The 144,179-nt window shown below is 31.9% G+C and overlaps 3 protein-coding genes across 5 annotated transcripts; all 3 read left to right on the top strand.

The window, feature by feature from the left end:
- The first annotated feature begins 20,335 nt into the window (after positions 1-20,335).
- On the top strand, positions 20,336-37,524 carry LOC139503113 (myosin-10-like). Of its 2 annotated transcripts, XM_071292816.1 has the most exons (10): positions 20,336-20,370; positions 22,928-22,981; positions 24,658-24,930; positions 26,251-26,343; positions 26,625-26,699; positions 28,150-28,383; positions 31,367-31,828; positions 32,301-32,336; positions 35,254-35,289; positions 36,924-37,524. In XM_071292816.1, exons 1-10 carry the CDS (start codon positions 20,352-20,354, stop codon positions 37,328-37,330), a joined length of 1,689 nt encoding a protein of 562 aa, XP_071148917.1. In that variant the 5' UTR covers positions 20,336-20,351; the 3' UTR covers positions 37,331-37,524. The 2 variants fall into 2 exon arrangements, with proteins under 2 accessions (XP_071148917.1, XP_071148918.1); XM_071292817.1 differs by lacking the exon at positions 32,301-32,336.
- A 10,836-nt stretch (positions 37,525-48,360) lies between these two features.
- Positions 48,361-136,306, top strand: LOC139502413 (uncharacterized protein MCAP_0864-like). Of its 2 annotated transcripts, XM_071291862.1 has the most exons (16): positions 48,361-48,446; positions 52,017-52,113; positions 53,392-53,427; positions 54,022-54,063; positions 54,842-54,895; positions 55,609-55,659; positions 57,363-57,401; positions 58,085-58,126; positions 58,596-58,868; positions 59,656-59,736; positions 60,418-60,495; positions 61,297-61,530; positions 63,385-63,960; positions 64,669-64,704; positions 65,783-65,902; positions 67,733-68,277. In XM_071291862.1, the coding sequence occupies exons 2-16, from the start codon at positions 52,032-52,034 to the stop codon at positions 68,167-68,169; spliced, it is 2,181 nt and encodes a 726-aa protein (XP_071147963.1). In that variant the 5' UTR covers positions 48,361-48,446; positions 52,017-52,031; the 3' UTR covers positions 68,170-68,277. The 2 variants fall into 2 exon arrangements, with proteins under 2 accessions (XP_071147963.1, XP_071147965.1); XM_071291864.1 differs by lacking the exons at positions 48,361-48,446; positions 52,017-52,113; positions 53,392-53,427; ... (11 more) ...; positions 65,783-65,902; positions 67,733-68,277 and adding exons at positions 122,040-122,083; positions 122,456-122,728; positions 123,445-123,525; ... (5 more) ...; positions 131,118-131,225; positions 135,718-136,306.
- On the top strand, positions 101,163-114,999 carry LOC139503263 (uncharacterized). The gene is made up of 4 exons (XM_071293025.1): positions 101,163-101,331; positions 102,334-102,672; positions 102,961-103,113; positions 114,923-114,999. Exons 1-4 carry the CDS (start codon positions 101,196-101,198, stop codon positions 114,997-114,999), a joined length of 705 nt encoding a protein of 234 aa, XP_071149126.1. The 5' UTR covers positions 101,163-101,195.
- Positions 136,307-144,179: the final 7,873 nt, after the last annotated feature.

Below are 144,179 nucleotides of genomic sequence, written 5' to 3'. Positions count from 1 at the left end.
CATTTCTAGAATAAAAAAATAAACAAAATAAACTCCAGGTACTTGCAAAGCTGTTTGCGTTCGTACCGGCAGACAAAGCAGCCAATAATGTAGTGGTGGTGTGACGCATATACTATACAGAAGTTCTTCAAAACGAAAATATCAATTCTTTTACATTCAGGTCTGTACGCTCAACAGAGAGTCAAATTGCAAAAAATCATTTCACTGGCACTACTTAGCTTAAAACCTCTTCTAAACATTTGAAAGTCACGACAATGTAATAGTTACCTAAATTTCACATACAGAAATTTAAATTCCGTTTCATCTCTGCATCTAGTAAGTGTTCTACTACTAATCTGTAAGTGCTTCTAACTGCCTCCCTTACTACTATCAAAGAGCTCATTATTAGCCTTTGTAGTAAAGCGTCATGAAAAAAAGGATATTTATAATTTTGTGTTAAAAATTCTTTAGAGATTTTAGATAAAATACATGCTTTGATGGTCTTTCTAATTCTGTTGACAGTTATGACATTTCTTCTCTCTACACTTCACTACATTTTCACCATATCTTATCAATAAAACGTTGTCTTATTTATTTAAGTGGTCTTTTGAAAAATCTTATTGCAAATTTATTTACTGTAACTTGTTTCAAGCCTTTTTCTGTAACGAAAAAGGAAAGTATGCTAAGTGTTACTGGCATGGAATTGTGAAGATATGATCGAAGCATTAAATTTCTTCTGGACAACATATATATGTACGTTTCGGAGATAAAGTGTATCGATAAATAGTAGGTATTCCAATGGACACTTACTGCGCCCCTTTAATAGCAGATTTATTCCTGTATTGCTTTGAATCTCAGTTTATAACCAGACTCAGTAAAGACACATCATTGTTACATTTGATTGATACATTCAACAATACCTATCGTTATCTTGACGATATTATACTCCATTTTTTTTTTAAATATACTATCGAGAATAACCCAAATGGACAGACTTTAAATACATCTAACATAAACAACAGAAGTTGTCCTTTTCTAAATTTAGAGATTTCAATTTCTAAAAGAAAACTCCATACTAAAGTTTACGACAACAGAGATGATTTTTCATTCCCTATTGTTAATTTTCCTCTTTATGCGGTGATGTTCTTTTGGCTCCATCATACTATGTGTATATATCCAACTCGTTCGTTATCCCCGTGTGTGTAATGCTGTCCTAGATTTTAACGAACGTAATCAATGCATCACTGGTAAACCATCAAGTCAGGGATTTCCTTTACCATAAATAACTTAAACCTTTTACTAAATTCTTTCATAGATACACCAAAGAGCGATCTGATTAGCAAATTTAGCTGTTCCTGTAGAAAACTTATTAAAAGCGATATTTCACATCCTAAATTTTAATGTAATATTGTACTAAATACGCGGAAATTAATATGTGATCAATGTAAACTCATCGAACCTTTAATCAAACTTATTTGTAAAAGTTATCTTGTTAATGTTGTAATTAGATCTATGAATATAATTTACATTGGTACAATTAAATATCGATTTTGTCATCATCAAATCAAAGCTTAATTTAAGGTAGCACAATACAAAGATTTTTCATCCCCAATCAGACATCATTAAACTGATGTAATTCCACTCATCTTTCTTTAAATTTTATAAATGAGGTACCAAAAGAAAGAAGAAGGACCAATCTTTCAAATTGTGATAATTTCATTATGACATAATTATTACATCATTAATTGTTATGTAATTAGTTGCCATATTGTGATGTCTATACTTGAATGAATTTAGCTTCTTTGTTATTCATAGCATCTCAAAATATTTTATAGATTCGTGCACAACATAGTTTGACCTCCAAAACTGTGTCCCAGATTTTTCCTATTGTATTTCATTCTCTCATAAATCTTCAATGAAGTTTGCAACATCAATTCATAAGAGACCACTAAATTCTATTGAGTATAAAATTTGTTCTATTGATGTTTTTGGAAATCTGAGACACAGTAATGGAGGTCAAGCTGTGTTGTACAAGAATATATAAAATATTTTTCGTGAGTACAAACCCTGTAATAAGTATTATTTGGTAGGTCACATTTGGAGGATAAGGGGAAGTTACGACCTTTGGAACATGTCCGCCATTATTTGTGAAACAAGTATTATATAAAGGTCAACCAACTCCATCGTGATGGAGTCCGTACAATTTATGATTTTAAATTCACCAATTGGAACACTTGGTTTCATAGTTTCCTTGTAGGAAAAAAATCTGAAAATCAAAAACACAAATTGTGACTCTCTGTTAGCCAAACATATTAAGCATAGTTAAATTCTGATAACTTTGAACAAAACTGTACTGTTTGTTGTCTGATAGTCTATACATTATTACGATACGAATTATAAATTAAGTATATTTTGAATGATCACAAGTCTAACGTCTAAAATGAAATAAGAGTTTTCCACTAAACGACAAGCAATTCAAATATGAGCATATGCAATACATATGATCATCAAATTACATGACACTATGTAGTTTCTTTTATTCCGAAGGTTTCTTTAGTCTTTCATAGACGGAACATTTGATATCCTTCGGAAGATCTCCTTTATTTTTGAGGTTTGGTTTATGACATGTTCCATCACTGTCTATCCATTTTAATCTCGGTTTTGCGGTATGTATATAACAGGAACTATCGATGATCAATCTACTATTAACATCCAGAGCATGATTTTCACAAAGACTTTTTGTATCATCCGGGTGGAATTTTATAGTAACATAGCAGACCTTTTTTGAAAAATCTTGATGGAATTCCATAGAAGAATATCTATTCAAAAGAGTGTATCCGACTTTCTCACTTTGACACCATTCCTTTTCTTTAGTTACTTGTACCCCAACTCCACCAACATTGCCAGCGATGGCACCAAGTGCTATTTTCCCAGCTTGTTGGTATTCAATAACACAAACCACTTTCACGTAAAAATTGTGGGAACTTGCATTGCATATGTGAATAGAATCAGCCATTTTTATCTGCAAAATAATGTATATTTTATCTAATTGAAAGTGCCAATTCGTACAACCTAGCTAGTTAATGTTCAATTAAAAGTATCAATATATACAGACCAGCTGATTAAATAAACAATAGTGTCAACACGTATATTGCCATAAAAGTGGGAGGTTTGGCATGCCACAAAACCAGGTTCAACCCACCATATATTTTCTTAAAATGTCCTGTATCAAGTCAGAAAAATGGCCATTATATATTATAGTTCCTTTCTGTGTGTGTGTTACATTTTAATGCTGTGTTTCTGTTGTGTTGTAGTTCACTTATATCTGATGCGTTTCCCTCAGTTTTAGTTTGTAACCCGGATTTGTTTTTTTTTATTGCTTTATGAATTTCGAACAGCGGTATACTACTGTTGCCTTTATTTACAGAAAAACTGATTATCTTTTTAGAACTGACAATACGTACAGGCTAGCCGATTTACTAATTGGAAATGTCAATACGCACAGGGTATCTGTATATCTAATAAGTAGTGTCAATACGTAAAAATCATCCTTTCGGCGGAGAACATTTTAGCACATTGACAGGGCATTTTATCAAAAAATATCGGACGTTTTAGCGCCAAAGTAGAACCCATTTTAGCGCCTGATCTTAAACCCATTTTAGCGAAAATTAATATTGTCAATGCACATTTTAGCGAAATACTTTTTTCCTACTATTACCTTTATACATTATACAGAAACATCTACAAAGTCTTCGGACAAATGAATTCCATATCTGAATAATTTACAGACAAGATTTGTAAATGAGGTAAAGAAAAGCAAAGCTCAATCTGTTAGCTAAATGGACAGTAAATTGAATCACCCATCACAATACACTATTATTGTATTCGACCCATTGCTTGTTATCTATACTATTAAACGAGAAGACCTCATTTTTTGGTGTCGCTTCTCCTCTTTCCACAATAAACTAATCAACACGCCTCTGTGTCCTATAGGTACAGTGCATAGTCGCATTTGTCATCCATTCATATGATTATTCAGATTGAGTTATTTTGGGAGAAAAACGAGAAAAAAGACATCTGGATATTGTCCCGTCATTGGACGAAATTTAAGGTCAGATTATACTTCCGGTTTGCGTTTTTCTGTATACCTTGAACATACACATACTACGAATAAAGTGTATTTTCAGAATTTTATCTGCTATCATTTTCAAGTTTACTATTCACGGCGGTCACAGAGTTTATTTAATAGAGGGTCTGTATATTATATCAATGATCGACCACCATGGATCGATTAGTAAACTTAGAATTGAAAGAAAATACACTTTATTTATATATATAGTAATGAATGTTCATAATATACAGATGAGCGCTTAAATTATTCATGTGAACTTTTGATACCTTTTCTGAAATTCTCCAGTCATTAAATCTTTTACAAAATTCATTGATTACAAAAGAAAGAAGATGTGGTATGATTTAATTGCCATGTTGAGACAACTCTCCACAAGAGACCAAAATGACACAGAGATTAACAACTATAGATCAACGTACGGCCTTCAAAAACGAGCAAAGCCCATACCGTATACTCAGCTTTAAAAGGCCCCGAAATGACAATGTAAAACAATTCAAACGAGAAAATTAGAGGCCTTATTTATGTACAAAAAATGAACGAAAAACAAATATGTAACACATAAACAAACGACAACCACTGAATTACAGGCTCCTTACTTAAATGTTCATAACATACTAAATGTATGTTCATATTGAAATTGATAGAAAACCAAAAATTGTGAACTTTGGAAATATAGGTGGAGGGTTAAAAAAAATTTCCTGTCCCCAATAACTTATGATACTTTTGCTGAAATTCTCCAGTCATCCAGTATTTTACAAAATTCTTCTAACAACACTTTACATACTTTAAACTACGCTCTGAATGCCCGCGATTTCGCGGGTGTGTTCTAGTTAATTAAATTCTAGTTCTGTTTGTGTCAGAATTAGTTACCACTGTCAAATCCATGACTAACTTAAAATAATTGATGTGTAGATTTGGAAATGAACGACGTCGTACCAGCATTGGACGCAGTTTTAAAAAAATAAACAAATGTCCTTGTCTACCTTCACAACACGCGGAAAATCCGACAAACGAGGTTTCGATTTGTTCTGGCCTTGACTTGTAAAAAAGCAACGCAGTAGAATGAATTTGACTTGTAAACTACGAGATATGTTGTATAGATATGGCTTTTATAATATTTGAAACTTGGGCACATATTTGGTAGATTAAATTCTCGGTGATTTCAAACAAAAACCTTAATGATAACCGAAACAATATATTTTTTTTAAAGAATCGACCATCAAAACGTTTTACATTGTAATTGACAAATATTGTTTACAGATAAATCTATTATGTAATTTAACCATCCATTTGTAAGTATATATATAATGAATAGCATGCACATTGTTTGCAAATTAAAATACGTCGCTTTTATAATATATGAGGTCTGCGGTTCTCTCCAGGCATTTTGTTTTTACATTAAACACTTACAATCAATCAATATGTGTAGAATATGGTTCATGCCTATAGTTTTGCTTTTGGGAATAAGATTTTTTAATTATTATAGCCAAAACCAAAATTATTTCTTCTGGGTCTGGTTGTATACTTAGTTTTCTCGTTTGAATTGTTTTACATTGTCTTATCGGGGGCTATTATAGCTGACTATGCGGTATGGGCTTTGTTCATTGTTGAAGGCCGTACGGTGACCTATATGTCTGTGTCATTTTGATCTTTTGTGGATAGTTGTCTCATTGGCAATCATACCACATCTTCTTTTTTTATATTAGTTAGCCTGTACGTAATGGATTTAAGTATTCGTCAATGATCAATTTTACAAAAAACTTGTTGAATATGCAAAAGTATACTACTAATATTTTTTCATTCTTAATATTTAATCTCAAGATGCTATCAGCCTTCTCTTTATCATGAGTCTGTTAACGAAACATATATCATTTTTTAAAACATATATGTACATAATTTTTTTTATCTGGCATGTTTTGTTTTCCGTTTTGGTACAACTGAGTTTAAGGTGGTATGGGTGTCTTCCTCCATCTTGGATTGTAAAAAACAGAGAACCAAAGGTCCAGATTTTCTATCAAGTCAGCAAAATTTGATGCAGGAATGCAGATATTTAATGTGAATTTTCATTTAAAAGAACCAATTTATAAGAGTATAACTTATAAATATTAATATTTTTGCAAATTTTGATTATTTGTGCTTTTTTTTATTTTTTTTAAATGCATTTTAAGGAGAGGTAACTCTTAAACCGTGCATTTTCTGAAGAATTCTATATGGAATTTTCCTATTTTGTATTTTACCCGGAAAAAACGTACGGTGACCCTATCTTTTCTTTTTATATTCTCAAATCATTGTCTGAAAACTATCTTTTTCTGAAGTATTTAACAATTCTATCATTTTGTTTAGTTTTTAATCACAAAATGGTTTTTTTCCCTGTATAATCTATACAAATTGTGTCATGTTGTCACGTCCTGTAGCTTGGGAAAATGCGCGGTGACCTATCATTTTTATTATATTTTTCAACATTAATCAATAGATACTACGTTTTGGCAAAGTATGAACAAATTCTATCATTTTTATTTTAGACTCCCATACCACCTTAATTAAAAGTCAGTCTAAATTTAACGAACACTTCTAATAAAAGTTAAAATCTCAAAAATACTGAACTCCGAGGAAAATTCAAAGCAAAAAGTCTCTAATCAAAGAGCGAATGGATAACAACTGTCATATTTCTGTCTTGGTAGAGGCATTTTCTTATGTAGAAAATTGTGGATTCATCCTGGAGTGTATGGTGTTCTCGAAGCTATCTCAGGATTAAGACCTGTCCTAAGACCATCTTACGACAAGTCTTTGTTCTAAGTCGTGTTCTCGAAGCTCTCTTAACTTTGGATATATCGCATTTTTGGGATACGATTGCTTTTAACCAATCTGTAGACTTTTACCGTTGACTCAGGGCTCATTCCCTCACGTCAACCGTTTTATTCTAAACATTCAGCAACATCTCAGATTCTTATGATTGTCTTGCTTTAAAAGGTAAAAACAAGCAAAAGGATTGAACATAAACAACTTTCATGTAATGTTCTTCTCATAATCTTCATGTTTGATTATATCCTTGACTTATATGCGTGTTTTTAACAACACGGAAAATCAGAATTAAGCAGTATTTATATTTAGTGTTTTTATAAATTTAGAAACACGTCAGAGGGAATTCCCCAGTTTTGATAAATGCGAGAGTTCTTTGAATTCCGATAATTCTATTTCTGTCATATAAGAACTGAAGTGGAGTTTTCTATATTTTACCGTTATGAAACTGATACTGTACTCTCATAAAGAAATTGAGACTCATTCATCATATCATAAATTAAATAAACGTTCTTGTTCCAAATCGCAAGTCGCGGGTTTGTTTATGTATTAATGCGCATGCGTATAGTTTTCTTGATTTCAAGGGGTATCAGATTGAGTGGTTTTTCTGGATTCCCCGCTTATTAATTAATTTGAAACTCATTGGATTCTTTCTATGTCTGCCTGCTATTGAGGGTTTAATATTGTTGTTGCATAATTTAAAATCATATACATAATTTAAATTAAAATCAATGAAGTTTTACCTATAACACCCCTTTAGCCGAAATGGAGTCTTCCATATTATCGTTTCGAGTTGTCTCCCTTTCAGAAGTATTTCCCGTCAAGAAAAAATTAACTCGTTAGATGTCGATAAACGTCGTATTATATTAATAACGATCTCAATTTAAACAGAGGAGTGTGTACGGAAGGATTCATGCCCACTGACCCAAAGAAAATTAATAATTAAAGAGTTAGAAATGGGGTTCCTCCTAGAATTAACGGTGATAAGATACGAAGTGAATAGTCCGAGATTACTGGGTACAAGTCAAATCGGCATCTAGTCAAATCGGCACCTATTTAAAAGTCAATTCGGCATCCAATAATATTTGATATAATATATGGGACTGGGAAATGGGGTTCCTCCTAGAATTAACGGTGATAAGATACGAAGTGAATAGTCCCGAGATTACTGGGTACAAGTCAAATCGGCACCCATAGAAAAAGTCAAATCGGCACCTAGTCAAATCGGCACCCAAAGAAAAATTCAAATCGGCACCCAAAGAAAAAGTCAAATCGGCATCTGGTTAAATCGGCATCTAGTCAAATCGGCACCTATTTAAAATTTAATTCGGCATGCAATAATACTTGATACAATATATGGGACTGGGACTATTTAAGTTTGTAATACACCTTATCGCTATTTGTCCGCCATTACTGGATATCACACAGGTTCCCGTAAAATTTTGACGTCATAAAACAAAATATCTGACGCCACAATGGAAAAGTGATTGTTGTATGCGTCAAAAGTTCAAGCGGCCGGGTCAGCAAGGATTTGCGATAAGGTGTATTTAAGTATACTAGCATAAAAGTCCCCCACGGTCCAAGCTTGTCTGGCAAATTCGCCGTCGGACATCCGAGTAATCTCGAACTATGAAGTGAAATACCTTGGCTCTCTCTCTCTCAGTGACTGCTGTGGAAAGTAAACTTGGAATTGATAGCACACAAATAAAACACAATAAGTACATTGCTCGTACACTTGTATCCGGGATTAGCTATTTTTAAAGTTGAGTGACTATTCAGATTTATATTACCTTTGCATGTGCAGTTGAATTAGTTTGAAAATAATACTATCGAGCTGTACCTTGCGGTCATAAAACTTTCGAGTCAGTTTTTTTGTACTCATACTCGAAAATCAACCAATGAAATTGCTTGATTTCTTGTTTCGAGCATGATTTTTGTGCTCCAAGCACTGAGCAAAGTTTTATGCCTTCAAGGCCATAGTCCAAATAATTATGACGTCTTGGAAGGCTATTATAATTTTGTCTTTGAAGCCTTACTTCGACGTCGAAGTAAGGCGTCAAAAAAAATATAATAGCCGTTCAAGACGTCATAATTATTTGGACTATCAAGGCCAGGGCTGCCATAAATGCGTGAGACTCACGCATGTTCATGCTTTTTTGCAGCAGTATCCTTGGATCAATTTTTTCCTCTTTGATCTTTTCTATTTTGGCCAAATCTCACGAATTTGCTTAATGAAAAGTTGGCAGAACTGCTATACATGTGTCAATGAAAACTATATGGCAATCGTATCCCTCAGAGCATTCTGCTCTTTGATTCATCTTAACTTTAGGACACATAATTAGGTGTCTTGAGATCATCCTATCTTCATCCTATCTTAATAAAGTTTGAATTTCGCGTTTTGCTTATTATCTAACGTGAAGTTGAACGTGCAATAAAACGCACCATCGGTTATTAGCCCGTATATGATCCGTATATAAAGAAATACGGCATGATTTTAAACTTTGAACTTCTTAGTCCGTTGCTGTGTGTGTTACATTTTAATGTTGTGTCGTTGTTCTCCTCTAATATTTAATGCGTTTCCCTCAGTTTTAGTTTGTTACCCCGATTTTGTTTTTTTGTTCATAGATTTATGAGTTTTGAACAGCGGTATACTACTGTTGCCTTTATTTACGATAGGATGACACTACAAATTTAACTCAAGTTTTAATTTCAATCCCGATTGATATAATTTTATAACTAAATATGAAATCATGCATTTAATTAAAAACATATATTTGAAAAAAAGTGTAAACATTTTTTTAATTGGTTTAGTCATTAATAAATGTTTTATCAAAAAAATTACTTTACCAATTATAATTTTCACTAAGGATGTGTATGACGTCCTAACATAAGATGCGTCTGCGATAGCGTCGAGACACATCTTAAAATGTCCTCAATTGATCCTACGTTCATCATAAAACTGGTCTTAGGATGTGACTTAGGACGACTCTTAGGATACTTTTGAGAACACCACTCCTGGTTTCTAAATCTCTCACTTGTATGCTAGTCGCATCAAATTATTGTTTCATATAAATAAGATATGTCATACTATTTCGACTATCTGATATGCAAGTATTAATGAGAACACATTTCATCATTTCAAATTGGTATCAAAATTCTATAAGACAAGACATCGTCTAACTCTTTAACTTACCTCGATCGTCGACTTATCTTGTATTAAATAAATTGTACTAACCTACATTGTACTAAATAGTTCTTAAAATTACTCAATACAATCCAGTTCATTGAAGCAAAATTAGTTTTTCTATATTAAAGAAGGCTCGGAGTTCACCTACTATTATATAATGTGATTTTTTGAAAATCAGCGGCCAGGTGTACCTACCTTCAACCTGAGTTTAGATATTATCTGATTGTCTGTTCTTTTGGAATATGTAACAATATATTTTTCTTTGTTGAATTTATCGGATTTAATTTGTCCGTACCTATAGAGAATTGGTCATATATTAGTTTATGAGATGATGAAATTGTTCTCCACAAGTCCATAATTACTAAAGCAATGGATTGAGTGATGTTTGTTCTTTTACTAAACTAACCTACAATATACACGAATGATAATACAATGTATATGACGCCCGACAAGCAAAGACTTTTTTTTTTATCTTCACAGATAAAACATATGTCATGTTAATGTAAAAAAATTGACATCGATCGGTGAAAAATTAGTTCAATTTCACTCCACATAAAATTTGTTCTAATGTTAAAAATCACTTTAACGTTGAAATTGAATACTTTGACGTCAATTTAAGTTTACTGCATTTGCAAGTTTACTCTTCAGCTGGTGCTTGATAAAATGCAGCCATATTCCTTCCAAAGGAATGGACGGAATTTTTCGTATAGATATTCCTACCGTGCACGTGAAAGTTCGGCTGTAGGAATTAATGACTTTAGGCAGCAACCATTTTTTCTTGGGGGGGGGGGGGGGTTTGGGGGGGGGGGGAGGTATGGATTTTTTTCCGGACAAACATTTTTTTTCTCAGGATCACAAACAAATTATTTTTTTATCAAAAAACTGGAAACAAACTTTTTTTCCAAAAAAATCCCTGGCGCCGTATAGTCCATTATAATCAACTAAATTAATTTTAACTGTAATCCGATCTTTCTCATGTTCTGATTATTAATAATCAGTTCAATTTGCAAGTTGTTTATTTCACACGACCAGTTAAAATCGATTTCACCATACAAATCGAAATCAAATAAGACTAAAAGAAACTCATCATCCCTGGAATCTGTGTTGGAAGTTGTTATAGATATAAGCATTTCATTGCATGCTAAAAAAACCTGGAAAATGTTTAATAATGGAGTGTTTAATACTGTTTACAGTTTTCTCAATTTTAGTTGTTTCGTATTTTTCATATTCCGGCCTTTTATAGCCGACGATATGATATGGTTATTTTCTCATTATTGAAGACCTTAAATTGCTTACATCCACTTCATTTTAACTTCGGTATCACAACTCCTTAATTTCAATTTGGTAAGAATTTGTTGATGAAACCAGTAGTTAATCCAAATAAAAGTGAAAGTATCGTACCATGTATCAGACCATAACGCTAAATAGCATATTCAAACAAATTTTCCTTTCGGACCCTGCATATGTATCAGCACAATCTTTCACAATTACCACATCTCCATCAACCAAATAGTATCATTGTTTTACGTTTTCCTTCCATACAAAGTAATACACCTGTACACCGAAAACCTGAACCTTTCTACTGGATTAAAAATACTATAATTATTGCCTAGCTTGATCGGTATATGATGTGGCAAAGTAATAATTTTAGCAAATTCAATTATCAAGTGAACATTCTGTAAAATGTGTCATTGATTATAATTATCATTTCTTCATGCGCTTTTGACAACTATTCATTGTCATTACATTCATTGTCATTACATTGAATGTGATATGTAATTTGGGAACTTTCAATTATTTCCTTCATCGGTTTATGCCAGAGTATAACAAACTCATAAATAACTACGACACACATCAGAATGTATAGATACAAATCTTATATGAGGACAGCAAGACGACCAGACATTTTTGAATGTTGTTAAGTGGACATATCTAGTTCCATCTGCCTGACATGCTGATACATATGTGTCAAAACAGCCTTTTTTTATTCAAAAGAAGATAACACAATTTGAATTTCAGAGTCATGATTGTAAGGAGGAAACCATGTAGACGAGCATATCTTTTCAATTATTCTACAATATTTTTAATTCCCTCGAAAAATTTATTTCTCGGACGTCTATTATCAAAGGTACCAGGATTATAATTTAATACGCCAGACGCGTGTTTCGTCTACATAAGACTCATCAGTGACCCTCAGATCAAAACAGTTAAAAAGCCAAACATGTACAAAGTTGAAGAGCATTGAGGACCAAAAATTTCAAAAGGTTGTGCCAAGTACGGCTAAGGTAATCTACTCCTGGGATAAGAAAATCCTTAGTTTTTCCAAAATTTAAAAGTTTTGTAAACAGGAAATTTATAAAATGCTCATCTAATTGATATTCATGTCAACACGGAAGTGCTGACGACTGGACTGGTGATAACCTCGGGAACGAAATGCCCACCAGCAGTGGCATCGACCCAGTTGTGTAAATAGTTATCAAAGGTACCAGGATTATAATTTAATACGTCAGACGCGCGTTTCGTTTACATAAGACTCATCAGTGACGCTCAGATCAAAACAGTTATTTTTCATGATTTCTTTGCGCGATACTAATAGTGTACAAGCGTTTCCGCAAATATTTCAAAATGGACTCAACAATGTTTCTATGTTAACATGGCGTATACAAATACCATTGAAAGTTTAGAATAGGATTATAACCAGATCTTATCAATGCTTTTACCGATTTACACGACGGTGATAAAGTCATTGATTTCTTATCATTAAAATATCAATTCAAAAATGGTCGTTGTATAATCTTTTGTACAAGAGATGCACGTTTTTGTTAAGAAAGAAAATAAATCAATTTAAGTTGAAGTCGAACAATATCCCACATCTCATTTTATTCAGAAGCAATATCACAATATAGGATGAAAGAATAATAAGCATGCTGTCTCCTTATTATTGGCTATCCTTTTCACCTTTCCTTATTATCTATTTCCTTTATGTAAGCCACTTGTCCCGTTACAATGTCAAAATAGATGAACTATTATATAATCTATAATATTTTTTCATAACGAATTACATGTTAAGAAATTTTCGTTCCATGAGGAATAATAATGTTTCAAAAGAGACTTTATAATTACTATATATATGTCAAGTTAAGATACACTTATCAATTGATACACAGATAACCAGTCTTGTGTTTTGACACAGTCCCTTCATTTAAATTTAAATTTATCTGTGTCGATTATATATCTTCCTGTATCTCGTCTTCTTAATATAAGATTTCATCAATTCATTTAAATTCTCAACTTGACATGACTTGATTAAATCACATATTTATTTAAATAATGTGGAATCCCAAAATTTTATTTCCTTTTACAATATACATAACTGAAAATGAAAAAAAATTGCTAGGATTATACGCATAATATCGTAAGTTTATATTAACTGATATTCCCATTTGTTGATGATAATTTTCATATATTTGTTGCACAATTATATGATAAGAACCAAACTAATACACGAAAAGTATATGAATGCTTCTATAAAATCAATGTGAGAGATTCCTGGCCCAAGTTCACAGACAGATATCACCTCTTTCCGGTAAGTTTGTTGATAATGAATAATGAAAAAATGTGGAATAAAAAAATGTAAAAAGTAGAAAAACTAGTCGGAAAATATGATTTCAAAGAGTTAGAAATGTATGTTCATATAGTTTTTTGCTGCTGGATCCAATAATTGTCCCATTAAAATTGAGAATGGAAATGGGGAATATGTCAAAGAGGCAACAACCAGACCATAGAGCAGATAACATCAGGTCACCAACAGGTCTTCAATGCAGCGAAAAATTCCCGCACCCAGAGGCATCTTTCATCTGGCCCCTAAACAAATATATACTAGTTTAGTGATAACCTATTTGTATATTTGGGTTGTTCAATTTTTCAATATGTGCGAGCTATAAACAACTGCCATAAAGTTGGAGGTTTTGTCAGTTATTAAACCAGGTTTATTTATCCGATATTTTCCTGGGGAAATGCCGGTCCGAAGTCAGGACTATGGCTTCTGTTTTTCTTTTATTCCGTTCGTGTTTGGCATTTGATTTGATTAATTTTTATAGACTTTCTAATTTCGAATTCGTTTTTTTTACTTTTTTTTTATAAGAAACTACCACTCTAATTCTGTGTAATATCTATCGAAAAGCTTTAAAAACTTCCTTTCCTGGGAAAAAGTAACAGGTTTCAATACTTCATTTCAATATACGGAAATAATGAATATAATTATTCTATTTAAGAATATAGGAGGGGTTATCTGTCATCGCAAACTAAATATCATTTAACAAAATTAAACAATTGTTAGTTTTCAATATATAAAATCTGTTTGTAATTTTTTTTCTTATCAGGATAATCATCCTGAAAATTTGAGATCAACCTTTTTGTCGTTGGCGTCGTATTGTTCGTGTGTATTGTGTTAAATTCTAATGTGTTCATTATAATTATCAATCATTCATAATGTGTAATTGTTATTGTATAACTATCATATGATGATGGACATCACGGCCATATTTACCATATAGGTACATAATGTGTATTCTCGTAATTTTTTTATATGTCGTACCAAATAATATGTATTTTTTCAATCCACCATTTTGACATAAGAAAATGCCTGTACAGATAGTTATCAAAAGTACCAGGATTATAATTTTATACGCCAGACGCGCGTTTCGTCTACATAAGATTCATCAGTGACGCTCAGATCAAAATAGTTAAAAAGCTAAACAAATACAAAGTTGAAGAGCATTGAGGACCGAAAATTCCAAAAAGTTGTGCCAAATACGGCTAAGGTAAACTACTCCTGGGGTAAGAAAATTCTTAGTTTTTCGAAAAATTCAAAGTTTTGTAAACAGAAAATTTATAAAAATGATCATATAATTGATATTCATGTCAACACCGAAGTGCTGACTACTGGGCTGACTTCAGAGTCAGTTATCCATTCGTTTGATGTGTTCGAGATTTTGATTCTGCAATTTGATAAGGGACTTTCAACATTTAATTTCTTCGGAGTTCGGTATTTTTGTGATTCTCCTTTTTTGTTGTATTCAATTTAGGAGATAACTGTATTGTATTTTAAGGTCCGACGGCATCAATTGGGGATTTGATGGTCGCAAATTAAATTTACTGGCGACGCGTTAGCGGAGACAGTAAACGGGTATTTGCGACCATCAAATCCCCAATTGATGCCGTCGGAGCTTAAAATACAATATTGTTATCTCCATTCTAATGAAGCTGACAGAAAACATGTATTTAAAATCTGTCATATGCCGTCTGCGCTTGCGCGTACGTCCCATAGCATCAAATGTCAATTGATGCCATGTAAGAAAGTGACGTTATCCAATCAAAATGAACGTTACAAACGTTGTTGCATTAGAATTGCAAATCAAATACATTAATAGGGATATCCACGTCATTTAAACTGTGGTGGATAATTGTCTCATTGACAGTCACTACATTTCTTTTCAATCTCTTTAGCCTTTGTATTTTTGTAATTGACTAAGGTTTTACTAGACTAACGTTATAATAGAAACAAAAGGTAAAACGACCACATTCCTTAATTAAAATTATGCATGCCAATATCAATTAAAACTATACCTATTTTTACTATTTTCTGTACCCCCCTCCCCCTGTTTAAACTAGTAAATATGGCGTCAACATTTAAAGTTGATGTCTCAATGAATGCTGTAGCAACATAACAAAGCAACACACTCAACGCTTTGTTCATTGTATAAAAGTAGAAAGCTTGTGATTTTAAAGAGTTTGATACGTAATGTGTAAAAGAATGAAAACAATATGTTAAAATTTCCATGCGTCTTTTCTGGATTTACCATCACCAAGAACGCTGAAAGCCGAATATTTGTAAGCCAAGGATGGATGTATATTTGTAAGGACCAAAAAAGTTTTAGAGCTTTATACGAAAAAGGATATAAAAAATAGGTAAACCAATCTAAAGTTAAATTTGTCTGGGGGGATGGAAATCTTAGTTTCTGTATAGTTTCAAAATTTTAATGTTTTAAAAATGACCATAAGAACATCATTTGCTACATAACATCAGAATAACAAAACCGAACGATAACATGTGAGTAGATAACCAAATTTGGCCGATCACTTTGTTTTCCCACAAAATATCATTGACAAGGTTCTTTTTTGTAAATTACATTCTGAATTTCGAATAACAAGTACAAAAGAGGGACGAAAGATACCGAAGGGACAGTCAAATTCATAAATCGAAAATAAACTGACAAAGCCATGGCTAAAAATGAAAAGATAAACAGACAAACAATAATACACATGACACAACATAGAAAACTAAAGAATAAGCAACACGAGTCGTGGGGCTTCATTCACCACATGCGAAAACCTGGTCTTCCTATCCATCAATACCAGACAGAACCCCACGTCATAACATGGAAACAAATTGATAACTCTAGTCTACCAAAGGATGCAAAATAAATGCATCAGATAGACTGGACTCCTATAATATTGTATTAATTACATGCAACGTGTTTTTCAATATAAACAAAAGATTGCAGATTTTGTATCTTTGGTATCAATTAATATTTGACAATAACTTATTGTTAAACTTTGAGAGGCGAACACACACCATTTAAGTGGGCGCTAGATTCATATGAAAAGGGACTTAAGAGTAGCATGAGAGCAGCGGCAACGGTATAATATTCTTTTATGACGTTTTCTTCGAACCAGTTACATAAAAAAAAATATGTAGAATTCTATAGCTCTTCAAACTGAGGAAAAACATACAGTGCTATAGTATTGAAAAATATCATGGTAATGTACTGAAATAAAACAAAGAAATGATTAAATCCATTTTATTTACACATATATACTATTATAAAAAATTTAATATGTGAATAGATAAACAAAAATATGAATAATTATAATATTGGTTATAACTTTACTATTAATATCATTAATGATAACAATGAATATTATAAATTTATACATCCGGCTTATAAGCACTATGACACGAAGGAAAGACGATGAAAAAATACCAAAAACAGTACACTAACCACAACGTTTAACACTTAAGAATTGAATGCTCTTTTTTGTAAATTTATTGGGGTGTAAAAGCGTTGACCGAAGTACATTTTGTATGAAGCGCGGAAGCGCTTCATACTTAAAATGTGCGCACGGTTAACGCTTTTACAACCCTATAAAGTTACAAAAAAAAGCATTCAATACTTACCTATAGGATCATGAAAACACGCCTTTTATCAAGTTTTTATTTTATTTACCTGTGCACTTTATTGTGGAACCTCGTGTCATCATGAATGAGAAGTTTTATTGAGTGATACAACTGCTTAAGGAATAACACATGATGTGCAGTTAGCCAATCAGAATAACGTATTGTAATGAAACATACATCTAATGTAATTATTAAAGAATGAAAAACATGAAATCCGTAATTTAGCAGGGGCGACGTGTGAATAAACAATGATCAAGTACTAAGATCGGATGCTGAAAATTTTAGTGTATATGTGAAATAAATAGATTTAGCTATTTTATAAGGTTATTTTCTGTAATATAAATCATTAGTTGTTTCATTTTTTTATCAATCCTAGGCTTTCATATGTATGAGTAGCTTTGTGCGTTCCTGATGAAGGTATATCCGGAAAAGCGCTTCGGACGGATGAAATTTATATAACGTGCTGTTTTCATTTTTATGCCCCACCTACGATAGTAGAGGGATATTATGTTTTCTGGTCTGTGCCTCAGTTCGTCCGTCCGTCCGTGCGTCCGTTCGTACCACTTCAGGTTAAAGTTTTTGGTCAAGGTAGTTTTTGATGAAGTTAAAGTCACATCTACTTGAAACTTAGTACACATGTTACCTATGATATGATCTTTCTAATTTTAATTCCAAATTAAAGTTTTGACTCCAATTTCACGGTCCACTGAACATAGAAAATTATAGTGCGAGTGAAGCATCCGTGCACTATGGACACATTCTTGTTAATCAAGTTTTAAATTTAATCTTTTGAACATGTACTTGACTTTCATGTAAAAGATATAAATGAGACGACTCCAAAATGTATTGTGTCGGGTACGTTTAAATAATTTTATTCTCATAGGATTTTTTCTAATGCTTAGTCCGTTTCTGTGCGTGTGTGTTACATTGTAATGTTGTGTCGTTGTTCTCCTCTTATATTTAATGCGTTACCCTCAGTTTTAGTTTTTTACCCCGATTTTGTTTTTTGTCCATGGATTTTTGAGTTTTGAACAGCGGTATACTACTGTTGCCTTTATTTATGGATAAAATACAGTTAATATTTCAAATAGTCTTTTTGTTTTTCTTTATTTTTGTTAATCAATGAATTCGTCTTTCATGGTAACACAGCGAATACTTCATTCTTTTTAATATCTTACAAGCCATTTTCGCTGACATGTAACGTTTCTCGTGTGTCAAGGTAGTTGTTGGTGAATTTGAAACTTAGTAAACACATCTTCCCTATGAGATGAGCTTTTTTATTTTAATGCCACATTAGCCCTTCAATTTCACGGTTGGAAATGATAGTGCGAGTGTGGGGCATCCGTTCACTATGGACACATTCTTATTTTTAAGTATTTTGTTTGCTGTTTGTAAACATTATTTATTTTCATATTTACAACTGATACGACCATGTTTATGCAACAAAGACCCCGTTTACACTGGCAGCAATTTTAAAATTGAATCGATCTTAAATAAACAGCTGGCGTTTAGATTGCACAAGTAAGATCGATCGAGATCGATCTAATTTAATCCAGTGCGTTTACACTACAACATAAAAAGAACCGATATGACCTTTAATTTCATATCTTGCTATTACGTTCACCTGAGAAAAGATCGATCGCAATCGATCTAAGAGTTTACACCAAAAAAAAAAAAGATCGATGCAAATAAGATCGATCTTTTTAAAACCACCTCTAGAGGTAGACTTTTTATAACTCGTTTACACTGGACCAAAAGTCGATCTTAAAACGTGTGTAAACGGGGTCTTCTTTTAACACAATATAATGTATTACAAAAATTATTTAAAAAAAACACCGCTGTTGATCTTGCAATATACCTTTTCTTGTAGGAACTACTTCTTCTGAGATGGCGAATGAAAGAACAGGCATGTACAATAATTACGACAATACGATGATATATCTGATCATACCAATAAACGGAGTAACATTTGAACATTTGATTTGAAATGACGTTTACATTTTAACAATCATAATAAATCGACAATGGATAACGCGCTATATTTAAAATTAAATTTTAAACAAACATTCTGTACAATGATGGAAATGACATTTGGTGTTTCCGAGGACCATTTTTTTTAATGAGTAATCATCTTAACAAACCATTTATTTAAATGTGCTTGATATGGAAAATCTTCCATCCCATACGCTTTCATACGAAACATTAAAAGTGGAGCAAAGGCACATTCAAACTTATAAATCGAAAATAAACTGACAACGCCAATGCTAAAAATTCGAAAATTGTCAAACAAATACGTTGCAAGCATTTAAAGCTACTAGAATATGACAGAAAGTAAACAACCAAAACAAAACTTCGATTTTTATTTTTATTTTAATTTGGCGTCATTATTTAGAACAGTGATTTCTACTGTATAAAAAAAATGGCAATTCATTTCCTTCGCATGTATGTATACTTGTCTCATACATCATTGTTATGAAATGTAGGCTGTCCCCGTATTTCTCAGTAGATATGACTATGAGGATATCGAGTAATTAAAAAGCACGCACGAAAGACGAATGTAAATCACTTAGAAATGTATTCCAACAAATCCTTTCTCAATTATATAAAGGCAATGAGATTGATAAAGTATTCGTCTTATTAACAGAAGTGCCCCATAAGATGCATCACAATTATCAGGTGTGATTATCATTTTATAAAGGAGGAAAAGGTACCTATTAGAAGGCCAACAATATTGGTTACTGTCAACCATCTAATTTTCGCGAGCTATCTATTTTTGCAATTTTAGCGAGTAGAAGAAATACGCGAATATAAATCATAGCAAGCATGTAAAACTTGATTTTTTCCCTTATTTATCTTCATCAAGTTAATTTGGAAACAAAATTACTCCAAAATTGGTGAGGAAGGACTAAACGTGAGACAAAGTATCCGCAAAAATAAGTTGGTTTGCGGTATTTGAGCACACAGTAAAAAACAATATTTTTGATATCTAAATTTTAGACTTGAGATATGAACTACCTATGGACATACCAGTTGATGGTAAGTAAAAGTGATTAAATAAACTCATCATAGATACCAAGACTAAATTTTGTATATACACCAGACGCACGTTTCGTCTTCAAAAGACTCATCAGTGACGCTCGAATCCCAAAAAGTTAAAAATGCCTAATAAAGTAGGAAGTTGAAGAGCATTGAGGACCAAAATTCCTAAAAGTTTTGCCAAATACAGCTAAGTAATCTATCCCTGAGGTAGAAAAGCCTTAGAATTTCAAAAATTCAAAAGTTTGTAAACAGTTAATTTATAAATATAACCATATAAATGATAATTTATGTCAGCACAAAAGTGCTGACTACTGGGCTGGTGATACCCTCGGGGAAATAAATCTCCACCAGCAGTGGCATCGACCCAGTGTAGCAGTAGATGAGCTGTTACAGTATTTGACATCACCGTCGGCAGTTCATAGTGTTATTCACTGGCCCTATCGATTTGGACGAAAATTAATGCACACCACATATATTTTCAATCTGTTAATGTTCAGTTCTCCTACATGGTGGTTTTTTTTTGTTAAAAAAGGGGGAAATCATCATTTCACAACTTCTAATTTAGATATTATACATTTATTCCCTTGTCTGTGAAAGCTATAAAGAATAATTCATCCAAGAAAATGCATACTTTCGGAACGCATGCTAGGTATATCTTCCTAAGCCAAGGTAAATACATGTTTTATTCCACTGTAGTTATACTTTTTTTTTTAAATTTTTTTTATCTTCTTTAACACTTTACTTTTCATACCTTGTTTCTTATCGCGTAGGGGCAGGTGCAATCGACTCCTATCTTAATTTTAAGTTTTCCTTCTGTTCGTCCGTTCGTTCGTCTGTCCCGCTTCAGGTTAAAGTTTTTTGTAGAGGTAGTTTTTGATGAAATTGAAGTCCCATCAACTTGAAACTTAGATTAAATATGATATTATTTTGCTAATTCTAATGCCAATTAAAGTTTTACCCCGTTTAGTCCGTCGGTTCTGTGTGTGTTACATTTTAAGTGTTGTGTCGTTGTTCTCCTCTTATATTTAATGCGTTTCCCTCAGTTTTAGTTTGTTACCCCGATTTTTTTTTTGTCCGTGGATTTATGAGTTTTGAACAGCGGTATACTATCTTGCCTTTATTTACTGTCCACCGAACATAGAAAATGATCGTGCGGATAGGGCATTCGTGTACTAGGGACACATTATTGTTGGTAATATCATTTTTGCGTGGCTGGCTATGTATACATCCCACTATTGTGTTATTGCCCTATTTTCATTTTTGTATTTTTTTCTTTCAGTCTTGCTTATGTGTATTGTCTAAATTTTTTACCCCAATTTCATGGTCCACAGAACATAGAAAATGATAGTGCAAGTTTGGGATAACAGTTAGTTTAGGTTAAAGTTTTAAATCAAGGTTGTTTTTGATGAAGTTGAAGTCCAATCAATTTGACACTTAGTTCACATGTTCCATATGCTAGATTTTTCTAATTTTATGTACTTTTAGATAATTGATAAAAATGAATAGGTATGAAAAATGGATCAATTAATATAAACATAAGGAGATGTGGTATGCTTGCCAATGAGACATAAATCCACCATAGTACAAATTAACGTACAACCTTCAACATGATGCAATTTAATACTGATTCGTCAGCTATAAAAAAAAAAAAAAAAACAAACATGTATGACAATATGCAATTAAAAAAATGAAACTAAAAATTAAGTGGCCGGAAAGACGGGCACTTATGTCTACCACTCAGCTACAGGTGCATATCTTTCCAGAGGCAGACTTAAATCCAAGCAGCAAATCATATTAAAAAAAAAATGCATTGTAAAATAACACTACGAAATTTTTCGAACTTTAATAAACAATCGTGGACAATTCTCGTCTTGTCGGCACACATGGAATATAAGTAGTATTAGACTCAAAAGAAAAAAAGTATCTATCTTCTTTCCAGACACTTTATCATACATAAATATTACATAGATATTTTGGTTTGTACTACAAAATTGAGGAACTATATCATACTAACATAGATATAGGAAGATGTGGTGTGAGTGCCAATGAGACAACTCTCCATCCAAATAACAATTTATAAAAGTAAACGATTATAGGTCAATGTACGGCCTTCAACACTGAGCCTTGGCTCACACCGAACAACAAGCTATAAAGGGGCCCAAACTTACTAGACTGTGTAAAACCATTCAAACGGGAAAACCAACATGACCATTTTTCAACGTTGAGCCAATGTTACGTTGTAGTTTTAAAAAGGTGCTGGTAATCCAAATCCAAAAATACGTGTCCCAGTAGGTTATTTGCAATTTAGTCATTGAATTTATAGTAACATAATTATAAGTTATATATTGCATTTGTCCATTCTTTAACAAATTGCTAAATACTCAAATAAGTATTCATTACGGATTTTTGTAAACACTGTTAATAAGGGAACGTCACTTGCGCCTTCAATTTATAAAACAAAAGCATCGAAAGGACAGGCCGGAAAATATTTGAATGTAATATTTACATGATTTATTTTGAATAAAATAATGCTGCTGATAAATATTTTTTTTAGAGATATTGATGCATACCGAGGAACCTGTTGAACCAATGGATTATTCAGAGACTAGTAAGTAAACATATTGATGAATAGGTGAACTATAACAATATTTGTATTTTATTAGAATAAGTGATCATTCCCTCGCTATTGAAACTGGAAGATATAAAAATGTCCCACGCCCTCGAAGACTTTATAATACGTGCAAAGTTCTAGATGATGAATCCCATTTCTTTTTAATATGTAAAATAAATAATGATTTAAGACATGTCTTTTTTAATGATTTAAAAACTCAATACAGAGATGTTTCACATAATAAAATGCAATATATACTAAATCCAACCAATAGTCAGCAAGTGAAATCTTTAGGCTCCTTTATTAAACAGTCTATGGAACTGAGGACAGGGGGCACTAGAGGTCATTTGTTGTGTTTAATGTTCTGTTTATTTCTATTTTTTATGTAAATTTTAATGTCGCCATTATATTGTTGTTATTACATGTTATTGTCATGCCTTTTGGCCCCCTTATTGTGCTTTAATATAGAATGTATTTTATTACGCTCTTTTCGATTGATTTGTCAAATACAGAACGTAGATTCAGTAAATAATATATCGATTTGTTATTGTGATTGTTTCGAACATTGATAACATGATCAACGATGAACTAATACATATCATTATGGATGTCAACCGACTTATATGTTTGGCTTTATCAATATTTCGATTTGAGCGTCACTGATGAGTCTTATGTAGACGAAATGCGCGTCTGGCGTACTAAATTATAATCCTGGTACTTTTGATTAACTATTTAAACCACTGGGTCGATGCCACTGCTGGTGGACGTTTCGCCCCCGAGGGTATCACCAGCCCAGTAGTCAACATTTCGGTGTTGACATGAATAACAATAATGTGGTCATTTTTGTAAATTTCCTGTTAACAAAACTTTGAATTTTTCGAAAAACTAAGGATTTTCTTATTCCAGGAATAGATTACCTTAGCCGTATTTGGCACAACTTTTTGGAATTTTGGATCCTCAATGCTCTTCAACTTTGTACATGTTTGGCTTTATCAATATTTCGATTTGAGCGTCACTGATGAGTCTTATGTAGACGAAACGCGCGTCTGGCGTACTAAACTATAATCCTTGTACTTTTGAACTATTATAGGTGTTGTAACTGTTTTATTATATCGAAGATATTTTGACTTATATTTGGCATCACCAGCGGTGAATAATATGATTATTCACTGGGAATAATATGATTATTCACTGGCCCTGTTGATTTCGACGATAACATCCCAATTAATTCACACCTAAAAATCTTGTATTTGCCAATAGATGTACAAAGCGCTTTCCGTTTACAAAAAAAAAAACACACATAGAAGACAAAATAAAGGACAAAGTCAAAGTACAATTTGGAATCAAAGTTCTGAAGGTTATGCAAAAGAAATTTATATATAAGCTTTATTCGGTTTTATGTATATGTTAGAACAGTATTCGACTTTTTAAAAAAACAATAATTTCTTTATTTTGTAACATAATAAAACATAGACTGGGTCATGGAATATTGTCAGCAATAAGTGCACCTTATTTCTAACAGCAAAGAATATTTAAGAAAAACAAAAGATTAAAAGACGAATTTATCAGTATCGACTCTATTCAAGTCGTTTCTTCTTTCCGCAACTTATAAAATGATGACCTACCTATGTGTGAGTTGCGCGAAATGTGTCATTTGCCATTTTTTCTTTCAGATATTGATGAAAAAATCCATAGGTTTTTCCTTGAGTTAATTACAACGCATGGCTTGAAATGGACTACATTTCTTGCTGACCTCGGGTTCAGATCAAAATTGTTGCTTAAATTGCCACAAGAAAAGAAAGATGATCATTTTTGTTATTATTTGGAGTATTGGCTTGGTACCGTTACATTTTTAGGACAAAACCCAGTTTCACATTTGTATAGAGCCCTTATAAAGTCTCAACACAAAGACCTCGTAGATGAACTCAAGCTCAAGTTTCCAAGTGGTGAGAAGAAACCTACTTATTTTCAAACTTGTGCATTTCATGACTGACTCAATATTTATAAACAAAACAAAATTTATTTAAGTATGCAAAAGAAAGCAATTCCAAAAATGATACAAACTAAAAACACAAATAAACTATTCTTTTGAAACTGACTTGAGCAGAAAAATTGAACAATGAAAACTGCTAAGTAATTAATTCACTAGACTATAATCAAGGAGACATGGTTTAAAGTAGTTGTCAAACTGATATGTACTTATAGTAAGGCAACTTATTACAAAACCCTTAAAAATTGTTTGTTGGTAAAACTCGTGCTGATACATATTTTCCCATCCAGTTTGCGTAAGGTATGTACATTTCGAGGTGATAATGTATTCATATTGACACCAAGAGTGACCTTTTTCCACTAAAGATACCAGATTAAAGCATTTGATTCATCTATTAAAATGGCATTATTTTGAATGGCTTGAGTGTTTTTATATTTAAATTGTATTTTTAAGAGCCCGACAATGGTTTTTTTCAGGCATTCTTCATTATGAAACCACTTTTTATAAAAACTTGTGTATGTATACTTACAAATGCCACTTAAAGTTCATGGTTCCAAGCGAATGATGATGAAACAAATATTATCATCCTAGAGATGTATGGGGATATGATAGGTCAAAGGACTCCATGTGGTAATAAAATATATTTAACATAGGGTGTCAAAAAAATATGGAGTTATTTACCATATATGGTTTATTACCATATGGAGTTAGTTTGGAATTATTTGCTTTAATTAACACCAAAAAAAAATCTGAAAAGTTTCAAAAGACAAAGAAATTGACTATAATTATTGAAGACTTAATCACTTAAATAGGCCACTAGTCTAAATATCATATGTTAAGATAGTCGGTAAGATAAATGTGTTACACAGCATGCTAGTGGCCCAATACGGTATATATAGAATCAGTAAATTCCATAGGTGGATTCAAATTTGTTACACAGCGTGCTAGTGGCCCAATACGGTATATATGGAATCAGTAAATTCCATAGGTGGATTCAAATTTGTTACACAGCATGCTGGTGGCCCTATACAGTATATATGGAATCAGTAAATTCCATAGGTGGATTCCAGCTTCGCTCTAACCATATATGGAATTTACTGAACCCATATATTTCGTATTCGTTCGCTTTCACACAATGTAACTTATATTGTATGCATCTCTAATAAATGTTTGACAGACTACTGTAGTCAACACGATAGTATTTAATGGCATTAGTCCATGAATACGATTGATATATACAAACAATAAATGTACATGTAATTTTATATTCTTGTAGGTACTATAGGTTCAATATCTGATCAAGAGTTTGCAGATGTTGAAAGACATCTCTTGCACGTCAACAGTTTAAGCAACACTGCAAAGAAAATTAGTGAGTTTAGAAATAATAAAAATTTAACACCATAGACACAAAAAGCAGTCCGTTTTAATTCAGATATAATTACCCCCATCTTAATCATATCATATTATAAAACCTGCACACGATTTAATGCTGCCAATATCTTTTGATCAACTGAAACTTCATGATCACGATTAAACAATAATGTTTTTTATTCAAATTAAAATAAATGATAAATATATATTGTAAATAGTAAGTATCAAAATAGCTGCACTCGGCACTATCAGTTAATCAAACAATATTATTTCCTTAAGGGGAGCCGACCGGTTTTGACATTCACGAAGAATTAATGCGTGTGGAGAGAGAAATTTGGAGAAATATAACTGATCGTAAGTATTATCTTACAATTATTTTGTAGTTATCGTTAATTATCTCGGGGGAGGGGGGCACTTCCTATATACAAGGTCATAGGACGTACCGCTGAAATGTGTGAATATGTCTGGAAAACTAACAGAAATATATGATTAGGTCAATAAGTTCCCACAACTTCTTGGTCTGTCATCTTTCTTGGTGTTCCCGACTGTTTTTATCAATCAATTTCTCTTTTTGCACTTTGGTATTTCACTCTTACATTTACACACCACATGAAAACAAAATAGTATGGGAAAAGGTTACATTTGTACCTACGCAATATATGAAAAGATATATATTTTCAAATATAAATTATATGAAAAGAGTGAGGTAACAACACCCTAGCGTCACTCCCTATCATTTAAGTATTGAAGTAGACCCCACCCCACCCCGAGTTAATAATAAATGTTGTATTTTTAACCAGGCCCAAAGGACCAAGTGAGCTTTTCTCATCACTTTGCGTCGGGCTTACGGCGTCCGGCGTCCGGCGTCCGGCGTCGTCGTCGTCGTCCGTCGGCGTTAACTTTTACAAAATTCTTTTCCTCTGAAACTACTGGGCCAAATTAAACCAAACTTGGCCACAACCATCATTGGGGTATTTAGTTTAAACAATGTGTGGCGTGACCCGGCCAACCAACCAAGAAGGCCGCCATGGCTTAAAATAGAACATAGGGGTAAAATGTAGATTTTGGCTTATAACTCTGAAACCAAAGCATTTAGAGCAAATCTGACATGAGGTAAATTTGTTTATCAAGTTAAAATCTATCTGCCCAGCAATTTTTAAATGAATCGGACAACCGGCTGTTGGGTTGCTGTCCCTGAATTGGTAATTTTAAGGAAATTTTGCTGTTTTTGGTTATTACCTTGGATATTATTATAGATAGAGATAAACTGTAATAGCAATAATGATCAGCAAAGTAAGATCTACGAATAAGTCAACATGACGAAAATGGTCAGTTGACCTCTTAAGGAGTTATTGCCCTTTAAAGTCAATGTTTAAACAATTTTCATTAGTTTTTACAAAAAAAAATCCTCTGGAATTAAAGGGCCAAGTTCATTATAGATAGACAAAATTGTAAGTAGCAAGAATGTTTAGTAAAGTAAGATCTCGAAACACATCACCATCATCAAAACACAATTTTGTAATGAATCCATCTGACGATCTGTTTTTCTATGTTTGATATGCATATATACCAAGGTGAGCGACACAGACTCTTAAGAGCCTCTAGTTTATACTATATGTACAAAGTTGAAGATCATTGAGGACCAATATTTCACGTTCCGATATTGTTGTTTCTCCGATTTCCTTATTCTTTTTTAAGGATAAGATATTTTTAACAGATAAAAATTGAATTATGCTATTGCTTGTAGACTTCCTTAATCTTATTTCGAATGTTTATTTAAAAATATATTAATGTATATTTGTAGATGAGCTACAGGAAATAAAAGCGTATTTACGTAATAAAAAGAGAGAGAAATTTGGTAAAAAGGTACTTGAAGAGATAAAAACCTGTGTTGACCTCATGCAAAAGTTACATGAGACATGTTTGGTACAGGAGAACAATTTCGGATTTCTAAAAGCAATTTTAAAATTTGTGAATCGAGAAGATCTAATACAAAAGATAACTGCATTGGAAGAGCGAATAAATGGACTACCAAAAGGTACAGTTTCAAACAATTTGTTATGATAATATTCACTTTATGAATTTAGTCATTCAGTCTAGACCAAACAAATAACACTATTATACTTTATGCCAACATACCAAATTTTGATTTGTTAAAACGAGGAAAATAATATACTACTAGTATATTCCATGGTAAATCCCCTATTACCCGTCATGGCGACGATTGATCAAGTGTGCACTTTATTGGATACTGGAATTGTTGTTATGAAGAGACGTCATAGTTTATTACTTAAATTAGAAATTTAATTGACAGTTAAACAGAACCTTTGGTATGATAAATCAGAAAATACATAGCTGAGAAGGTGACAGAGCAGATTGTTACCCCTAGATAATATGTTGACAACCTTGGCTTCGCCTCGCTTGAAAAGGTTTTCAATCTGCTCTTTCGTCCTTTCAAAAGTCTGTTGTTAATATGATGACCTTGTCTTTATAATAAGATAATTGGAATACAAAGTTATTCTTCGTAATTGAGAGGCAAAAGATACTAAAGAGATATTTAAACTCATATATCGAAAATAAACTGATAACGCCATGATTAAAAAAGAAAAAGATCAACACACACACAATAATATACAAAACACAACATAGAAACTTGGGCGACTTCAGGTGCTTTTCAAGTGTAAGAAGATCCTGTTTCACATGTGTCACTCGTCGTGTTGCTGGGGTTCATAATAAGTATAATACGGTAGGTCAGATTCGAGAAATAGGGTACGGGACTTAAGTTACGACATTTGAAACATATTCGCTAATATGAGGCAGGCATAACCTGTGAATGGGGACGAAGTGTGTATGTATTATTTTTTTAAAAATTCAAACATGTTGATAAAAGAAACGTAAATACCGTAACGTTCCCGATTTTTGGTTCTGTTGTTAGGGATTTAGCTGTGACGTTCTTTAAGTTATGACGTCATATTCAATGTAAACAAAAGAAACTCTTTCGTCAGGAAACGTTTTTTTCATATCAAACAATTATTAAAAATGAATTTGTATTGAGTTCCAATCTTATATTTTACTAGACTGAATCGATAAATATATATTTTATTCAAAGTTTCATGCAAACAAGACCGGAAAAGGAAGTAGATTTCTGCGCGAACGGGAATTAGATCTGAAAAAAAAGTTACGATTTTGAGTTCATTAGTAGAATGAAAAATTCGGGAAATTTACCAGATTTTTTTTTCTTATTGATTTTTCTACCATAATTGGGGACTTTGTCCCCATATCATCTGTGAGATGGATATTCCAACGGTCAACCAACTTGAGATGGCGTCCGTTAAATTCACGAAGGGATGATCACTACTTGAAACTCTTTGTTTAATGGCTTTCTTTGGACCCAACAAACCTTTATCAAGGAAAATCATGATAAAAAATACAAGCCCCGAAATTTTGTATCGACTAGAATATAAATACTCCGTATACAGGTTCTGCTGAAATGATGCTACATAGAAATGGGAAGCTATAATTGGGAAGCTGAAATCCTCTCATTTGTTGAAAAGTTTTGTTAACAACCGACCCTCACTTTCAATTTCTAGATGTAAATCAAGATATAAAAAAAGATTTAATTGGATCAGTGGCATCATTTATCTCAAGTTTGATGTGTTAGATTCGTTCAACATAGTCAACAAATTTTAAATAATTTACTGAAAGAACATCATTTATATGGCAAAAGTAAAGTTAAGATGGTATGGGAGTCTAAAATAAAATGATCGAATTTGTTCATAGTCCAAAACGTAGTATCTATTGATATATGTTTAAAACTTTAATAAAAATGATAGGTCACCGCGCATTTTCTCAAGCTATAGGTTGTGACAAAATGATACATTTTGTATGGACTATACAGGACACAACACCACTTTGTGATTAGAAACTAAACAAATTGATAGAATTGTAAAATAAATTAAGAAAAAGCTTTCAGACAATGATTGGGCAATATCAAAAGGAAAGATAGGATCACCGTACGTTTTTTATATGATAATTAATATAATATTGAGATCCTGTAACATGTGCTTTTTTTAATAGGGAGCTATTATCATAACATCTACAGATGTTCTGCCTGGTTACTTGAATTATAATAATCATAATAAGTAAAGAATTTTATGATACTCAAAATCAAAACATTTATACCTTGAATTTGATACAATGAAACAATCGTAATTGTTTATACTATAGAAATAGGTATATAATAAGTTATCGTTATGTAAGCAGGAGAATACAGAATTTTACATCTTAGGATTTATGCATTATTTTGTTGTTAATTTTTTTTAAGATTTTTTTTTTAAGATTTTTTTTTTAAGATATTTTTTTTTGTAGTTGTGTTTGCATTAAAAATATCAAATTAGTTTCGGTAACATTAACTTGAAATGTGTAAAGCATGTAGTTTGTATTGTTTTGTATTTATGTTCTATGTACCATTGTAATTGTAATGTCATAGTGCTAGTGTAAAAGGAATGCGCATTATGATCTTCAATTCAAACAAGTATCAAGACTTGTCAAATCACTGTTCTATCATTCACAAGAAGGAAATCCTATTAAAGATACGATAGTTTGAATAAACGAGGGTGGATGCTTTTTAAACCTAGATAACTAACCAATCAAAATGAATTTTTCTTGGCTGTTTAAAAAATAAAATATATTACTCCAATATCAGCAAATAAATTGTAGTATTATGAGTTTGTTTATTTGTTTATTATTATAGGAAACTGAGATCAAGCAATGAATTGTAAAGATAGTATTGTTTTTTTAACATAATGTTAATTATGCTGAGGGAGTATAAAAACATTTGTAGTTATGTTCAAAACAGGACACACGATTTTTGAACAGCGGTATACTACTGTTGCCTTTATTTAGTATTTATAACACAATATTGAATTACATTTGGCAGTTGTATGCTGTGCAATTATTTTTATTTGATAAATGGGATTCGTTACAAAGAAACATGAAATCTGATTTTTTTTTTAATTTAGAGAATGAGTTCATGGAAGTATCGGCTACAGGATCAACATTGAAATTAAAGATGAAAGTAAAGCAGAATCTTGTATCCATGTTTTCAAGTTCAACTAGAATCATACAACAAAAAATTGCTGATAAGACTCAAGATTTACAGAAAATTGACGAAAGAGCAACTGAACTGACAAGCAAGTCTGAATCATGCCGCCAGAAAATGGAAGAATGTGCTAAACAAAAAATGCAAATTGAAATTCAGATTAGAAATTTGCGGTCAGAAGCAGATGTTTTACAATGTTCAGAGAAGACTTTAGGAAGTGAATTTATTTCAATTCAAAAAGACAAAGACGCCCTAAAATATTTACACAAGAAGCAAGCAACTGAATTAGATAGTTTCAGAAACAAATTGAAAAGGGAAAACGAATTACTAGTGAAGCACAAGAAAGAATTAGAGAGTATGAAACAAGAATTGAATAGAGTCGGTATGTTTAACATTACAAAACATTGTTATAAATCACAGATAAAGTCATATCATTTGTATTTGAATTCAATTTTAAAATGCTAAATGTTTCCTTAAAATAATACCAGTTATATAGATCTCATAATTAGAATACTGTTCATATTATTTTTTAAAGACAATGTTGTCTTTTTTGAAACAATATGATCACAGCGGAACCGACAAAGGCATAGTAATTTTCAAATAATAGAAGCGGTTCAATATAATTATATGGAAAGCCACTCTAAAATACAAACAAACAAAAAACAATCCAACTACAAAAAGCTGATAAAAAAACTCAGATAGGAATTAACGAGCATCGATAATGTTGACAATATATTAGATTTTAGAATACACAGGGTTATAATATATAGAATTCATTTCAACTTGAAAAGGTTTAAGAATGTGGCTTATTTTGCATTCATGTGGTATGTAACATTTCATTGTTTATTTAATAGTTACTGATGGTGATAGTCCTGTCATTGAGAAAAAAGGTAGTGTGAAATAAATTCCAATTATAATCTTGAATTCAAATAGTATCAAGAATTGTCTTATCACTTTTCTATCATTCACAAGAAGAAAATCCTATTTAACATATACAAAATTAGCTTATTCATTGTTTTCTAAAAACTGTATGAACTTCAATGATCTTGATGGTTTAAGACAAATATTTTATTATTCTAATAAATTTAATCGTTTAAATGTCACCTTCATGAATAAAACGTTGCCTTTGTTATGAAAAATAGGCTGACCGAATATATCCCCTTACCTGCAAATGTTGTTTTTAAGATTTGAAATATGCGTCAAATTTTGAATAATTGGTATCGTAGTTGAACAATTCTAAACAATTAAAAACATTTAGAAAATTTTACGGTTCTAAGAACTCTTTGACTGTAAAGTGGTCGTTCAAAATAGTCAACATAAAATGCAGAATAATGTTCCATGTTATCATGAGCATATCCGAAAGATATATCTTCATTCTCAAGATTCTCAAGACAAATCATATTTGATTTATGTATTAAGATATAATAGGGTTATTGCATGAATATTGGGGAATGTTGTCGCGAGTAGAATTTATACTGCACGAGCTTGTGAGTGCAATATATCTTCTAAGAGGGACAATATTCTACAATATTCATGCAATAACCCTTTTATTGTATAGCAATATAATATTTGAAAGTAAAAATTGTTTTAAACTGAGGTTTTGTCGTTGATGACGTCATGAATTTTGAAGATTTATTGCACTAGTGCAATATTAGAATTTATTGCACGCTAAGTTTTGGTTACTTTATGTGGGAAATAATATATTGCTATGCAATAATATAGGGTTATTGCATGAATATTGGGGAATATTGTCCCGAGTAGAATTTTATATTGCACGAGCTTGTGAGTGCAATATATGTTTTACGAGGGACAATATTCCCCAATATTCATGCAATAACCCTTTTATTGTATAGCAATATAATATTTGAGAGTAAAAATTGGTTTAAACTAAGATTTTGTCGTTAATGACGTCATGAATTTTGAAGATTTATTGCACTATTGCAATATTAGAATTTATGGTTACTTTCTGTGGGAAATATTATATTGCTATACAATAATACCAGTTATATCAAACTATTGAAACAATTAATGTTCATTTCACTGTTTAAAGGTAATATTATAAGATCAAACACATTTTTATTGGTGTATAAACTTGACCAACTCATTCACAAACAAATGACAGTCCGAGGGACTTTTATGTAATGTGTGGAAGACCTAGTTCAATATATAGTCCTATTAATTAATTTCGATTGGATTTGCCTGGCGTATCAATAAAATAAAAAAGAAGAAACGTCAACACTGTTTATCAATTGCATAGCATGTCGTAAGCGGTTTGATATTAATATATATGGAAAACCACACCACTTTACATATTCGAGACGAGCAAATATCTAACAAAATATATCACTGATAAAAAAACACAGATAAAACTCTTATAAGATCTGCGGGTAATAGGATTTGTCTAATAGAAGATAATTTCAACTTGAAGTTTGTAAAGTAAAACAATTGTTTATAGTTGTATTATGTACATGATGTATGTAACATTTGTAAAGTTAATTCCATATTGCCTGATGAAGATGTTCCTGCAATTAAGAAACCAGCTTGTATTATAAGTAAGGACGATTATAATTCAAACAAGTATCGATTATTGTCATATTAACTGTTATTTCATTCAAAAAAAATAAAAAAAAAATATTTAACATAACTATGCAGATTGAACTTATTAAATTTTTGGGGTAAATAATTTGAAGCTCACTAAGCTTTACATTCTGATTGTCGCAAACACTTCGAATGCGTGTCGTAACTTACAATAGTTGCATTTGAACAGGTCTATTTCCAGACGACAAAATCAAGTACTACTAGTCTGTCTATGATGTCTTTGTTTTGTATACATTGTTCCGTTTATTAAGATTAAGGTGGTACCTAACCCTACAGAGAGATAACTCTGTAAAGTTAGCTGAACGCTTTAATGACGTTGTGTTGTAAAAGGAATATAAAGCTTCTCAATGATCAAGATTGGTGTTTGTCAAACTGCTATATAACCAGTGTAATTTTTCTGACAAAACGGTTGGTTCAAAATTTTGAATTTGTTACTTTGACAAAATTTTATGAAAATTAAACAAGCCAAATTAATTTTAGTGAAAGTGTTGGGTACCACTCAAAACATTGATTTTTTCACACATAGCAATTGAATTTCTATGACACAAATTATAACAAAGATATGGTTGCAATTATTATTGCGATTGTTAAACAAAGAACCAAAATTGCAAGATTTAAGATTTGGGACATGCTTTATATAATATAAAAGATATTACAATTTGGAATGCTTAATTTCATTTAAGCGAATTTCAAATGAATGTTTTGATTTTAGTGAAAACTATCCCGTCACAATTCTTCCATTTATAAAAACATTACAAAACTTTCTGGATTACAGCATATTTAATTATTTTAGAAAAAAAAAGGTACTAAATATATAAAATTCTATTCACAAGACTAACAATTCTTCAATAACTTGATCATGACAAAAGACTACAAAGCAAAAGCTAATGAATATAACATCAAACCCCGTTTAATTAAGATGTAATTCTCTTTCCGTTCATTCACAATAAGGTAATATAAGTTACAGCCCGTTAGATTAAAAGTCAAAGAATATGGTTTGATTAACAAATATGGAATGCCAGTATGAAATACAAAAAAGAGACCAATAAAAAGCATCTCACAGCGGTAATTACAAAGATCGGACTAAACGAACTCCCACTGTTTAGCCATATACCGGATTAATGTCAAAGCAATTGATTGTAATTTGAAATGTGTATATAGTGTATTTTAATATATATTATATGTTATATTTCATTATTAATTTCATAGAGCATGTTGATCCCAAACCTGTTAATGAGAAACCAGGTTAGTGTTACAGTTATAACTTAAATAGTTTTGAAATAAAATAGTTTGTCTAAATAGCGTATCAAGAATTGCAGTTTCACTATTACATCATAAAGAAAATCTTATAACATATCCAGATTGGATTTATTTCTTTTTTTTTAATAATGGGAACTTCAGTACTAGACTTGACATTCTTATTGTTGCAAATGCTGCAACTGGGCGTCGTTACTGTGATGATTTTTTGAATTGGTCTATTGCCAGAAGAAGAAATCAAACATATGTCTCTTTGATTTATATATCTTTTTTCAGATTATCAGTTTTTCACAACGTGATCCTTACAAAAATGCGATAAAAATATCCAACTGAAAGAGTTAACAAAACTAATAAAATGACAATGCGAGAACAAAAAAAAAAAAAAAAAAAAAAAAAAAATACCGGAAAAAATACCATTAACAAAACACAACATAAAAACATAAAACAAAGAAACATGAATACCCGGGGTGATCTCAGGTGTTCCGTATAAAATTGGCAGATACAGAATGAATGTGAATGAGACATACATCAGGAGCCTGTAATTCAGTGGTTGTCGTTTGTTTATGTGTTACATATTTGTTTTTCGTTCATTTTTTTATACAAATAAGGCCGTTAGTTTTCCCGTTTGAATTGTTTTACATTGTCATATCGGGGCCTTTTATAGCTGACTATGCGGTGACCTATAGTTGTTAATTTCTGTATTATTTTGGTCTATTGTGGACAGTTTTATCATTGGCAATCATACCACATCTTCTTTTTTTATATCAACCCTCATTTTGACGGTGATGTAAGCAATAGCAAGACTCTTAATTTAATTTAGTTTAGATATTGATCTTTCTAGCAGAACACAATAAATTTATGTTGAAATTGTTAAAAAAATATTGTTGTATTTATTATTGCAATTGTTGAAGAAACCAATATGTGCACAATTTCAGATTTAGGAAATATTGCACATAAAAGCTTTTTAAATTGCAAATGCTAGTTTTGAATTTAGCGAAACCTTTCAATAAAACGATCTCTGTATTTTCATTTAAAAATATATTGCAATTGAGTATTGTTAGAAATTTATAAAGAAAACTGCGAGTACTCTCAGATCAGTAATTAGTTTCTTTTTGTTGTTGGGATATACAAGTACTCGACAACGTCCTCTCTGTGTTTTTGTTGGAAGTATTTCTATTTGTATCCATCTGATCAGTTAAGCTTTTCTCAACTGATTTTTATAGTTCGTTCTTATTTTGTACTGTTTCACCCTTGTCCCATGTTAGGGAAGGGTTAGGGTCTCGCTAAAATGTTTAACCCCACCACATTATGTATGTTTTTGCCTTTCCCAAGTCAGGAGCCTGCAATTAAGTGCTTGTCGTTTGTTGATGTGTTACATATTCGTTTTTCGTTTATTTTTTTTTAACCTTAATTAGGCCGTTAGTTTTCTCGTTTGAATTGTTTTATATTTGTCATTTCGGGACCATTTAAAGCTGACTATGTGGTTTGGTCTTTGCTCATTGTTGAAGCCGTACGGTGACCAATAGTTGTAAATATCTGTGTCATTTGGTCTCTTGTTGATAGTTGCCTCGTTTGCAATCAGCTTTATTATATTTATACAAAATAATCTAATTTTTTTTCAGCGATACTAGTGATGGCTGCCGTAGAGAATATAAAAGATTTAGAAACATTTAAGTGTGACGTTCAAAAAGCAGTGTCAAAAAATAAAATACTTGATGTAGTAATTGAAAACAACACCACTGCCGAATTTCTAAGCGAAACTGACAAGCAAATGCAGACAGCAAAACTAATATTCATTCTGGTATCCGATGTGTTTGTGAAACGTTGCTGGCCTGATGTCTCCAAGATGAAAAATCTGACTTCCGCATTAGTTGATAAAAATCCATTGGTAGTTCCTGTGAAAATTGTAGCCAATGTCAGATTTCCTATGGGATTAAAATCAGCTCACTGCCTTGCCTTTCACAGATGTGACGGCTATTACAAGGAAGCACTAGGAAAGGTTTTGAAAGAGATCATGGAATACATGTAGCTAATATGACTTTCTGTATTTGCCAATATCATATTCTGGTTATGTATGCGTCAATACCTTCTGTTTTTGATAATTTTATATTCTGGTTGATTGCCGTAAGTATGCATCAATACCTTCTGTATTTTTAAATTGTGTATTCTGTTTGATTGCCTGAACTATGCGTCAATGCTTTCTGTATTTGTAAATTGTGTATACTGATTGATTACGTGTGGTACATGTGTGCGTCAATACATTTAGTATTTGTAATTTTTGTATTTTGATTGATTTTCAATACATGTACCTTCTGTATTTGTAAATTTTGTATTCTGAATGATTGCCTGACGTATGCCTAATCTTGAATTTAAAATTGACATCATTTTGTTTAATAGTGGAGAATGAAAACAGATTCTTACCATTTTCAACGTGATATAGGTTTTAACAGCTACATGAACACAATGTTGTACATGTCAATCCAGCTTTGTAACTGTTGTAACTGTACTGTACCAGAACAAGTTTTCTTGCATCCACATTTGTGTAACTCCTGGCAAGATGCTGCAATTGCTGTAAAATTGTGTCCAATTAGGAATCCACAGCGCAGCTACATATAATAGTGAATATGGCAAAAGACAATAAAAATCAAAACCAAAGAGTAAACAAGAATCACAAAACCAAAGGACATTTATATCAGCACAACTTATTGTGTGTAAATATTAATGCTTCGGTTAAATTTGTAAATTAATCCTGGGGTTTTGCAAAGGGTTTCATACATGTACAATGTAAAACCCATAGTTACTGCCAATTGAAAAGAGGAGATGGCATAACATTGACAGAAGTGAAAGAAAATGTACGAATAGAGATATTGGAGACGATTCGGAATTTCATTACATTTCCATTTGACTGTATAAGTATATTCTTTTATATGTTATCTCATCCGAAATTTTATGCGTTTTAAATGCATTTTTATTTTTATGTAAATATTATTTTTTAACTTCTCTCTAACTTTTGTACTTGCATGGTTTAATGAAAATAAAATATCTTCAGTATATAACAGTGTATGACCAAACTCAGCGAAGGCTCGTCTAAATTGCATTTAATTGATAAATTCAACAATCTTGATGATATTTTTCGTTACATAATCAAAAATTTTCCAAAAGGAAATCAAATTTAAATGGTAATAACTGTCCTTGTAATTAGATCATTGAATATTGTTTTTATTGGTATGAACATTGATTTTGTTATCAGTAAATTTAAAGCTATATACATATTCATGGATCTACAATCTGTCGTTACCTGTATCTTGGCATTGCACAGGGTCATATTAATCTCTGACTGCTTATCACGTCTTTACAACTAAATCCATTGGATGTTGGATATGCACTGATTGAAAATTTAGTCTTAGATGCAGGATTTTTTTTTATTAGCTGTCAGTGGCTTTGAACTATCTGTCAGTAATTGCGAGTATTCTCAGATCTGTACTTGATGTCTTTTTGTTGATGGGATGTACAAGTACTCGGTCACGTCCACTCTCTGTTTTTGTTAGATGTGATTTTTTTTGTATCAATCTGATGAGTTAAGCCTTTTTCAACTGATTTTTATAGTTCGTTTTTATGTTGTACTATTTCAACAATGTCCAGGTTAGTGGGAGGTTTGGGGTCCCTTTAACATGTTTAAACCCGCCACATTCTGTATAGTTGTGCCTGTCCCAAGTCAGTAGCCTGTAATTCAGTTGTTGTCGTTTGTTGATGTGTAATAAATTTGTTTTTCGTTCATTTTTTGTACGTAAATTGGACCGTTAGTTTTCTCATTTTAATTGTTTTACATTAATCATTTTAAAGCCTTTTACAGATGACTTTGCGGTATGGGCTTTGCTCATTGTGGAAGGCCGTACGGTGACATATAGTTGTTAATTTGGTCTGTTCCGGAGAGTTTTATCATTGCCTATCATACCACATCATCTTTTTTTTTTATATTTGTTCACTGTTGAACATATTGAAGGCCGTACGGTGATCTATAGTTTTTAATTTCTGTGTCAGTGGGTCTGTTGTGGAGAGTTGTATCATTGACAATCATACCATATTTTCTTTTTTATATAAACATAAAATCATGTAGATCCGAGATTATTTTGACATCTGACGTCCAGTTTCAGATCCTTCTGGAGCCGTGGGACGTCAGAGTGTTTTCCATATAGAAAAAAATAAAATAGTGGCCAAGACATAGGCTGCAAGTGTCTGCCTCTATATCTCAATAGGTTTAAGTGAGTGTTTGTAAATTTATCTCCACAAATATTTTCAATTTAATTAAATCATGTACAAACCCCCTTGCAGTACAAACTAAAACTTTATTTCCGTCGTTTTCGGCGAAGTACTTTGAACAAGATAATGTCATCTCGTTATCTTCTCACAGTCGTGTGATTTGAAGTCTTATAATATTATACATGCAAATACGTGTGTGTATCTGTATAAGCAGCGCCCTTAAGTCCAACTAGCCCTGCTAGCCGTCAAACAGTCTCGGGACTACACTAGTTTATAGAAGTTAACACATGTATTATGGATGGATAGTAATAAAAAATTCAAATACAAAAAGACGTGAAAAATCAAGAAAATGACCAAAAGAGAAACTCCCGCAACCGGAGGCACGCTTCAGCTGGCCCCTAAACAAAACTGTATACTTGTTCAGTGATAATGGATGTCATAATATACTCCGAAATATACACAAGATGTATGATTGATAAAGAGAAAACTCGCCACGAGAGATCAAATAACGTAGGCCTCCGAAAATTACTTAAACCCATTCCTCTTAATAACCCATAAAAATGCCCGCAATGTCAAACATAAAACAATTCGAACAGAAAACTAATCAAAGAGGCATAGGTTTATTTGATTCATTGGTCAGACCTGCATTACTTCTCTGAAATTGTTCCTTAAAATACTGACTTTTGAATTCCACTTAAAAAACAAAACTACTTGCAATTCTTTGAAAACTGCGTGTTTTCTCAAGATATAAATTCTAAGATATAAAGGTATATACTATTTTTTCCAGTGGTAATTTACGACGAATTAACAAATACCCAGGAGTTCTAGTACGAAAGAAGTTTTGATGTCAATTTTATATCTTTAGTTAGTCATTATTACGCATGTTATTTAGTACTATTGCTAGACTGCCTTTCCTTATGACTTCAACAGGTTTTTGATATTCATCATCGTCAGATGTTAAGGTTGTCTCGTTTTTCGGGTCTGGTTTATGATAAATTCCATCCGTATCAGTCCATTTCCTTCTATTCTTTGCATTGTGTACATGACAAGATTTATCAATTATTAGTCCACGTTTCACTTGTAGCGGATGAATTTTACAAATAGTCTTTTGGTCATCTGGTCCGAATTTTATCGTTACATAGCAGACCCCTTTTGATGAAGCTGGAAAAAATTCCATAGAAGTATATCTATTCACTAGTGTGTAACCATATTTATCAGGTGAACTCCATTGTGTTTCTTTATTAACATGTACTCCAAGTCCACCAAAAGCGTCGATTTTTCTGTTTGCAACCTTCTGATATTCGATGTCACAACCAACTTTCACGTACAAATTGTGAGTACTAGCGTTAGATATGAAAATAGAATTTCCCATTATGTTCTGCAAAAAAGTTGATAGTTATTTTCTGTATGTTATAAAAATTACAAATATGTCTAAAAACATAGTAAAATATATATAAAATTGAGAATGGAAATGGGAATGTGCCAAAGAGACAACAACCCGTCCTCAATGTAGCGAGAAATTCCCGCACCCGGAGGCGTCCTTCAGCTGCATGGCCCCTAAACAAATATATACTAGTTCAGTGATAATGAACGCCATACTAATTTCAAAATTGTACACAAGAAACTAAAATTAAAATAATACAAGACTAACAAAGGCCAGAGGCTCCTGACTTATTTTTAAAACAGTTTGAATAGAAATTGGTCACCCTGCCGGACACATGATATCACCAACAGTCGTTGATAAGTTTTGTATTCCCCAGTCTTTACTTATGTATTAATTGTTTGGTGGATAAACTTGACTTGTATTGTTTTGTGAATAAACTTTGCTCATTGTTAAAGACCGTACGGCGACCTATAGTTGTTAATTTCTGTGTCATTCTGGTCTCTTGTGAAGATTTGTTGTCGGATTGGCAATCATACCATATCGTCTTGTCTTTCTTATATGTCTTTTCTATCGGTCAATCGAGGGCAGTAGTTCACAAGTTGTAAGGCAAATTCTCCTTATTGAACGTACCCTAATAAATATTATAATTTTACCATATATATGTATTCTTTAAATACCGGATAGCTCAGATAACAAGCTAAGACATGAATGTACCATCTCTGTACCAAAGTAACAAGTAGCAAGACATTACATATAGTAAAAAGTAATACATACGTAAACAGACAATATTCAATATTTTTTGGGAAAATAACTCAAATTAAGATGCAATTTTTGAAAACACAGACAAAAAAGAAAAGTGGGACTTTCTTGGATGTGTTTTGAATATTGTAAATTCAGAAAGTAATGCGATGTTTTTTTTATTATTGCGAAAAATGGACAAGATTCCAGTCGCAATAATTTAAACTCGCATTTTTTTATAAGAATTAAATAGGATTTTTTTCAATATCGCAAAACTCAAAATCGCATTTTAGTCTAAAATGACAAAATCGCAATAATTTTTGAATTTACAATAGTCAATGCTGTTCAATTGAAAAGTATGATGATGATGGATCATTTTTATGCGTCCAGCGACAACAACTACACTAATATCCCGACGAGATGATATAATGTGAATATTTTTCTTTTTACTTAACTGACATTTTAAGCCGTACTATTTAAAAGGTTTTAGTTTACAAGTGACGATAACCTTCAGCACGGGGAGATATGGCACCATACCTGATCACAGTACTAGTATTTTGTAAAATATGAGTTGACCAGTCTTAGTTTGCTCCTACATTTACAGCCGAGTTCATTACGTTTGTAGCTAAAGGTAATATCCTTGGTTTGCTTGCTTGCTAGCTACACCGTGAAGCCATTATGATATAAGGAATACTACCCTCCTTTCGAAATAGCCTAATCCTGCAGACAGATAGATTGGTTATCTGTCGGAATAGCAAGCAAGCTTACCAAAGATATTACCTTGAACTACACACTGTATGCAATCGGCTGTAATGACGCATAATAGTTTCAATACAGAAGCAAATGCCAATTTGCAATTCTTCAAAGGGTTTTATCCGACCGGGGATCATCCGCGACATCACATGCTCAAAATTATAAAAAAACAAGATAGCGGACAAGCCCATTAAATACCCTTTAATAATAAGGTAAGTGAAAATCGGAAGTAATTATTCAAACATTATTCAAACGGTGACCTATAGTTGTTAATGTCTGTGTCATTTTGGTCTCTTGTGGACAGTTGTCTCATTGGCAATCATACCACATTTTCTTTTATATATATATAACTCTTCAAATGGTTGGTTTATGAACATAAGATTTCGCAATTCAATTCAAATTAACATTATTTACAGTGTTTATAAACTATGTATGGCAACACATATTACATAATTGTTACCCATAATCGTATTAAGGAGATCGTATCCTTCCTATTACACTAAAAAAGATTTGTTCAAATATTGCGCAATATAGAATAATATGATAGATGGCAAAACATTTAAAATTAAAATTAAAGACCAAGTGTTAACGGTTGAAAGCTACTCTTAACAATCTTTTCTGAAGTAATAACTGTTTTTAATGCAAATTTTGTGTTTTAGTTTATAGTACATAGTACATGTATGCCTCAGATATCACAAGTCTTTAGTACTTAATAGCTGTGACAACGAGCATTGTCCAAGTGACTTTAGAAACTGAATCGTTTTGATCTTATACATATCAAACTCCCTCTTTAATAATAATAATACAATTCGTGAAGCACACATTTAACAATAATTGTTTGAATCTATAAAAATGTTATGAGTGAATTCAGAAACTAAAATGCAGGGGAAAAAAATGACATTATAGACATTATACATACTGTACGTAAACTTATTTTTCGCGACTTTCAAATATTATACTAAAAAAAAGGAGAATTCAAATCATCGTGAAAGTATGCGAAACTTGGATTTTCCCTTGTATAAAAAAAAATACCATTAAAATAGAGACCGCCAAAAAAATAATTCGCCGTGAAGTTGGATATAGCAAATTAAAGTATCATGCACATCAAATTATGATGGTTTACAGACAGTTTACTGTCGAAATCCAAGAACCCATCCCCGACAGACACATTTAATCATTGCATTGGATAATTATTGTCAATTTTTGTGACTTACCTTGTTATGTATCCTACTCTTTTTTGAATTCAACTCCTAAAAACATTTCAAATGGGATTTTTGGTCAAACAGCTTATATGATTATCCGATACATTTCAATTAAATGAAAGGTGTCATAGCGTGACCGGACATGACAAATTATTATATGTGTTTCTAATGGAGATAAACAAGCCATCACTGATCCTGAAAAAATGTTAAACAATTCAAATTCGTTACCCACATACTTATATATTTCTTTGACTGCACACATAATTTTAATAACTGTCTGAAATGCCTAGTTTAATACACATTTTCTGTATTAGATGTTTAGTTTGCTGTAAACTGTATGAAGCTGTATCTATAGGTGAAAATGTCAAAACAAGACATTAAAAAGATAAAATATAAGACAATGCTTAATCTATTTTGAGACACTAATTGAAAAAAATCAATTTAATTGAAACAAATTGGTATGATAAAAAAGTAATGAAAATGTGTAATTCAAGTTTAACAATGACCCGACTTACATGTTCTTAATTACCATTTCAAAAGGCGTAATGAAACGAATAACATTTGATTAAATTCAATTCAATCAAAATTATTGCAATTCAATAAGATTCGATTTAAATTAATTTCTATTCATACCTTCTTTATACTACTGTCGTAAACATATTATTATTGTAAAATTCGATTCCGCATAATAAAAATAAAATCGTTTTAGACATTGACACTCCAAAGTTTAACGAAAGAAGTATTATGATTTGTCAATAAAATACTTTCATGGCTGAACCCGCAACCCCTTGTACTAGAGTCACACACAGTACAAGACAACCTTAAACTACATGTAAATATAAAAGTTTGAAAAGGTATTGTGTTTCCCTATGTTACTGCATAACAATAAATTTACATAGGGAAACACGCCCATGTTGATAGTATTAAAATTCCCAGAGACAAAAGACTATTGTACCAATTGAGATGTTTAAGAGGACGAATTTCATTTGTTTTATTAATGTAAAATTAATACACAGTAAAGAAAAGAACTTTGTATTGAAAATAAATCTAACAAGTTATAAACCCTATAGATAAATTAGAGAACAATAGCAGGATACCAACAAATTAGTCTCTCTCTCTCTCTACAATATTTACTCTATTTTTACATAGATCAAAGAGTAAAAAGTAAAAAGAATACGTTTTTTTTAAATATGGGACAATTTCCATAATTATGTTTAAAACTTTTTTTTTTCAAACGTGAGATAAATATATATCAAACGTGATTTATAAAACAACTCACACAACTGTTTCAAAAAGGAAGTTAATAAGGACATACGGTCAAATAATCACTTTCAATTTATCGTTTTTAATCTCCGTTTTATTTAGTTCTATTTTAACATAGACCAAAGCTCACACCCCTTTCTTATCAAAAACCTACACAAAAAAAAAGAAAAGATCTAGATGAAAAAAGGAAAAAAAACTTTTAATACACAGAAGCAAGGTTCTGTCTGATTCCGTATGTGATTTATTTGTATGTACATGTATTACTAAAAAACTTTTTAATTTCAGTTTGTTATTTTCACATGCATGTAGTAAAATCTTGAAGTATAATCTTTATCAAAATTTCTCGCGAGGTTTCAAAAAGGAAGTTAATAAGGACATACGGTTAAATTATCACTTTCAATTAATCGTTTTTAATCTCAGTTTTATTGACATAAAAGTAACCAATACTTTATTTAATACTCAAAGGCCTTATAGATACGACTTATTAAATAATAAATAAAATATGATTATATTTTTGGTTCAATCATTAATGGAAGTGAAATTGTGAAATGATAATTCAGTTTTAGCAGCCAGTTTGGTTTAATATTTTCAAGTCGTCAAAATAAGAGGGGGTGGGGTGAGGTGGTAGGACCTTAATCGGGACTCCGGGATCGGGTGTTTTTAAGCTCTGGATTTCGGGATTGACCCTTTCGGGATCCGGGAAATCTTTTTTTTTGGGGGGGGGGGGGGATTTCGGGACATCGGGATTTCGAGTTTTTAAGCCCGGGATCTCGGGATCAGGACCCCTCCTATCCCTCCTCAAATAAGTTAACTAAAAAACTTTCGTGATTAATTTTAAATAATTTGATCTCATTAAATCCATATTCATGTGACACAGGCACTTAAATTATCTCAGAAAAAAAACAATTTACCATATACCTTAATATAAGGGTACAATAGACTTTTTTCTGAGACCCGTACCTGTGTCATGTGACCTTCAATTTAACCCCTAAGCATGAGATGGGTTACGCATGTATTCAAAAGAATGTCAAAATTGAAAGTCAAACAAGGATGAACCATCTGATTGACTGATTCAGATCAGAAAATACAATGAAATACATTTTATTCCGTTAAAACGATTATTTTAACATAGGATATGAAATCAAAGGCTGTGTGTTGATGAACACCTAAATAACTCAGAAGCGAACTAAGGCTATGTATGATTATCAAGAGGTACATATGGGTAAAAATAGGCCGCCACAGACTTTTATCCAAACCCAGTAAAAAAAAAGACCATCAGATGATTAAGTAAATCCCCCCTGCCTACTGTCCCATAACAAATTGTCGTCCTGGAGCTATGCGTCAAATAAACTCACCAAACATACGTAATACCTTGCGGTCATAAACCTTTCGAGCACGATTTTTGTACTCAGACTCAAAAATTAACCAATCAAAATACTGGATTTCATGTTTCGAGCATGATTTTTGTGCTCCGAGTACTGAGCAAAGTTTTATGACTTCAACCCCAGGCCTCACGGTCATAAAACTTTCGAGCATGATTTTTGTACTCAGACTCGAAAATTAACCAATCAAATTGCTGGATTTCATGTTTCGAGCATGATTTTTGTGCTCCGAGCACTGAGCAAAGTTTTATGCCTTCAAGGCCAGGATTATAATTGGTACGCTGCGCAAGACGCGAGTATCGTCTACTAACATGACTAAGGACTGATATAATTACACCATTGGGTCGATGCCACTGCTGGTGGACGTTTCGTCCCCGAGGGTATCACCAGCCCAGTAGTCAACACTTCGGTGTTGACATGAATATCAATAATGTGGTCATTTTAATAAATTTCCTGTTACAAAATTTTGAAATTTTCAAAAAACTTAGGATTTTCTTATCCCAGGCATAGATTACCTTAGCCGTATTTGACACAACTTTTTGAATTTTGGATCCTCAATGCTCTTCAACTTTGTACGTGTTTGGCTTTATAACTATTTTGATATGAGCGTCACTGACGAGTCTTATGTAGACGAAACGCGCGTCTGGCGTACTAAATTATAATCCTGGTACCTTTGATAACTATAATTAGTGACATCGAATCATCAAGCATTTGCCTTTGTTTTAATTTGGATAATGTGTTACATAAAAATATTATTACACAGTTAGAATATTTTTTATTTGAAAACTATAAGATAAATTGGCATAATAGAATATTGTCTCAAAATGTTGGAAAAAAAATTACGTACTTATAAATTGTTTAAAGATATTTTTGGAACAGAGACGTATTTGAAGGAAAACATTTCAATACGATATAGAAGTGCATTTGCTAAATTTAGGTGTGGCGTTGCCCCCTTGCGAATAGAAACAGGTCGTTATGAAAACAAAACTGTAAATGAAAGACTTTGCTTTGTGTGCAACGATAAAGTTGAAGATGACAAACAAGTTATTTTAGATTGTCTTTTATATGCAGATTTACGTGAAAGTTTATTTTATAAAGTTAAAAGAAGTAATGGTGATTTTAATATTTTAACAGAAATAGTTTTTTATATGCTTAATTGATAACTATGTTTTTACAGACCTGGAATATTTTATAGACATGATAAAATTAATGTAGTTTCATAGTTTTACATAATGAAAATGTTTTATAGACATGATAAATATATAGTTAATAATTTATATTGGTTTCTATAGTCTCTCATAATTCTTTATAGAATGGCACTTGTATTTTAATTTATAAAATTACTGTTTTATTCAAAATATATATTATGATGATTGTATTATATGTATTGCAAGTGGTGAGATTCTAATAAAATATTGAATCTGAATCTGCATCTGTTTCATATCTCAAATTAATCAATTTTGCGTAAAACAATGGAAGAATTTTCAATAGTATTTCGAACAAAAAATTGGAATGTTCCAAAAAAGCTACAACCACTATCACATATTCTGGATCATATTAGTTCACGAGGTGTATTACATTTCAAAACATGCGTAATATAATACCCATTGTATTTTGAAAGGCAAATAAAATACAAATACTGGTGGGCACATGGAGGTATTTCCCATGAAATAATTATTTCACGTGTTAAATTTCCTTAAATTATCAATCATCATTGAAAATATTTTTTTTTGCTCAGTTTTATTTTTCATATTTTTCCCTCTCTCATAAAACGTAAGAGTACCACACCAAATCATCCTTTTAACGAATATTTCAATTCAATAGCTATAAATAATCGTTTTATTAAAAATTTAAATATATTATACATTCATGTATTATTTTATTTTTAGATGTCACGGGAAGTCCCAATTTACTTCCTGTTTCATTTATAACAATTTAAACAATGGATAAATTTTAGGGGAATGTGGTATGTATTTTTAGAGATATTTTAAGTTTTATTGTCATATGGTCGATAGTATTATTTTACATACATCATATGAAGGATGAGGATTTTGTAAAATAGGTGAGGCATATTGTTGATTGGATTTAGCTACTGAATGAGTATTGTGGTGGCGGAGGGAGAACATATTCGTGGATTCGTGGAACAGACTTCCACAATATTTTGTTAGTTTGTGATGGATAATTTACGATCAGATCTATGTCCTATTTAGTGAGAAATCGATTCCAAGTAGACTGAATATTATTTGTTTCAAAGTCATGAAAGTGTTCCCGACATAACTATAGACGGAAGAACATAAAATGTGTGTGTTTTTAAGGACTAACACAAGGCTGTCGTGAAATGATACCCTGTATTTATCATGCTTTCCAATTACATATGCTAAAATCGATAAAAGGAACTCCCTCCTAAGATATTGAAAACTATCAATCTAAATATTGACAATAACATCTTTAAAAGTGGTGTAGAATAGAAACAACCATTGGGGCTAACGCCCTCCCCTAGGGAGCAACCAGAGGACCCAGAACTTTTTATACCCCACCCCTGTTTGAAGTTAAACGATCGCAATAGTCAGATCCAGAGGGCTGTCGGCCCGGCCCCCTTTATGTTAGTAAGTGCATGTGTACATACTACCGTAACGATCTAAAGCTTTAAATTTAGTATAAATACTTGTTTACTCTTAAAAAATTATGTTTTTGTTAGTTTGGCTTTATGTAGTTGGATTATTTGATCTAAAACAAATTCTGATCTCCTTTAGTTGATATAAACAAGTTTTGAATATAGACTTACATTTTTTTGAGTTTGTTTACACATTAACCTTAACCCCATATTTTCATTCATTTATGTCTTTTTAATACTAGACACAATACAGGACGACAGTTTTTTATGCCCCAACTACGATAATAGAGGAGCATTATGTTTTCTGGTCTGTGCGTCTGTTCGTTCGTCCATCCATCCGTTCGTTTATCCGACCGTTCGTCATACTGTCCCGCTTCAGGTTAAAGTTTTTGATCAAGGTATTTTTGATGAAGTTGAAGTCCAATCAAATTGAAACTTAGTACACATGTTCCGTATGATATGATCTTTCTAATTTTAATTCCAGATTAGATTTTTGACCCCGGGTCCACTGAACAAAGAAAATGATATATTGAGTTTCAGGTTAAATTTTAAGGTTTTGGTCAAGGTAGTTTTGGATGAAGTTGAAGTCCATTCATTTTGAAACTTAATACACATGTTCCTTATGATACGATCTTTCTAATTGTATTGCCACATTATATTTTTACCCCAATTTTACGGTCCATTGAACATGGAAAATGATAGTGCGAGTGGGGCACCCGTGTACTTTGCGGGACACATTCTTGTTTACAATTCTTTCCAAATGGTAAGTATAAGTATCATTATTGATTGAAGTGCCATAGACGGAAAAAATTTGGCTGATTATATAGGGAATCACTGAAGCATGACTAGATCGTCCCCTTTATATGTCACTCAATTGGCCCCTTTATTAAAAGTCCTGGACCTCCACAGAGAGCTCCTAGCAAACTGTCAAGACACACGAATATAAACACTTTTAATAGCGCGAAACTCAAAGATTCTTAAGATTGTTTTTACTTTTTCGGGAAATTATGATAAGAATGATAAGTTTGGTATACAAATGTATTTCTAAAGTGTTATGCGGAAACCACTTAGTATTTATAAAATGTTGTATGACACGCTGATTAAGTTTCGTATGTTATAAATACATGTCTCAGTATTGTTGTTAGAAATGTTACCATCATGATGTAATACAGAGCTCTACATACATAAATTTTAAGCAGAATTAGATTCAATATTCGTGCTGGTTGATTTGACTTGAACTCTCAGATTTAGGTTTTTAGATAATTTCCGTGTATTTTCCTCTTAAAAATTCAGGCTTTTGTCAAAATTTAAATATCTAATGCTCATTTAATTCGATTCAAATGTATGTGTGTGAATGCGATTAGCGAGTTCGATTCGCATTCGATTCGAACTGAATACGAATTAAATGAACGAATGACCGATCGAGGATCGAAGCATTACATAAGATGGATGATTCTTACAATACGCACTTTTCGTCGCGGCTAACATTGCATACGAGTTTTATAATTCCAGAATTTTATATTTTTGTATAAAATGCTTCATGATCGCACGTGCTTCAATGATAACGATCCTGGTAGCAGAGAAAGGGAGAGGTTGTGGGGAAAAAACCCCTTTGTACGCTGATCAATGCAATTGAATATGGACATATTGTTTGGAATCCCCTTTTTAAAATGTCTGGATTCCCCGTGCAACGTCACAACAATGCGTAAAATATACAAAATAAAACTTGATATAACTTTTCATTTTGTGGTTGTAGGATATGAATGTAATTATAAGAAAAATCTTTTTTTTTGTGATTCTATAGGTTAGCATCTAGAGCTTCCGTATCGCACGGGTCAACGCTTTCAAACCCAAATAAAATATCCAAATCATTTTTTTTGATAAACACAAAGAAAAGTAGGTATAGCCATTAAAGACCTTTTGGTGTTAATTTTTCGTGTCGACTCGACAAAATCGAGAAAAAAAAAACATGACTGCTTGTTCTTCTTTAAGTTTTCAAGTTTTCCATCTGAATACAGATGATTTATATGAGGGCCCTCATGGGGTTTTTGATTATGTGATTACTTGGCCGTTTTTTTAATGATTATTTGATTATTAAGCCAAATATTTCATGATTATTTGATTACCTAGGACTGTATTTTTAGTTTATGATTATTTGATTACTAAAGATAAGCAAATATTTAATGATTATGTGATTATATTGGCAAAAAAATGGTGATTATGTGATTACTAGGACCCCCCCATGAGGGGCCTCTTATATAGCTGGAGCGTTAGTGGCTTATTCATTCAAAGAAAGGTGATATAAAGTTATTTATCGCTATTTTGTGCATTTTTCCTTTGATCTTTTTTTGTGATAATTTTCATATCGTGCTTCTCGCTTGAGATGGAAAAAGTATCGCTAGAAACTAAGGAGGCCACGTGGCGTTGCTAACGAAATTGACATTGAAATTGACAACGTCGTCATAGGTAAAATAGCGATAAACAGATTATCATTAGTAATCTCAACTCGATTGCTTTTCTCACTTTCGCTCAAGCGATAAAATCAATCTCGTTGAGATAATCAACGATAATCTATAAATATACAGATACAGCAGAGCGATATCTGTAGGGCTGTATCTGTATAGTAGGACACTCAATTGCAGGATAAACATATCTTTTTATACAGAAGACAACACCAAACTTGTATTATTGCGAAGATCTTAGCTACGCTGCGCTTAAAAACTGGTTTTTATATATTTACACCATTATGCAGATATTGGATTTGAGATCAGTGTGGATAGTTGCTATCTTTTGCTACTTTACTAAATGTCCACTTGATGAAAATAAAAACGGAAATAAAAGGAAGCAAATTCACGTAGATTTTCATGTGTTTTTTTGCCGTTAAAGTCATCATCTTTTCATTAAAAGAAATAAGAAGATTTCTGTACCAGATACCAAAATGACATAGAAGTTATCAACTGTAGCTCACCATACGGCCATCAAAAATGAGCAAAACCAATACATACTGCATAATAAGCAGAACCAAATTGAATCTTTAATAATTGTTTGCCTATTTGGAATTGAAACCAAATGGGAAAGCAAGTGATATAACTAGAAAGATGTTTTTCTCTCTTTTTCAGTTGACATAAGTAAATATGGCGACGTCACTAAGCTATGATATCTCAATTGATGCTTTACCTTCAGACGAAAACTATAAACCTAACACGGTATCAAGAGGTAGAGTATTCATTACCATGTTCTTGTTAGTCATGAGGGTCTGAAACTGAGGGCTGGCTTTATTTTTGTGTTCTTTTATCCCCCCGCCCTCCCCCCTTATTCTCTATCCATTATACTTTAGCGCTCTATATATCTCTATTCTTAATTTTTATTTGACCTTTTCTCATGTTTTTTTTACCTTTATTCTGTTTTTATCTATTTTTATTAATTCATATAACTCCATTCAGACCATTAATCATTCAAAACATGCATAGATAAATACATACGTTTTGTATTTCTATAAATTTGATCCATGCACAAACCAATTTATGCAAGCGTCTATTATTTTTGTCAACGGTCATAAACTCAAGAAGTATGAGACCACATTAGCTGTTTGTATTGTTGAATCTGATAAGATAATCCCACTAGTTTCAGTATTTCACTTCCACATTTGGCCTGAAAATATGCACATGCAAATGTATGAATCGTACAACTGATGCGGTATTTCTTTTGCATTATAAATTAATTATAATTATTGATAGTTTATTGTTATTGAAGTTTTGTATTTGAAGATGTACAGGCACTAGGTTTTTGATTTGATGATGGTAAATACAATTATTTAGTCCATACCTTGTTGATTGAAAAATGATAACAATGAAATAAAGAAAGAACAAACTTTAACTGGCGTACTAAATTATAATCCTGGTACCTTTGATAACTATTAAGGTCCCCAGTAGATGCCATAAGTCTGAATTACATTTATATAGTCGATAAAACAGAACAACCGTGCTTTGCAATAATACACGAGTTATTTCTCTGTTTTTGTTTAGGATTTTGTGTGCTTCGACCAATTTTTATTTTCCTGTTTAAAATATAAAGACGAGTGTCTGTCCCTTTGTCCCTTTTCCGTTGTTATATAACAAGGAAAATGTAGTATGGTCGCGAAAGAGACAACTCTCCCCCGGACAACCAAAAAGCATAACCACTATATTACAAAGGCAACTGTACAGCCTCCAACAATAATCAAAGCATATACTGCACACCAACCTATAAAATGCCCCGATCGATTAATGGAAATAAATTAAAACGCGAAAACTAACGTCCTGATTTGTGTACGAAACTTTTAAACTTTTTTTTTAAATGAAATTCAGTAACAAAGACAACCACTAACGTAGCAGTAATCAACTGCTTCTAATATACTAGGTTACCGCACGACCTTGTCTTTTCTTTCTACAAGTCATATATGCATTGCTATTACATATTGTTTAATTAAAATACGTTGATATTTTTAATTATCAGGATACAGAGAACAACACAAGCCACAGGCAAACGGAGGTAAGTACTCAGTGGAGAAGGTCTGGATGTGGTTTATATAACAGAGGAAGGTGGGCAAAAAGTACAGAATAAAGAGTAAAAAATATAATTGAATAGGCAAAAAAAAAAGAATAAAGAAAAAGGCAAAAAAAAAAGAAAGAAAAAAGACAAAAACAAAACTTCATGAAATTTTTAAATTTTAACAGAATAGATGATAGGATAATGGGCAAATAAGATAAAGAATAGAAAACTGGTTTAACAAATGTTGAAATATTAAAAAAAAAAAGAAAAAAAGGGGGACCCATCCACAAACCTACGTAGTGACAAAAGACATCAAACTAAGTCAGCTAGGTATTCTCAAAATTTATAGCACAGGAGTATGTTCGACAAGGCTCTAATATGGTCCCCCCTTTTTTTTTTTTTAGATAAAAATGAAATGAGGATTTAATGACCAATATATATCACAATCAATCAAAACTTGTTTGGAAATTTGTCCTTTTGTGTACAAACTGACCAATTATATAATAGGCATGTTTAGGATGATGTGCTTTCTATAAAATCAAAAAAATTTAGACAGTGATATTGATCTTGTCGTTATCTTTTTTTTTTTTTTAGAAAATCCCTCACCTGAGGAGACTGAAAGTGCAGTGTTTAATGGTAGGTCACATAATTACAATAACACATTCCATCGATAGCCTATATCTTATATATATATAAAAGAAGATGTGGTATAATTGCCTATAAAACAACTCTCCACTAGAGCCCAAATGACACAGAAATGAACAATTATAGGTAACCATAAGGCCTCCAACCATGAGCAAAGCCCATATCGCATAGTATCCTGACTTGGTAACATCAATTAGTCCAACTTGATAAAACGGATAATATAAAATAAAAAGATAATAAAACTTAGAATGGAAACGAGGAATGCGCGTGGCAAAGTTACAGCTACACCGAACAAATAGCAGAAAACAGCCCAAGGCCACCAATATGTCTTCAACACAGTGAGAAATTCCCTCATCTGGAGGAGGGCTTCAGCTGACTCCTAAACAAAATTGTGTATACTCGTTCAGCGAAAATGAACGTCACACTTTACTCCAAAACATTGTCCACAGCGAAAGACAGACGGTTCTGGAATAACATTCATCGAGAACAAAAGTTTCGAAAGCCAAATACAATATTAGTGATAAAAATTGCGTTAACTGATAAAGGACAATGAAAGAAGCAAGAAATTCATGATAAGAATATTTAATTTTTTTTTTATATCAAAGCTTAATCTTTTCAACAACATTTTGCAATATATAATCCATTTCTATTACCCTTATTGAAGCAAGAACTTCAAATCTATTATAAGGTCAGTACATCAATAACATTTGTGAAAATATATATTGAGCTCTTTTGGCTCATATTAATGTCACGTACACCATATTTTCAGAGTACCTAGCAATAAACCGAAGCAATGACTCTAGCTGTCCAAGTTCTTTCGCAGGTAATTAATACATATACATACAGAAAACGATTTATACGCCATCCGATGTTACTTTGATAATAGAAAAAAAGTGAAATTGGCATATTTATACTTAAAGTAATTTTATGATTATTTAATTTTGGATGTAACGCGTCTTCTGATAAAGTGACGTCGTTTTGTTTATCAGCTCATAGACACAATTTTGTCATGTGAGCGTGACGTTGTTAACGATTTTTCATGATTTACTCCGGTTTAGAATGGAATTAAGAATTAAATAATAAACAATGATTGTAATATCCTTTCTGCATATTCGAAATACCATGGAAACACATGTAGTGCACACTTTAAATAACCCGCTACGCAGATTATTCAGTGTACATCGTATTTTTGATGCAATTTCTTCATAGACAGAAAAAAATATTACAGTTATTCCTTAAATGTCTTAAAACAGATATGAGCAGAAGCCTCATACTTAATTAGAAATTTCATTCACACTATTAAATAACACTGACATCTTATCTTGCATCTTGCAAGAAAATTGGAAACTATCTGTTTGAGTGAAATCTTGATTCATAAAAAGTAAATATTGATGATACTAACTGAACATAAAATTGTTTTACAGTTTGAATAATTGTTCATGAAATTACATAAGTTTGAAGCCCTAAAACTGGCATAATCGTACCTTTTCTTTTCTTGAAATTGTTTTATTTTAATATATGATATATATATTTCAGAGTATTTGGAACGTTTCAATGATTCTTCTACAGTGGTTGGGGAGGTGGTTGGTGAGTAAAAATTAAAATATATGTGAGCTATAAACCATCTAAATATTCTCAAGAACTTCGTTGTACCATGAGTTACTGAATTAAAGTCAAAGGAATTCTATTGGAGGCATCTTAAAACTTTCAAATGAGGAAGATGATTTTCAATAGGCTCTTGCTTAAATTTTTCTAATAGAATCAATGAAATCGAAATCTTTGCCTGCGTACTCATGAAGCCTTTGAATTCGTGACAATGCAGGAACAAAAAGGTCTTGAACATCGATATGTTTTATTAAATTATCGGTACCAATTTTCTTGCACCAGATGCGCATTTCGACAATACATGTCTCTTGAGTGATGCTCGTGGCCAAAATATTTGAAATCCAAAGCTTATAAAAAAAGATGAAGAGCTATAATCCAAAGGTCCAGAAAGTATAGCCAAATCCGTGAAAGGAATCAGAGCTTTGCACGAGGGAGATATATTCCTTAATTTATAATAATTTCTAATATTTTGTAACAGCAAATTTTAATAACACAAACAATCGGTATTTTCATGCCAGTACCGAAGTACTGGCTACTGGGCTGGTGATACCCTCGGGGACTGATAGTCCACCAGTAGAGGCATCGACCCAGTGGTAGTAATAAAATTAACGGTACCTATTTTCTTGCACCAGATGCGCATTTCGACAATACATGTCTCTTCAGTGATGCTCGTGGCCAAAATATTTGAAATCCAAAGCTTATAAAAAAAGATGAAGAGCTATAATCCAAAAGGTCCAAAAAGTATAGCCAAATCCGTGAAAGGAATCAGAGCTTTGCATGAGGGAGATACATTCCATAATTTATAATAATTTCTAATATTTTGTAACAGCAAATTTTAATAACACAAACAATCGGTATTTTCATGCCAGTACCGAAGTACTGGCTACTGGGCTGGTGATACCCTCGGGGACTGATAGTCCACCAGTAGAGGCATCGACCCAGTGGTAGTAATAAAATTAACGGTACCTATTTTCTTGCACCAGATGCACATTTCGACAATACATGTCTCTTCAGTGATGCTCGTGGCCAAAATATTTGAAATCCAAAGCTTATAAAAAAAAGATGAAGAGCTATAATCCAAAAGGTCCAAAAAGTATAGCCAAATCCGTGAAAGTAATCAGAGCTTTGCATGAGGGAGATACATTCCTTAATTTATAATAATTTCTAATATTTTGTAACAGCAAATTTTAATAACACAAAAAAATCCGTATTTTCATGCCAGTACCTTATTCATTAACCGAGATTGTAAACTAAAATCTATAATTATCTGAATAATCGTAATTGTCCTATTCATGTATCCTGCTGTTTGCCAAAGTTTCGTTGAATATATGAATATGCTCTGGTAAACAATTACTGCATATACAAGTAAGCCACTGGCATGCATACCAGTGAGCTACTCATCTACTGGAATAAGTGTTTTTACAATTAAAAAAAAACAAAAAACGAACGAAGGAAAATTGAAAATGAAAAAGGGAGCATAATATAACAATCAATATAAAATATTTAAGTGTCTGATGTCTTACTTTAATGTCAAATTTTCCCAAAACTATATACAAAGCGACAATTAATCAGAGTTGTATCCTGCACTTTACAATTCTACAATTTTTGTTCGATGGAATGGACCATGCACGTTTAATTCATGATGGATTTTTAATTACTGTTACTATTATAACTTTCCCAAACAGGTGATGGTTATCCAAGTAGAGAAATGTCGAGCGGGGAAGGTGAGATGTAAATTTGTTTTCAACTTTTCAAATCTTTATTATTTTAACTGTTTGCCCAGAACGTTTCCGATCAAATGTTATATCATGTGGTCTCATAATTTTGTCACATCAAATAAGGCGTTTGTCCAAGGATTTTGTGGTTTCATGGCTACCATTGAAAATGGATGAAAAATTAATTATAACATGCTCTCTTTCACTTGTAATCATGTTTTGTTTATACATCGACTTTGTCCGTGTTTCCGTCTTTTTGTCTCATACTGTTTTGATCGCATTTTCTTCAGGAACTTTAAATCTGAGATTCCTTAAATTCAGTATTCAGTATAAAGTGAGCATAGTATACCGTATGACATATTTACCGATTATTTTCTGTAAATATCATAATTATGTATATGTATTTGTTTCCGAAATTTTTGTCACATGTTTCTCATAAATAACAAAAAGTAAAATCACAAAAACACTTCACAGAAAATTTAAAAAATATGTAAATTTAAAAACAAAAACACCCCAAAAAAACCCGGAGAGTCCCTAAATCAAAAGCTAAAACACATCAATGAAGGGTCTACAACATGTACAACTCTCTTAATCCTGTAAGCGTTTTAGCAAAAGACACAAGGGCTACTGATTTATACATATCAATTATAGTAATAACATGCAGGTATTTTATAATTTTTATTTTTTTACAGCAGCATCTTACCAAAAAAGAAAAAGCAGCCAGATTACCAAAGGTCAGTGGGAAGAATCATGTATTTTTGTAGGATAAGCGAATTTAAATAGGTCTAGAAAATAACTGTTTTGAATTGGATAAATCCAAATTGATAAATCAAAATTTTGAATAAGCAATACAGGAATGAAACATGTAAAACTAAGTTTAACCATTTATTACAATGTAAGTACCACTAGATAGGCACCACTGCAGATGAACAATCAATCCTAAATGAGATTATCCTTCTTTAAAAATTGTTCCTGTATCCGCATAGATTTAATTTCATATTCCAAAATAATGTAAGTGAGTTTTTATATGATTAATTGTTTTTTTTTATACTTTCTGCTCCCCAAAATGCTTGCTGTTTAGTTCCGACAGTATCTGCTTTAAAATTTCTTGCTAACTAAATAACAGTAAATGAAAAAATCATTCTTGTTTTTCTTTGATTTCTTTGAATTTGTTATACAACAGTTATTTGTGTTATCTTTCAGATGAAGATGACAATATTCATAGGTTTTTTCTTGAGTTGACTGCTACTTCTGGTTTAAGTTGGACTATATTTCTTGCTGATCTAGGATACAATTCTAAAGAGCTATTAAAGTTGCCAGGAAATCAAAGAGACATTTTTTTCTTTCAATACTTATTACATTGGCTTGAAACAGTCACACGGATAGGATTCAACCCAATTAAATGTATGTACAGAGCACTGTTAAAGACTCGAGACAAAGACCTCATTGATAAATTCAAGCGTCAAATTCAAAGTGGTGAGTATTTTCGTAATTTCGTAATTTTAACTGTTTACAGTTACTTTCATCCTTACACGCCAAAATGTAACATTGTGTGTTCCTTTTCTTGTTTTTGAATAAATAGTGTATTACATTAACAACAATCGACACATTGGAATACGATTTGAACACATGTAAAGAATGAAAGGAGATCTTATTTTTCAACATTACTTTTATCCTTCCTGGTGGCATTCTATTTCTAACTGTGATGTGCTACAAATTCCATAGGGATAATATTTTAAAGAGTTGGTACTTTAGTAACAATAGACCAATTATCCCGAGTTTTTGAATGCAGTACACAAACTAAATGTTCATACACCGAGTGATATCAAACATGTTTATAACTTGCTGCAACTACTGGAGTTCTCAATACTGTATGTGGTTTTCTGCGTTTCATCTGTTTAGTCACCGTTGTATATTTTATATTGATAAAATAATTTGAAGCAGTTAAATTCATTTCACGAACTTAAATGATTGTGAATGTATTTGGAAGGTTCACATAATTACATACATGTGACTTCTACAGAACTGAGAAAAAAATCCCTAAATGTTAAAATATGTTAAAACCCTGGGTTGGTTGTAATCAAATGTGGCTTATTTGAAAATTAAAATGCACGATACAGTTTAGTTAGATACAGTATCATGATATAATTATATAGTGTGAAAACAGCTAACAAAGTATGTAATGGGCGATATCGTTCTAGACTATATGTGTGATTCTTATATCGAAATAATCATGTACATGTATATGTATATTTACGTTTAGATTCTCTCGATGAATCATCTGATCAAGAGTTTGAGATCATTAAAGGACACCTATCTGAAATAGACATTTCAAATCAAAATAGTAAGTTAGTAAGTTTGACAGATAAACAGCCAAATACGAAAGATAATGCTTTGTAATTTTGATACATTTTTTTGTGTATAAATTAATTGCACATTCCTTTTTTGTTAAGACGAATTACTCGACTTAAAGCAGTTGGTCGAGTATCCATGAGATATACTCGCCAAATAAGCATGGAAATAAATACCTCATCGGTATCTGAGTTTAAAGATTTCTTTTGACAATGAAACATGTTTTCTTAAGTCAGTTAACAATCCATGGAATCTATAACGAAAAAAAAGACTTCTAAACAAGCAATCAGTAATGTCAATCGCACTGCATTGAATGACTATACTTTGCAAACAAGAAAAGAATCTGCAAGTCCTATGATATATGATATATATAACTAAGAAATGCTTTTAATCTTAAGGCATAGCAAAGAGACGAATATTTTGTTTTGCATTTTCATTTCAAGAACTTTAAACGCTAGCTATATGTCATCGGTTTTGCGTATTTTGAAACGCTGTACGGTGCCTTAAAGTTTCTAAACTTCTTTGTCATTTGGTTGATAGTTGTCTCATTTATACTGTATATTAAGTAATGTTAAGGTCAAGTTGATTCATAATATGTTGTGCGGTATAATAATCGGTTTTGTAAGTAAAAATAAAATGATCCTAATTAAACAAAGTACTTATATTTTTAAAGAAAAATCAACCTGTATCAAAGACAGAAAGGAACAAATCATGTATGTAGAAAGAGATATTTGGAGTAATATAACGCCTGGTAAGTAAATATGTAAGATCTGAAACACCATGAGTTTCTAAATATTTTCTGAGAATCTAATCAAAGAAGATTATAAATTAAATGTTGTTGTTTTGAATTTCTATCGGTGGATATTATCTGTTATTAATGAGCGGGAACATGTTATAACTTCTTATATAATAAATTAAACTAAACTAAACCCAACTGCATAAATTATTAATTTTCTGAACCCTGTACAAATCATTCTCCATCTGAAGAAGATTATCGTCTGCTAAATACATCCTCTTGTTTAAATTGTAAGAAAGTAGCGGAAGCTTCAATTTGAACATGTTGAAGCGGAATCAAGTTACTTGAGTTTATGTGTATAAATGATTATATAGGTTTAACAATCAGACAAGAACGCCTTCAGGAATTGAGTCATGATTGTTTGAAATTCCAATTTCTTGGGAATTCTATTGGTTTGTTATTTAATATTGACATTCTCCTCTCATATGCATTGATAATATTGGTCAAATAAAGACAATAGCAGTTTACCACTGTTCAATAGTCATAAATCGATTTCACGGAAACAAATCCGGGTCACAAACCAATACTGACGGAAACGCAGCAACAATAAGAGGAAAAAAACGGAACAAAAGAAACACTGACCTAGTATAAAAACAAACGCCAACGATTTTTTTTTCTCATAATGCATGTAGAGATTATTATGTCATTAACTAATTTATAATATCATTTCTCTTCCATGGAACCAGCTAAGAAATGTAATGAAATAAATCACTTTTCTTATATCAAAACATATGTAGTTAGATATTTCCTTTTTAGAAGAATTGAAGGAAATTAAGGCATTTTTGCGTCAGACAAAGAAGGAGAAATTCCCTAAAAAGAAACTTGAAGAAATACAAACTGGTGTTGACTTAATGCAAAAGCTCCACGAGACATGTTTGATAACAGAAGACGACTTAAGTTATTTAAAATCTATTCTGCACTTTTTGAAACGAGATGATCTCATAGTGAAGATAACCGAATTGGAATCACCAGGTTTTGTATTTCAGAAAGGTAGAGTATAGTTTTTGATTGAACTTTGCTGATATGATATACTGTATATTGTCGACCATGTTGTAAAAAAGAGTTAGCTAAATCTGACATGATTGTTATATTGTTTACCTTGACCGTTTATAGTATTATCATAGATCAATCACTTTTCACTTTAATTGATGCTTTAATTGACTACAATCAAGTATCCCAATATCAATATTTTGACATTTATTTAACATTAACGGTATCCATGTAACTCAACTTTTGCATTTCGATAATTTATTAATTAGAGGCAACAGTAGATCACCATAGTTCATATATCATATATCCGAGCAAATCAAGGTGAAAAACCTGAAGAATCCCATGAGCTCCAAGAGGGACAAAACCTATTAAGTGCTCGATGTAAGCTTCTCCTGCTACAACCGGGATTCGGATATAATCGGTAAAAAGTAAAATCACAAATATACTGAACTTAGAGGATAATCAATTCGGAAAGTTCATAATCACATGGCAAAATTAAATAACAAAACGCATCAAAAACGAATGGACAAGAACTGTCATATTCCTGACTTGGTATAGGCATTTGCAAATGTAGAAAATGGTGGATTAAACCTGGTTCTATAGCGCTAACCCTCTCACTTTAATGACAGTCTCATTAAACCGATCAAACGTTTATTATTTTATTTTAAGATCTAATGTCGAGAACACATTTCGTTAATGAATCGAGACACATAGATGTTGTTTGTTACCACTTTACGATTGTGTCTGCGGAACTTGTAAAGGAAGATTTTCAGTCTTTATTCTTAGTTACTGTGTCAGGAGCGCAATACTAGTGTGAGCATGTACACAAACGTATTAAATGAAATATTATATGTCATATGAAGGGTCATAGGGTAAAGTGGGGTTCGTGTGTCTCAGTCTTTTATTTTATATGTTTGAATTGTTCACTGTTGTTTGTGAGTTTTCTGTTTATCTGCTTATTTCTTAGCTCTGTTTGTTCGTGTTATTGTCTACTTATGAGTTTGGATGTCCCCGTTTCATATCTTTCGAATTTTTTACTGTAAAAAGATAGGAAATTGACATTTGAAAAGTTGAACGTATAACGTTTTTAATGGATTCTAGCTTGCAGTTGCCCCATCTGTGTAAATATCAAAGAAAAAAAACAAGATATAAAGAAGACTTTCAAGCGTCAGTACTATTTTACTCTCAATTATAGTGACATATATCACTTAAATGTGTATAATTGAGTGACAAGAAATCGTCAGCATATCTAACATGGATTTAAAATAGTATGCAAGATGCCTTTTTTTCCCTTTTCCCCCTAGGATATACTTAAACACATGTACAACAATGTGTACAGTAAGATAACTATTTGAAGCTACTGTTACTGGGATATTAACAATCGCGTATAAAATTTACTATTTAATAGATAGTTCGACCCAAGGGATAGATAACCGGGTGCTGATTTAGTACAATTTTGAAAAATTGGTTTTCTATGCTCTTTAAACTTGTTTTTGTTTTTCACTTTTTTAATTCATTTTCTACTGATGATTCTGATGTAGACGAAACTTAAGGATGCTACTACGATGGCGATGTTCCCAATACGTTTTTAACAATCATTTAAAACACTAAAGATGTTAAACCCCAGATATAGATTGTTTAAGTCTGCTTTGTATGTTTAGGGACATTTTGCGGAATTTGTGGTCTTCAGTGATTCTGCTTCAAACTGTTTTGATTCAAATGCAATTGGTGTCAGGCGTTATTATTTTAAATCCTTGTATATTTGATGATATTTATTTTAGATTTAAGAATCTCATATTTTGACGCATGACATTAATAATGTTATTTTTCTTTTATTATACTTCGGTTTTATAGAATTATCGCCTGTTAAACAAATCGTATCGCAAAGTATAAGTATAGACCATGCATCACCAAAAAGCAACCATAAACAATTAGAGTTTTTTCATTCAACTAGAATAATTGAAAATAATATTTCTGCTAAGACCAAAGAAATATTACAGACTGATTGTAGAACAAAGGAACTGACAACCGCGTCTGACTCATGTCGTCAGAATATGGAAAAATGTGCAAAAGAACTCGTTCAAATTGAAGCTCAGATAAAAAAGTTGCAGTCAGATGCAAATAATGTACAATCTAAAAATGCGTCTTTAGGAGAGGAGTTAAGTTCACTCAATGGTGAGATTAAAAAAGAAAAGAAACTACATCAGCAACAGACGTCTGAACTAGATCTTTATAAAAGTACGTTGGAAAAAGAAACAAAAAAACAGGAAGAATTGAAAAAGAAACAAACATTGGAAGAAGAAAAGAAATTACAATTACAAGAACAAAAACCAAAAGAATATGAAAACAGAAGACGGACGATTATAAATGAAAACAAAAAACAATCACAACAGAAAAAAGAATTAGAAATTCCGTATTGTGGTTCTATTGGTATGTTTTATAGTACTGTAAACAACTGTGTATATGAAATGTTTTATTTAGAACTTTTTTTTCTAAAATTACTCTTAACGTTGCCTATTGCCGAAAATATTTAACTATGTTGCAAAAAATAAAAAATGAAAAAACGGTAATCTTCAATGCGATACAATTTCTTGATCTGATAAAATAGTCGTAAATTCCTGTATAGTGGTATTTCTGTCGCTCAATTTTGACAACAAACACTGTTTTACAAATCATTGCAATGTGTTTGTTTCCGTTGTATAGAATCATTATTTTTTATAGAACATTGTTATACCTCTGTCATTTTGAAATATGAAAAAAATATTATCCACTGATTTTTTTTTGTCGATTTAAATTAAAGCTATACTTCTGTGCTCAAAGTTTCAATGATAGAATATAATCAAAATTTCTTGTTTGTTGCTAATATTTTGTCGTAAAGGAAATGTTAGAACCATTTACATCTTTTGAATTTTGTTGATATAAGCATCAATACAAAATAAATTCAATTAGGTGGATAGAACAATTTATAACCGGTCAATTTATAAGTCACACCTTTATGCATGGGAATCTATCATTAAATGGCAAAAAGCAAAATATGGACTATCAATGTCTAACGATATGTTAGGGTCATGTTGAGAAACTAGTTATACAAACTTAATCGGATTGTTTATATTTAGTCTAGTTTTCATTAATTTACAGAAAAAGATAGTCCATTTGATGACGAGGACAAAACAGGTAAGACATCACAATAATTAGCTTTACATGTAAATTAAAGAAAATAGTATACAATTGCATAATGGTATATTCTGAAAGGATTGTTATTAAAACTCACACGTCTGTTCGACAAGTAAGCAATGGTATACAATTGCATAAAGGTATATTCGGAAAGGATTTTTATTTAAACTCACACGTCTGTTCGACAAGTAAGCAATGGTATACAATTGCATTACGGTATATTCTGAAAGGATTTTTATTAAAACTCACACGTCTGTTCGACAAGTAAGCAATGGTATACAATTGCATAAAGGTATATTCTGAAAGGATTTTTATTAAAACTCACACGTCTGTTCGACAAGTAAGCAATGGTATACAATTGCATAAAGGTATATTCTGAAAGGATTTTTATTAAAACTCACACGTCTGTTCGACAAGTAAGCAATGGTATACAATTGCATAAAGGTATATTCTGAAAGGATTTTTTATTAAAACTCACAGATCTGTTCGACAAGTAAGCAATGGTATACAATTGCATAAAGGTATATTCTGAAAGGATTTTTTATTAAAACTCACACGTCTGTTCGACAAGTACGCAGTCAGGTCGTCAGGTCAGAATGGGAATGTGAAATCCGATGCCTCATGTAGACAGAGTGTCACGCACTTTGCCATTAAACACCCTTGCATAATCTCTTGATCGTGGCCTTCTGCAAGAAAACATGATTGTCCCTTTACACTTAACCCTCTAGTGACAGTCAACATTTTACGACCTTCATCCCGAATTTTATCCGTTCAGGAAAGTATTATTTATTTGTCATGTCCTGAACATGTATGATATATTTATCACTCGTCGTTAAGCAACCAACAATAAATCAATCGAAATAGTCAATATTGCTGAACTTGGCTTTATAAAACATTCAATCAATCAATCATGCTTTAGGTTGAAAAGTAACCTATAGAGCTTATACGTATGCCAAAAATTTCTTACATATAATACACTATTTGATACTTGACGAATACTTTTCTCATTAGAAATTGAACTATAACTCATTTTACGAAAAGACTAGGTGTGTAATATCGTTTTTATACATTTACTCAGCCAAACCACTTAGCAGATATGAATCCCACATAACGAGAGACGAAAGCACAGAAAAAGAGGTAGAAGCTGCACAAGCAGTTCCTCAGTGCGCTTCCCTTGAAGAGGCCAGAGCTAGACCTCGTAAGTACAGTCTAACAAAAACAAATAAGATATTGCTATGAATAAAAAACTGATTATGTAACACTTGATATTGGAATAAAATCAAAATAAAAACTGATGTTCAGAATTTAAACAGATGCAAATGCATCCTTTTTTTAGATCACCTGGCCCAAAGGGCCAAGTGAGCTTTTCTCATCACTTGTCGTCCGTCGTCTCAAAAATCTTCTTCTCTGAAACTACTAGGCCAAATTTAACCAAACTAAGCCACAATCATCATTTGGGTATCTAGTTTAAAAAATGTGTGGCTTGACCCGGCCAACCAACAAAGATGGCCGCCACGGCTAAAATAGAACATAGGGGTAAAATGCAGTTTTTGGCTTAAAACTCAAAAACCAAAGCATTTAGACATGGGGTAAAATTGTTTATCAGGTCAAGATTTATGTGGCCTGAAATTCTCATATGAATCGGACAACCCATTGTTGGGTTGCTGCCCCTGAATTGATAATTTTAAGGAAATATTGCTGTTTTTGGTTATCGTCTTGAATATTATTATAGATAGAGATAAACTGTAAACAGCAATAATGTTCAGTAAAGTAAGATTTACAAATAAGTCAACATGACCAAAATGGTCAATTGACCCCTAAGGAGTTATTGTCCTTTATAGTCATTTTTTAACAATTTTCATAAAATTTGGAAATTTTTACTTACATTTACCACTGAAACTTCTTGGCAAAGTTCATTATAGATAGTGATAATTGTAAGCAGCAAGAATTTTTAGCTAAGTAATATGTACAAACACATCACCATCACCATAACACAATTTTGTCATGAATCCATCTGCTTCCTTTGTTTAATATTCACATAGACCATTATGAGCGACACGGGCTTTTTAGAGCCTTTAGTTTTTCAAAATTATAACAGTTTTTTTTATTAAAGATTTTTGTTGTTTTCTATGTACTTTGATCACAATTTGTAAAGACTTGGGACAAATTAGAGCATCTGTATGCTATTGATAAACAGTATGTTCCCCTTTAAAGGTCATTTAGTTATTTCATGTCCTGGCTTATTATCTTGGTTTCTTATAATTTACTCTCCTTTTTTTTTTAAATTTTGCGTATATTTGGAAAATTAATTATCACACACATATGTGTTACAGTAACATATACATAAATGATATAAAGTGTCTAATACCAAAGCAAATTTACATGAACACGATGAAGCCGATACAAGAAAAATGAATATCATGGAGGCTTTCAAACTCATCATTAAAAAAAAGAAACTGATAATACGGTGGCAAAACAAATCAAAGACGAAAAAAACCCAAATCTTTGATTGACCATATATAACACTTAAGACTAAGCAACCCAAGTACCTTTTTAAACTAAGAGTTATATGTGAGCTGGTACGGTATGCAGATTATATTCCACTAGTGGTACATGTTTTGTTGTTTTTGTACACATTCACGTAGACAGATATGTTCCATAACGATCATCTCACTCTTGATGTAAATCCCTCAATAATCGGGGATTACATGATACAATTAGTCCCTATATATAATTTCTATACACCAACTTATTCTCGCGTATACTTTTGGAAATCGAAATCTTAAGCATAAGTCAAGGAATTTATAGTTTATTTTGAAAAAAAGGTCAGATCTGTCAGTTCTTTTAACAGTTTTATATACATACTGATATATGTTTTCAAAATGAATTTATATGATTTCATTTAAAATGTTAATAAATAAAACATAGTTTTAGTTTTATAGTTTCAACACGTTGTGTTCGAGTATATTATAATAACGTGACAAATAATATAAAAATACATATAATTTATGTACACCAATTATTTCAGTTAAACAGGAGTTAACTGTTGAACCTTTGATACTTATGATGGCAGCTGAAGAGAACAAAAGTGATTTGAAATCATTCAAGTCTGACGTTTTGCAAGAAGCGCCTCGAAGTGTCACATTAAACAAAGTACATGAAATAATAATTGAAAGAAACACCACTGAGGAATTTCTGAACAGAACTGATGAAGAAATGCCGAAAGCAGTACTGCTGTTTATTCTGGTATCGGATGTGTTTGCAAAACGTTGCTGGCCTGATATCTCCAAAATAAAAAATCTTACTGCTGCATTATATGGTTCACAACCACTAGTTGTCCCTGTAATTATCAAAGCTAATGTGAAACCACCAATGGGTTTAAATTCAGCTCACTCTCTAAGATTTTACACACGCGACAGCTATTACAAGGATGCACTCAGAAAGCTACTTGGCCAGTTGAATTAATAGATTTTTTGTTGTATTTTCAATGTACTGTATTGTAGTTCCATATGTTAATTTTTCTCTGTTTCTTTTATTTTCAAGTACAAAGGATTGTGTGTGTGGTGCAAAGTATTCGAATGAGTTGTACATTAATTGTGGATTTTAGCAAAACGTTGCCAAAAGAAATGTATAAATGAACATATCAATTGTGATGCCAGTGTATGTAAAATTGTTGAATATTATATTTGATAATTGAAAAGTGCTTGCAATTTAGTACTGTTAAACATTTAAAAAAAAAGGTGGTCAGTAAAATACCTCAGAATTACAGAAAAATAAGTGTATTATGCTGTATTGTTATATCATTTATGTCAAATCTGAATTTAAGACTTTGCTTTTATTTAGTATATTATACATGTTATATGTAAAGGTAAAACCAATTTGGTACGTTTTAGAAGAGGTTATTCCATTATGGAAAGGGTTATTCAATTATAGAAGGCATACTTTCTCTGCCTATTCAACGTGAATTCCTAAAATAAAAAAAGGCAAAACTTTTCTGTTCGTTCTTTGATTTTACCAAAAAAAAAAATAACGAAATTCGAAGGAAAAATTAAAACGAAAATTCTGTAATTAAATGGCAAAGTCAAAAGCTCGAATACTTCAAACAAATGGATAACAACTGCCTTACTCGTGACTTTGTACAGGCATTTTTTTCGCATTCAATACAGTTGGGAGATCTGGTATTTGTTCAAAATTTCTTTTACAAATAGTGTGAATGGGAAGATGTATAGCGGATATATAATAACCATATTTGATATGTTTAACAATGTCAAATCACGAAGGGAAACACGTCATGATAGTCATACAAGTTGTAGAGAATTTATTGATAGAACACTAGACATTACAAATGACATAGTTTTACGTCCGTACGTGCTATGATTGTAGAATAACATTTTTAACCTCGAAACGTTCCATTTAAGGCGGAGAAGTATCCAGTATTACAATAGTTTTCTGATTCTTTCAACATGTTCAAATAACGACTAGATGCCTTTGTGTTGTTCCTTTATCCTTAAATGCTGCCACATTGTCATACAATTTATAACGACGAAATAAAAATTATAGGAAATAACTTTTAAATAGTTTTATACAGTAACTAGGTATTTGAATAACATATCTTTTGAAAAATAACCTCATGCGGACTGTATCATTGTGTATTGTCACTTGTAATTATATGTAATACATATTAATATTGTTGTTCAATGTACATATGAAAAAATGATGAATTGGCTCAGAATTTGTAACAAAAGATTAGTTAGCTTTTCTAGAATTTAAGATTTTAGAATTCGGCAATAAAAACGCATCAGTAAATTTTGTGAAAGATTCGTTATTTTGTTTTGAGCATATGAATCATCTACTCTGCAATAATTATATTATCGTTGTTAATGTGTGATCTTATTAGACGTGTTAGGAAAGTCAACACTACTCCTGGTGCTAGTGTTGGATTGAAGATGAATACAATATGATGTGGGGTTCAGCTCCAAAAGTATAAATACTATATCGTTTTGTATTACCTGTTTGACCACTGAAATACTTTATTGATACATGTAGTATGCAAAACAATAATTTTTAAAGACCCAACATTAATAACTAGATCTGAATTTAGAAATAAATTACATGGGATACTATTATTGTCTATGATTATTACCATGCATGCAACTGTAATTATTTCATTAATGAATACAAAATATCATAAAACAGTAACTAATAGGCAAATCTTTGCTTTTTGTGGATAAAAAGGGGGAACATGTTTTCATTTCAGTTTCAGAATCTACAAATTCTTGCAAAAACAGAGATGAACTAGTCTAACCTTATCTCCCAATGGAAATAAGTTTAATTATCATTCTGGAACGATTTAAAAAAAAAAATAAAAAAAAGTATTTTGGAAACGAGATAAAAGTTTTCATTTTACACAAATGAATGCTCGATGATTTATTCTAAAAGGCAAATTTTTGATTTTGTAATCAAGTGCATATTGAAATAAGCCTTCGGTTTGATACGAACATATCCCAGTTTGTCTCTTGACATGTCTGGTATGCAGTTCAACGTTCGTACCTTTCATGTCTCCGAAATGTTTCAAACGACCCTGTTTATCTTTAAACGTCTCATTGCGTGTTCAACATACACACGGCACTCTGATATTCTTCTTTCTTCAAATTTTTACATTTCTTTTTTTAGCTCGGAGTTTTCTGACGGCTTAATTGATGTCTCTCATCATGCTCATGTGGTGTAACAGTTTGTGGTCAATTCAATTTGACCGCTGTACTTGAAAATGCATTGGTTTCTAGATATTATTAAGGATAAAGATATGCCTAGTTACATGTAAGACAAATCGAGCCTAGTGTTAAATTTTGTAACAAGGATATCATATAAATTCTAACAGTAACCTTGACCTTTGACCTCGAACATTTATAGATTCTTAATATTCATGAGTACTAAGTATTACCAAGTGTGTTCAAATTCCTGGAATGAGGGAAAATAAAGTCTTAACAAGGGTGTTACGTACGAAAGTTGACAAACGCACGGACAGACGTTTTCGTTTCAGGATCCCCTTTAATTATGTTAGCGAGAAGATACAAATCATTTGAATCGGAAATGCATACACATTTTATTTTAAAAGATGGCAATTGCTCATATGAGTGTGGCAGCTGGAAGCAATTGCAACTGAACATAAAGTTATTTTTCTTCTTTTTTTAATGTCTTGATATTTTTTTTATTTCTTAAGTCGACACAAAGTACTAATATCAGTTCCTTAACGCTAGCGCATAGTAAATACCAACTTCATCCGAGTGTTTAAATGAACCTTGCATTATTTAGTTGTTAAAATGCCTTTGAGCTAACTTTCGGTAAATGGAAGTTGTATTACATGTATCGAATGAAAAAGTGATTTAATTCACATAGTTATTCACTTCAGGATTACCAATCCGAGATCACAGATTAGCAATTCACGAAAACAGATTACCACTTAATGAACACAGATTATCAATCCGGGATCACCGATTAATAATCTGAAATCACGGATTTCAATCCGAGATCACGGGTCAATTTGTTTTTAGATGTTATACGACTTCATCCTTTTACCATTTGTTAACAAAATGTTTAATCCAGATAAATTTTTCACAAGATTAATAGTAGTTGATCTTAAAATGTATCTTTTAAACCTTTGTTGGTTCTTTTAAAATATATATTTTATTCAGATCTTCTCCTGTGTACTTTAATAACTATAAATTCAGAGGCATCAAACACGTCTCTCCATACTGGTAACAAAAAAAAATAGTTTTGTACTTTTTGAGATGGTCCCCACATCATATTGTATTCATCTTCCATCCAACACTAGTGCCAGCAGTAGTGTCGCTTTCCTAACATGTCTAATTAAAGCGAAAAAGTACCTGCTTGATCGGTTCAATAACAGAATATAATGTAGCAAGTGTTCAGCAAGGTTTGTAACAATCTTCAATTCTGTACATGAGAACAATTAAATCTACTTCAAAAACAAAGTCGGTGCATTAACAAACACTAAAGAAAAAGGTGCTATGTAAAGTACACAAAATTTCCAAGTCAATGAACCATGAGTGACGGACGGAGTCAGACAATCTCAATGAAAATGAGACATTGTAATGATAATAAAACTGAATACCAAGTTCATCTTAAAGTACATGCTCTAATGATAAAAGACTGAATATCACCAAATGTCAACTCACGTTCAACACTGCCTTTTAAAACTGCCAGAAATCAAGGATAAGGTATGAGCACATTACAAATCAAGAAGTTTTGTACTAACTATGGAACACAGCTGTCTTATGTGTAACTCTGATATTACTTTATGTTGTTTTTCTTTACTTAATATGGTTTTGACATTACGTAATGATGTTTTAATATAACTCAATATGGAATAGTCATTACTTAATGATATTTCGATATTACACAACATGATTTCGTTTTGACTTGATATAGTTTTGTCATTACTCAATAAGGTTTTGTCATTACTCGATGTGAGCAAAGATCACCCCGATGGATTCAAATTACCCAGGCATACCGATCTATTGAGTCAGCCAATTGAAACTCTTTTTCAAGCCACCACAACTTTATTGTAACTGAAAGTTAGGGGCAGAGTGATTGATCTCTGTCCGCCCGTCCGTCTTTCTGTCCCATTTATGGGTATATAGTCATTCCGCATAAATTCCTCCAACAGTTTGAATCCTAGGACGTTTTCTCTTTGCTCTCTGTTTGTAAATATATTGAAGGTATACATTCATAAAAACCTATTTGTTAAAAAATTCTAGTCCAAAGTGGCATATAAGAGTTCTTAGCTGTGTTTAGACGTACCGTTTCTTTAGGATCTTTACTCTCTTCAGTTGGTGTAGTATATAAAAGTTCCTGAAGTACCTGGAAAAAGGATAAATGATGAAAATCTATAAAACTATTACATATGTGAGTATAATCCTTGGAGAAACTGCACTTATATGTAAAAAATCCAAAAAAAAAATTGATGAATTTTAAGTAAAAAAAAATATACAACTGATAAACATGATAAATATGATAAAATAAGTCCAACATTTTGTAGAATTAATTAGGTAACTTATTTTGATGGGACTTTATGCTCTTTGTGAAATTTGAATTATAATATATCAGTCAAAACACATTTTTAACATGTCTAATGACTTTGATATATATTGAAATACTCCACAGGTGGTAGGTGCATGATCAAGTTGTTATTTATCTGATCGGAGGGATTAAAACTTCTGTTTAATCTTTATTACTCAAGATTTCAAGATTTATTAGGAAAACACTTAGACTTAGACTTACATTATTGATAACATATATACATTAAATATGACAGAAATGAACAAGTGATTAACAAATAAATACAAACAAAATTTAAAGAAGAGAAGACAGTTTTCTGATAAACATTGACAATTTCTTATATAATTCAATATTGCAAAGTGACAAAAGACCTTCCATTTTTACATTGTTTTGATTATTTCTATAATACTGTGGTAAGTATCTGTTTCTCAAATCTACAACTTTGCATTTTTACAAAAAAATAATACATGATACTCATCACAAATATCCTCTTTGCATAAATTACATTTTTTTTCTGATTTTTGTATATTGTACCATCTACCAGTTTCGAAATCCAAATTCTAGATGACTCTGGTAAATTAATAAGGTATCTTTCTATTTAAAAACTTTTTTTGAACAGTGAATAAAATTGTCCACGTGATGTGGTGTGTAAATCACTATACCATTTTGTATGAACTGGTCACACAACATTTGTTTTACTAAAGCCTTTTCGTATACAGCAAAATGGTTTAACAAAAATAAAGCTCATGCCTAGCTCATTAAATATAGATTCTATGTGGTTTATCCACTTGAAATTCACACCATGATTGCTTTTTAAACATAGCAATAACTTGTATAAAGTACTGCTAAGTTTATTTTCATTTAATACTAATTTACTCCAAAAAGAAATCATCCTCAATTTGACCCGAATTTCGAGTGGATACCTCCCAAGTTCTCCATAAACCATAAATGATGCAGTTGAATTTCGAACTTTCAAAATTCTCTTACAGAATTTCAAATGGATTTGTTCAATTAATTTAAGGTTTTCAAAACCCCACACTTCTGAACCGTACAATAAAATTGGTTCAAACATAGAATCAAACATTTTTAATTGTATATCTATAGGTATTGATTCATTACGGAATAGTTTGTAAATGGAATATAACGCTTTTTGTGCTTGCTCAACGTTTCATTATATTTGAAAATAACACCTAGGTATGAATATGTATCAACAATTTCAAGGTTACAATCTTGCAAAGTAAAAATAAAATTCTGTCTCGTTTTTCTTTTACAAAAAATCATAACTTTAGTTTTATTAAGGTTTATGTACCCTTCTGTAGCCATTTTTTTACGAATTTTTCAAACCTTAATTGTATCAAAACTACAGATACAATGAATAATAAAGATAGGCCATTTAGTACATATTCCAAGGGGTCACTTGATGCAAAGCATTATTTTTTACTGTTTCATTGCATTTGATAGAAAAGAAGACTTTGTGGCAAATAAATCATGATTTTTATAGAAAATCCACAGCCTTTAATACAGAGATGTTTGTTATAAAATTTGAAACATAAATTAATCACTTGATTTTCTATGATGTGCTAGTGTTTATTTTTTACCAAAAGTTCTAAGTAACCTGTAATTTCCAAAACACCTCGTGCTGAGTCACTAAAGTCGAGCGCACCCTAAAAGGTGTACTTGATTTTGGCCATATTTATACTTGTCTTAACCAATAACTACATTTATAAACTTGTTTTAAGGAAATCAATGCTAGCACTGCATGCAATAATTCTATATCTATCAGTCATCAAATTGCCAAATATGAGAGTACAAGGATAAAAGCTGTGGATTTTCTATAAAAATCTTGATTTATTTGCCACAAAGTCCTCTTTTTCTATTAAGTGCAATAGAACAGTAAAAAATAATGCTTTGCATCAAGTTTCCCCTTTGAATATGTACAAAATGGCTTATCTTCATTATTCATTATATCTGTAGTTTCGATACAATTGAAGTTTGAAAAGTTCGTACAAAAATGGCTACAGAAGGGTACATAAACCTTAACATTAACCTGTAGTTTCCTTATATCACAATATGATTGAAAAATGTCTAGAGCTCTTTGCATACATTCCATACTTTCAGATAAAATGACAATGTCATCTGCATATAGAATAACAAATAATTCATAAAAAATGTGCAACTCACTTTCGAGGTTCTTTTTAATGATATTAAGAGGTTCACCGTCTAACTGGCTGAAAATTCTTTCTAGCTCATTAAGAAATATAGAAAAAGAAACGGTGATAAATTACCCCCCTGCCTTACACCAATAAGACAAGGGAAACATTCAGACTGGTGACCATTATACTGAATGCAAGATTTAATATCATGGTACATGTTAAAGATAACCTTAAAACATTTACCTTTAATCTCACAATTTTGTAATTTTGTCCCTAGCCCTGATCGCCAGACAGTGTCGAACGCCTTGCGAAAGTCGACGAAAGTACAATAAATTAAGCTTCTTGCCAACCGAAAAATATAACTCAATTAGAGTATGCAATACAAAAGTGTTGTCAACTGTTGAATATCCTTTCCTGAAACCAGCTTGATTTTTGGAAACGAGACTCAAGTCGTTAGCACAAATATTTAATCTAGAATATATTACAGACGTAAATAATTTCCATAGGCAACTGATACGTGTGATTGTCCTGAAATTATCAGGATCAGAGGGGTTACCCTTGTTTTTAAAAAATGGTTTTATAATTCCACTGGTCCAGCTTTATGGAATAATACCAGTATCTAACACTAAATTAAAAAGCTCACAATATATAGAAATTAACAATGGAGTTGAATATTTCAAATATTCATTTTCAGTTACAATTTATGACTAAAATTAGCAAAGACCCATCAAAACAACATTTGATACAAAAATTTAACAATACTTTTAGATATTTGGATGATATATTGGCTCTAAATAATGACGACTTCAGTATGTATACTAAAGAAATTTATCCTGTAGAACTTACTTTAAATAAAGCTAATGATAACAATGACCACTGCCCTTTCCTCGATCTTGATATCTATATCATAAACGGGAAGCTTAATACTAAAATTTATGATAAAAGAGATGATTTTTCATTTCCTATTGTTAATTATCCATTTTTAGATGGTGACGTTCCCTTGTCACCATCTTATGGTGTTTATATATCTCAACTTGTACGATTCGCTCGTGTATGTAACAATGTATTAGATTTTAGCGAGAGAAATTTATGTATTACTGAAAAATTATTACACCAGGGTTTTCGATATCACAAACTGGTCAAAACATTTACTAAATTTTATCACCGGTATAAGGAAATAATTCGTAAATATAACTCAACATGCAGACATCTTATACGTTCAGGTATTTCACATCCAAAATTTTATGGAAATATTCTTTATAAAGCACAAAAATGTCAGTATTCTCCTCAGAAACTAACAAAACCTTTAAATAGACTTATTAAAAGGGGATATAGTTACGATACTGTTGTCAGGTCATTAAAGATTGCATATTTTGGCTTTAACATTGATTCACTGATAGGGTCTTTGCATCGGAACTAAACACATTTATTTCTAAAAAAACAGTTGTTGGCATGACACGGGTTATGTTCTTCTCATATATTTTATGATAGTATGATACTAAACCCCTAACGGGAGGGATTGTACCTGATATTCATATGATGAAGACATAATCTTTCAATCAGTTTAATTGAGGTCTGGAGCTGGCATGTCAGTTAACTGCTAGTAGTCTGTTGTTATTTATGTATTATTGTCATTTTATTTATTTTCTTTTGTTACATCTTTTGACATCAGACTCGGACTTCTCTTGAACTGAATTTTAATGTGCGTATTGTTATTCTTTTACTTTTCTACATTGGCTAGAGGTATAGGGGGAGGGTTGAGATCTCATAAACATGTTTAACCCCGCCGCAATTTTGCGCCTGTCCCAAGTCAGGAGCCTCTGGCCTTTGTTAGTCTTGTATGATTTTAAATTTTAGTTTCTTGTGTATAATTCGGAGTTTAGTATGACGTCCATTATCACTGTACTATTATGCATATTTTAGGGGCCAGCTGAAGGACACCTACGGGTGCGGGAATTCTCGCTACATTGAAGACCCATTGGTTGCCTTCGTCTGTTTTTTGCTCTATGGTCGGGTGGTTGTCGCTTTGACATATTCACCATTTCCTTTCTCAATTTTATTTAAAATTTTATCTGTACATGGAGTTTTGTTATTTTTCAGCACCTTTATTGCATCAGATATTTCTTATTCTGTTATTTTTCCATTTAATAACTCATCATATACAGGATTTACACAAATACTATCAATATTCAAACTAAAATCTCCCTCGTCATCTTTACTTGCATTTAAATTTTAAAAATATTCAAAAACAGTGTCAATCTCTACCTGTGGGTTATCTTTTCTTTTACTTGAAAATTTGTGAAGTGTATTCCGAAATGCTTTTTTGTTTGTTTTTGATAATGATCGAAACTCGTTTGCGCAATTTTCTTGGTATTTTTTATATCTCTTATTAAGGAGTTGTCGGTATTCTTGAACCTTCATATTTATCAGTGTTTTGTTATCAGTAGTCTTATTTTTTTGGTATTTCCTTCTTGCTCTGTGAAACTCATCACGCATAATCTTGCATTTGTTTAAACCATGGTTTGATTTGAGTTGATCTTTGACGCTGTTTGCCAGCTGGTCCAAACGCAGTTGAAGCCGTATCTAAGAGTACATTTCCGAGTTCACTAAGTAGGTCATTGACCTGTAGTGGTGTAATAGATTCCGTTTGAAAATTTTCGAGGGTGTGTTTGATTGAATTCAATGCCTCCCTGTCATCACTGAGTACCTGTGTAAACTCGTGTGCCTTGTTTGTGTTCCATTGAACGTAAGTGTTGTTTTTCTTATTTTAATCAGAGTAATTTTTGTGTGTAATGCATAAAGAAAAATGCATCTGATTATGAACATCAGATAGTGTAGGATCAAAGTCAAATATTTCAAATTCCATAACTAGGTCAAACATATCAGGTGACAAAATAAGGTAATCAACAAGACTTGCGTCTTTACAAGTATTTTTTTCCAATAAATGTTATCCTGATGCAATCTACCTTTTGCAAAACATAATGAACATCGTTTGCATAACTCTATTAATTTTCTGTAATAATTGTAAACAATAATTTTGTCCTCACTATACCTTTCAACGGGAATACTCTTTTTAATAAAGTTTTTACACACAATGTATTTTCATTCATAATTTCAGATGCATTAAAAATATCTAACATATCAAACAGATTCTCGTCTATTTCAACAATATCACTCATATGTCCTGTTCTTGAGTTAAAATCACCAACAAGAGCAATATTATTTATATCATGAGAAAAAATAGAAGTTCTTCTTCTATATCAGTGAATGCTTCTTCTGAAGAATACTTCGAATTTTCAGGAGGGATCTAAATACATCCAAGTATAAATGTATTGCTCATCAAAGTTTTAGTACAATTTAATGAAAATTCCACCCACTGAACTAATTCTGAGTCTGACTTCAAAAAATTCAGAAAGTGATTTTTTTGAATACAACGACTATACCCCCTGATTTTTTCACAAATTTTATTCGATTTTTTGCAAAGTAGAGGTAACCATCTGGTAATTTTAACTCGTCAATGTCATCAATTTTAGTTTCAACAAATATCAGAATATCATAATTTTTAATCAATACATCAAAATCTGGATTTAATAGTTTTGATTTGATACCACATGCATTTAAAAAGGTTATTTTTAAGGTATTATGAATGTCATTTAAATGACCGTAATCAATGTCTGATGCGTTTTCCTAATAATCTCGATCATTATTGGGTAACGGTTGACCTGGAATTGTAGGCGGGGGTTCACGATGGGCGTCAGGGTTGTATACTTCACCATCTACAAGGAGTTTATCGTAAACTAGCTTTGCGTGTCGTCTTTGCCTTTTGAACTCCTTCATGCTCCGAATGAGTTTTTTACGCCATTCATTTATTTAACGCGGGTATTGCTGGTATATAGAAATTGTGGTTTGTTCTTTAATTTAATCGCAGCTGCTCTGTTAACACGTTCATGGTCACTGAATATAGTAAATCAGGCAATAATGCTTCGTTCCCTGCCGTCAGACCGCTCACCAAGTCGGTGCACATTTTGGAATTGTATTTCTCCAACATACGAAATTTCCATTTCTTCCGAAAGAAAAGACCTCAATACTTCTTCTGTATTTTCCTCATAACCATCTTGATTTCGTTTACCACCAAAAATTAAATTGTACTTTATGGAATGAGATTGTAATTTTAGAAATTTTTCTTTCAACTCGAAATTTTCACTTTCCAATTTTCTGTTTGATCTTTCAAGATTCCTCACTCTATCTTCGATGTGATGATGATGATTTTCTTGTTTACTTATTGTTTGGGAGTGTATCTGCTGAACAATTCTTATATCATTTATTTCATTGCTCATTTTGGATATGTGGTTTTCAATTTTTTTTAAATTTCTCAGCAAACATATCAAGCAGATCTAATTTAGACAGTTTGTCGTTCATTACGTGTTCTAGACGTTGCAATCTGTTGTTTGTGTCGTTGGTATTGCTGTATATCATTTGTGGTGTGATGTTCGGGATATGCATAAGGCTTTCAGTTTGAACGGATGATGGAACAGAGGGTTGTAAAAATTGCATCGAACCAGGTGCTGATTGTTGATAATTAAAAGAAGATTGAACTGGTAGGGGGATGCTCAGCAGAACTGGCCGAATACAATTTTGTTGAAGTTGGTTTATCTGGTTTGGACTGCATGTAAATGTCTGATTATTGTTCACATTGTTGTTTATAGGGACTTCAGTATAGGATCCATGAACAGATTCATGGGCTTGTGTCAAAACTTGGGATAAGTTTATATTATTAGGTCTTTCCACTTTTCTGTGGAAAGACCTATTGTTTTTCTTCTGATTATTTTTTTTTTCTTCCGCCTAATTTTCTTCTTGCGATAAACATTTGTTTCGCAATATGTCGCTTAGATATTTGGTATATGATATCGAACAGTTTACGCGCTTTTGAAATTTACCCTGCGTAAACGAATACTTTTCTTTGTAGGAGTTATCTCCCCAAACACTGTTTTCCTTGTTATCGCAACTCCTTCGCAACCGTAAAATATTATGACAAATTGATTTTACAAAATTGCTCGTTATATCCTTCGCATGATTTGTCCTATTTTGACCGAAGTGATATGAACGCTCCATATGAGAGTTATTTCCCCTTATGCATTTGATATAAGTGATATGCATTTCTATCTTGTAAACCATAAGTGCTAGAGACCAAGGATCTTTTGATTTGAGGTCCTTGGTCCAAAAAAATAAAAATTAGGTCAAGGTCAAAGGTCAAGGTCATATTCTAATTTTTGAATTTGGCTTATTTCCACTAATTTCCAGAAACCGTATAAGATATCGACATATTATTTTTTCTAAATTGTTAGTTGCGACATGTTGTAACACATAAATTTTGATTGCAAGGGTACTTTAAACGTAAAAGTGAGTTTTCTCCCCTCTTGTATTTAAAAATACGCGTATGGTTATATAACTGATTAACCAAATATTATTAAGACCTATAGTCTTTTGATTTGAGGTCCTTGGTTTATGACCTTGAAATTGATCTCAAGGTCATAGATTAATTTGACGTTCTAGTTTTTGACCTTTGCTTTCAGCTCATATGTATACATGATATAGCCATGAGACTTTTGGCAAAAGGTATCAAACCATTTAACCTTGAAAAAAACAACCGGAAGTGACCTTGTGTAAACCGGAAGTAGCTATTTTTTGTACTTTATTAATAAAAAAGTATATAGAACCAGATCATTTTGGAATCAGTGTCAATTAAATATTCAAATATTATTGGAAGTAACATTTTTCAAACCGGAAGTAACAAATTATCTCCCTTATTTAAAAACATATTGTATAGAAACCGTATATTTCTGGGATCAGCGTACAATAACCTATCAGTTGACGATTGAAATGACATTTTAAACTTAATTTTACAACTTTCATATTAAAGTACATTGTTTTCAATGAAAAGACCTTCAATTGTTCTCTGAACAATTGGTTTTTAATTTTGATTGTTTTGGTTCGTCGCCATCTTGGAACCTATTTTATCAGGTGGAGTCAGACCTGATTTCGTATTATTAGGTCTTTCCACTTTTCTGTGGAAAGAACTATTGTTTTACTTCTGATTTTTTTTTCTTCCGCCTAAATTTCTTCTCGTGATAAATATTTGTTTTGCAATATGTTGCTTAGATATTTGTTATATGATATCGAACAGTTCCGCGCTTTTGAAATTTATCCTGCGTAACCGAATACTTTTCTTTGTAGGAGATATCTCCCCAAACACTGTTTTCCTTGTGTCCACTACTCCTTCGCAAACGTAAAAGATTACAACAAATTTATTTTACAAAATTGCTCGTTAAATCCTTCGCATGATTTGTCCTATTTTGACAGAAGCAATATGAACGCTCCATATGAGAGTTATTTCCCCTTATGCATCTGATATAAGTGATATGCATTCTATCTTATAAACCATAAGTGATAGAGACCTAGGATCTTTTGATTTGAGGTCCTTGGTAAAAAAAAAAGAAAATTAGGTCAAGGTCAAAAGTCAAGGTCATATTCTAATATTTGAATTTGGCTTATTTTCACTAATTCTTAAAGACCGTATAAGATATCAACAAATTATTTTTACTTAATTGTTAGTTGCGACATGTCGTAACATGTAAATTTTGATTGCAAGGGTACGTTGAACGTAAAAGGGATTTTTCTCCCCTCTTGTATTTAAAAATACGCGTTTGGTGATAAAACTCATTAACCAAATATAATTAAGACCTATGGTCTTTTGATTTGAGGTCCTTGGTTCATGACCTTGAAATTGATCTCAAGGTCATAGCTTAGTTTGACGTTCTATATTTTGACCTTTGCTTTTATTTTATATGTAATAATTATAAAGCCATGAAACTTTCGGCAAAAGATATCAAACCATTTAACCTTGAAAAACAACCGGAAGTGACCTTTTGTAAACCGGAAGTATATATTTTTTTGTACTTTAATAATATAAACGTATATTGAACCAGATATTTTTGGAATCAGTGTCAAGTAAATATTCAAATATAATCGGAAGTAACATTTTTCAAAACGTAAGTAACAAATTATCTCCCTTATTTAGAAAACATTGTATACTAAAACCATATATTGAGTCATTGTACAATAAGCTATTATTTGACGATTGAATGGATATTTTTGACTGAATTTTACAACTTTCGTAATAAAATACATTTTTTTTGGTGGAAAGTCCTTCAATTGTATGTGAACAATAGGTTTTTAATTACTATTTTTTCGCTTCTTTCCTTCCATCAAAAATCATATCATTCGTTCAATTGTTCATTTAAGTTCACAATCAGTACAAATTTGGTTAAGTCAAATAATTAAAGACACCTTTACTTACATTTTTTTCGGGAGCTATACCACAGTTAACTTGTTCATTCCGCCATATTTGATATTACTAGATAACAGGAGGTTAATTAATATGTGTTAAATTTTGAACTGTTTTAATTACCAGGATTGAAGGTGATAAATATCCACCCACATGTGTACTAATTTGTTTTATATCATGAACTAGTTTTAGTTTTCACAGATGTTTAATACTATTAAAGGGGGACAAAAATCAAGCATGATTTGGAGTGTCATACATGTATATACAAATATATAATATTCTTTTACTAATAATGAATAAATAAATACATACATACATATTCTTTAAATGAATAATTCGACATTTAAACTTTGTTTTTGCTTTATATTGCCTAATCATGTTAATGAAATAGAATGTACATGTATTAAAAAAAGCTCTATTTTTACCAATTTTGATTTTCTGCATTTTGATCATGAACATGTTATATTTCAAGTATTTCACATCCATTTTTTTATGGAAATATTCTTTATAAAGCACAAAGGTGTCAGTATTCACCTCAAAAACTATCAAAATCTTTGAATATACTTATTAAGAAGGGATATAGTTACGATACTGTTGTCAGATCATTAAAGATGGCATATTTGGGCGTTCATATTGATTCACTTATAGGGTCTTTGCATCGGAACTAAACACATTTATTAAAAAAACAGTTGTTGGAATGACACGGGTCATGTTTCTCTCATATATGTTATGTTGGTATGATACTAAACCCCTAACAGGAAGGATTGTGCCTGATGTTCATATGATGAATTCATAATCTTTCAGTCAGTTTAATTGAAGTCTGGAGCTGGCATGTCAGTTAACTGCTAGTAGTTTGTTTTTATTTATGTATAATGGTCATTCTGTTTATTTTTTGTGGTTACATCTTCTGACATCAGACTCGGACTACTCTTGAACTGAATTTTAATGTGCGTATTGTTATGCGTTTACTTTTCTACATTGGCTAGAAGTATAAAGGGATGGTTGAGATTTCACAAACATGTTTAACCCCACCACATTTTTGCGCCTGTCCCAAGTCAGGAGCCTCTGGCCTTTGTTAGTCTTGTATTATTTTAATTTTAGTGTCTTGTGTCCAATTTGGAAATTAGTATGGCGTTCATTATCACTAAACTAGTATATATTTGTTTAGGCCTTAGGGGCCAGCTGAAGGACGACTCCGGGTGCGAGTATTTCTCGCTACATTGAAGACCTGTTGGTGACCTTCTGCTGTTGTTTTTTCTATGGTCGGGTTGTTGTCTCTTTGACACATTCCCCATTTCCATTCTCAATTTTATAATAGAGACATAGTTATATCATGGAAGTACATGTATTGTGTTATATTACCATAGTCAGAAGACCCTATACATATTTAATTTTTTAATGGTTAGTTACAAATGTTTAACTTTATGCTCATAGAAAGAGAGAAAAACCAGATGCTCCACAAAACTTAAGAATTTTGTTTTGCCTTTGAGCAATTCACTATGCTGTTAAATATTAATCCTTTTAAAAAAATGTTTGAAGAATGTTTTTTTTTTTATTTATGAAATCCGAAATTAGAAAAATTGCACACACCCCCACCATTTTTTTTCACATCCCCCTTTTCCTTATTCCAAACTGATCTCAATTCAAATTTTTATGGAGTTTGCAACAACAACTACTCATTTAAATACATAAAATATTAAAATGTAAAAAAGTGCTTGTACTCACTGAATGGTTAAGATTGTTTTAATTTATCAGCGGGTAGTAAAAGTGAATATACATTGTATATTGTATAAAACAATGATTTAAGTTGATTCAACTACTATCCTGGACAAAGAAAGATAACTCCAATTTTCAAAGAATATTTCATAAAAACTGTGCAATTAAAAATGTCTTACTATTGCGCAATATTGTGGAATTAGATATTTCTTGCTATTGCGCAATACTGTGCAACTGAAGATTTCTTGCTATTGGACAATACTGATCAATCTAAGATTTCTTGCTAAGTTTAATTTTGGACCCGTTGGACCTTCAGGTAGACCAATTTGAAAACAGGACCAAAATTAAGAATCTGAATACACGGTTAGATTTGGCAGACCAAAGAACCCCTTTTATTTTTTATTTTTTGGTGAGAATAATTTCACATATATATGATATAATATATTCATTTAACAAAAGACACATTTAAAACTTGCCTTGTTTTGGTCCAAGACATTTTAAAATTTTGGAATTTTAAATCAAACTTTTAATCAAAATTCCCCAAAAACTAATATTTGAAAACTTTTCAAAATTTTGAATTGATAAGTGTAACACGGATTGAAATTGCATTATTTTACGTTGTATGTCAGAATAAAAAAAAATCTTCAGAAAGACATCATATAATATATGGATATAATAAAAGGCGTTTAAAACTCTTGACTTGCTTATTCGGTCGTATTAAAAACAGAGTTACATCACCGATGCTCATATCAAAATATGTATATAGCCAAAAAAGTACAAGTTAAAGAGCATTTAGAATTCAAAATTCCAAAACAAGGTGCAAATGACGATCGACCAGTAGTTTGCAAAAATCTCGATAACTAATTCACCAAATTTAATCGTTTTCTTTTGCGTTTTTATACGGTAATTTAGTACTATAAAATGAAAGTAACTTAATAAAAGCGTTCTTATGAACTTATCGAACTTATCGTTCCCCGATAACAGAAGTCTACTTGAATGTGTACCGTTTAAAACCAAGTATCAATATAAGATAACATTTTACCTTTAAAAGAAGGTCAACTATGCGTGTATAACGACGCACCGGAAAACCCAAAACTAACAACGAAAGTTGATATTAATCATTAATAGATTTCATGAAAGTTTTCTGTCCTGACAAATCAACGTTATTAATATTTTTTCTTCTTGAAGTTTTTGCTTTTGTACAGTTAATTCTTAACGAGTACTATCAGAATTTTATAAATTTGTTGGTATTATACTGGACAGATATGGACGCCATTTTGTTGACAGTGTATTTTTTGCAATATGAAAGTTAGTGGAATGACAAGCTTGAAACGACTAGTGATTTTGACGCTTCTTGGAATAAACGAACTTGATTTCTTTGAATGTAATACAGAAGCTAAATCTCAGGTAAATTGTTTTAGTCATCCTTCACATAACATATTACTATAACAAGTTCAAAACATTCATTGCTTGCTATCGTTATTTGATCTTATCTGGAGATAAAGATTTGATATTTAGCTGTCAAGTACGTTAATTCGTCAAAACATTGACCTTTAGTTCGTTTAGTTTAAACATATTTTATTGTTCAAAGCAAATGGATAAGACACAAGTTATTCAACTTAGTTCCGTCTTCTCCATAATATACATGAATATACATTATATTTATATAGCACATTACATAAATTTGTATTTTTCTAATAAGCATGAAGGCATGAAAAATAATTAAATAATTCACAACTATTGTAATTATAATATTTATACACAAAAAAAAAAAATAGAAACGGCTCAATAGATATCAAACGTTCTTCTTTTGAATAATCAAACACACCGAAACGATCGGTCTAAAGGGAAAACACCTACTGTTACTAGTGTGTTTTTAAATGACTTTCTATAATATTTACCTGTATAAGTTGTAAAATTAACATGACATATTGCAGGGTTTCCCCTGGGTCAATTATTTTTTTCGCCACCTCTTTTGCCAAAACAATATATTTTTCGCCACTTTATTATTTTTTTCGCCAAGTAACATATATATTTTTCGTTTTAAATTTACCTTTTTTCTACCCCCCCCCCCCCTTTTCCCTTAAATAAGATGATTTTGTGCCATAGTGTCTATGATTATTCTCTCAAACTTATTTTAGAGTTTACATTTTAATGAATAAACACTAAACATTTACTTTAAAAATACAGAATTTTTTTTAACTTAGTAAAAGGGAAAAATATTCATTGTATAATTTTAAACAACTTTTCTAAATTTCTAAATGAGGGGGCAACTATACTTTTAATAATAAAGAAGATATAAGTCCTGGAATATAACACAATTAATGAACATATTTTGATAATATAATACCAGACTGAGTATAGTTCGTAGTAGGGAAAGTTTCTTTAAAAGAAAAATACTGATGTGCCCTTTTGTACTAAGAAGTGGCTTTTACAACAAAACAAAAGCTTGTCTCACATCAAATTGATCCCTCATTTCATGTATAGTCATTACATTGAAGGGTTACTCTCATTCGAGGGGTTGTTCTTAACCTTTGGATAGATTTCTTCATAACGACAGTTTTCTTTTCTTGACCATCGTAAATGAAAAAGTTGAGACGTAAAACTATGTCTGAAACACGTGTGTCACTAAAACGACTTTAAAGTAGTCTCCCTAATCAATAACTTATATTAAAGTCAAAGGATAATTTAAATTTTAAATCAGAGATTTTTCTTGCTTTTGAACATTTTTCGTCACAACAGCTTTCTTTGCTAAACTATCTTTAAAAGGAGAGGAGACGTCAAAAGTTTGCTTCAAACACGTGCGTCGCAAAGTGGTAAATAAATTATGCATATGACATTTAGCGGAAGCTAATTAACCATATCATTTTGTCAAACAATTCAATCAACACCTTTATTAATTAGTCCTTTGTTGTCGATAGGTATAAAATGCAATCAGCTGATTATTGGTTTTCTGTCCAAATCTTAATGAGGTCAAGGTGAATTCCGAGTATTGTCTGATCGGGTAAAGTCCAAGAAACTCGAAAAAAGTAAATAAACAAGATGGAGGAAAATATATCGTTATATATATTTCTGTCGCCAAATTCTTTCGCCAATGACGAATTTTAATCGCCACAATTATTATTTTTTCGCAAATTGCGAAAATGGCGACCGCCAGCGGAAACCCTGCATATTGTGAATATATATAATTGTGATACTGACATTTAATTCTGACGTTAAAAATGCGGATAAAGGGATGACATGAACATAGATTTAATGTAAGTTTCGTTTTTGTATTAACTTCAATAATTGAAATCCATTGAGGCGAAACATTATGTTAACCGTTATGAACAACAAATCATCATTCAAACAATGCATAGTCTTTTGACCTTTGCTTAATAGTTATTAAAAGATACCAGGATTAAAATTTAGTACGACGCACGGTTCGTCTGCATAAGGCTCATCAGTGACGCTCATATCAAAATATGTATAAAGCCAAAAAAGTACAAGTTGAAGAGCATTCAGAATAAAAAATTCCCAAAAATTGTGCCAAATACGGCTCAGGTAATGTATGCCTGGGATAAGAAAACCTTTAGTTTTTCGAAAAAAATCAAGTTTTGTAAACAGGAAATTTATAAAAATTTATAAAAATGACCACATTATTGATATTCATTTCGGTGTTGACTACTGAGCTGGTGATACCCTCGGTGTCGAAACGGCCACCAGGAGTGAAATCGAACCAGTTGTGTTAATAATTTAATATGACAAACGCGCGTTTCATTTACATACAATATAAGGCTCATCAGTGACGTTCATATCAAAATATTTCTAAAGCCAAACAAGTACAAAAATGAAGAGCATTGAGAATCCAAAATTGCAAAAAATTGTACCACGATATAAACAAAGAGCATCATTTCTTATTTTTTTTCACAACACCTTATGGTCCTGGAAATTCTATCGTGTCACCTTTAATAAAGAGAACTCCTCTTGCATTTACAAAGAAAAAAGATATCGTTCATGCAGACATACTTTTTATATCAAACTGATAATTGATTCATGAATATGTCATTTATTTCATGTCCAATTGCTCTAAAAACGAATGAGAATATTCTTTAATACCCTCACTTTCCAAAAATTTATAAATCTCAAAAAAGCAAATTTCAGTGCAGTGGTGGTATTAATTCAACCCTCAAAATATCACTCAGAGGACAAAAAGGAAAAGTTTTAAAGTATGATTGACCTAGATACATCTTTTCTTTTCCGTTTCCGCATGTGTGCCAATATAAATAGAAAATACCCAATTGCATTTCTACTCCGACAATTTAACAGAAGGGAAGGTGTTCGGCTGGTATTTTGGTTTTTCGATTTAACAGGTCAGGGTTATCAAGTATGTGTGACCAATTTTGTTGTGGAGGGAATATGATAAACTAGAGGTTCTAAAGAGCCGGTGTCGCTCACCTCGGTCTATGCGAATATTAAACAAAGGAAGCAGATGTATTCATGACAAATTGTGTTTTGGTGATGGTGATGTGTTTGTACATCTTACTTTACTGAACATTCTTGCTGTTTACAATTATTCCTATCTTTATAAACTTGGTCCAGTAGTTTCAGTGGAAAAATATTAGTAAAAATGTTAACAATTGACTATAAAGGACAATAACTTCTAATGGATTCAATTAACCATTTCAGTCATGTTGACTTATTTGTAAATCTTACTTTACTGAACATTATTGCTGTTAACAGTTTATCTCTATCTATAACAATATTCAAGATAATAACCAAAAACAGCAAAATTTCCTTAAAATTACCTATTCAGGGGCAGCAACCCAACAGCTGGTTGACCGTTTCATCTAAAAAGTTCAGGGGAGATAGATCTTGACCTGATAAACAATTTTACTACAGTCAGGTTTGCTCTTAATGCTTTGGATTTTGAGTTAAAAGCCAAAAACTGTATGTTACCACTATGTTCTATTTATAACCATGGCGGCCATCTTGGTTGCATGGCCGGGTCACCGGACAAAATTTTTAAACTAGATTCCCAAAGATTATTATTGGCCAAGTTTGGATTAATGCGGCCCAGTAGTTTCAGGGGAAAAGATTTTTGGAAAAAAGATTACTAAGATTTATAAAAATGGTTAAAACTTGACTATATAGGGGAATTACTCCTAAAGGGGTCAACTGACCATTTCGGTCATTTCGGTCATGTTGACTTATTTGTAAATCTTACTTTGCTAAACATTATTGCTGTTTACAGTTTATCTCTATCTATAATAATATTCAAGATAATAACCAAAAACAGCAAAATTTCCTTAAAATTACCAATTCAGGGGCAGCAACCCAACAACGGGTTGTCCGGTTCATTTGAAAATTTCAGGGCAGATAGATTTTGACCTGATACACAATTTTACCCCATGTCAGATTTGCCCTGAATGCTTTGATTTTTGAGTTATAAGCCATAAACTGCATTTTACCCCTATGTTCTATTTTTAGCCATGGCGGTCATCTTGGTTGGTTGGCTGGGTCACGCCAAACATTTTTTAAACTTAATACCCCCAATGAAAATTGTGGCTAAGGTTGGTTTAATTTGGCCAAGTAATTTTTGTAAAAGTTAACGACGACGGACGACGACGCCGGACGCAAAGTGATGGGAAAAGCTCACTTGGCCCTTCAGGCCAAGTAAGCTTAAAACATGAAAAATGCAAAAAAACGTACTTTCTTTTTGGTAAAACCTTATATACAAGAACATACAAGGTAAATCAGTAGTTTTGATAAACAGATGTTACCAATCTTTACTCATTTAGTTATAAATCCCTTGGCCTTAAAAATATAGATGTCAGCTATTTTTTATACACATACCAATGCAAATGTCAACGGAAATCTGCACAAGAAATACATGTATACTGAGATACAAAGACACTTTACCAATATCTTGTTTTGAATTGAAAAGAATAGTTTGGTGAGTACACGGTAAACTTATACTTGTATAATTACACGACCATCGTATTTTGGTATCACATCGTCATTGTCGTCGTCATCGTCCACGTCGTCTGAAGACATTTACTTTCCGAACAATAACTTCAGTATTAGTGAATAGAAATCAATATCATTTATGTACAAGGTAGGTTTATGACCACAACAGGAAGGTTGGTATTGTTTATTGGGTTTATTTTCAAAACAGATTAGGAAAATGGAGCCAAAAAAGGTGCCCAAATAAGTATTTTTCTAGTTTCTAGACACTCACTTGTGGAATGGTGTATAGATCTCTCTGAAATTTACCACAACTTTCCATACCACACAGGGATTGTTAAAATCTGCTTTTGGGGGAGGAGATGTTATGGCTAAAACCGCTTAGGAATTAGGCGCAAAAGCAGGGAAAAAACAAGGTCGTCCTAGTTAATGGACAATTAATTAAGTACACAACATATTTTAAAAGCAGTGTAAGGGAGGTGATTCGAACACAGCATGGGTTGAATCACCCTCTTTTATACACTGCTTTAAAATTATGTATAAAGAAATGGTGTATTGTCTTGACGTGATTAGCTGTCCATTTTTTTTTTAGAAGTTACTATTTTTTTTAAATGTTGATGAAGGTGATTTAATTTTAGCCATGATTATGTCTGAGGTTTTCCGTTTGATGACTTTTATGATCTTTTCAAATGGGATATCATGGTTGCAAACTCCATTGGAAGAATTGAGATCATGACCATAACTTGAGGGAAACATTTTATCGGAGAGGGGTGCAGCATAGTGAATTGCAAAAAAGCAAAACAAAAACGAATATAAATTGAAATCACATATTCAATGCAAGTTTTTTGACAACAGTTATTATGTGTCAAAAACCTGTTATGTGTCGAATATTTAATAACAGTCCCAATTCAGACCTGTATTTTATGTGAATATTGTCTCCGTTTTTGCCCCAACTGTTCAGGGTTGGAAAGCTGCTTCTTATATTATTCTACACGGGGGTATCGACATATGGTCTCTTAAATCCTCTTCCTACCGACCCTTGCCAAAGTGAGACATACAATGTACTCTCGTTTAGCTGTGTGCGATGTTCAAGTACGCAGCCAGTCAGAATGAGGCGTGTAGAGAGAATGCTATGCTCATTGAACGTTGGTAAAATTGACCTTAACTGGATTTAACTTTTAAGCTTACCGTGGCCCATCACTTGGCGTCCTTTGTCGTCCATACTCTGTCTATTTGCTCTTGAAGCAAGTATGACGTATACAATGAACATTTGAATGGCATGTATAAGCCACTCATAATAATTTATTGAAAAGCAAAAATATTCAATGATGAATGATTTAAGCCAAAACATAACAGGTAAGCGATTCAGAATCTTAAGAGCCTCTTGTTTTAGAATGTTATTGTAATTAGTTAATTCTTATTCGTGGGAAGGGGGTACCTACAAAGGTAGCATACAATGGAATTAGTTCCTGTATTCGGTTCCTTTTCCGTTTTTAAACGGACGTCGCTCATATATATTGCTTTTACATGTATATCGTATTACAGGTTATGGAACAATGTTTTGCAGAACAGAAAGTTATCATTGAATCGAAGAAGGTTAAATCAGCTAGAAATATGTTTTTGGGCAAATTTTTGGGAATAAATAGTATTGTCCTTCATTTAATTACAATTATAAACTATAGAAATTGTAAGTGTTTAGGGTCAAGAATGTCTTAATTCATATCAACAATTTCTTAAAAATACCAGATGATTTTTTTAAATCCCGGACGTTTCAACTGTTGCTCTTAAAAAAAACCACGGACAATGAAAATCATTGAATTTGAGATTAATTATTATGACATTGTGCGTCTTTTTTGCTTAACATGTATAATATTCAAGATTTGATTGAATGTCAGAAAAAAATCTATTATAATTACGTATTAGCAGTTAATTAACCTGATCTAAATCCCCCAAAAGTGGAGTGGTTCACTCGAGATTTTTTTCTGCAGACATCTATTGGTAATATCAACCTACATAACTCACTAAAACACAGGGGAACATCACAAGCATATTGCAAAACTTGATTTTCAATTGACAAATTATAGGTGAAAAAAAAACGTAGTTTGCTTCAACAAAATATTGTAAAAGTTATGCACAATGCCTATTTCCACAAAATACAGATAATGTTTGAATTTCGGTGTTGTCGCTTTAACCTTTTAGAGTTATGCCTCTTAATAAAATGGAAAATATACAAACATTTAAACTTTTGTTCTCTCACTTAAGTTTGCCTCGATTCAACGGTTAAAACGTATGCACAACGCTCATTACAACAAAATACAGATCTAGTTTAAATTTTGGTGGTGTCACTTAAACCGTTTTAGAGTAATTCCCCTTTATAAATGGAAAAAAACTGAAAAGTTTTTAGTTTCCGTTATCTCACTTGGGTTTGCTTCTATCAAATGTTATGAAGGAAACTTATACACATTGCTAATTACCACAAAACATAGATCAAGTGTGAGTTTTAGGGGTGTCACTTTTACCATTCTAGAGTTATTATGCTCCTTTCTGTTCGAACAAATGCCTAATTCTTAGTTTCTGTTCTGTAACGCATATTTGTGCCAACTGACACATTATGAAACCTAAACACAATACGTATTACCACAAATGATGATCATGTACAAATTATGTTCGCGTCAATTTAGTTGTTCTTCAGTTAAGTCCCATTATAATGTTGTATTCAAGCGGAGACATCATCTGTGTCCATGGGGACACGATCTCCATTTATTTGAAATATAAAATTAAGTCCTTTATTTCCTGAAACGCCTTAAAACTTTACACATGTATTTTTCTGTACTCAAAGACAATTTTAATATGTTGAGGATATTAATACAGACATGAACGTGGGAAAAGTTCATCTAAATAAATGGACAGCAACGGGTTTGATTAGACGTTGAAAACCTCTAGGTAAACTCTTAATGCAAAGTTTCTTGTACATAGGTTGACTTGTTTTCGACATTTTTATAAAATTTCCCGTTTACAATTTAACTTTGAATTTTCCGAAAAACTAAGGATTTTCGTATCCCAGGCATAGATTACCTTAATCGTATTTGGCACAACTTTTTGCAATTTTGGATCCTCAATGCTCTTCAACTTTGTACTTGTTTAGCTTTATAAATATTTTGAAATGAGCGTCACTGATGAGTCTCATTAAGACGAAACGCGCTTCTGGCGTACTAAATTATAATCCTGGTACCTTTGATAACTTTTTCGCAACTGGTTCGATGCCACTGCTGGTGGACGTTTCGTCCCCGAGGGTATCACCAGCCCAGTAGTCAACACTTCGGTGTTGACATGAATATCAATAATGTGGTCATTTTTATCAAATTTCCCGTTTACAATTTAACTTTGAATTTTCCGAAAAACTAAGGATTTTTGTATCCCAGACATAGATTACCTTAACATTATTTGGCACAACTTTTTGGAATTTAAGATCCTCAATGCTCTTCAACTTTGTACTTGTTTAGCTTTATAAATATGTTGATATGAGCGTCACTGATGAGTCTTATGTAGACGAAACGCGCGTCTGGCTTACTTCATTATAATCCTGGTACCTTTGATAACTTTTAACATCACTGGGTCGATGCCACTGCTGGTGGACGTTTCGTCACCGAGGGTATCACCAGCCCAGTAGTCAACACTTCGGTGTTGCCATGAATATCAATAATGTGGTCATTTTTCGAAAAATTTCCCGTTTACAATTCAACTTTGAATTTTCCGAAAATCTATGGATTTTCGTATCCCAGGCATACATTACCTTAACCGTATTTGGCACAACTTTTTGGAATTTTGGATCCTCAAAGCTCTTCAACTTTGTACTTGTTTGGCTTTATAAATATTTTGATATGAGCGTCACTGATGAGTCTTATGTAGACGAAACGCGTGTTCTGGCGTATAAATTATAATCCTAAAACCTTTGATAACTTTTTTCGACGGCAAAGTTTGAGGAGATAGGGTATGGCGTTAACAAGGTTAAGTCTTTTTACAATTTTAGTTAAATCTTGCCTTTTTTCAATCCTCTAGACCTGTATAAATGTGGTTCCACATTAGTTTTTAACCAATATTTTCTTATTTGCACCATAAATTTCGCTTTGAAAAACATGTGCATCTGGAACAGTTAAAAGTATGGACGAACCTACATGTAGCTAAAGGTTGCACTTCGTTAATACAACTGTTTCAAATACCAGACCTCTTTTCGAGAGTTATATAATAGACATAAATTTTGTCCTGTTTTCGTACTGGTTCCAAAATATACTAGTCACTAAAAGAAACGATACACTACTTTGGAATACAATTGATCAAAAAGTATCAAATATAAAACAAAATGAGATACACTATTTTAAAAATCTTTTATTTGCACTGTATGCACACGTGATAATAAAAATCAAAACCTGTCGGAAAATACCTAAATTCTGTGTTAACGATCGTAGGGTGCAAATTATTTTTGCTGGAAGTTGGATAAAATAAATTTACGCACATTTTCAAAAGTACGAAATGAATTTTTCAAATGTGTTTCGAAATATTCAAAATGCTTATCAAGTTATGTCCATGTTGTAAATAATGGGCTGAAATAAAAAAAAAAATAACTTGATTTTACTATAGTCCGGCCGCTTGGTGCAGATATAGAGCAGAATTGTTCCCTTGATGAGGGAAGCATAAAACTTTGCATAGAAGTTCTTGGTTATATACCCTTTGATTTCAGCTATGGACCCACTCTAAAAAAATAAATATGGCTGTCATTTTCAAGATGGCGGAAAAGCGGTATAAATAGCAAGATTGTCCTAAAGGTATTCTATATAATAATTTCGGAATTAAAGTAATGATTCTTTGAGAATGGACTTCATGTTCTCGAATTTGTTATCAATTAATTTTAAAATGTAAAAAAATAATTTGGTTATTTCTATAACACACGCATTTGCAAATATGGCTGCATATACCAAAAAAAATATATGTGAAATTCAAAATGTTAATCAATATGGAACATGTTAGTGTAATTGTTCTTTAAACACTTTCAGTTTTAATGGTTGGAATGAAATAAGTTGAAACGAGTCAATTTTATGTTAATATAGGTCGGTTAAATGTGGTGGAATAGTAGGTTCCTCATCTGAACTTTGAGCCAGTGCCAAGGCCACCTTGTCTCGTGTCTCTTCAAAGCCACGTCCTATGTCATTTATAGCGTTTGCATCTGCCGTACCTACTTCATTGTCAAATTATTCTATGTAATCAATAGGTGTACCTTTGTCCAGGCGGATTAAACGATTGTCATCATTTAAAATGATTAAGGGACAACTATTTCCTTTTCCAGCTATGTGCGTAACCAATTGGCAACTATTCAGCGAGTACGATCCTAAAATGCTATCCTGGTCAGTTTTAATGGTAACAGTAATTTTTAAGTTTGGCGGATCTGTGATGGTTCGTTTTATGCAAACTTGCTGAGTTGAAATCTTGTTTGTACTGTTAACAAATGCCGCATTTATCACTTTATTGCTGATGGTAATTGTGGGAGTACTTATGTTTATGACTGCGCTTAGTGTGTCCAAAATATCTAGCCTACGTATACCATCGTCTGTTAATGACTCTGCACACATCCCATTTTATGTTTACTCTATTAATGTCGAGAGTCGTTCTTTATAATCTTCCCAATAACAAGCTGTTAACCCAAACCAAGTAACGTTACGTTCTCCAAATCTTAATTTTCTGCCGGAATTAATTTGTCATTTACTAATGTTATCATTGCAGCAGTGTCCACAAGCATGCTTACATTCTGGTCATGTATAGTATCTCGTAATTCGAAACTCTTACAAATGGTCCGTCTGATGACAATATCGGACGTGGCCGTGGAACTCTGTTCAATTTTGTGATGATGTGCTGTTCCATGGTCAATAAAATTTGGAATCGTGCGTTGGCCTAATGGTCCGACCCTTTGCTGTTTAAAGACTCCATTGTATCTGAAATAACTGGGACTTCTGGAGTTTGTCCGTGGAGATGCTTAACTTTGTTTTGGGGGACTGTATGATATCTAGCTTAGTAGAGGTGTTGCTGATCGATAAGCATTAAACTTTGGTGTATTTTTTATCTAGCGATCTACCGCGATTGTATTGCTCAGTAGATCGTCCACGTGTATATTGATCAGGTGATCTTCCATTGAACTGGTGATCTTCCATGATAATTTGATCAGAAGAACCGATGTTATATCAATCCAAAGTTATGCTGATTTGTTGAAAACATAACATCAGCTAGTTTTCTGACTATTTGTGTGAGATTATGCGCCTCATTATCCAAAGGACTGCTCATATTTCTTTTATCGGTCGGTAATACTGCGCAATCAACAAAGTAGACTTGTCGATGGTCATAATTGGCACTTTTTATCCATATATTGCCATCTATTTTGCTATTGTGGTTTTCAATTGTTTTAACTCCTTGTTGAATGTTTCTGAATTCCTCTCTTTAACATGCCCTGAAGAATCTTTGTCTTTACATCCTCGACGGCATGCTTCGGTTCCAATCTGGTTTGATCGTCTTTCTTGCTGAAGCGCTGCTCAAAATTAATACTTTTTAAGCTTAAGGCCTTTGAATCATCATCTGTGTTTACCTTGCTAGCGTACTCAAAGCCAACATCGGCCTGGCAATCTGGGGCCTACACACATTTTTCCTGTTTACCATTGTCATCTACCGACAGGTCGTTCAAATTGGTAAATGAACGCCTCCCTAGTCATAGATCCTCTTCAATTAAGTTTTTGTATTTTTGGGAGCTGTGCGCTTCGGCTCCGGTCCCTTGCACCAATATTTTCTTGCCATTGGGTAATGAGGAGTAAGAAGTGTTGCCATACTCGTTTGGTTTCCATGTGCCCTTTAAGATAAACATTTTTAAAAGGGGGTAAAATTTCTAGTAAATGTACACATCATTGTTAATTGATTACCTGTTTAAATTGTTTCAATTTATAATTGAATTTATACCATACTGAATCATATCATATGAAAATATATATATAAAATGTAAAATCACAAAAATACTGAACTCCGTGGAAAATTCCAAAAGGGAAGTCCCTAATCAAATTGCTAATGTAAAAAGCTCAAACTCATCAACCGAATGGATAACAACTGTCACATTCCAAACTAGTTAAAGGCTTTTCTTATGTAGAGATTAAAGAAACCCAATTAACTTTCAGGAAAATGAGACAAATACTTTAAAGATTGTGTACCTTCTTAAAAATTTTCACAATCAAATTCCACCGAGAACGCACAAATTAGACAATTGAAGGCGTTGAAGAGTTGTACAACCAAAAAGGGAAATGATCAGAATTATCATATTAGTCATACGTAAATTTTGCAAGAGAAAGTTTTTCCGTGGGTATAAGGTACCATGTACCTTGTTAAAAACCCGTTGCCACCAAAGTCAAAACAACTTCCTCCCATTATTTTCCACATCTATACATGCCTATTCCGGATACGTAATAGATCAATCAGAATAGTGGATTTCAAATTTTATTTGACAGTCAGATTATGGAAGGGAAACAACGGCTCTTACAGTTATATGCTTTTACCACTGGGCCAGCTATTGACGTCGTTCAGCAGTATTTTGAGTTAAAGATTATACGGCAAGGTTCAGACTTCGAAGATTACCTGAACGATCCACAAAATAAGCACAGGCTTTTTCATGAACGCTACCCTAAAATACCTTGTTGTGAATGCATACTTACTACCTCTATAGCAGCACCTTCAAAGCGTGGTTGTTTGGGATATCAGCAATTTTCAAAGCTTTACGATGAAAATGGAAATGTTACTCCTGGCCATGAACAAACAAACAGAAGTCAGATATCACAACATTGTATATGTAAAGTATCAGCGCAAATATCGATTAAAGTAACTGATATTGACCTTACCTTACTAAATGCAATAATTCAACATTGCTGCAATTTGCACATAACTACAAAAATAGCCTCATGGATGACAGTTATCAAAGATGTGAGAAATACTATTTCTCATTTGTCAGAAGGAAAACTGGAAAAAAACCTGTTTGATCAGACTTGGAAAAAGTTGAAAAATGCTACGTTGCAATGTGCAGGTGATATCGGACACACGAGCGTAAAAATCTTCCAAATGACAATTGATCTAATTACTACATGTTCTGTGGATGATCTTGAGAAAAGAATTGTAGAGACTTCTGACAAGCTATCGGAGGTATTTATTATTCATTCTATAAACATTAGCTTATTTCATGCAATACAAAACGATTAGTTTTGTTGACATCATTTTTGATATTTCCTTTTTTAACAAATAGAATGGTATTTGTGACATCAATAGATATAATATATTTAGCATGTTTAACAATACCTTTTCATGTTGAAAAGATCGATGATTTGCATTTACGAAAATTAATTCGTATGTGAATTTAAATAAACATGAAATTTCTACTTGTTTTTTTAAAATACTAAATAACAAGAGGCAGGTCTGATTGGTTTCTGATTTATGTTTGCTTTAAACAATTCATTCTATATCTTTATTTTGTTTTATGTGTATGCGATATCTGCGTATAGTCTAGTTTATAGTAAATTGTATCGTGAATTCTTATGCAATAATGAAATGTCTTGTGATTTATGAAATATATATATAGGTTCATAAAGACCTGAATGGTATAATTCCAACTGTACAGTCTATATTGTTTAAACAAAATGAGCTTTGTGATCAAGTATGCTCAAACAGTAAAGATTTGACAGAAGTAAAAACTGGATTAAACACTGTCATGGGTACGTATTATTGAAGGGAACATATTTATTGTCTTTTTTTCGATGTTTCTCTTTATCGTCTGGCAGTAAGAACTATGTTTCATGCACTTCATGTACCGATAATTGCTTTTACAAAAAGTTATTCGTACTCCACTTTGTTCTCGTCGTTTGAAAGCATGATTCACAAAAAGATATATCCTGTCTCCGTATGTCTGTCAAGCGGATGTATTTTAATTTAGGAAAAAAATAATTCAACAGCGAAGTTTCATTATCATGATCATATTAACGATTATAACTACAGTACACACGGAGAGGATGTAATCTCATACTCCCTACACTGTGTAAAAACTTGGTGTCACACCAGGAAACTCCAGGAACACTTTCCAAATCTTGGGAGGAAATTGAGAGAAACTTGGAGTAATTCCTCCCTAAAACTCATTAATTGTACCTTTGTGTGGTTTCTCCCAATACCACGATTTTTTTGCTATATATGTTTACCTTTGAAGTGTGATAGAAGTTGGTGACTACAATAAACATTTCTTGTGTTTCAGTCGAAATGACAGTCACAAAAATGATGAAAAGTGTGAGATTTTTTAAACTTAATGAGAGATATATTTTAATCTTAGTATATTAAAGAATCCTGCACAACTTTATTTATTAAAATTATATTCAGCATTTGTTCTGACAGTGTTAGTTTTTCTTACCTAAGAAACATAATTAAAAAAAAAATCACCTGTAAGTGGAATATAATTAATAGAAAAAAAGACATATATTTTCATTGAATTTATTCAAATTTTGTTTTTAAAAATTTAAATAATAAATGAAGATATTCTAAATATAATGTGCATGCCATTTATCTACGGAAGCCCTGGAGTGCCATGCAAAAAAAAAATCAACTTGTTCGCACAAATTACACAACTTGTGCGAACGAGTTGTACAACTTGTGCGCACAAGTTGCACGTATTCTTATAGACATGCGCTGTTTTGCTAAAGACACTATTTTATGGAACGCCGTAGCCGCCGAATACAAACATATTTTTACATACATGATTGCACATACTTTTCAATGTCTGCACATGTTTTTTATCTATGTATACACATACTTTGCATATATATGAAAATAGTTTACTTTATATGTACTTACTTTTTATATATATATGCACATACTTTTCCTACATATGCACATCGTTTACCTTATATGCACACACTTTTCCTACATATGCACATCGTTTACCTTATATGCACATACTTTTCTATACATCTATTTGAACATAGTTAACCTCCTATGCATATACTTTTTTCTATATATGCACATACTTTTTTTTACATATGAATGTACAAATGTAGTTCTGCATGTGAATACTTTTCTCAGTATATATGAACATAGTTTTCAACTTTAGAATTACAATTCATATTATGCTTTTCTTTTGTTTTTTTTTCAAACTTAATTATGAGATTATGAAAGAATGTAAATAATTTTCTAATCTAAAAATACTTTTGTATATAATTTTTAAAGATCATTTTAGTAACCTTTTTTATAGCTTTCAGAAATAAAACTAAAAATTATTTTATTAACCTTTTTTCATTGCTTTCAGAAATAAAACTTAATAGGAAATGATTGAAACCTTTGGTATCTTTCACCATTCTTTATTCAGCAGTATAATTTCTGTAGATCTATACACACAATAACAGTTTCTGATCGGAAATATGTCCAGCTAAATTCATTAATTGTTTTTTTTTCATTATTCGTACGGATTTATCTTTTGGTCTGAAAAGTGTCCGTAATTTCAGGTTATGAAACCGAAAAACTGAGTAAAATTTACCACCTAGGGCAATCTAATTAGAATAGAGGCATTAGAAGTATACTGCTGTTTAAAAATCATAATTCAATCAAGATAAGACAAATCCGGTTTACAAACAACTATCGAGGGAAACACATCAACTTTAAGAGTTAAACAGCAAACCAACTGAACCACTGAACTGCTACCAAAAACAAACGCAAAATTACATAAAAGATGACTTTTTGATAACAACTGACTTTGTACTAGACATTTTAAGAAACAATGGTGGGTTAAACCCGGTTCTTTGGCTAGCCAAAAATCCCGCCTATATGGCTATGTTAAATAATAACTGACATATATTAAGAAGACACTGCTAGGTAAGACATTATTGAAATGAAAACTGAATCTAAAAATTGAACGAAATGAGATAAATGTGTATGTCAATCAACAAGAATTTCTAAGCATGAATTAATTCTCCAACCCCAAACGTTGATTAAAAGCCTTTTGATCAAAATTCAACGACAAATTTGCTTTTTTCGATTAAATGCTATGCATTTATAATAAACAGTACAATCATGCATATACTAAGTCAAATCATTCTTAAGCATAATAAGCACCGAAAAGTATTTTCGTGTGACTTGAATTGCAGGGAGATAATATATATATTTTAGTGTCTGCATCTGTTAATCAAGAACGAACTAATGATGAAATGGAGAAATTGAATGTTAAAACGGAGAAAATTGAGGAAGACGTAGGAGATATAAAACACATGCTCCAGCAGATAAAGTTTATGTGTGCCATGAAATTAAAACCACCAGGAGAAAATCTTGAAGAGTATGGTAAAAGTAACAAATTAAAGCTTTATTTTTAGTCATTCTTCAGCATAACGACACATAATGTAGAAAAAGGAAATAGATGTTGTTCAGGCATAATCACTTGACATGATTTCATACATTTTTCGCAGTTCTATATGTTCCTATCTAAAGTGACATTTCTCTTCTGAGACAATAATTTCATTACATACCATGACTTAAAAGACGAAGTCATTTTCAAATGTTACCATTTAACAGAGAACGAGAATATTGGATACCATTTTCACTTATTATTGTATGAACGCGCACATAAACAATGTTAGTCATCAACAACTAATGGCTTGAGTATTTATTTAAACAGGACGAGACGTTATTTGACAATTAAAACCCGGGTTTATCAACTTTCTGGTCAGACACTGGTGACGTTTTAAATGTCTGAGTAACAGCTGCATGCTCTTGAATACATATTGTGCTGGCAATTGTTATCCCGTGTGAAATTTTAATTGGTATACTGCTGCTAAGGTGGAATTTATGATTTTGAAATAAAAATTGTCTCTTTTGTCATATATTCTGGTAGTAGTGAGTTAACCGTTTATGTCTAATTCGAAATCTAAGTCCACACATGAGGTGAGGAAGTTGTTTCTTTAATATCTAGTTTTGGGAGATATATTTATGGAACCAAGTCAGAAAAATTTGGATTGTAAATAGAAAGAACATCATTAATATATTTGAACAGTTGAATGTGTAATTAAATTATATGGATAAAAGATGTCAAGAGAACTTGCATATGCCATACTTTACTACATTGTATCACATGATGTTATAAAGTACTGTTGATATTGCTTTATATATCAATACTTTTATAGCAGTAAATCGATGGAAAGATAGTTTAGACGGTTTGTTCTGGTTATTGTTGCTAGCATTTAAAATTTTAGATCCCATTCTTAACTGTATCATATCGTGTTTTTATCACTCGAAACAAATATTTCTGTTTAAAGAAAATTTTATTATTTTATATTTTTCATAACTTTATAGGAGAGAAAAATAGAAAATTAACTCTTGACGTAGATGTTACTTCTGCAGCATGGGATGAAAAAAGGACAACATGTAAATTAGAAGACGAAATGCAGGCAACTAAAAAACGTGTTGATAACGTTCAACATGATGACAACACGACATTTGTAATCGAAAAAGTAGAAAACAAATGTATTTATTTGGAACTGAGCGCCTCCCCAGAAGTATTCCAAAGTCCACAGAGATTGAGAACAGCTATAAAATCTCTAATCCGTCAGTTTGTACAGGCCGGTGAACTTGATGAAAATGTTCCAGCGACTGTAAATATAAATATCATAGTGAACAGCGCACTTACAACAGGTATGTATACCCAGTTTACTTTTCTTTGAAGACACTGTTTATCAAGTTAAAAATATGAATTAGTCCCTCTTTTGTTGTGTCGCATATCTTATCGTTAATAAAAGCACATACCATATTTCGTTATGTCATAGAATCAACATGTGATATTTCAAACTTGAGTTAAATTTCACAAAAATGTTATTTAATCTGTACGTCTTTTTAAAATTTTATATTTTACTGACATCATGTTTTACGTACTAAGAGGATGGCATAACACAATATACATATAAAATATTGATAAATTTCCAGAAGAGAAGACTGTTGTCTATACAGTATTCAGTGATAATGATACCTTGGATGGGTCAGATGACGATGAGAAATTGCAATTTGAACAAAAGCCACGATTCATTGTTAAAGAACCAACTATTGAACCAGATCAGCAGATAGCTTCTACATCAGCAAGTATGTATCGATAAACCGGGGGAAAATTAGTAGAAATGCATAAATAAATAAAAAAATAAGTAAATAAATAATCTGTATTTCAAGAGGACTATTCCAGTAGTTAAAACTTATCTTTCTGACAGTCCTCAAATTAACCATTATATATGTATAAGACCATACAGCATTGTAATGATATATTATATATATATATACAATTGTATCTACATAATAATGAGAAAGCATACTAAATTGCACATTTTTTTTTTAAATTGTAATATTTTGTTTTAAAAGATACAATTGTATTACTCATTTTTATTTCATTTCGTAAATTGTTCCATATTTGAGAAACAGAATATTTAAAAGTTTTCTTTAAAAAAATTGTTTTCGGCTTAAGAAAAATTTCATCATCTGAACATCTTTTTTGTTGAAAGACCTATTGTATTTGTTCTGATTATTTATTTTTTTCAGCCAAATTCTAAATTTTTTGTTTTGCAATATGTCGCTGAGATATTTCTTATATTGTATCGTGCAGTTTATGCGCTTTTGAATTTCACCCTGCTCAGACGAACTATTTTCATTCTAAGATTTATTTCCCTATTCACTGTTATCAATTGTGTGCATCTCCTTCCTAACAAAAAAAGATATCGACAAAGTTCTTTTTACAAATTGTTCGTTATATCCTCAGAAATGTTTGACTAATTTGAATCAAAACGATACGATGAAATTTCATATGAGTTATCTATCTTTACGAAATAAATTTGTTGGCATGTGTTATTAACTTATAAACCGTTAACCGTATAACCCTGAAATGTTTTTATTTGAGGCTCCTAGGTCCTTACTTAGAAAATCAGTTCAAGGTCAAAGGTCAAGGTCAAGTTCTGAATTTTGACTGTTCCTTGCTTTTGCATTTTCTCCATCACTGTAAAAGAAATGTATAAAAGATCAAGTGCAAATTGATTGCTTTATAGTAATAAAGATATGTTACATTTGGTCTGAGACAATCTAATGACATCTTATAGGAGTCAGTGCCTCTGAAATGTCTAATTATCAGGTTTATCGATTATTTCTTCAAGTTGATTCATTATAAAGCCATATGACCTTTTACAAAAAGTCTGGTGACATATGACCTTGAAAATGACAACTGGAAGTGACTTTTAGAAAACCGGAAGTAGCCATTTTTGCACTTTTTCATGAAAAATTGTCGGAATCCGTATATTTTGTAATTTATATACATAAACTTATCATTAAAGACCAGAAATGACTTTCGATAAACCGGAAGTGGCCAATTATCGTCTGGTTTAAAGGTAAAAGTATGTAGAAACTATTTATTTTTGGAATCAGTGTGAAAGAAGCTATCATATAAGAACGGAAGAGACATTAACTTCACCGAAAGTAGCAAATTATCTCCCTTATTTTACTCAAAGAATATCGAAACCACTTATGTATCACATTAGTACATGTTTAAAGTAACTAGCTTCTTTTAAAAATTTCTTTCATGTGGAAAGACCTTCAATTGTTCTCTGAACAGTTGGTTTTTCATTTTTTTTTCTTCCAGCTAATTTTGTTTTGCGATAAATATTTGTTTTACAATATGTCGCTTAGAAATTTGATATATGATATTGAACAGTTTATGCGCCTTTGAAATTTACCGAATACTTTTCTTTGTTACGGTTATCTCCCCGAACACTGTTTTTCTTGTGTACACTACTCCTTCGCAACTGTAAAAGATTACGACAAATTTATTTTATAAAACTGTTCGTTATATCTTTCGCATGATTTGTGGTATTTTGACCGAAGCAATACGAACACTCCATATGAGAGTTAAATCCTCTTATGCATTTGTTATAGGTGATATGCATTTCTATCTTGTAAACCATAATTGATAGAGACCTAGGATCTTTTGATTTGAGGTTCTTGGTCCCAGAAAATGAAAACAAGGTCGAGGTCAAAGGTCAAGGTCATATTTGCAATTTTTATTTTCGCTTATTTTTCCTTATATCCAAAAACCGCAAAAGATATCGACAAATTATTTTTACTAAATTGTTAGTTGCGACATGTTGTAACACATAAATTTTGATTGCAAAAAGTACATTGAACTTAACAGGGAGTTTTCTCCCCTCTTGTATTTGAAAATACGTGAATGGTGATATTACTCATCAACCAAATATAATTAAGACCTTTTGATTTGAGGTCCTTGATTTATGACCTTGAAATTGATCTCAAGGTCATAGCTTAATTTGAAGTTCTATATATTGACCTTTGCTTTTACCTCATATGTATACATGATAAAGCCATAAGACCTTTTTCAGAAGGTTTCTAACTTCAACTGAGTTCATTATAAAGCCATATGACCTTGTACAAAAGATTAAGTGACATATGAACTTGAAAAATGAAAACCGGAAGTGACCTTGAGAATACAAGATGTAGCTATTTTGCACTTTTTTCATATCAAAGTACTCAGAATCGATATATTTTGTAATTTAAATACATTTACTTATCACTTAAGACTTTAAGTGACTTTATGTAAACCGGAAGTGGTCAAATATATCATGGTTTTAAGGCAAAAGTATATAAAACTGTATATTGTTGGAATCAGTGTTAATGAAGCTATCATATGAGACCGGAAGTAGCACATTATCTCCTTTAGTTCACTTTTAAACATATCAAAACACTTTTTTTATTGCATCAGTCTAAGGAATCAAGCTTCTTTTCAAAATTTCTTTGATGTGGAAAGAATTCAATTGTTCTCTAAACAGATGGTTTTTTATTATTATTATTATTATATTTTTTTCGCCAAATTTTGTTTATGCGATAAATGTTGGTTTTGCAATATGTGGCTTAGATATTTCTCATATTGTATCGTAAAGTTTATGCGCATTTAAATTTCACCCTGCTAAACTGAAACATTTTCTTTGTAAGAGTTATCTCCATATTCACGTTTATTATCTGACGTATGTACATCTCCTTCGTAACAAAAAAAGATATCGACAAAATTCTTCTTACAAATTGTTCGTTATATTCTCAGGACTTTTTGGCTAATTTGGACGAAGCGATTCGATGAAATTTTATAGGAGTTATCTACCTTCACCAAATAAATTTATTGACATTTTTTTTTAACTCATAAATTGTTAATTTCAAGGTCCCGGCAGGGGGTGATTCATGTATGTCTCAGAACTGCTTTATTCTTTTATAAAATAGGCAGCTAAGATTGAAATAAAGTTTGCTATGAAAACATGCAGCCATTTGTTTTAGAATAATGATGAAATCAGACATGAAAATTGAAAATGTCTACTCCTTGGTTGCAGCAATTATATGATAATGATAATTTCAAGAAGAAAAAAATTAACATATAATTAAGCATTATTTGAAGTTTATATTTTGATGTTGAGGTTGTGAAATGTTTTTGGATATAAGGCGAAAAGGGTATTTAAAAAGGTGCAAAAATCTGTATTGTGACATTTTCTGAAAATAGCTTAAATATCATATTTTAAATCAAGAAAAAATGACTTTGGGCAGACAAGTTCATTACAAACTATGATTTTATCTTAAAGTTCATATATTGAATTAAAAACATATAAAAAACATCTGTTGTTTTTTTTTTTTTGCATTTCTTTGTTACCATGTTAACAAAAATTGGTAAAATTCATAGAAATGACAAAACAGAATGCTTTTTCATAATCAAGATTTTGGCTCTTTTTTTATTAAATTAATTTAATTTAACAGACAATAAAATTTATGAGTTGTTTGAAAATAATAAAAAATATATTAGCTTTTTTAAATGGCTGAAAGACCATAGCAACATAAAAAGGCCCTAGCAACCGATCTGAAATTGCTGAATTAATTTAGAATCAGCATTTAATACATGGTTTTCTAGGTATTGGATACATATAAATAATGGAGTTTGAATTCTATACTCAACAGTTAGATAGTAAACACTAGATACGCATTTGGTAACCATGGGAACAAAAACGTTCAGATTTGATACAAACCATTATGTACCTTATAATATCTGTTATGCAGCACTGTAAAAGGACTTCTTTCAACCATAATCAACAAGCAATTATATTTCTCTATATTTACAACTCATTTCTCTTGATTTCATGAAAGGTCATTTGTTTATTGTAATAACAATGTATGGCATATAATTTTTAGATGGAGAGACAGAGTTGATAATGAAGGACTGCTGAATTTGGTGGTTCCTCAAAAAATTGTATTCCTGGATTTTTCTCAATATCTCAAAATTCAAATTGCATTTTGGTCTAGAATCGTAAAAGCATATATATGTGGTACTTATACATCTTCGGATTTCAAAAGTTTCGAATTGAGCGTTCCTGCTGATGGTAAATCCAGAAAAGCACTTTCGACACAAGACATTATTAAACGTGTTGTTTTCAATTTTCTAATTTCTGAATTTATAGTATCATCGAGAAACAATTTTCCAGGGACACATCTATTGCTAGACATTGTTATTTTACTGTTGATCTGCCCAACTCAAAGTCATTATGACTCTCCTAGTCATCTCTCAAGTTCTATTTCAATCATTTCAGGGAAACCTTTATGACCAATTGGAAATATAAGGATTCCTCCAGCTAACAACAGTTGTCGTTATATTTTGAATGACAACAGTGCATTTGTCATATATATTATTAGTTACATGGTGTGTTAGTGACCTAATACGAGATATATGGGGTCAGTAAATTCCATATGGGGTGAGAGCGAAGCAATAGCACACCTTGTAAAGAATTTATCTTACCAACAATCTACGCATGTGGTATTTTGACTAGCGGCCTATCAAATTGATCAAGTCTTCTATATTTAGTATTTTTAAGATCCTATACTTCCATTTGTCCAAACAGAAAACAAATGCCAACAATAACAAATTTTTAGCTTTAAATTTATTGTATGAATTTATTTCAATCGTGTATTACAAGTATTTATTTCTTCGTCTGTTGAATCCTTTCAGATTTATTTTTTGAAAAGGAAGTAACTCCGTTATGCCAACAGAATGTGACCATTGTGTGAAACCAAATGTTATGACACATATAAACAATGTTTATTTTAACAAAACAGAGATCCAGTTTGAATTTTGTTGGCGTCTCTTTAACTTTTACCGAGTTATGCCCGGTTTGCTTTACTTTTCTTTGTTTGATACTTTAAAAATGGTTAAAACCGAGAACCAAATCAGTTTAGAACTGTATAGTTTGCCTTAAAAGACCTGGTTAACTGAAGAAATTTCTAAAAGTGACCATTTGATCTTAGGAAAACCTTTCTGGAGCCCCTTTTTTTCTGTCTTACATACCATATAATATTTTTCGACTTTCATGTAGATTTTTTTTTATCATTTCTGTAAAAATAAAAAAGAAGATGTGGTATAATTGCCAATGAGACAACTCTCCACAAGAGACCAAAATGACACAGAAATTACCAACTGTAGGTTAGCATACGGCCTTCAACAATTAGCAAAGCCCATGCCGCATAGTCAGCTGTGAAAGGTCCCGAAATGACAATGTAAGTCAATGCAAACAAGGAAACCGATCGGCTTAATTTATGTACAAAACGTGAACGAAAAACAAATATGTAATTCGTAAACAGATGACAACCACTGAATTACAGGCTCCTGACTTGGGACAGGCACAAACATAGAGAATGTGGCGGGGTTAAATATGTTATCAAGATCCCAACTATATATAAATTCATTCTCAAGTAAATCTTTATATAGATAAATTAGTAATGATTAAGAATTTGACATATTGTGTAGACACCTATAACTACTAGTATTGTTAAAATATGTATGTTGCCTGCTGAATATCATTAGTTGTTGTTGTCGTTTGATTGCTGTGTTATTGACGTATAACCTACATCTCCTACAGTTTAGGTGTATAAAAATCATAACTGAATATAGATTTATTGCTTTTCTTTCCCTCAATAATATGCTTAGACAAAGATAGACCAAGGAGAAATGTACCTCAATTTAGAAAGTTAAACAAACAGAAAAAAAGGTTTCACTTTCCAATCTTAAACACTTCCTATTTTTTTCCATTTTTCGTTCAATAACTCAAAAATGCTTTTAGCAGTTTTCATAAAACTTTGGTGAATTGTTTATATTCCTTGACGGGAGCTTATTTAAATTTGAAAACGTTTTAGGTTACGGAGAAATGGGAGTTTATTCATTAACTAGACATAGTAGAGGCTCTTAAGAGCCTGTGTCGCTCACCTTGGTCTATGTGCATATTAAACAAAGGACACAAATGGATTCATGACAACATTGTGTTTTGGTGATGGTGATGTGTTTGTAGATCCAACTTTATTGAACATTCTTGCTACTTACAATTTTCTCTATCTATGATAAACTTGGTGCTTTAGTTACAGAGGAAAATATTTTGTGAAATTTGTAAAAAATTGACTTTGCAGGGTAATAAATCCTTTAGGGGTCAACTGACCATTTTGGTCATGCTGAATTATTTGTTAATCTTACTGTACTGAACGTTATTGCTGCTTACAGTTTATCCCTACATATAATAGTATTCTATATAACAACCAAAAACGGAAAAATGTCTTTAAAAATTACCAATTGGGGACAGCAACCCAACAGCGGGTTCTCCGATTCATCTGAAAATTTCACAGCAGATAGATCTTGACTTGTCAATAACTTTACTCATTGACAGATTTGCTCTAAATGCTTTGGTTTCAGAGTTATAAGCCGAAATCTACATTTTACCCCTATGTTCTATTTTTATCCATAGCGGCCATCTTGGTTGGTCTGCCGGGGCATTGACATAATTTTAAAAGTAGATACCCAAATGATGATTATGGCTAAGTTTGGTTGAATGTGGTCCCGTAGTTTCAGAGGAGAAGATTTTTGTAAAATTTATGGACGACGACGCTGGACGCCAAGTGATAAGAAAAGCTCACTTGGCCCTGTGGGCCTGGTGAGCTAAAAAGGTGGGATATTCCAGTTTTCAGACCATGCTTTGAGCAGTTATGAAACTTTGGTGACAGGTTTATTTCTATTAACATACCCGTATTTATTCTAATAAACGCCCCGGGGTCGAAGACAATTTCCGAAAGGGGGGCGTCAATTAGAGAAACAAATTTCGTACCTTACTTCATTGACCTTTACCTGAATTTTGTTGAAACATACTATAGTAACATACACATGTTTCTTATTGTCTCCATAATCTATAAATAGCGTTTATCGGTAATATGACCTCATCTAATAATTTATTAAATATTAGTTTAGAAATGCATGCCTGTTTATAACGTTGAACTTTTAAAATAGTGCACTGTGTAACTGACAGATCTATTTTTGGAACTTGTACACACTGTGTAGTACTATCGGAGTGGATTAAAACATGGACGTTATTGATTTTTCGTTTCATGTTTCTGAGTGACCGGGTCGATGTCTTTGCAATATTGTAATGGGTAAGTTTCTTATTTATTATTTTAACTACAAAATGGGGGCGTTTATTAGAAGTCAAAAGTTCTGAACACACTATTTTCGGTAAGGGGGCGTTAATTAGAAGGGGGCTTTAAATAGAATAAATACGGTAACCTCCTTTAACTTTTTCATGAATTTGTGATATGAAATTGAGAAGTTATAAAACTTTATTCTTTGAAAAAATGACAGGCATAACATGCACTCATGGCTCAGATGTTAATTTTTATTTTATGGAATTACAATCTTTTCAAAGTCTAGGATCAGCCCCTAAAGGTAAGAGTACATTTGAACTATGCAGTATATCTGAGGTAGTTAATGTACACCTTAGCATTGCATTATCCTGATTGTAGCACAGTAATAACAATGAGATTTTACCTTTGTTATGTGTGAAGTGTTCTTAAAACACCATGACTTCATATGTTTTCTTTTGGTCTGTCCGTCCATCTGTCTGTCCTTGTCACTTCAGTTTCAGTCAGAAAATTCTTTAATCCAAATGTTTCTATAGACAAGACTGCGAATGAAGCAAAGCATGCAGTCATATTCTAATTTGAATATAAACACCCTTTATATATCTATTTTTTTACATAAATTTCTATTGATACATTTTAAAACATATGTTGCTATGGGTAATATGTATTTTCATGGTAACTATTGAAGTCAGCAACTCTTCGCGATGGTAATTTAGAGTTAGCTTATCCTTATATGTATTTTCTTATCAGTAATGAAAAAATTCATTACATTTAAGCTCTGAAACTGCAATATTCTGCAAATAATAACTCCGTTTTCAAGGAAAAAATCGGTTGCTATGGTGATAAAACAAAAGAAAGTCCCACGCATTTTTCTATTTAATTTGGTAAAGTAGTATCCTAACTTCATAGCTACAGTGCTAACTATGCTGTACACATTTGAACTTTTTATACACCAGAGAAAATTTTATAATTTCACAAAAATCCCTACTTCAGAAAAGTTGAAAATATGCCTTTTTTGGCAAAATTTTTAAAAAAATTTACAAATTTTGTTTATATGCAATCTTAACAAAAATGAAGCTTAAACCAAGTTGTATCAATGTAACATATGAAAATTAATGAAAAATACTTGATTCTATTCATAATCAGCCACTGAATTGTAGAGATTTAGCTGATTTTTGAAAGATTTTACTATGCTTCACAACCAAAAAATAGAGTGTCCATTATCATGGCAACCACTCGTATTTTCCCCCTCACATTTATGTTTTAGCAGTATTCAGTTACTGCTTCTTCTAGGCCATTTATAGATAAAATTTGAAACCCTCATAGATCACATGTATATGGCACTCTTTCTGGTTCTTATGAAGAGCTGTTCTTAACCGTTAACCCTGGAATGTTTTTATTTGATGGCCCTAGGTCCTAATTTGGAAAATAAGGTCAAGGTCAAAGGTCAGGGTCAAGTTCTAAATTTTGACTATTGCTTATTTTTGCATTTTCTCAAACACTTTTAAAGGTATATATTAAAGAAAAAGTACAAAATGTTTGCTATATTGTAATGAAGATATGTAACATTCCGTCTAGTACAATCCAATGGCATCTTATAGGAGTTACTGTCCCTGAAATGTTTGATTATAAGGTAAATTGATTATTACTTCAACTTCATTCATTATAAAGCCATATGTCCTATAACAAAAGGTTGGGTGACATATGAACTAGAAAAATGACAACCGAAAGTGACATTCAGAGTCAGTGTGAAAAAAAGCTATCATATGAAACCAGAAGAGACATTTTTAAAAATCAACGAAAGTAGCCAATTATCTCACTTATTTCACTCAAAAGTATATCAAAATCGCTTATGTATCGCATCAGTATAAAGTAAGAAGCTTCTTTTCAAATTACTTTGATGTGGAAAGACCTTCAATTGTTCTCTGACCAATTGGTTTTTAATTATTACTAATTTTTTTCCGCCAAATTTTATTCTTGCGATAAATGTTTGTTTCGTAAAATGTCGCTTAGATATTTCTCATATTGTATCGTATAGTTTATGCGCTTTTAAATTTGACCCTGCTAAGCCGAACCATTTTCTTTGTGAGAGTTATTTCCCTATTCACTGTTTATCATCTGTGTTCATCATCTTTTGAACAAAAAATTATATCAACAAAATTCTTCTTACAAATTGTTCGTTATATCCTCAGGTATTTCTTGCTAATTTGGATCGAAGCGATTTGATGAAATTTTATCGGAGTTATCTACCTTTACACAATAAATTTGTCGGTATGTGTTTTCAACTCATCATCCGTTAACCGTATAACCCTGGAATGTTTTTTTATTTGAGGCCCCTAGGTCTTAACTTAGAAAATGAGGTCAAGGTCAAAGGTCAAGGTCAAGTTCCCAATTGTCACTTTTCCTTCTTCTTGCATTTTCTCCAACACTTTAAAAGATATGTATAAAAGAACAAGTGCAAAATGATTGCTTAATGGTAATGAAGATATGTTACATTTGGTCTGATACAATCTAATGGCATTTTATAGGAGTTAGTGCCCCTGAAATGTCAAAATTATCAGGTTAATTGATTATAACTTCAGCGAGGTTCATTATAAAGCCGAATTACCTTTAACAAAAGGTTAAGTTACATATGACCTTGAAAATTGACAACCGGAAGTGACCTTGAGAAAACTGGAAGTAGGCATTTTTGAACTTTTTTCATGAAAAGTACTCAGAATCCATATTTTTTGTATGATATATACATAAACTTCTCACTAATGACCACAAGTAATTTTCGATAAACTGGAAGTGGCCAATTATCTCCTGTTTTGCATGTAAAGGTATATAGAAATGATATATTTTTGTGTGTGAAAGAAGCTATCTGATGAGACCGGAAGTAACATTTTCTTCATCGGAAGTTATCTCCCTTATTTCACTCAAAAGTATATAAAAACCACTTCTTTTTCGCATTAGTATGAAGAAACTCAATTTAAACTTTGGTACAAAGGAACTAGTATCTTTTCAATAACTGTGAAAATTTATGTGGAAAGACCTACAATTGTTCTCTGAATAAATTTTTTTTTGTCTTCTGCCAAATTTTGTTCTTGCGATAAATTTTTATTGTTTCGCAATATGTTGCTATTGATATTTTTCGTATTATATCGTATAGTTGATGCGCTTTTAATCTTCATCCTGCTTTGCCGATAACATTTTATAGGAGTTATATATCTTTACACAATTAGTTTGTCGGTATGTTTTTTTTAAACTCATCACCGTAAACCATTTAACCCTGGAATGTTTTTATTTGAGGCCTCTTGGTTCTTACTTTGATAATGAGGTCAATGTCAAAGGTCAAGGTCAAGTTTTAAATTTGAACTTTTCTGGTTTTTGCATTTTCTCCAACACTTTGAAAGATATATATAAAAGAACAATTGCAAAATGTTTGCTTTATTGTTGGGAAAATATGTTACACAAAAAAAATGTTAGTAAAAAAAAGTAAATTTTGTCTCACAAAAGTCAATTTTGTTTCCCAAAATTGAATCTTGTCTCACACTATTGACTTTTATGTTTTAATTACCATATCAGATAACAAAAGTAAATTTTGTATGCAAATACGTTTATATTTCATGCCTTTTTTACAAAATTGACTTTTGTCAATACAAAATTGACTTTTGTCATGACAAAAATGAATTTTGTCATCACAAACTTGAAGTTGTCATAAAACAAGTCTGTATCACATAGTTTTGTAAGACAAAAATTATTTTGTTATGACAGAAGTGACTTTTGTACAAAACCACAAGAGTCCCATTCGGCGCCCCGTACTGGATGGGGTTTATATAATAGAGAATGATGGACAAAACGTGTTGGGTAAAAAGAAAAAAGAGAATTGAGAAAAAGGCAAAAATTATAGTAAAAAAAAGAATAAAGAAAAAGGCAAACAAAAGTAAAAAAAAAAATAAAGAAAAAGGCCAAAAAAAGGAAGAAAAAAAAGAATAACATGAATAATGGTGTGTTAAATTTTAATGAATAGATGATACAATATTGGGCAAAAAATATAAAGAATAGAAAACTGGTTAAACAAGTGTTGAAATACTAAAAAAACAAGAACAAAATGGGGGACCAATCCAGAACCTACGAAGGGTCAATAGACATCAAACTAAGTCAGCTAGATATTCTCAAGATGTATAGCAAATGAGTATGTTCGATAAGGCTCTAATATGGCCCCTGTTATTAAAAAAATATAAAAATTTAAATGAGGATTTAATGACCATTATAATATCACAATCAATCAAAGCTTGTTGGTAATTTGTCCTTTTGTGTAAAAACTTATCAACTATATAACTGGCATGTTTAGGATTATGTTCTTTTAAAATTATTGCTTTCTATAAAATCAAAACTTTTATAGACAAAGCTATTGATCTTGCAATTATTTTGTTTTTAGAAAATTCCTCGCCCGAGGAGACTGAAAGTGCAGTGTTCAATGGTAGGTCATATAATTACAATCACACATTCCATTGATAGCCTATATATGTTTAAACGAAAATGTAGTATAATTGCCTATGAGACAACTCTCCACTAGAGCCCAAATGCCAAAGAAATTAACAACTATAGGTAACCATACGGCTTTCAACCATGAGCAAAGCCCATACCACATAGTCAGCTATAGAAGGCCCAAAAATGACAATTGTAAAACAATTCAAAACGAGAAAAAATAACGGCCCAATTTATGTGCAAAAAACGAACAGAACACAAATATGTAACACATCAACAAACGTCAAACACTAAATTACAGGCTCCCGACTTAGGACAGGCAATTACATACAGAATGTGTCGGGGTTAAACATGTGAGCGGGATCTCAGCCCCCCCTCCCCCCTTAACCTGGGACAGTGGTGTAACATTACAACATAAGAACGAACTATAAAAATCAGTTAAAAAAGGCTTAACTCATCAGATTGATACAACTAGAAATATTAAACAGAGTGGACGTGGCCGGGTACTTGTATATCCCAACAACAGCAAAACATAGATCTGAGAGTACTCGCCGTTACTGACATCTAGTTCAAAGCCAATAACACTTAATAACTAAAATATGCATCTGAGACTAAATTCACTTTACACAGTTTGGCATGTTTCATGTATTTCGTGTCAAATTAAAAAGAAACAATAGATGTCAATATTTTAAATTTCTGATCAAATGACATTTTGAATATTTGGTGTAACTGCCACATTAAATTAATCAAACAACATTAATTTTTCCCCCGAATATTTTTCATCTAACTAAACCAAGGATTGAGCGCAATAGAGCAACATGATGCACGTTCATTTCAACAGCAAACTATACTAGAAACTGTATATGCTATATCTCTACCAAAATACTGGATATTAAGTCCAGTGCAAAGATAATTCTTTGATATTTCTCACTCTGTATGTCAATCTTAATGTATGTTGTAATTCATCTGTACGTAATTGTGCCTCTTCCCAGAAAGAAGGGATATACTGGTAAACGTCTGTCGTTTCCTGAAAAACTACTAAATACATCTTCCTGATATTTGATAACAAGCTTCATTTGAGCATATTTTACTTTGTGGTGTATTTTTAGAATGATCGTTCATCAACTTACTGTTAACCAAATACTTATATATAGTCTTACACATTATGGCCAGGTATAAAATGCTAGTCGCGTTTTCTCATGAAATACAAGCAACGGCTTACTGAAATTTTGATTGAAAATTTATTTGAGCTTGGTACATATGTATACACTTTAATACCTTTTACTTCCTTTTAACTAGCTAACAACAATTTACAAAATCCTGCCGACAGCACAAGCTAATATAAACGGTAACAATCTTAACGGTAAACACGAGTTATATCAATGGGCCAGATTGCCAGTGTCAAATGAGTGTATTGATTGATAGAGAACTAAAATTATAAGGCTCTTACGGGTATGGAGATGTGGGAATATATTTTTTTACAACTTATGTATTTCCCCGATTTTGAAAAAATTATTCAGTTGGTAGGATTTAACAATTTGGATGTGTATCTTAAATGTTTCTTTTTAGAATTTGTTTATGCATTCACCAAAAATAATTATCCTTTTCTGTGCGTATCATTAGAGAAAAAATGAAATATCGAATTCCAAAAGTAGGGGGCAGTCCGTAAAAAAGGACAATATTAAAGGTTATCGCCCCCCAAAAAAAACAATGGAAACAACGGTCTTTTTCCTGACTTGTTAACATCCATTAGTTCAATGTGTTTAAACGTATGATATAAAATGATAAGGTGATAAAACTTAGGAAACGGGGAATGTGTCAAAGAGACAACAACACCGAACGAATAGCAGATAACAGCCCAAGGCCACCGATATGTCTTCAACACTGAGAAATTTTCTCACCTGGCGGAGGGCTGCCGCTGACCCCTAAAAAAAATATGTAATCGATCAGCGAAGATGAACGTCACACTTCACTCCAAAACATGGTCCAGAGCGAAAGACAATCAGTTCTGAAATAATCTTTATCGAGAAGTTTCGAAAGCCAAATACAATACTAGGGATAAAAATTGCGATAACTGAAAAGGGACAATAAAAGACTAAAGAAATTCATGATAAGAATTTTTTAAAGATTTTTTATGTTAATGATTTTAATATTTTCTAAATCTGTTCAACAACATTTTGCAATATATAATCCATTTCTATTACCCTAATTGAAGCTGGAACTGCAAATCTATTATTAGTCAGTACATCAATTACAATCGTGAAAATATTTGTTTTGAGCTCTTTTGGCTCATTGTAGAGCTTTCTTACAAATTGACGAAAGGTACGAACGAACGTAAAGGGAGCACGTATTTCATTTTTACAAAAACAGTTAAAAGAGTCTTTCTTTTATCCAGTAAAACAGCATTCTTTTCTAAATCAAGTTTATTTAAAAAAAAATAATATCGCAAATAATACACGATTATAATATAATCTAACAGAGAAAAAAAGTGTCAAATACACTTACGTCCGATACGTTATTTACGTAAACCACGAGTACACACATTTCCGCGGGATTTTTTTAAGCACGAGTTTCACGATTAACAATTCAATGACATTATTGAAGATCGTTAGTCTAAATTTAACGACAAGATTCACATTTATTGCGTAAACCCCTGAGGGTTTACGCAGTATATATTGGACGAGTGATGTAGTCTTTCGGAACACCGGATGTTATTCGGAACACTTCTGTTCTTTCTATGACCACCTTTCAAATACATGCGCAATAGCTATGACCACCTTTCAAATGCATGCGCAATAGCTTACTAATCTGTTGAATATGCATTAGCATCTTAAGTTGCTATAGAGATATTTTACGTATGATCTAAAATTTATTATGATATAATATTTTCTTGCACACGATTACAAGCTGCTAATATCAACCTACATGCGTAGTATTTTAATTAGTCAAACGATGTAACCAGCTGTGTTTAGATATGAGATAAGATTTCATGTAAACAATGCGCTTTATATTCTGAACGAGAATAATTAAAAATAAAATCTTTAGAAAGAGTTTTAGTAGCATTTTATTTTAGATTGTACGTTTTGTGAAGATGTACATGTTGTAAAAACCAAGCTATTTTTTTTTTACTGAAATTAAAGGGAAGTCTTTCTTGCATATGATTAAATTACAGTTATTTTTTTGGTTAAATATTGCAACTTTAATAAAAAAAAAATGGTTATTAAAAATAAAATTAAATAGATATTGAATATGAAAAAATAAAATATTTTGAACGAGAACAATTAAAAATAAAATCTTTAAAAAGGTATTAGCACTATTTTGAAATTTTACGTCTAGGATAGACCAAGGACATGGAAATATAATCATAAATATGTGCCTCTAATAGGTGTAAAAACGAGGATTTTTCAAAAAAAAAAATCGTTTTTTGAAAATAACGTTAAAATTAATTATGAAAGTTATGTTCGTATTTATTTTCAGTAATATTGCAAATTTAAAGTTATTTTCTTTGTTTCAATATTGCAACATTATTTACTTTTTTTTTAAAACAAGGAGGTCACATAATAACCTCTGAATCCTTTTCGTCATTAAAATGCGACTGATAAGTATATAGATATTCAATATGAAGGGGGAAAATAACCGTGACTGAAATCTAAATCTTAGATTTATTTTTAAAAAATACACACTTGACCATGCAGATGTAAGAAATGATACTTCAAGCAATGAAACAACTAATTAAATGTGCCACTTTAATTACGACTGATAACCTAAAAATGAATCATGCATGCATTTTTAGCAGACTTAACCAGGTCGGCGATAAGATATCGAAATATAAAAAAGAAGATGTCAATGAGAAAACTATCTACAAGAAACCAAAATAACACAGAAATACAAACTATGGGTCACCGTACGGCCTTCAACAACAGGCAAAGCACGCAACGCGTAGTCGGCTATAAAAGGCCCCGAAATGACAATGTAAAACAATCAGTCAAAAAAGAAAATTAACAAAGTCCGTATCATCGTATGCGTAACTTAGTTGCTCACCAGAGGAACGCTACGCAAGCGTTTAAATCCGCGTTCCATAAGTTTGAAGTACGTCGAAATGCATTTGGGTATAGGCTTGGTGAACGCTTTTACTTCATGAAAATTTTAATGGAACATAAAAAATTTCATTCAGCTCAAGCGTTTGTCAAGCGTATACTTGTAAACTGCACGCACATAATATACACGCTATACGAGCGTTGAAAACGCTACAGATAAGTTTGAGACACATACAAAAATACGCGTCGCCTTAAAGCTTTCATTCAGGAGAAGAAGTCCGATACGGGTGAAATTCTTCAAACCTACAGAAGATATTACACCCTCTCCAACCATGCAACATGGGACTAGACATAGAAGTACAGGAACCATTAGTTTGAGCTGTACAAGATCTACAAAAATATCCCGCCTGCCTCAAAGGTGCATAGGATCGACCATGTTCCAGCACTAATGATACAAGTACCAACCAGAGTTACAATGCCGTGGTTGTAAGTCTTTAAAGGCATGCACCGAGCGGCCTCCAAAAATGAAAAAAAAACACTATTTAGTCGGCTATTAAATGCCCCGACCATTAAGATTTAAAAACAAAAATCAAACAAAACTAAACAGCCTTATTGATAACAAAATAATTTACGAAAAAAACTTGACCGACATGAATTATGAACAACAACCACTTCACTACATGTTCCTGGCTTTATAATGGACGTTGGCACATAAACAATGTGGTGGCCATAAATCTAACCCTCCCAAATGAACCAAACCTTAAGGACAACACATGAAGAAAAAAATGTAAAATATCAGTTGCAATTCGCGTCCCTAAAAATATGGGTACGGTGCACAATAATCACTTACATAAAAAACAATAGACACAAATCACTGAAATAATCGCACTTACCGAAAGCTTGTGAACATTTAGACGAATCAGTGGACATAGACGGACTGGTAAACATGTAAACAGACGGGCGAATGTGACAGACGTATTGACAAACATTCACATATAGACAGACCTGCAGTTGGGAATGTAGAAAGACTAGGAGAAACGATTAGGTACGCTTTACGCACACCCAATACACGCTTTAAGCTCGTTGTGCACACGATACAGATATGATTGACAGGTTGAATGCATCAAAATTACTAGCGTATTGGTAGCGTGCATGATTTTTTTTTTACGACGACCGACGTACGTCGGATCTATACGTTGATGTGTGAAGCCGGTATTACATTAAATAAACAGGCAATGTCAGTTTCTAATTCTTATGCACAACAAAAGTAATATAAGACAATACATCTTTATTAAACAATTATCTAATATATATATAATCATGATAATGCCAAACAAGCATTTGGGTTTACGATTGCATTTCTTTTTTTAAAGAAAGCAACTTGTTTTTATTTGTTACAGTACACTTTCAGCAAATTATCAAAGTGGAATATCAAGATTTGCTATAAAATGATGATACAATTATTTTAAAAAGTAATGTTGAATAAATCTAAAAAAAAAAAAAAAAGACTTTGTATATCAAGAAATGAATCTACAGTTTTACACCATATATATTGTGGATTTTATAATGACGATTTAACAGTACACATGTTTGGAAGATAGACACGAAGTTGTCACTTATCGTCCAGTGGGTAATATTTCATGAATGTTCAGGACTTAGGCAAAACGCAGTTATACGCTAAAATAACCGTTCCATTGCTCCGGTGTATCATATATCACATTTAGGCGATGGTTCAAAAGTTATGAAATGAGCACCAGCATATGGAATAGTATAAAGATCATCCTATTTTTTTCATTTTATTATTTTAAGCGTTGCAAATTATGAATCAAGGAAGTATTTGTATTTCTGTTAGGGAAGAAGACATTTGTATTTGCTTTGATATTTTCTTGGGTTAAACAGTGCAACATTGTAATATTAAAAGTGGGGGAGGGGTCGGTTTTTATTTTTCTAGGGGACATTTTTTTCGTCTGACAACTCTATATTTAGAATACTTTGTAGTGTTACCTCCTCCGACCTGGTGGTATCAATAATCATATTCTAACCTATCGTACGTCCCGAAATCCTAAATATATCTCAAGAAAAATCCAATTTAATAAGTGTCGTAGCATGCACGATTATTGTCCGAAGTTCCACGACTATTGTATAAATGTGTCAAAATAAAGGATCCCTAAAACGAGTCTTACGTATGATTCGTCAAGCATACGTACCTTTCGTCAATTTGTAAGAAAGCTCTATTAATTACACATATACCTTATTTTCAGAGTACATAGCAATACACAGAAGCAATGACTCAAACGGTCTAAGTTCTGTCGCAGGTGATAAAATATACACAAAGAAAACGATTTATATGCCATCCGATGTCACATTGATAATAGAAAGAAAAAAATGAAATTGGCATATTTTAACTTAAAGTAATTTTGTGATAATTTGAATTTGGATGTAACGCGTCTTCTGATTAGGTGACTTCATTTTGTTTATCAGTTCATAGACAAAATTTCGTCGTTAAAGTTTTTCCATGATTTACTCCGGTTTAAAATAGAATTAAAAATTAAATAATAAACAGTGATTGTAATACCTTTTCTGCCTAATCGAAATAGCATCAAAAAATGTAGTGCACACTTTAAATAACCCGCTACGCAGATTATTTAGTGTGCATCGTTTTTTTTATGTACTAGTAATTTCTTCATATACAGAACAAATATTAGTCATTCCTTAAATGTTTTACACTTAGTTTTAACAAAACAGATATGACCAAAAGCCTTACCCCTAAAAGAAATTTAACTCACATTTATTTCTTAACGCTGACATTTTATCTTGCATCTTGCAAAACAATTGGAAACTATCTGTTTGATGGAATCTTGATTGATAAAAAAAATATTGATGATACTAACTTGAACATAGGATTGTTTTACAGTTTGAACATTGTTCATAAAATTGCATAAGTTTGAAGACCTAAAACTGTCCTTATCTTACATTTGCTTTCTTTTCTTTTCTTGAAATTGTATTTTTTTTTATATATGTTTCAGAGTATTTAGAACGTTTCAATGAAATGTCAGTGGTTGATGGGGTGGTTGGTGAGTACAAATTTAAATACATGTGAGCTATAAACCATTTAATTACTCTAAAGAACTTTTTTGTACCATGAGATACTGAATTAAAATCAAAGGAATCCTATTGAAGGCATCTTTAAACTTTCAAAATTAGGAAAAGGATCTTCAATAGGCTCTTGCTTAAATTTTTCCAATACAAATCAATGAAATCGGAATATTTGCCTGCGTACTCATTAATCCTTTGAATTCGTGACAATGCAGGAACAAAAAGGTCTAAAACATAGATATGTTTTATAATTTATTAACAGAAATTGAAAACTAAAAACTAGAATCTTCTTTTTCAGTCTCTTGGATTCTTTGAATTTGTCAAAATCGTCATTTGTGTTATTCTTTCAGATGAAGATGACAATATTTATAGGTTTTTTCTTGAGTTGACTGCCACTTATGGTTTGAGTTGGACTGTATTTCTTGCTGATCTAGGATACAATTCTAAAGAGCTATTAAAGTTGCCAGGAAACCTGAGAGATATGTTTTTCTTTCAATACTTACTACATTGGCTTGAAACAGTTACACGGCTAGGATTCAACCCAATTGAATTCATGTACAGAGCACTGATAAAGACTCAAGACAAAGACCTCATTAATAAATTCAAGCGTCAAATTCAAAGTGGTGAGTATGCATTAACCAATTTTGTAATTTTAACTGTTTACAGTTACTTTTATTCTTACATGCCAAAATATAACATTGTGTGTTCCTTTTCTTGTTTTTGAATAAATTGTGCATTTCATTAACAACAATATACACATTGAAATAAAATTGGAACACTTGCAAAGAATAGAGCTACTAGTGTTCATTCGGTATCAGTATTTTTCTAAAGATGATTTGCTGCAAAATGCATATGGATACTATTTTATTACGTTGGTATTTGGGTAACAATGCACCAGTTATGCCGAATATTAGAATGCAGTGCACCAATTATATTTTCATGCACCAAGCGCTAGTAAACTACTGAACTTTATGTAATGATGTGTTTGCGTATTATCTGTTTACATTGTTTATGCACCTTTGTATATTTTATATTGATAACATTAGTTGAAATACTTGAATTCATTTCATGTACTTCAATGATGATAACTGTGTTTGAAAGGCGCCCATATAAGTACATGTGACTACGAGTTAAGTCGAGAATCTCTGAATGTAACAATATGTTAAAACCATGGGTTTGTTGAAATCGAACATTGAGTGTGGTTTATTGAAAATTTAACAGAACCTGTATTATGACATATATAGCAACTTACAAAGTATGTGATGGGCAATATCATTTTATCTTTATGATTTTTATATTGCAATAATGCATGTATATCTATTCGTATATTTATGTTTAGATACACTCGATTTACCATCTGATCAAGAGTTTGAGATCATTAAAGGAAACCTTTTCGAAATAGATATTTCAAATCAAAACAGTAAGTTAGTAATTTCAACAGATAAACAACAAAATACGAAAGATCATCCTTTGTAATTCTTAGATATTTTTTTTCTGTAAATTAATTGCATATTTCTTTGCTGTTAAGACGAATTTTCCGACTTAAAGCAGTTGGTCGAGTATCCCTGGGAATAAATCACCGAATAACTAGAGAAATTATCCCCTCATCGTTATTCCAAAGATTTTATTTGACAATGAAACATGATTCCTAAAGTTCGTTCAACATCAATGCAAGGAATCTATAATAATTAAGAATTCTTCTAAAAAATCAACCAGTAAATATGAATCGCAGTGTATTGAATTCCAATATTTTGCAAACAAGAAAAAAAATCATCAATATAAAAAAAGAAGATGTGGTATGATTGCCAATGAGACAACTATCAACGAGAGATCAAATGTCAATGTAAAACAATTCAAATGAGAAAACTAACGGAGTAATGTATGTACAAAAAAATGAAAGAAAAAGAAATATGTGACACATAAACAAACGACAACAACCGAAGTCCAGATATTCTCGTTAAGGTAAACGATGATTAGATAATACTTTTGTTTGGTTGCATTGAACGTTAAAAGGATATTTTGTGTTACATTTTTGATTTCAAGACTTGTAAATAAAACTATAAGGTTCCCAATTAAACAGAGTACTTATCTTTTAAAGTAAAGGCCTGTATAAAAGGCAGAAAGGAACAAATCATGTATGTAGAAAGAGATATTTGGAGTAATCTAACGCATCGTAAGTAAATCTGTAAAATTAGTAACAATATGACTTTCTTAAAAGTTTCTTAGAATCTAACTGAAGGAGATTATAGATTAAATGTCGTTGTTTTAAAGTTCTATTTGTCGATATTATCTGTTATTTATGTGCGGAAACATGGAATGACTTCTTAAAGTAAATTAAACTAAACTGAAATCAACTACATAATTTAAACTTAACTAAATTAAACAACATAAAGGAGATTCCAGAACGGCAGTCAAACTCATACATCGAAAATAAGCTGACAAGGCTATGGCTAAAATTGAAAAAGACAAACAGAAAAACAATAGTACACATGACACAGCATATTGAACTAAAGAATAAGCAACACAAACCCCACAAAAACCTGGGGGTGTTCTCAGTTTCTCCGGAAGGGTAAGCAGATCCTGCTCCGCATGTGGCATCCGTCGCGTTGCTCATGTTATAACAAATCCGGTAAATAGTATAATTCGGTAGGTAAACTATTTCTTTTCTGAATCATGTGCAAATTATACTCCATCTGGAGAAGATTGTATCGTTTTCTAAACATATCATCTTGTTTAAATTGTAAGAAAGTAGCGGATGCTCCAATTTGAACATGTTGAAGCGGAATCAAGTTCATACCTTGGACTTTTTTGTCGGCAGCTGTCAATTCACATATAATCGTGTTAGTCTGTAAACAATGTAGGTTTTTGAGGTCACGTGTGAAACTGATAATAAAGGTTAAACAAGTAAAAAAGAATGCCTTCAGGAATTTAGTCATTATTTGAAATTCCAGCATCATGTCAGTTTCTACAATTTTTGAATTTTTTGGGCATTCTATTGGTATGTGATTCAATATTAATTATCTCCTCTTATATGCATTGAGAATATTGTTTTAAAAAAGACAATAGCAGTATACCGCTGTTCAATAGTCATAAATCGATATCACTGAAACAAATCCTGGTCGCTAACCAATACGGACGGAACCACATCAACTATAAGAGGAAAGAAAACGGAACAACAGAAACACTGACCTACTACAAAAACAAACGCCTACGTCATTTTTTTTTTTATAACATGAATGGCTTTATATAAAAGTGAGTGGTGAGCGTTTGCTCCGTTTTTAAGGTATCATAATGCATGTAGAGCTTATTATGTCATTAATCAATATGCCATATCATTTCTCTTCCATGGAACAAGCTAAGAAATGTAAGGAAATAAATCAGCTTTCTTATATCAAAACTTATATTAGAAATTTCCTTTTTAGACGAATTAACAGAAATTAAGGCACTTTTACGTCAGACAAAGAAGGACCAATTCCCTAAAACAAAACTTGAAGAAATAGAAACTGGTGTTGACTTAATGCGAAAGCTCCACGAGACATGTTTGATAACTGAAGACGACTTTAGTTATTTAAAATCCATTCTGCACTTTTTGAAACGAGATGATCTAATAGTGAAGATAACCGCATTGGAATCACCAGGTTTTGTATTTCAGAAAGGTAGAGTATAAACGAGTCGTAGTTTATTAAGAAATTGTTCAATGGTATGGATTAGGGATGCTAGTAAAGTCTATTGTTATTAGCTAAGTTTTTGCTTGAACTCTGCTGATATGATATACTGTATATTGTCGAGTATGTTGTATATAAGAGTTATCTAAACCTGACATGGTTGTTATATTGTTTACCTTGACCGTTTTAAGTATTATCATAGAGCAATCACTGTTCACCTTTATTGATGATTAACTAACTACAATTAAGCATACCAATTCCATTATAATCACGTTTATATAACATTAACGGTATCAATGTGACTCCATTTTTTTATTTGGATTATTTATGAATTAGAGACAACAGTAGATCACTGATGTGCAAATCGCATAAATCTGAACATATTAAGGTGAAAAACCTGATAAATTGCATGAACACGAAGAGGGACAAAACCTAAGTCATCGGTGTAAGTGTCTCCTGTTAGAACCGGGATTCGGATATAATCGATACATTTACAGACCAAACGTTTTTTATTTTATTTTAAGATCTAAAGTCAAGAAAACTTTTCGTTAGTGAATCGAGACACATACATGTTTTTCGTAATCATTTTATGATTGTGTCTAGGGAACTTATAAAGGAGCATTTCAGTCTTTATTCGGAGTAACTGTGTCAGGAGCACAATAATAGTGTGAACATATACATACAAGTATTAAATGAAATATTATGTCATATGAAGGGTCAGAGGGTACAATTAGGTTCGTGTTGCTCAGTCTTTTGTTTTCTATCTTGGAATTGTGCACTGTAGTTTGTGTGTTTGTCTATTGGTATGCCTCTATATTAGCCCTGTCGTTTTTGGTTTGATGTCTACTGATGAGTTTGGATGTTCCCTTTTGTATCTTTCGACTTTTTGTACTGTAAAACAATAGAAAGTTGACAATTGATAAATTGAATGAATTACGTTTTTATAAAATACTAGCTTGAAGTTGTCCAATCTGTGCAATTATCAAGGGAAAAGCAAGCTATAACGAAGACTTTCTAGCTTCAGTACTATTTTAGTCTCAATATCAATGAAAAGTGTGTTATTGAGTGACGGGACATAATTAACATATCTAACATGGATTTAAAATAGTATGCAAGATGCTCTTGGTGTTCCTTTTTCCCTAGGATTTACTTAAACATATGAACACTAATGTGTACAGTAAGATTATTATTGGAAGCCACTGTGAATGAGATATTAACAATCGTTTCAAATATTTAATATATCATAGGCTTTTCTATCCAAGGGATTGATAGACGGGTGCTGATTTGGTAAAACTTTAAAGAAAAATTGGTTCTCTTTGCTCTTTAAACTTGTTTTTGTTTTTAACTTTTTTTTAATTCATTTTCTACTGATGATTCTGATGTAGACGAAACGTAAGGATGCTTATACGAGGGCGATGTTCCCAATATGATTAAATCATTTAAAACACTCAAGATATTTAATCCCCAGATATATATTGTTTAAGCCAGTTTAGCATGTTTATGGACATTGTAGGGAATTTGTGGTCTTCAGTGAATTTGATTCAAACTATTTTGTTTCAAATGCAACTGGCGTCTGGCCTTATTATTTATAATCTTTGTATACATGGTATATTTGATGATATTTATTTTAGGTTTAAGAATCACCTATTTTGACGCATGACATTAATAATGTTATTGTTTTTTTTATTATACTTCGTTTTTAGAATCATTGCCTGTTAAACAAATCGTGTTGCAATGTATTAGTACAGACCATGCTTTACGCAACAGCAACCATAAACCATTAGAGGATCTTTACTTAAAGTTTTTCCATTCAACTAGAATAATTGAAAATAATATTTCTGCTAAGACCAAAGAAATATTACAGACTGATTGTAGAACGAAGGAACTGACAACCACGTCTGAATCATGTCGTCAGAAGATGAAAAAATGTGCAAAAGAACGCATTCAAATTGAAGCTCAGATAAAAAAGTTGCATTCAGATGCAAATGATTTACAATCTAAAGAAACGTCTTTAAGACAGGAGCTAAGTTCACTCGATGTTGAGATTAAAAAAGAGAAGGAACTACATCAGCAACAGACGTCTGAACTAGATCTTTATAAAAGTGCGTTGGAAAAAGAATCAGCAATACTGGAAGAATTGGAAAGGAAAAAAAGAAGACATGCATTGGAAATTGAAAACATAAAACAGTCACAACAGAAAGAAGAAATCCAGAATAGGATATCCCGAGCAATAGAAATTTCGCATTATCCTCTTATTGGTATATTTTTCTCTTAGCTCCGTTTTGTAAGCAACTGTGTAAACTATATGAAATGTCTTATTAAGACCTTTTTTTCCTAAAATTTCTCTTGATGTTACTTATTACCGAAAACATTTAACTATGTAGCAAAAATTAAAAAGGTAAAAACGATAATCTTGAATGCGATACAAATTCTTGATTTGATGAAAAAGTCGTAAATTCCGGATCATTGGTATTTCAGTCGATCAATTTTAATATATAAAAAAAACTGGTTACTAGGAACTTGTGACTGTTTAAGAAATCCTTTGACTTTGTTGTTTCCGTTGTATAGAATCATCACTTTTTATAGAACATTTTCAGTTAGTTATACCTCTGACATTTTGCAATATAAAAAAAACATTATGCATTATCCACATATCACTGATTATTATTTGTCAGTTTAATTGAAATATTCCAATGTGCTTAAAGTTCCAATTATAGAATAGATAAGAATCAAAATTTCTTGTTTATTTCTAATTTTTTGCTGCAAGGGAAAAGTTAGAACCATTTACAAAATGTTTGTATTCTATTCATATAACCATCAATACAATTATTAAATTGATAAATGCAATTAGATGGATATTAAAATTTATAAGTCACACTTATATGAGTGGGTAATCAGACATTAAATGACAATAATGAAAACAACAGTACAAGATTAAAAAGCAAAATAAAGAAAAGAAACGTATGATGAAGAAAAAAAGAATATTAAAATCTAAAAAATGTATAAACTACCAGTTACAAAGTCTAACAATATGTTAAGGTCATCATGAGAGACTAGTTATACATATTTATTCTAGTTGATTATATAGTCTAAATTTCAATTTACAGAAAAAGATTGCCCCGGCGACGATGAGGACAAAACAGGTACGTTATCACAATAATGACCTTTAAATATAAATTAAACTTGATAAGTGTATACAATTGCATAATGGTATATTCTAAAAGAATTTTTAATAATGGAAGCCTCGCTGTGTTTGGCGTTCTGGTAATCAAAGCTATTAAATAAACGCTGACATAAGTTGAATTGGTGGGAGCCTCACGGTGACCGAGTATTCTAAGTGGTTCTAATACTGTACAACTGTCGTGTAAAAACTGAGGTTGTCGATCCCAGTACATGATAAGCGCATTCGGCTGCAATTTTAATCTTCAGTTTTCCTACCGAAGGTCTTTCCACCAAAAACTAATGACTTCCACGAAATAAGCAGCACGCTCAAGGGTGACTCGGGAATAGAAGTTTTGTCAATTGTGATCTTCTTGCAAACAACAGTAAACTTGAACGTCCGTTCGACAAGTTCGCAGTCAGGTCGTCCGGTCAGAATGGGGATGTTACATCGGATGCTTCATGTAGACATCGTGTCCACTTTCTGTCATTAAACACCCTTGCAACATCTCTTGTATTTGCTCGTTAGTGGCCGTCTGCAAAGACAAAATGTCTGTCCATATCCACTTAACCCCCTAGTGGCAGTCAAAATTTTTCCGACCTTCGTTCCGAATTTTATCCATTAAGGAACTTTCTAATTGTAAGTATTATACATTTGTTCACCATGTTTTGACCATGCATGAAAAATTTGTCACTTGACGTTAAGCAACCAACAATAAATCAATCGAAATAGTCAATAGCGCTGTTCGTGGCGTTATAAAACATTTAATCAATTAATCATACTGTAGGCTGTAATGTGACATATAGTAGTACTAATACCGTTGCCAATAATTTCTTTAGGCTATGTGATTTGATATTTGACGAATAGTTTTCTCATTGGAAATTGAAGTACAACAACTCGTTTTATAAAAAGATTGTGTGTGTGTAATATTGTGTTTTATTCATTATATTCAGCCAAAATGGTGAGCAGATATGAATCACACATATCTAGAGACGAAAGCAAACAAAAAGAAGTAGAAGCTGCACAATGCGCTTCCTCTGAAGAGGCTGAAGCTAGACCTCGTAAGTACAGTCTAACACATATAAATATGAAAGTTCTATGAATAAAACATTTATATTACGGAAAATTTGATAGTTCGTCCGTTCGACAAGTACGATGTCAGGTCGTCCGGTCAAAATGGGTAATTTAAATGCGATGCCTCATGTAGACAGAGTGTCACGCTCTCTGCCAGTAAACACTAATGCAACATCTCTTAGATTGGACCGTTACCAAGTCAGGAAAATTCCCTGTACCAAGTCAGGAAAATGGCCATTGTTGCATTATAGTTCGTTTCTGTGTGTTTTACATTTCGGTGTTGGGTCTCTGTTGTGTCGTAGTTCTCTTATATTTGATACATTTCCCTCAATTTTAGTTTGTAACCCGAATTTGTTTTTTCTCTATCGATTTATGACCTTTGAATATAAATTAAACTTGATAAGTGTATACAATTGCATAATGGTATATTCTAAAAGAATTTTTAATAATAGAAGCCTCGCTGTGTTTGGCGTTCTGGTAATCAAAGCTATTAAATAAACGTTGACAGAAGTTGAATTGGTGGGAGCCTCACGGTGACCGAGTGTTCTAAGTGGTTTTACTACTGTACAACTGTCGTTTAAAAACTGAGGTTGTCGATCCCAGTACATGATAAGCGCATTCGGCTGCAATTTTAATCTTCAGTTTTCCTATCGAAGGTCTTTCCACCAAAAACTAATGACTTCCACGAAATAAGCAGCACCCTCAAGGGTGACTCGGGAATAGAAGTTTTGTCAATTGTGATCTTCTTGCAAACGACAGTAAACTTGCACGTCTGTTCGACAAGTACGTACGCAGTCAGGTCGTCCGGTCAGAATGGGGATGTTACATCGGATGCTTCATGTATACATCGTATCACGCCTTCTGTCATTAAACACCCTTGCAACATCTCTTGTATTTGCGCGTTAGTGGCCGTCTGCAAAGACAAAATGTCTGTCCATATCCACTGAACCCCCTAGAGGCAGTCAAAATTTCTCCGACCTTATAAAATAATTTCTTTATGCTATGTGATTTGATATTTGACGGATATTTTTCTCATTGGAAATTGAAGTACAACAACTCGTTTTATAAAAAGATTGTGTATGTGTAATATTGTGTTTTATTCATTATATTCAGCCAAAATGGTGAGCAGATATGAATCAAACATATCTAGAGAAGAAAACAAACAAAAAGAAGTAGAAGCTGCACAATGCGCTTCCTCTGAAGAGGCTGAAGCTAGACCTCGTAAGTACAGTCTAACACATACAAATATGAAAGTTCTGTGAATAAAACATTCATATTACGGACAATTTGATAGTTCGTCCGTTCGACAAGTACGATGTCAGGTCGTCCGGTCAAAATGGGTATGAAATTGTCCAAATTATAATGGCATATTGTTATTCTAAACTGTTTCCAAAAATTGATCGCCCTGAAGATCATAAAAAACATTTTATTAAAATAAAGTATGTCAATAAAGGTTTTGATTTTGTAAATATTGCCGGTATTTTTAACGACCATTCTGTTAAAGACCAAATTCCTGGATATTTTGATAATACTGAACTCCCTCTCATTTGTTATATTTACAAGAAATCTACCCGAAAATATGTGTTTAATTATAGCCAATTGTGTAAAGATGTAAATATCACTGAAAATACACCTATGTCGTGTACGTAATTGCAGTAATTCAGAATACACCTATGGACCAATTTCCCATGTTATAACAGGAGACCTTAACATCGTTCGCGACCGAGAGTTAAAATCATTCCTCAGTAAAGGACCTAAATATCGTCCCCCGTCAACTATTAACTGGAATGAGTGTCGTAATATCATCAACGACTCACTCCGCGCCTACTGTTTGAAATGGGTAAAACGGGAAAAAGCTGACAAAAAATCTTTGGACTCTTTTTTTAATTCAGAAATGAAGATAGTTGATATTCGAATACAACATTTTAAAGAACATTTTACCCTCAACAAAAACTATAAAAACCCTATTTCGCGTATCAAAAATAAACTAACAGAACTAGCCAAGGAATTTGTCCCGGCTGATAAAGCTGCGAATAATATCATTATTGTTTGACGTAAATTTTATATAGAGGTTCTGCAAAAGGAAATCACGAATTCACCAACATTCCAACTGACTTCATTTTCAGAAAACGACATCTGTAACAAACATAAACTTTTAGCTACTTCTTTACAAGCAGAACCAAACACAATGAAAGTCCCAACTATGTACTGGCTTCCGAAGCTGCACAAAAAACCTTACAAATATAGATTTATTTCATCTTCCAGCCATTGTTCAACTACTAAATTGTCTGATTTACTTACTAGTACACTTGGTACAATAAAAAACCTGATAATAAATTGTTCAAATAAGGCCTTTGAAAATAGTGGAATTAATTACTTTTGGAGTGTCAAAAACTCGTTGGAAGTACTTGATAAATTGCATGCATATATTGGTGATTTTGAATCTGTTCAAAGTTTTGATTTTTCTACCCTATATACCACTTTGCCTCATATTCTTATTAAGAAAAAATTCACATCCCTAATTAACTGGGCATTTAAAAAGTCGGAATGCGAGTACATATGTTCAAACTCTTTTAGATCATTTTTTAGTAGCAATAAACAAAAGAACTATGTCAATTGGACATGCTTTGATACTATTTATGCACTTGAATTTTTACTTGATAACATTTTTGTTCGCTTTGGAGATTCCGTATATCGTCAAGTTATTGGAATTCCAATGGGGACTAACTGTGCACCACTTATTGCGGACCTGTTTTTGTATTGTTATGAGTTACAATTTATGACTAAAATTAGCAAAGACCCATCAAAACAACATTTGATACAAAAATTTAACAATACTTTTAGATATTTGGATGATATATTGGCTCTAAATAATGACGACTTCAGTATGTATACTAAAGAAATTTATCCTGTAGAACTTACTTTAAATAAAGCTAATGTTAACAATGACCACTGCCCTTTCCTCGATCTTGATATCTATATCATAAACGGGAAGCTTAATACAAAAATTTATGATAAAAGAGATGACTTTTCATTTCCTATTGTTAATTATCCATTTTTAGATGGTGACGTTCCCTTGTCACCATCTTATGGTGTTTATATATCTCAACTTGTACGATTCGCTCGTGTATGTAACAATGTATTAGATTTTAGCGAGAGAAATTTATGTATTACTGAAAAATTATTACACCAGGGTTTTCGATATCACAAACTGGTCAAAACATTTACTAAATTTTATCACCGGTATAAGGAGATAATTCGTAAATATAACTCAACATGCAGACATCTTATACGTTCAGGTATTTCACATCCAAAATTTTATGGAAATATTCTTTATAAAGCACAAAAATGTCAGTATTCTCCTCAGAAACTAACAAAACCTTTAAATAGACTTATTAAAAGGGGATATAGTTACGATACTGTTGTCAGGTCATTAAAGATTGCATATTTTGGCTTTAACATTGATTCACTGATAGGGTCTTTGCATCGGAACTAAACACATTTATTTCTAAAAAAACAGTTGTTGGCATGACACGGGTTATGTTCTTCTCATATATTTTATGATAGTATGATACTAAACCCCTAACGGGAGGGATTGTACCTGATATTCATATGATGAAGACATAATCTTTCAATCAGTTTAATTGAGGTCTGGAGCTGGCATGTCAGTTAACTGCTAGTAGTCTGTTGTTATTTATGTATTATTGTCATTTTATTTATTTTCTTTTGTTACATCTTTTGACATCAGACTCGGACTTCTGTTGAACTGAATTTTAATGTGCGTATTGTTATTCTTTTACTTTTCTACATTGGCTAGAGGTATAGGGGGGGGGGGTTGAGATCTCATAAACATGTTTAACCCCGCCGCAATTTTGCGCCTGTCCCAAGTCAGGAGCCTCTGGCCTTTGTTAGTCTTGTATGATTTTAAATTTTAGTTTCTTGTGTATAATTCGGAGTTTAGTATGACGTCCATTATCACTGTACTATTATGCATATTTTAGGGGCCAGCTGAAGGACACCTACGGGTGCGGGAATTCTCGCTACATTGAAGACCCATTGGTTGACTTCGGCTGTTGTTTGCTCTATGGTCGGGTGGTTGTCGCTTTGACATATTCACCATTTCCTTTCTCAATTTTATGTTAAATTCGATGCCTCATGTAGACAGAGTGTCACGCTCTCTGCCAGTAAACACTAATGCAACATCTCTTAGATTGGACCGTTACCAAGTCAGGAAAATTCCCTGTACCAAGTCAGGAAAATGGCCATTGTTGCATTATAGTTCGTTTCTGTGTGTTTTACATTTCGGTGTTGGGTCTCTGTTGTGTCGTAGTTCTCTTATATTTGATACATTTCCCTCAATTTTAGTTTGTAACCCGAATTTGTTTTTTCTCTATCGATTTATGAATTTTGTACAGCGGTATACTACTGTTGCCTTTATTAAATAGTTATCACATGTACCAGGATTATAATTTGCGACACCAGAGAGACATTTCGTCTACACAAAACGCACCAGTGACGCACAGATCATTTAACATTGGAATAATTCAAAATGAAAACTGATGTACTGGATTTAAACAAATGCTAACGCATCATGTTTTAATTCAAATTATTTCACAAAACACCCCTTATTCGACTCTTTCGTGCTAAAACGTTGAAATGAAACATTTTGAAATTCCAAAACGACCATAAAGAAATGACATCATTAAAAAAGATATGAAAACAACGACTGGATCGTAGAGTTGGTCTATCTCACCGTTTTCTTATCAAAATCTTTCAAATTATTTTGTACAATATTGAGATCGTTGCTTAACTTAACAGCACCTGATGTTTAACCTGGATCTTTTGTTGCCACTGTTGTTTTGTACAATGTGTTTTCGTCACCTTATTTTGTCCATATATTGTTTTCATCTCTTTAACTATATAATTACAGCTTTTTTTTTAATATATTGGAACATATTCGTACATCTGTGATACACATTTTTATCTCGACCATCCCGCTCCTGATGAAAAATTCTTCATAGTCGACGATTACATGATACAAATACTCTTTGGTCAATCCCATATATACATAATTTTTATAAACCAACTTATGATTGCGTATACTTTTAGTCGCCTTTTTAAATTATGCGACAACTAATGTGTTTTGATTTAGTATTCATATTTTATGGAATGAGAAGATCAAAATTATATTATTCGCGACATTTCTGTTCTTTTTTATACTCGTGAAAGTTGATAAATAAAACACCTTTGGGATTATAATTTGGATTATTATATGAAAAAGTTATTTGATAAAATAAAATCCAATCAATATCTTAAGCATAAGTCAAGGAATTTTTGGTTAATTTTGAAAATAAAAAAGTTCATATCGTTTGATAGTTTGATTTAGAGTGTATAAAATTCAATATAAAACATGTTATTATTTTTATAGTTAAAACAGGTTTTATTCGTGTAGATTTTTTTTATAAAGAAAACTGTGGTATATATAAAATATGGTAATTAGTACACATTATATAAAGCCTTGACAATTTTCATGTATAGTTACTATGCTTTCAACTTGTTCTTTGGCATTTAGATATTAAGCTTTCATAAAGAAGGTCAATCGATGAAAACGCTTCGTACGCTCAAAATGTATAAAATATTGTTTTCATTTTTTGTAATGAACTAATTAGACAAATAATATGAAATATGTAAATTATTCCAACAATTATTTCAGTTTCACTTGAGGTAAATGTTGATCCGATGATACTCGTGATGGCAGCTGAAGAGAATAAAGACGAATTAGAATCATTCAAGGCTGATGTTTTACTGGCAGTTCCGCAAAGTGTTACAAGAAGCAGCATACAAGAAATAGTTATTGAAAGCTTCATCGATGAGCAATTTCTCAGTAAAACTGACAAACAAATACAAAAGGCAGTGTTACTATTGATTCTGGTGTCTGGTGGATTTGAAAAACGTTGCTGGCCTGATATCTCCAAAATGAAAACCCTTATTGCTGCATTATATGATCAGCAACCATTAGTTGTCCCCGTTATTATCAAAGCTAACGTCAAGCCTCCAATAGGACTAAATTCAGCTCACTCTCTGAGTTTTTATAGACGTGATAGTCATTATAAGGAAGCACTTTCAAAGCTTCTTGGACAGCTCAAAAAATAGATTTTTTAATTGTTTTGTTAGGTAATGTATTTTGTTCAATTTTTACAACTTAATCTCATTAATTTCTTCCATTAGATCTCCACAATAACTTTCTGTTCACAACTGGGCGACTTTCTATACAACAACATTTTATGAAAGGTCACAAAATATGAAAGTACCTAATGTTGTCATGTTATAACAGTAGCTATCGATAAATGAATGTTGCGTACCACAGTTATGTTTCTCCAACAATTGTTTATGTAGTTTCAAATAACCATATCTTTGTAAAGAATTAAAATATTAATTTGAAAGTAATCAAAAAAAGGGTTTCTGTTATGATTTTCTAATGATATACGAATATTCCGGATAAGACCATTTTTAATTCTTTCATATCAATAAATCACAAGAAGCTTTTGAAGTTGTGTCGTTGAGCTGCTGTCTCATTAACATAAATCCTTCATCTCATCTACAAAAAAAAAATGTTGTAAATAACTTATTGAAAGTTGTATTCAATAAAATGGCACATAATGAAATATGATGTACATTTGATAATGATGTATTTTAAATAAATTGAAATAAAAGCTTCCAATGCATAGCACGTATATTTGTTTTTGTGTATACTTCAAAATATATCTATGATAAGGCACTAATGTATGCTTGTAAATAGCTTTTTATTTGTCTATCTTTGTCGTTGGTGTGAATGTCAACATAATAAGTGATAATTTATATGTGTAATGTTTTTGTTCGGTGATCTTTGATAGACGAAAGATACCAAAGGGACAGTCAAACTCATAAATCTCAAACAAACTGACAACGCCATGGCTAAAAATGAAAAAGACAAACAGAAAAACAATAGTACGCATGACACAACATAGAAAACTAAAGAATAAACAACACGAACCCCACCAAAAACTAGGGGTGATCTCAGGTGCTCCGGAAGGGTAAGCAGATCCTGCTCCACATGTGGCACCCGTCGTGTTGCTTATGTGATTACAAATCCGGTAAATAGTCTAATTCGGTAGGTCACATTCATGAAAGGGAAGGGGATTGTAGTTACGACGTAAGGAACATATCCGATATCATTTGTGAAACGGTTATTCCATAACGGTCAACAAACTCGTGATGGCGTCCGTTAAATTTACGAAGGGAGGATTTCAACTTCACCATTTGGAACTCTTGGTTTAATTGCTTCCTTGTGAGCAGTAACCCTCTATCAAGAAAATCATGATAGGAAATGCAAGCACGGGAATATCGTATCAATTGGGAGATATATAACCCGTATGCAGGTGCTGCTGGAATGTTGCTACTTAGAAATGGAAAGTTCACAATTGGAAAGCTGAAATCATCTCTTTTGTCGTTAAGTTTTGTTTTCAACCGACCCTCATTGTCAATTTCTAGATGATAGAGTATGTTTAACTTATTTACAACTCAAAGTGGTTAAAAGCTTGATGTATAACAAAGGCGCTTACTTATTGGTTAACACGTGTAGTTGTCTTTTCGCCATTTTGTTTTGTTAGTGGCTCTCTGGCTGATCGACTTACAATCCCCATTTTCATTTATTCATGTCAAGTTATGTACATATTTCTGGAGAAGCAAGTTTATAAAATAAATAGTAAATATGATATTATTGCTAACACGATAAAAATGTACTTAGGAAAACATGACGTAGAAGTGTCAACTATAGATCAACGTATGAGTAAACCGATACCGCACATCAATCTATAAAATGCTACAAAATGATAATTGTAAAACAGTTCAAACAAAAAACGAACGTGCAGATTTATACCCAAAACATATGATATGTAGCAACTATTTACAACCACTGAAGTACACTCTCATAACTCAGGGCAGCCAAACACACTTAATTACGTTGGGGTTTAAAGATTTTTGCAGACGTCATTCTTCTTACCTGGGACAATAGTGTAAGTGACTTATGAATGAACACATTACCAAAATCAGTTGAAAAGTGTACATTTAATCTATCAGATCGATTTAAAGCAAACATAACTACAAAAAATAACGACATCAACAGTCAGAGAAAAAATAGCCTTGTGTAATGGTGTTTTCAAAGTTTGTAGTTTTTATCTAATTTTTTAAGCGCTCTGTATATCTATCTGGTATCTTTTAAAAATCAAATAAGCAAATCCTGCTCCACATATGACGGAGGAAAAATTGACGGGATTGTGGTTACGATAATTGGAAAACATCCGTCGTCGTGTGTGAAACAGATACTAGTATTAAATATAACTCGAGCAACTTTTGAATCGTTCGTTAAACTTTCGAAGACATGATTTCGACTTCACTATGTGGAGGTTTTTTTCAATAGCTTCCGTGCTTACAGCTATCCTTTATCAATGGAACCCTGATAGCAAATTTAAAATCTGGAATATCGTATCTTCAGGGTGATATTTCTCCCAATGCAGGAGCGCGGCTGGAATGTAGCTTCATACAAATAAAAACTTCAAAATTAAATAGCTGCAATCATCAATCAAGTCGTAATGTTTTCTTCTCATTCGACCCTTGTTGTTAGTTAACAGATGCTAGTCATAATGAGACAGACTTAACTATGGTGTATCCTGTATTCCAAGTTCTATGAAATAGATGTGTTAAAAAGTCTACCAACTTTGAATTATTTAGTGAGAGAACATTATCTACTTAGCTGGACGTAAAGGTAAAGGATATTGATAGCTTGTGTTCATTCTTCCCTCGAATTTCATTTGGGAAGTCAGACTCATGTGAATAAAGGAAAACGTCGACAAAAAGGTGCACAGTTGGTTTACATGAACATTGCGATGTTTTTTGAAAAAAAACATCCTATTAACGTAACAAAAAGTAAAATCACAAAAAAACTAAACTCGGAGGAAAATTCAAAACGAAAAGTTCCTAATCAAATAACAAAATCAAATGATAAAACACATCAAACGAATTAATGAACAACAACAACAATATGTTATCAATCATGACATCAAGTATCAAAGAAATGTATTTTTCAAAGAATTGTTTGAATCAGTGTGATGTTTTCCGTAATATGATTCATTCATTCATATGACAATATTTGTATCTACGTCGACCATAATATGTTTTAGGAAACAAAGCAGGGCCATTCATTCAATTTGTCTTTATGTAGATAAATTGGTATGCTTGAGCAAAGGATAGAAAAAATGTTTAAATATTAATTCAATCAGAAAAGGATTTAGATTATATGTACTCTGAGAGATCTTAGAATTTTCGAATTTTGAAGTATCCACATCCGATTCCTGTCACCGCTAGAATAGCTGAATAGGTAGATTCATAATATCTTAGTTGTCCGCTTTTGATTAGTGATATACTTAGTAAGTGATGTTAATAGTTTAGAAAGAGGTTAAGTGGAGCACCTAAATGAATCAAAAATAAAACGGTGTTTAATTGTCAGTACACTTACGTAGTTATGTAATATGGGTTATCAAATACATCGAAAGAAGATCTAGTTCTTTATCGTTGGTTGCAATTCAAAAGTAACATCGAACAGACGTCGGGCCGTCGGTCTAGGAGTATTCAGTATTTCCTGTTTGTGAAAGGTAAAGGGAGTAAATGTTGAGTTTGAGCGTGAATTAATTGTCAATACCTAACCCCTCTATCAAAATGTCCGTGTATTGTAAATTACATGCAGGTAAGACATGTGCTTAGAACATTTATTGCCTTTAAATATCGATATAAAATATGTGTATTCATGTACCTATATAGTTGTTTAATTTTAATTTGTAACAACGACCGCACAGTCGTATTCTATTTGAGTAGAGGATCTATGCCTTTTGTTGTTAGTTTAACCAATTAACTGACATATAATTCTCGACTGAATTCATCACTGTATTTTTGAAATTGTTTTTGCAATTGAAGTATTATTGACTGTTCAAAGTACCCGTATTAACGTGACCAGGCGAAGTATATATGAACGGAGATTGAAATTGAAAGGTTCCAGACTTCAATAATAAGACCCCACAACATATATTTGTAATAGATAACTTAAGTTGCAATTGGTTAAGTATACGTACATGGAAAAGTTCATTACTTAGACTCTAGTAATGGACTTTTGGGTATAAATGGTAATTCGCCGTTACAGAATCTAATGTATCCTGGGTAACATTTTCAAAAATGTAAACCAAAACGTTGTGATAGAAATGTCATAAACAATGGAAATTTAACCAATGACGTGACGTTGTTTTCATTCTGGGGTACGGACAATGAAATTACCCATGATTCTTTAGATTCTGAAACGGCCAATTACTGATATGATTGACTGATATATACGAGATATTTTAGTTTAAGACGAAGGTTATTACCATATATAGAAAATATAGGTAAAATACAATTTTCTGATTTCTAAGATACAACCTGCCCTCTATATTGACAAGACTTGTTAACTTCTCTTTGCAGCGCATAAACGATTTACAATTATTGTTTTGCATATTTTCTTGAATGAAGGGCGAAAGATACCAAAGGGACATTCAAACTGGAGTCGAAAATAAACGGACAACGCTAATTCGAAAACAGAAAAAAAATCAAAAAGACAAACAAATATTCGCTCGTGTATGTAACAATGTTCTGAAGATTTTAACGAGAAAAATCTATTCATTACTGAAAAGTTATTACACCAGGGTTTTCGATATCACAAACTAGTCAAAACATTTACTAAACTTTATCATCGGTATAATGACATCATTCGTAAATATAGCTTAAAATGCAGACTTCTTATACGTTCAGGTATTTCACATCCAATTTTTTATAGAAATATTCTTTATAAAGCACAAAAATGACAGTATTCGCCTCAGAAACTAACAAAACCTTTAAATAGACTTATTAACATGATTAAGACGGGATATAGTTACGATACTGTTGTCAGGTCATTAAAGATTGCATATTTTGGCGTTAATATTGATTTACTTGTAGGGTCTTTGCATCGGAACTAATCACATTTATTAAAAACAACAGTTGTTGGCATAACACGGGTTATTGTCTTCTCATATATGTTATGATGGTATGATACTTAACCCCTAACGGGAAGGATTGTGCCTGATATTCATATGATTACATCATAATCGTTCAATCAGTTTAATTGAAGTCTGGAGCTGGCATGTAAGTTAACTGCTAGTAGTCTGTTGTTATTTATGTATTATTGTCATTTTGTTAATTTTCGTTGGTTACATCTTCTGAAATCAGACTCGGACTTCTCTTGAACTGAATTTTAATGTGCGTATTGTTATGCGTTTACTTTTCTACATTGGCTAGAGGAATAGGGGGAGGGTTGAGATCTCATAAACATGTTTAACCCCGCCGCATTTTTGCGCCTGTCCCAAGTCATGAGCCTCTGGCCTTTGTTAGTCTTGTATTATTTTAATTTTAGTTTCTTGTGTACAATTTGGAGTTTAGTATGGCGTTCATTATCACTGAACTAGTATATATTTGTTTAGGAGCCAGCTGAAGGACGCCTCCGTGTGCGGGAATTTATCGCTACACTGAGAACCTGTTGGTGACCTTCTGTTGTGGTTTTTACTATGGTCGGGTGGTTGTCTCTTTGACACATTCCCCATTTCCATTCTCAATTTTAAGAGTAAACAAAACACAACATAGAAAACTAAAGATAGCAACAAAAACACCCAATGGATGATATCAAGAGCTCCAAAGGATCATACAATCCTTCTTCACATATGTAACCTGTCGTAAAAGCTGTTATAAAATCAAACACCGTTTACAGCAAATTTATGTGAATCGGCTTACAAAATTTAAGCAAAAGTCAAAATGATTGAATTTATTAACTGATGATGAATGTGTTTAACGACCGCGACTAGCTACACAGCACTCGCATGGTCAGGAATTCGTTAACTGAATCATGAAAGGAGTCATCAGTTTTATCCATTTGAGTATTTAAGCCTATAATAATAATATGTAAATCATTATAGATTGTGTATTGTGAAGTCAATGGGATAGATAAATGTACGATAAACATGGTCAGCAACCGTTGAATTTTTAAGTGAAAGGACATCATCTATATAGCAGACAGGAAGTGATGAAATAACCAGCATTACAATATCTCTTGCACGTAAAAGACACCCTTGTATATTTCAAAAAAGAGCAGGCTAATGTCGTAACAAGGCAGCACTCGAACCAGCAAAGTAGAAAGGGATTAATATAAGTTGTAATAAGTTGTTTCCCAATGCACTATAAATATGTATGTTTAACATAAATTATACAAGTTGAAATGTCATTAACCAAATTGTTTACTGAAACACCTGTATTCATTCTTTTGGGGAATTTTCTATTGTTTGGTCTATACATTTTTATAGGGGGTTTGTTGACTAGGTTGTCCTTTTAAAAAAATTATTTAAAAGCAAAATGATTGGTTTTTAGATGAAGAACAGGAATAAATATAAATCCTCAACTCTTTTGAGATGTCAATTGGGTGTAAGGCATTTTTGTCATGGACATATATAAATCTTATGCCATTTATTCCATTACCATAATCAACAACAAATGGAGAAACTGAAAAATAAAATAATGTTGTATTTGTACAGAATTAAATCAATAAAAGTGTTCTTAAAATTTATTTCAATGTAAACATGGTAAATAGTACATAAAACATTACAATGCTGATTGTGCTGCCTTTAGATGAAAAATTAAAATTCAATAAAAACAATTTCATTAAAAGATTAAACTCTACCTATAGATGTTAGATATTTATAATCTTACCAAAAAAAGGCAGAAATCCCCTGTATTACTATAATTCCTTATTGTTGGAATCACTTCTAGAAAGTCCTGACTGAGATGATGGCATGTATTAATAATTTCACTTATGTCATGATGTGGGATAAGGGGTGAATTACTTTCACTAAAATTCTTTCACTTGTGTCATGATGTGGGATATGGGGTGAATTACTTTCACTAAAATTCTTTCACTTGTGTCATGATGTGGGATATGGGGTGAATTACTTTCACTAAAATTCTACTTGAATAAACAATTTACTACTAGTATATTATCTTTTGTTTGGTTTATTTGCAAAAGGTTACTTCTTTTAACCATTTGTTGATAATTGATAAGTGTTAGTTCTTTGTAAAGCATAAAAGCATAGCTACATTGAGAAACACACAAAACATCATTAAATTATTTAATGGGATTTATGAAATAATATTTTAAAAATACTGCACCAAAAGCTTAATAAAAGATAATGAAAAACAGATAACCAAAACTATGATAATTGTGCTGACATATCCAATACTATATAAACATCACCTAAAATATGTTTATAAAATTAATGCAGAATAAAAAAGGAAAAAAAAACCCATTTTGTAGGAAACTCTTGTGTTTACAGATCACCATAGCGGCGTCAATGACACACCAATACCACAAAAAACACCTTAAAATATGTCTATAAAAGTAAATTGAGGAAAAAAGTAAAAAACAATATTTTTCAAGGAAAAAAGGGGGGTGACAAATGAACACAAATGGACAATTTTTCTTGCATTCCAGAATCACAATTTTGAATTAAATAAAACATAAACAGACTGATTAATACATATGTATCAAACAAATAAAACAATAACACATTTAATACTATCATATTAGACAAAATTGTCTAAGAAAAATAGTAATAATGCTTTAACATCAAATGATCACAGTATGTTTGATCTAAAAAGTTGTCAAAGATACAAGGACTTCTCTTAAACAAAACCATACATTAATATCAATGCAAAAATGTAAGCAAGTTATTGCTTCTAAAGCAAAATTAAGCTGAATAAGAGAAATAATAAGGCAGAATTTACAGTATATATATATATATATATATGTAAAAATTACATAAAAACAAAATAATAAAACAATGAAAAAATAATTGCTTTCATTATCCCATAAGCATAAATTTAAGAAAGCTTAAAAAAACAAATACATGTAACAATAAATGGTGTCAATTGGACACTCACATCTTTTATGTTTATAATTATGTTCTGTACATGTGAACTGAACAATCTAGGCGAAAACCGTGTTAGTATAACCATGTTTCTTTGTTTATAAAT

Source organism: Mytilus edulis, chromosome 14 (assembly GCF_963676685.1).
Source record: "Mytilus edulis chromosome 14, xbMytEdul2.2, whole genome shotgun sequence".
NCBI lineage: Eukaryota > Metazoa > Mollusca > Bivalvia > Mytilida > Mytilidae > Mytilus > Mytilus edulis.
Note: the sequence above shows the minus strand (reverse complement) of the source record. Positions and strands in the feature narration are given on the sequence as shown.

Excerpts from the sequence above, each read along its gene's own strand:
- LOC139503113 (XM_071292816.1), top strand. Across the intron at positions 26,344-26,624 it reads CAACACTGCAAAGAAAATTA|GGGAGCCGACCGGTTTTGAC; the intron begins GTGAGTTTAGAA and ends TATTTCCTTAAG. Across the intron at positions 35,290-36,923 it reads ACCTGTTAATGAGAAACCAG|CGATACTAGTGATGGCTGCC; the intron begins GTTAGTGTTACA and ends ATTTTTTTTCAG.
- LOC139502413 (XM_071291862.1), top strand. The coding sequence starts at position 52,032 with ATGGCGACGTCACTAAGCTATGATATCTCAATTGATGCTTTACCTTCA. Across the intron at positions 54,896-55,608 it reads CTGTCCAAGTTCTTTCGCAG|AGTATTTGGAACGTTTCAAT; the intron begins GTAATTAATACA and ends TATATATTTCAG. Across the intron at positions 59,737-60,417 it reads AGACATTTCAAATCAAAATA|AAAAATCAACCTGTATCAAA; the intron begins GTAAGTTAGTAA and ends ATATTTTTAAAG.
- LOC139503263 (XM_071293025.1), top strand. The coding sequence starts at position 101,196 with ATGGAGAAATTGAATGTTAAAACGGAGAAAATTGAGGAAGACGTAGGA. Across the intron at positions 101,332-102,333 it reads TCTTGAAGAGTATGGTAAAA|GAGAGAAAAATAGAAAATTA; the intron begins GTAACAAATTAA and ends ATAACTTTATAG. Across the intron at positions 103,114-114,922 it reads GATAGCTTCTACATCAGCAA|AAAATTCCTCGCCCGAGGAG; the intron begins GTATGTATCGAT and ends TTTTGTTTTTAG.